The 128,247-nt window shown below is 45.5% G+C and overlaps 3 protein-coding genes across 3 annotated transcripts; 1 reads left to right on the top strand and 2 right to left on the bottom strand.

Annotated features, from left to right (window-relative positions):
* Positions 1-3,023: 3,023 nt before the first annotated feature.
* On the bottom strand, positions 3,024-3,742 carry LOC122439185 (60S ribosomal protein L14-like). Its single transcript, XM_043464275.1, has one exon. It carries the CDS (start codon positions 3,717-3,719, stop codon positions 3,078-3,080), a length of 642 nt encoding a protein of 213 aa, XP_043320210.1. The 5' UTR covers positions 3,720-3,742; the 3' UTR covers positions 3,024-3,077.
* Positions 3,743-16,530: 12,788 nt separating this feature from the next.
* ADAM19 (ADAM metallopeptidase domain 19) lies at positions 16,531-102,669 on the top strand. The gene is made up of 23 exons (XM_043464852.1): positions 16,531-16,749; positions 19,371-19,456; positions 24,090-24,160; positions 50,101-50,179; positions 55,535-55,611; positions 65,352-65,535; positions 66,328-66,393; positions 71,934-72,005; positions 75,426-75,592; positions 77,551-77,635; positions 78,311-78,450; positions 80,367-80,544; positions 82,364-82,453; positions 84,842-85,037; positions 86,267-86,375; positions 87,599-87,803; positions 88,788-88,865; positions 88,984-89,092; positions 90,136-90,280; positions 91,112-91,196; positions 91,488-91,712; positions 98,110-98,262; positions 99,088-102,669. Exons 1-23 carry the CDS (start codon positions 16,683-16,685, stop codon positions 99,139-99,141), a joined length of 2,721 nt encoding a protein of 906 aa, XP_043320787.1. The 5' UTR covers positions 16,531-16,682; the 3' UTR covers positions 99,142-102,669.
* Positions 102,670-103,338: 669 nt separating this feature from the next.
* NIPAL4 (NIPA like domain containing 4) lies at positions 103,339-121,664 on the bottom strand. Its single transcript, XM_043464853.1, has 6 exons — positions 121,350-121,664; positions 117,898-118,137; positions 113,769-113,825; positions 111,525-111,615; positions 107,438-107,598; positions 103,339-106,047 (listed from the first exon to the last, which is right to left on the bottom strand). The coding sequence occupies exons 1-6, from the start codon at positions 121,384-121,386 to the stop codon at positions 105,419-105,421; spliced, it is 1,215 nt and encodes a 404-aa protein (XP_043320788.1). The 5' UTR covers positions 121,387-121,664; the 3' UTR covers positions 103,339-105,418.
* Positions 121,665-128,247: the final 6,583 nt, after the last annotated feature.

Raw genomic sequence — 128,247 nt, forward strand, 5'->3', positions numbered from 1 at the left:
CCAGTTAAGTGAGGTCAGCTGAAATTAAGTGCCTCCTTGAATCTTGATTGCCATTTTTAATCAGGCAGTATGTTGGCATTTCCTGAATACCTTCGCCCTTTGCAATTCATTTGGGGTTTAGGTGGATGTCTGCTCTTTATAACAAATACAGTGATGGAGTTCATATATAATGTTTTCCTCCCTTCCAACCCTTATCCTAAACTGGGTCTGTTTATAGCATTTTCTTGATCAATTTAAAGATCACACTCCCACCCTTCCATTTTATCTACCTCCGTCTCCTTCAATCAGATCAACCCAAAGTAGACTGAGCTAAGTGACAAACAGGCATTTTCTCATTGGTATGCAGAGGTACCTCAGATACATAAACTCACTGGCAGCGTTAGTATTCACTGCCTTGCAGACTCATCACTTTAGATTTCCAATTTGGCTCCTCTTTCAGGATTTGTCCATGACCTTGAGGAATTCAATTCCTTCCTTCTGGACCTTGGTAGCTCTCACTATAAAATTAAATAATTACCTTGTCTGCTGAACCAGATAGTTTCTGAAAACCCTCTCCCCTGCAATCTCTGATCTTGAAATCACCTTTCCATCCTCCTTAGCAATATGGTGATAAGAAGGTTAAGATTAAGTGTGGGGTGGCTGCAGAATCAGCCACATGATTTGTGGGTCCTTCTACAAAATGAGAATGCAGTTTCTCTTGTCCAAAAATTATTAAGAACTTCAAGATAGCAGCAGCAAGGTATTAAGCCAAGTATGAGGACCATTTGAGACTGGGGTCCTGTGTAACTGCCTGGGTCATACTTCCGTGAAGTCAGCCCTGGTGTCTGAATTAATCAGAGAGGATTAACCAGCTATGCTCATGCCTGTCCTCAGAAGTTTGCAGTATGTCTCGACCATCTTTTCCTGGGGTAGGAAATCAAATGCCTTTAAAATAAATGGATGATGTGACCAGGGGAGAATTTAGGCTGATTACTGCCCAACCTCATTTTTGAAGGGAAGCCAGGATCAAAGACTTAGAAAAAAGGCTCCTGATTTTTTGGGACTGTTGTTACACAAAGTTTATTGTTTTGTATACCCTTAGAAGTAATATGTACTCATTTATACCAAATGAACAACATGAAAGACACTGGTGGGTGACATGTGATCACACACAGGCACTGGGCAAAATGCATACATTTTCTTGTGTATGCTCTCTGCAAGTATTGATGGATGAGGAAGCCAAGGCACACAGAAACTGAATAACTTACCCAGGTTTGTACAGCTGGGAACCAAGATTTGAACTCAAGTCTGACACCAGAGACTATGTTCAGAATTTCTACCCCACTGTGGTTGCCTACATGACAGCCAGTCTGAACTCCTGCAGTTCCCTTATTAGTCCAGAGCCTAGCAGTTAGTGCGAACTCAGTGAAGGTTGGTTGAATGAATGTTTTTTTTTTAGTGAAGACTTATTCACACCACTGTGCTTTTATAAATATTACTTTCTTTTCTTGAAACAGTCTTTACTCACAACTACTTTGTCTACCTGGAAAATATCTACTGATTCTTCAAGATTAATCTTAAATATTATATACAGTATGAAAAGACTTAACAGAACACTCCCCTTCCTGCATCCAGTGGACAGTCTTAAGCACTTTCTCCACATTTTAAAATATTTTTTTATGGCGCATCTCTTTGTGTATCAGTGATTTTTTTTAATATAAAGAGGTTTGTTCTGAAATGGAATAAAGGTTCAGGCATACAACATGGCATCACAATTTTTAAAGGTTATATTTCATTTATAGTTATTATAAAATATTGGATATATTCCCTGTATTGTGCACTATAGCCTTATAGCTTAGTTTATATGTTGTAATTTGTATCTCTTAATCCCTTACTCCTATTTTGTCCTCCCCTGTTTCCCTCTCCCCATTTTTCTCTACATTGGTTGGTCGATTTCTGTTTTTTTATATTCACGAGTTTAATTTTTTAGATTCCACATGTAAGTAATATTATACAGGATTTTTCTTTGTCTGATTTATTTCACTGAACATATTACCCTCCAAGTCCATCCATGTTGTTACAATGGGAAATTTTCATTATTTTTATGGCTGAATAGTATTCCATTGTGTATATACCACATTTTCTTTATCCATTCATCTGTTGATGGACACTTAGGTTGTGTCCATATCTTAGCTATTGTAAATAGTGCTGCTATGAACATTGGGGTAGATATATCTTTTAGAATAATTAGTTTTGTTTTCTTTGGATATATACCGAAGAGTGGAATTGCTGGATTACATGGTAGTTCTGTTTTTAGTTTTTTTAGGGACTTCCATACTGTTTTCCACAGTGGCTTCACCAATGTACATTCTCATCAACAGTAGACAATGGTTCCATTTCCTTCACATCCTCACCAATATTTGTCATTTGTGTTCTTTTTGATAATAGCTATTCTGACCAGTGTGAATGACAGCTGATTATAATTTTGATTTGCATTTCTCTGACGATTAACAATGCTGAGCATCTTTTCATGTACCTCTTGGCTATCTGTATGCTTCTTTGGGAAAATGTCCATTCAGATTTGGTGACTTTAGGTTGTAAATCTAAGGACTGGTTTGTTGTTTTGAATTCTTAAGGGATATGTTTTTTTCCCTCTCTTAGTATAGATGTTGGGCAAGACCATTCTCCTTTCAGCTTCCTGGAAATTAGTGACGGGAAGGCTTGTTGATTTCTTTTTATTTATTTATTTATGGCTGTGCTGGGTCTTCCTTGCTGAGCACTGTGGAGATCAGGGGCTACTCTGATTGCGGTGCACAGGCTTCTCATTGCGGTGGCTTCTCTTGTTGCAGAGCACAGGCTCTAGACAAGCAGGCTTCAATAGTTGTAGCTCACTGGCTCTAGAGCGCCGGCTCAGTACTTGTGGCGCACGGGCTTCCTTGCTCCACAACATGTGGAATCTTCCTGGACCAGGAATTGAACCTGTGTCCCCTCCATTGGCAGGTGGATTCTTAACCACTTGATCACCATGGAAGTCCCAGGTTGTATTTTTTTTTTTTCAAAAAGAATCTTTATTCTGATTTGAATAGCCTCTTATGGACTCATGCTTTCTTGCCAGATGCCTTTGGAGCAGGTGCTTTCTGGGATGGAGCTTTCTGACCCTTCCGAGTTTTAGCAGGAGGTGCGGCCTTCTGGCCTGCAGCTTTCTGGGCAGGAACCTTCTGGGATGGAGCCTTCTTACCCCCAGTGGTGATCTTTTTCGCTGGAACCTTGGCAGCGGCAGCAGCTGCTGCAGCTGCCCCCTTAGCAGCAAGGGCTTTCTTGGGAGAGGCTTTCAGGAGAGCTGCCTTTTGAAGTTTCTTAACTTCAATTTTGATTAGTCTGTTCCTCATTTTCCTTGCCTTCATGACTTTGTAATGATCAAAATCTGTCATCTTGGCTTTCTTTTCTCTGGCTTCAATCTTCTTGGCCCACCTTGTGGCTGCCCACTTTGCATTGATATCTGCCTTCTCCCAGGCTTTCCGGACATACTTCTGGTGGGCACTGTGTGGGAACTTGAGGATGAAGTCAGTGAGCTGCATGCATTTGAAAGGCATAGCTTGTCTCCTTACTTGAGTGCAAGGTCCATCTACCAAAGCCCTGTTCTGATCAATAACATCTACAATCGCAACCAACTTCCCGGCATGAGGCCCAAAGGAGACGTAGGCCACCTGGCCAACCTCTACGAAGCGCCTGAACACCATGTTGGCAGCGTTCGGCGAGAAGCCCAGGTTGTATTTTTGATGTTGAGTTGTATGAGCAGTGCTTGTATTTTGGATATAAACCCCTTCTTGGCCATGTCACTTGCAAATATTTTCTCTCATGGTATAGGTTGTGTTTTCATTTGTTGATGGTTTTCTTTCTTGTACAAAAGTTTTTAAGTTTAACTAGGTACCATTTGTTCATTTTTGCTTTTATTTCTTTTGCCTTAGGAGACACATCCAAAAAAAATTATTGGTATGATTTATGTCAAAGAGTGTTCTGCCTATCCTTAATGTTCTGTGTTGTAATGTTGATAACTGTTGAGAAAAATTATCCACAAATTGGAAATGAGGCAAAAGGAGAATTACAGTTCCTTTCAGTGGCATCCAAGTACAGTGGCTCTCAAACGTGCTTCAGCATCAATATAATCTGAGAACAAAACATCAACAACATCAGCATATGTGTGTGTGTGTGTGTGTGGGTGGGTGTGGGTGTGGGTGTGTGTGTATCTTTGCTTTTTTCCTTTGCTTTTTGATTCTCTTCTTTTCACAGCTATTTGTAAAGCCTCCTCAGACAACTGTTTTGCCTTTTTGCCTTTCTTTTTCTTGGGGATGGTCTGGATCCCTCTCTTCTGTACAATGACACCAACCTCTGTCCATAGTTCATCAGGCACTCTGTCTATCAGATTTAATCCCTTGAATCTACTTCTCACTTCCACTGTATAATCATAAGAGATTTGATTTAGGTCATACCTGAATGGTCTAGTGGTTTTCCCTACTTTCTTCAATTTAAGTCTGAATTTGGCAATAAAGAGTTCAGGATCTGAGCCACACTCAGCTCCTGGTCTTGTTTTTGCTGACTGTATAGAGCATCTCCATCTTTGGCTGCAAAGAATATAATCAATCTGATTTCAGTATTGACCATCTGGTGATGTCCATGTATAGAGTCTTCTCTTGTGTTGTTGGAAGAGGGTGTTTGCTATGACCAGTATGTTCTCTTGGCAAAACTCTAATAGCCTTTATCTTGCTTCATTCTGTATTCCAAGGCCTAATTTGCCTGTTACTCCAGGTGTTTCTTGACTTCCTACTTTTGCATTGCAGTCCCCTAGAATGAAAAGGACATCTTTTTTTGGGTGTTAGTTCTAGAAGGTCTTGTAGGTCTTCATAGAACCATTCAACTTCAGTTTCTTCAGCATTACTGGTTGGGGCATAGACTTGGATAACCATGTTATTGAATGGTTTCCCTTGGAAATGAACAGAGATCATTCTGTCGTTTTTGAGATTGCATCCAAGTACTGCATTTTGGACATTTTGTTGACTATGATGGCCATTCCATTTCTTCTAAGGGATTCCTGCCCACAGTAGTAGATATAATGGTCATCTGAGTTAAATTCACCCACTCCAGGCCATTTTAGTTCACTGATTCCTAAAATGTCTGTGTTCACTCTTGCCATCTCCTGTTTGACCACTTCCAATTTGTCTTGATTCATGGACCTAACATTCCAAAAAGGGAAAGGAGTATGTCAAGGCTGTATACTGCCACCTTGCTTATTTAACTTATGTGCAGAGTACATCATGAGAAACACTGGGCTGAAAGAAGCACAAGCTGGAATCAAGATTGCCACGAGAAATATCAATAATCTCAGATATGCAGATGACACGACCTTTATGGCAAAAAGCGAAGAGGAACTAAAAAACCTCTTGATGAAAGTGAAAGAGGAGAGTGAAAAAGTTGGCTTAAAGTTCAACATTCAGAAAACTAAGATCATGGCATCTGGTCCCATCACTTCATGGGAAATAGATGGGGAGACAGTGGAAACAGTGGCAGACTTTGTTTTTGGGGGCTCCAAAATCACTGCAGATGGTGATTGCAGCCATGAAATTAAAAAACGCTTACTCCTTGGAAAAAAAGTTATGACCAACCTAGATAGCATATTCAAAAGCAGAGACATTACTTTGCCAACAAAGGTCCATCTAGTCAAGGCTATGGTTTTTGCAGTGGTCATGTATGGATGTGAGAGTTGGACTATAAAGAAAGCTAAGTGCCAGAGAATTGATGCTTTTGAACTGTGGTGTTGGAGAAGACTCTTAAGAGTTCCTTGGACTGCAGGGAGATCCAACCAGTCCATCCTAAAGGAAATCAGTCCTGATTATTCATTGGAAGGACTGATGCTGAAGCTGAAACTCCAATACTTTGGCCACGTGATGCGAAGAGCTAACTCATTTGAAAAGACCCTTTGATGCTAGGAAAGATTGAAGGTGGGAGAAGGGGATGACAGAGAATGAGATGGTTGGATGGCATCACCAAGTCAATGGACATGAGTTTGAGTAAACTCTAGGAGTTGGTGATGGACAGGGAGGCCTGGTGTGCTGCAGTCCATGAGGTCGCAAAGAGTCAGACATGACTAAGCAACTGAACTGACTGTGTGTGTTTATACACATACATTATATATATATATATATATATATATATGCACTACATGTAAGTGAAATGAATGAAAGCAGTGATACAAGGGAAGAGTTAGTATTACTTTGTTATTATAATGTACTCATGCTACCTGTGAAGTGGTATAGTGTTGTTTGAAAGTAGACCTGAATTAGCTGTAAATGTGTATGGCAAACTCTAGAGCAACCACTAAAAAAATTTTTAAAAAAAGATAACTGATATGCTAAGAGAGAAAATGGAATCATATCAGTTCAGTTCAGTCACTCAGTTGTGTCCGACTCTTTGCGTTCATTGAGCTGGTGATGCCATCCAACCATCTCATCCTCTGTCGTCCCCTTCTTCTCCCACCTGCAATCTTTCCCAGCATCAGGGTCTTTTCAAATGAGTCAGTTCTTTGCATCAGGTGGCCGAAGTATTGCAGCTTCAGCTTCAGCATCAGTCCTTCCAATGAATATTCAGGACTGATTTCCTTTAGGAGGGATTGATTGGATCTCCTTGCAGTCCAAGGGACTCTCAAGGGTCTTCTCCAACACCACAGTTCAAAAGTATCAATTCTAAAAAAAAAAAAGCATCAACTCTTCAGCACTCAGCTTTCTTTATAGTCCAACTCTCACATCCATACAAGTGTGGATGTATGGAATCATATATTATGTTCAAATAAAACCACCAAAGGCAGAAAAAGAGTAGAAGATAAAAGTAGGAGCAATGAACAAAGGCATCAAATAGAAAACAATAGCAAATATGATAGATAATAATCCAACTTTATCAATAACCACTTGGAATGTCAATGGTATAAATGACCAATTTTAAGAAAGAGATAATCAGAATGTTTCAAAAGACAAGATGTATACAAAAACCCACTATATATATGTGTGTGTGTGTGTGTATGTATATACATATATATAAATTAAAAGGATAGAGAAAAAGATATTATTCTAACACTATCCAAAAGAAAAGAAATTGGGAGGAGCTTTATTAATTTTTAGATGGAGAAGACATGAAAGCAAGGAAAGCTCACCAGGGATGAAGAAGGGGAAGGTTGTACGTGAGTTGGCAAGTGTAAGGAATTCTCTCTACTTTCTGTTAAATTTTGTGGTGAACCTAAATCTGCTCTAAAATAATAAAATTTGTTAATTAAAAAATATACTTCTTTTACATTCTAGTGAAACTTTTCTTTTAGGTTCTTGTTTCTGCCAATGCCTCTTTCCTGGCTGTGTGGGCACTACCCTGATGGAAGTGCTCCTGAGAATGGCCTGAAATCAGTCCCATTTGCAGAGAGACAAGGAGGCGAAGCAAAAAAAGTCGGGGGTGGGCAGTTTGGCCAGGAATTTGAAGCTAGGATGCCCTGAATATTTGGGCATGGAAGATCCCACAGTCACCTCAGGCAACTTTTCACTCAGCCTGCTCCTTTGTTGTAATACCAAAGTAGCATATGTGGGCTTCCCTGATAGCTCCATTGGTAAAGAATCCTGCAATGCAGGAGACCTGGGTTTGAGCCCTGGGTTGGGAAGATCCCCTGGACGAGGGCTTGGCAACCCACTCCAGTGTTCTTGCCTGGAGAATTCCATGAATAGAGGGGCCTGGCAGGCTATAGTCCATGGGGTCACAAAGAGTTGGATACAATTGAGCAACTAAGCCCAGCAGAGCACACTTTACATGGAACCATGTTATACTTCCAAAGTTTGATTCTTTATGACCTTCAAAATCAATAATACCATATGGTTTAACCTAAAATCTCTCATGGGACTGTTACAAGAACTACATGAGATAATATAGGTACTGTGCTTGGCACCATTTGAGGTACTTAATACATGATAGTGATTATTATTATTATTATTATTATTATCCACAATCCTGGAGACATTACCCGGTAGTAGGAAATCAAGAGACCCAAGTCACACATCAAGATAATTGGTTACTGTGTATAACTAGCCCTTTATCTGGCAGCTCCTACCTCCTTCTCTCTTTCCCCTACCTCCCCCTACCCTAATCTTTATAGTGGAGACCTTATCTTAGAAATATTTGTTTTGGTAGGTTCTCACAAAGGCCAGGCATATAGTAAATGCTGTTGGTTAAGTAAGTGATTCTGAGAACTTTATGGGTTTCCTACAGGTTAGGGGGATATTTGCATTTTCTGTGGGTAAAAACTCAAAATTAGAGATGAAAACCTTGTTTGGAGCTTTCACTGTCATGGGCCAGGGTTCAATACCTGGTTGGGAAACTAAGATCTCACAAGCAGTGAGGCTTTAAAAAAAAAAAAAAAGAAGTACTAACATGTGTAACATTATGGCTGAATCTCAAATGCATTATGCTCAGTGACAGAAGCCAGACTCCAAAGGCTGCATTCTGTATGGTTCCATTTATATAACATTCTAGAAAAGGCAACACTATAGGGACGTGGCTTCCCAGGTGGCGCTAGTGGTAAAGAACCCACCTGCCAATGCAGGAGACATAAGAGACGGGGGTTCGATTCTTGGGTCATGAAGATCCCCTGGAGGATGGCATGGCAACCCACTCTAGTATTCTTGCCTGGAGAATCCCATGGACAGAGGAGCCTGGTTAGCTACTTTGTCCATAGGGTCACAAAGAGTTGGACATGACTGAAACAACTTAGCATGTATGCACATAGGGGGATAAAACAGATCAGTGATTGCCAGAGGTTAGAACTGACAGGAGACAGGAGTGTGATCTTGATTGTGGAAGTGGTTATTAGATTATATGCATTTGTCAAAGCTAATAGCCATGTGTACGAAAAACAAAAAAATGGAGAATGTTGATGTATTAAATTATACTAGAATAAACTGAACTTAAAAAAAAAAGAGCTAGTTGCTGGGAAATGGTTTACAAAGGAAAGCTATCATAGGGCCAACATTATTTTCACAGTAAGGGCCCATAAGGACAATTCTTCCATGAGCATCTTGGAAGTTTGTCCTGAACCAGAGTAAAAGAATTATTATTAGTTATTTAATTTATTGGAGAAGGGAATGGCAATCCACTCCAGTATTCTTGCCTGGAGAATTCCATGGACAGAGGAGCCTGATGGGCTACAGTCCATGGGGTTGCAGAGTCAGACACAACTGAGCAACTAACACACACATTTAATTTATAATTTACTTAAACATTTATTGTCTGTCTTCCAAATGTGGATGAGAGAAGGAAAAAGTCCAGCTCCTGTTCACAAGGGACTCATAATGTAGTGGATGTGGGGTAAGAAAAAGACAATTATTAATACAGCATAACATGATAATTATCTTTGATAATAATTAAGGAATCAGTATGTAATTAAATTCTTCACACATTATACAACTAAAAGCACAAGCTAAACATTATGAATACGGTCCCTACCCCCACATTATTAACAGTAGAATGAGAATAATTAAAATTAGCATGTGTTAACTGCTTACTATGTGAGAGGTACTAGTCTAAGCACCCATTTCAGCCTCACAAAAATTCTATCATTTAGGAACTATCATTGTTAGCATCTTTTATAGATGAGGCAACAAAATCACAGAAAAGTTTATTTGCCTATGGTCACACAGCTGGTAAAGAAAAGAAAAGGGATTGAAGCCATGGAAGCATGGCCACATTCTAACTATGATATTATACTTTCACTGTAGCTCAAAGGAACAGTGACCTGGTTCACCTGGACTCCTGAAATCTGGAACTAGTGAGTCTCACTCTGCCTCAGTTTCCCTAACATCAGAGGAGAGAGTCAAGCTTGTGTATAGAGGTCAAGTATGCAAAACTCTCTTCACAAGACACCAAGATGAACCATTATTCCTTTTGTGTTTCTTTCCCGTGTTTACCATTTATCCACCCACCCCTACTGCTAAAGTTACACAGTAAGTACATAAATATTGTAGAAAATAGAAGAGGCAAAACAGACAAACAAAAAATGATGAACAAAACCAAACCAAACATAAAACCCTTCATCCTTCCATAGTCTCACCGTCCAGAGGTAACTGCCACTACCATTTTGGCACATTTCCTTCTAGTCTTTTTAAAAAGTTTTTTATTTACATAGCTGAGATCATACTTACATTTGTAATTTTGGACATTGTTTTTTTTCACTTAACATCAGAGCATAAACTCTTTGCAAACACTATTTTAAGTGGCCACATAGTAACCCATCATATGAATATTCTATAATTTATTAACTGTCCCTTCACAGTTGGATATTTAGGTTGTTTCCAATATTTTCACTATTATAAATAACACTACTATTAACATTCTAGTCCATAAATCACAGATTATTTTTTTAGGCTAGTTTCCCAGAAATGTAATTACTAGGTTAAATGGCATGAATATTTTAAAGATTATGTAGAGATGTAGTACTCTTTATAAATAACAAACACATTCTTTATAAATAAATGGAAAGTCTTATGGGGGGGTTAAAAGTTGATGTGTATATGTTTGTTTCTGTATATAAGTGTGGAAGGGAGTAGATGAGAGACAGAATTGGGAAATTTCTCATTTTTTGGTCAGTGCAGAGACCACCAAACTTTTTCTCTCATGAGCTACTTCCCAATTTTCAGGTACCTCAGCTGATTAAATATTGACCAACTGAGGGTCAGGAAATGGGAGCACATTTCAGGTATGGAGCTTGGATGCCTTTTGCAAGTAGACTGTCCCTAGAATGAGTTAGACTTGATACTTTAGCATTTTTTACCTCGTACAGCACTTTCACCACCATTATCTCAATAACTTCTAGGTCCTGAGTGAGATGGACTGGGGTGACCATTACTATTGGGCTATTGGTCAGAAACTCAGGCCCAGAAAGGAGAAGTATCTAGAAGACTTACCCAGAGTCACAGAGTTGGTTGGAGAGAGCTGGGTCTAGAATTCTAGTCTCATGTTTCTAGGGCTAGAGCCCCTGTTTCGGACTAAATTGTATCCTCCCCACCCCCATTCACATGATGAAGCCCTAACCCCCAATGTGACTCTATTTGGAGACAGGGCCTATAACGACGTAGTAAGGTTAAATGAGGCTATACCTGATTGGATAGGATTAGTGTCTTCATAAGAGGAAGATCAGAGCTTCTCTCTCTGCATACTCACACAGAGAAGAGGCCATGTGAAAATACAGCAATAAGACAACTGTCTAGAAGCCAGGAAAAGAAGTCTCACCAGAAAACAATCCTGTCAACACCTTGATCTTGGACTTTGAGCCTCCAAAACTGAGGAAGTTAATTTCTGTTGTTTAAACCACCCCCAGTCAGTGGTATTCAATTGTGCAAAGCTCCGAAGACTAATACAGATTTTGGTACCAAGAAGTGGGGTCATGCAAAAACAAATGCCTAAAATTGTAGAGATGACTTTGAAACTGGGTAATAGGTAAAAGCTGGATAAGCTTTGAGGTCCATGCTACAACAACCTAGATTGCCTTGAAGGGGCTGTTGGTAGAAATGTGATGTTAAAGGCAATTCTGGTGAGTGTTCAGAAAGAAAACAGAAGTAGTGCAAAGAAAGTGACTATCATTTTCGAGAAGACACATATTTTGAAGAGACCATTGGTAGAGCTATGAATGTTAAAGGTGATTCTGGTGAGGTCCCAGATGGAAAGGTAGGACATGTTACTAGAAACTAAATAAAGGTGATCCTTATTATAAATTGACAAAGAACTTGGTTGAATTGTGTCCTAGTGTTTTGTGGAAAGTGATATCGTGCAGGGCCCAATGGGGCTTCTGTGCACAAGGCCTTTCTGGGACCCTATTTCTTTGATTATAGGAAACAACCTTCATTCAGTCTCCATGACTTCCCCTGAATTCCAATGGGAAGATTCAAGCAGTTGTTAGGGAAGGGAGGGGATGCCAGGGCCTCCCAGGTGGTGCTAGTGGTAAAGAACCTGCCTGCCAATGCAGGAGACATAAGAAACACCGGTTTCATCCCTGGGTCAGGAAGATGGCCTGGAGGAGGGCACAACAACCCACTCCAGTATTCTTGTCTGAAGAATCCCATGGACAGAGGAGCCTGGTGGGCTATAGTCCCTGAGGTTGTAAGAGTCAGAAATGACTGAAGTGACTTAGCATACACACACGGGGATGCCAGACCAGGGAGAAACAAACAGCCAAGAGCAGCCTTGGGGCAAGGTCCTGTTTCCCATCAAGGTATACACACAGCAATATCTTTGAGCTATTCTGCAGATACTGAAACCCCCTCCAGGTGGGAGAAGTTAATGGTATGCTGCCCACAAGCATATAGACCCCACACTAGTTGGACCTGAAGGTTGATGCTGACTCCCACTTAACCTCATTGCTAACCCATCAGAAGAATGTCCACAAGCTGATTATGCCCTCTTTGAGCAATTATTATAATAATACTTCTCACTATCTTTCCCAAATTGGGACACATGGTTTTGATGGCATTAACCGACTGTGTCCCCCCTTTGCCTGGCAAAGCAATAAAGCTATTGCTTTTCTCATTCACCCAAAACTCTGTCTCTGAGATTTGACTTGGCACCCATGTACAGAGAAGCTGAGCTTTCAGCAGCAAAAGTAGAAATTCCAAGTGATGAACTTGGATATTTGGCTAAGGAGATTCCTGAGCAAAAGTATTCAAGGTGTGACCTGGTGTCTCCTTGTTGCCCACAGTAAAATACAAGAGGAGGGAGATAAACTGAAGGGATTCTAAGCAACAAAGAACCAAAACTTGAAGATTTGGAAAATTCTCAGCCCATCTACATTGCAAAAAAGGAGAACACATGTTCTAGAGAGGATACCAAAGGTGTGGCTGGACAAGTACTCTATACGGAGATGACTCAAGCCATTTATCAGCTATCTCTGCAGCTACCAGAAATAGAGATGCGCTTATGCTCGCAGAGACAGTGCCAGTTTGGACCAAGGAGAACAGAGATAACGTGAGGGCTTTTGAACTGCTGGGACCCATAGGACAGGCCAATACAGCTCTTTGTTTGTGAATATGTTTTGTCCTTTAAGAAAAGGGGAGAACAACCTGAAGGTGATTGAGAGAGCATCAGGACTGCCATTCTCACTATTTATAGAGCATCCAGGCGCAGAGGGCAAAGGCTATTTCTTCCTTGGTTTCAGAGTATGGGACACCCTCTTGGTTTCAGGGAGCCAGTCCTCCCCTTCTCAGTACCTCAAGGGCAGCGAGAAGGCATAGGGTGAGGCTGCCGCCAGAGCAGAGGGGGCAGGGCCACTGCCGTGGGCTGTGCGGGTGACACTGGTGCCCCAGTGCGCTGGGAAGGCAGAACATCCTGCCAGAGGGTTAGTCTAGAGCTTTAAGATCTAGTGGGGACTTCCCTGGTGGTGCAGTGGATAAGAATCCACCTGCCAGTGCAGGGGCACATGGGTTCGATCCCTGGTCCGGGAAGATTTCACATGTCTCGAGACAGCAAAGCACCTGGGCCACAACTACTGAGTCCATGCTCCTAGAGCCTGTGAGCCGCACCCACGGAAGCCTGTTGGTTTAGAGTCTGTGCACCACAACAAAGAGTAGCCCCTGCTCACCACACCTAGAGGAAGCTCGCAGGCAGCAACAAAGACCCAGTGTAATCAAAATAAAGAAATTTAAATTAAAAAAAAAAATCTACTAGAATCTGCCTTGCTAGGTTTTGGACTTGCTTGAGACTCCTTTCTTCTTTCTCTCTTTTGGAATGAGAAAGTCCTCTTAACCTGTATTTTGGAAGCATATAACTTGTCTGGTTTCACAGTTTCACAGATGGAGAAGAATTTTTTCCTCAGGATGAATCATACTTTGAGTCACCCCATACTTGATTTAGATGATATTCAGATGAGATGTTGGGCTTGGAACTGATGCTGGAATGGGTCAAATCTTTTGGTGTTGCTGGGATGGGATAAATGTATTTTGCATGTGTCAACTAAAAGTTGCCATTTCCCTCTATAAGAATGAAATAAATCACTAGTTGGGCTTCCCCTGTGGCTCAGTGGTAACGAATCTGACTGCAGTGCAGGAAATGCAAGCTCAATTCCTGGGTCAGGAAGATCCCCTAGAGGAGGGCACAGGAACCCACTCCAGTATTCTTGCCTGGAGAATCCCATGGACAGAGGAGCCTGGTGGGCTACAGTCCACAGGATCACAAAGAGTCAGACACCACTGAAAGGAGTGAGCATGCATGCACACAAGTCAGTAGCCACTGCAGTAGCTGACCTTCAACACTCCCTGAAAGGAGGTAAGGGTGGAAATCAAGAATGAGGCACCTGTGCTCTGGGAAAAACTGGCAGAACAGGCCTCTAGAGAGATAGTTAGATATTTTTAGGAGAAGATTTTATGAGCTCAGATTCTTGCATCTCCTCATATCTACAAAAGCACTAAAATCATTAACGGTGACATTTGCTCCTCGTGACTAGCAGCAAACATCTCTCAAAATGTGTGCTTGATTGCATGCACCACCCCCTTCCCAAAATCATATATAATTCTGACCTGCCCTTCGGAGCAGCTCTTCAGAGCTACCTGAAATGCTGTCTCCCAGGCTATAGTCCTCATTTTGTCCCAGATAAACCTTAACTCACAACTCTCATATTGTGCATTTTTTTCAGTTGATACATGTGAGAAGGACATGAATTTTTGGGGCCACAGAATAGAATGTTATGGACTAAACTATGTCCCCAAATTCATATGTTGAAGCCCTCACCACTCAAATACTGTGTGACTGTATTTGGAGATTGAGTCTATAAAGAGGTAGTAAAAATTAAAGAAGGTCATAAGAGTAGGGCTCTGTCTCATGGCATCAGTGTCCTTAAGAAGCAGAAGACAGCAGAGCTTGCTTTCTCCAAACAAGTAGAGAAGAGGTCATGTGAAGCCACAGCAAGAAGGCAGCCACCTAAAAGCCGGTAAGAGAGGCCTTATATGAAATGCAACCAAGCCAACACCGTAATCTCCAAAACTATAAAAAAAAAATAACCTCCTGTTGTTCAAGTCATTCAGTCTTTAGTTTTTGGTTATGGCAGCGTGAACAGACTAACATAGCCTCTAAATGCATCAGTGGCAACAGCAATATATTTTATTTATGCCCACTGGTTTCAACAGACATACCTACTAATACCTCCCCAAAACACAGCATCTTGTTTAGCTGTACAACCCTGGATTTGAAGAAGGAGACAGAGTGAAAGGAATAGATAACAGATCTGAGGCTCAGACTTTGCCAGGGATCTTAGGCAAGACAGTTTTTTTTCCTGATTATCAGTTTGTGTGTTAGTTGCACAATCGTGTCAAACTCTTTGCAACCCCATGGACTGTAGCCCACCAGTCTTCTCTGTCCATGGAATTCTCCAGGCAAGAGTACTGGAGTGGGTAGCCATTCCCTTCTCTAGGGGGTCTTCCTGACCCGGGGATCAAATTCCGGTCTCCTACATTGCAGGCAGATTCTTTACCATCTGAGCCACTTGGGAACCCCCAGTTTATTCATCTGTAAAATAAGATGTGCTGTAAGAGGCTCTGGAACTATTCAGATATGGACTTGAATCCAGCCTCAGACTTTAGCTGTGTGACCTTGAGTAAATTACTTAGCCTCTCAGGTTTGGTTTCTCATCTCTAAACCAGAATACTGTTAGTACTTACTTCAGGGGATTATTGGGCTAATGGAAAGAGATGATGTATATAAAGCCCCTGGAAGATTTTAAAGGGCAATAAAAGGTAATTCTTCTCCTAGATTAATTAAATAAGTTGACATATGTAAAGTGCTGAGAACGGTGGCACTTAGGAAATGCTGTATCGGTCTTAGTTATTATTTTCTTCTTCTAGTAGACAGAAGCCTTCAGTAAGTGACAGTCATTATTATTATTATTTTCAAGTCTCATCTCCCTCCAATTTCCTTCAAAACCCTAAATGCTAACTGTCCCAAATGCCGGTTCCCCCCAATTCGACCCACGAGTTTTCCCGCCCTAGTCGTCTGTCTAGGGTTTTCTGCTCCATTTCGCCTCCTCCGGAGCTCAGATGTCATCTCCTCTGGGAATCCTCTCTTCACCACCCCGCTCCTCCCAGTCAGAAGGAAAGGATCCTCGATTTGTGTCGTGCTAAGAAAACAACTCCGTATAGCACTTAGTTATCTGTGCCAGGTTAACTCTTTCGGAGCCTGCCTCCAAGGGTGGAGGCCGGTGCTGTGTGAGCAGCCTCCTGAGTGACACCCAAGGCGTCTAGCCCGGCGTGGGACAGAGAAAATGGGCTGTGCAGAGAAGGGTCCAGTTTAATTCCTACAAACTCGAGCCCCCAACCCTCCTCAGGCAGCGCCCACCGTGAAGCGCCCACCCTTCCCCGGGCTCAGAGTCTCCCTCCCTTGATCGCCGACACCTGAGCAGTTTCCCCCGCCCCTGCCCCACCCCCGCGCCAGGCTCAGGGGTCGCTCTGGCTTCCACCCAGCCTCCTCCCGCCCCTCCTCCAGCCCCGGTGGAGCTGAGGGGCGGAGCGAACGGTCAATGGCTGGGAGCGGGCTGGGAGCTGCTGGGCGAGCGCGGCGGATTCCAGAAGCGCGGCGGCCTGGTTAGGGGGCTGGCATGGCCGCGTGCTGGTGAGCGCTGACTGCGCGAGGGGCCAGCTGCCACCATGCCCCGGGGCGTGGGCGTCGCCCAGCTCTGGCTGCTGGTGCTCGCCCTGCCTGGATGGACCCGAAGTAAGTAGCGGAGCGGAGGGGGTGGGGGGGGTGGGTGACGGGGGGCTTTGTAGGTGGGTGGACTGGGGGACCTGGGTGGACTGGGGGACCTGGGGATCCCCCTCAGCAACTCGGAGCCGCGCCCCTGCTGTCTACCCCGCCCGGGAGCCCCGGCTTTGTTCCCACGTTGTGCGCCCCGGGAGGTGGTGGAGATGCGGGAGATCCAGAGCAGGCAGAAAACAGTGGGTCCCTCCCCGGCTTGCCTTCCTCTCTCTCCTTTTCCTCTGTTTTTCTGGCTTTTCCGCTGCTTTCCGAGTCTCTCCTCTTTTCTCCAGTCTTTGTGTGTGTGCCTATAAATACGTTTGGACAAAATTGGAACCATACCATATGTACGGTTTTGTGTCTTGCATATTCCACTTCACTTTATGAGCATTTCCACATCGTTACATTCTCCAACAACATGGTTTCAATGATTGTAAATTCCGCCAAGAAATTGCAGAAGTACAATTTTCAGAAAGTTAAAAACACGACTCTCATACAAATACAGGATGGAAGATTGGCAAGGATTGATCTGATTCTTCAGAGAGTCAGTGAATAGAATGATAAAGCTAGTTTAAAGCATTAGAGAAAAAAGGAGTGATACGGGCATTGGAGACTGTTGAAATCCTGTGCTGGGACAGATATAAAAGTGGTCAGTGCTCCATGGGGCCAAACAACCATAATTCTTAGGTATCTGTCTACTATGCTGGAGTTATTTGCATCTCTACCACACTGAAAGTTATAGTTAACACAAAACTTCGCAGAGTATATAGCCTTTAATTACTAGTTATTAAAGGCAAACAAAGGTACATTTCCCTGGATAATTCACTAACCTGTGAAAAGGCCTGCTAACCAATGCTCCAAATGTGACATTGAAAAGACATCCTACTTGTTCTTTTTTGCTTTATTTCAAAGGTTTAAACAGTTTTTCTTAAGTTGTACTGTGTTTCTCTATTACTGAGCCTAGCTTTCCATAATTTTTGCAATCATAAAGATCATTTCATTCCTTTAAATGTTCTATTAAATATCATAATTCCTTTTTGTTGCAAAGAATCTAGATTTATCAGAGCCGCTAGAGCAGAAACTGTCTTTCTGATTCCCCAGTATCAAGCATCTAGCATAGTGTTTGGCCTATAGTTAGGCACTCAGAAAATGTGTAAATAAATGCATTGCTTCTCATTTTTACTAAATTGATAACACTAATGCTAGTCTAATGACTTTTTTTAGGATATATTTTGACTGAGAATGCATCATATCAGTAATCTGAAAGGGAAGTTCATCACCCATCATTGGGCCAGTGTAACAGAACAAATATGGCCATCTTCTATGTAACTCATTATATTCTATGTGATTCATGTGGTTGGTTTAGAAAGAACAGATTTTTGGAGTCTTCACTTAGGACCTCAAGAGTTCTGTGGATGTGGCCTATTCTTACCAGAGACTAATTTACTTAGGTCTTGAGCAATTACCACTTTATTAAGATTGTCTGCAACCAGTGTTTGAAGTCTGCCCTGCCTAGAACAAGTCTGTCCCCAAACAGATTTCAGTTCACCTTTCTTGAAAAACAGGAATCGTGTTACCTACCTCCCAGGGCTGTGTTGAGTACAGAGGTCTGGGTGGTGAGAATTATTTGGAAAGTAGGAAATGATATGCAAATGGGAGTTCAGGTTAAAGCAATGATGCCTTTGTGGATTGGGAAGCACTTTCACAGCAACTCTCCCCGTTAATGCTGTGAGATGGGCAGGTGGGTATCATTTTACAGATGAGAAAACTGAAGCACAATGTGAATAATACCCAGGGGCTTGCCCTCCAGATATACCCAGAACCCAAACACTTCATTCCTCTCCACTGACGTCATTCTAGTCCGAGTTCCCAGCACCTCTGACCAGGGCTCCCGTAAGGCTCCATCCTTGCCTTCCAGCTTCTACTTTCACCCCTGCCCCTACAGCACTTCCATCCTCTCAGTCTCCACCCAATTGTCATATCTTTTGCAAACCGAATACAGATCATATTGCTCTGTGTCTAAACCCTTCAGTGCCTTCCAAGTCACAGGATTTGTAATAAAATCCAGATACTTTCCATGCCCTCTGTGATAGCAGACCCCATATCTGTCTTGCTGACCATATCTGCCAATTTCCCCTCTCATTTGTTCAGTTCTAGCTACTTCTAACTTCTGCTTATTCCTTAAACAGGCCAAGCTGTTTCTGCTCTTGCTGATCCTTTTCCCTGGGACACTCTTAGACCCCTAGATCTTTGCATCTTTCTGGTCCCTCAAGTCTCAATTAAATGCTATCCTTAACGATCATCCTAAAATAGGTACCCCCTCTTCAGTGTCTGTTTATTTCATGACCCTGTTGTACCATATGAGAATATTTGTGTCATCTCTTCCCATCTCTAGAAAGTAAGCCAGTGAAGTATCCACAGATCCACCACTCTATTATCAGTACCTGGCAGAGTGCTAGACCCATAGTAAGTGCCGAGAGCCTGGAATCGACAGGTCTCCTAACACCCCAGTGTGGAGTCTTCCCTGTTGGCACTGCATGCCTGGCTTAGCTAGGGTACAGAGGTCTGGGATTCCAGTGATGTGTTTGCTGTATTGGCAGGAGGAAGAGGGGAAGGCAGCCCCCAGCTGCAGCATGAACTGATAATACCTCAGTGGAAGACTGCAGAAAGCCCCATGAGAGAAAAGGTAAGACTCAAAGCATCTCGTTTTCACCGGCAGAAGCTGACAACTCTGTTCTGTGGGGCTTGGGGGCCACCTACTTGACTTTTCTGGAGGTGCTAATGGTTGTCACCATTAGTTCTGTTTCTGGCCCACTCTGTCCTCTGTGTACTCCAGTTTTGGAAATCCTCGATGGGACTTTCCTTCACTGTGTGACAACCTACTATAACACTTCCAGATGCCAGTAGTTGAGGAAATGAAAATCCATGTTAATGCCGACATAAGCTAAATGCAAGTATGTTTCACAAAAATCACTGACTCTCAATTGGGATTGATTAAATGTTGTCACTAGTCTTTTTTGCTCTGCATAATATGTGCTTCACTTTATTGATGAGATGATATACTTGGAGAGAAAAATGATAATCCAAACTATTTTTAAAACAAGAGGCAGGGTAGGGCTTCCCAGGTGATTCAGTGGTAAAGAGTCCACTTGCCAATGCAGGAGATGTGGGCTCGATCCCTGGGTCAGGAAGATCCCCTGGAGGAGAAAATGGTAACCCACTCCAATATTCTTGCCTGGGAAATCCCATGGACAGAGGACCCTGAGGGGCTTCAGTCCATGGGGTTGCAAAGAGTCAGACACGACCGAGCAACTGAGTACACACACAGGGATCTAGTACAGCCTTAAGTCTGTCTTAAAATCCAATAATCTTAAAATTCAATAGGCTCCTTGGGCCACAATACCAGCAGAATTCATAGGCCTCATCAAGCGGATTGGGAATAAGACAGAAAACATTACCCTGTTCTTGTAGGAAGGACCTGTGCATCTAGGATAGTCTTTGGTTCTGGTTCTTATAGCTCAAGTGAGACAGGAAAGAACTAGAAAGGAAGATGTGCTTGCTGTGTGCCAATAACCAGCTATCGGACCTTTCACTTTCTGAGCCCTGTTTCCTCATTTAAAAAATAGGGCTTAGAGGGGATAAGAAGGAAGAGGGCTGGAGAGGAGGGGTGCTTAATAAGAGTGCTTTGGGTTCAAACGGTCAGTGATTTATTGGGCAACATATAACAGCAAGATTATAGTAGGAAAGAGAGGAGAGAGCAGTGTCAGGAAAGATTTCAGACTTCGAGGTCCTTGAGTCTGGAAAGGTAAATGGAGAGTAGAAATGCCCAGAATCCGTGAAATTATGGCTGGAGGAATGCAGACATGTCCAAAAAAGTGCTCCAATTTGGAGGAAACTTACAGCAAAAATATTAGGACAAATGAAAGCAAATAATATTTTATCCTAGAGATAATAAATGCATGGAGTTCATTTCATCCAAAATTAGGAGAGAATGAAAATAGCTCCAGGAAAAGTCTAGACAAATTAATGAATGGACATCCTAGGGCAGGCTATTTTTAAAAATTAAGATCTTGGATATCCCAGCCTATCCATTATTGTCCGAGGAATGGATCTGATACTTTTATAGATGCCTCTCCGTTCTCTCCAGATGTGGGATGCCCGGCATCCTCAGGAAGGGCCTGAGAAACAAAGTGGAGCTCAGATCCTGTCTTTGTTCCCAGCCATTGTCTGCCTAGAATCTGCCCAGGTCATTGTCCTTTGTAGGACTAGCCTGGCACCGTAAATATTTGTTGAATAAATGAATGAATGTCAGAGAGGGAGAGGAGAAGTAGGTCTCACTCAGGCATCTTATTCCCATTCATGTAATTACTTCATTTAGCAAATGTTAGTTGAACACTACATACTAAATATACATGACTATGTCTTAGGGAGGATGTAGACACGTAGTATAGATTTCCAATACGCTGTACAGCTTGAAGATCTATTTAATCTACCTCAAAAGAGAAAGGCATTTAAAACCCTGCCCCGGGGAAGTATAAACAGTGGGTCAGCTCCCTTCACTTCCTAGGAAAGGTGATGTCGCCCCTTCCTAGCACAGAGTGGAGTTGCGAGAGAAAAACCTGAGTAAATCGGAACAGGGAAGCTACATGAATCTTTGTAGTGCTGTTTCATTGTTTTGCTTGAAACATCTCCTGGAAACAAGGAACATCATATATTAAATATCAGTGTCTGATATCATCTTCCAGACTAGAGAGCAATAGTTTTGGATTACCCACTTAAATATTCATACTCAGGCTGCAGCTTGTGTCTCTCTGGAGGAGAAGTGACAGTGGTTTGATTTATGTCAACTTTCCTTCTTTGTGTGTGGACTCTAGGCCACCTTTCTCTTGGATAAGGGAATAGATACAGCTCTATTGCTGTGTGTGTTTCCTCAAGTGCCCACTTGGGACTGTGTCCCTGATGCTTCATGTGATTGGACAAGGCCCTCGCTCCACAACTCCCCAGAGTGAAGCAACAAACCAGAAATAGGTATGGGTAGAGCTGAATCCAAGAGTCAGAAAATACAGAAGTGAATTTCTCAGTGCAAGTTTTTGCATAACATCCCTGTCACTTCCTCTTCCCGTGTTTTTGACATGTTCCTTAAGAGAAGTGAGTAGGATAAATTTGCAAAACAAAGCAAAGGACAGGGTTGCACAAGCATCCGAGATCACAATGTTTGGACCACATCAGAGCCCTCAGTGGCACAAAAGCCTCAGGGATGCCCAGGACCCTAATGGGAAATGGGGTTTGAAGCTGATAAGAGAAATGTGCTTGGAAGAGGGAGGCCCCCAACCAGAGGTGGCAAAGCAGGTGACGCACTTGCTCATACATGCCAAAACTAAGTTTTGAGGCTGACCTTAAAAGGGATAGAAGCTTTCCTCTAGCAAGAGCTTCATGTGAATTGAAAGAGACTTCACGAGTTGATCAGTTCCTTGGTCCCAAGTTGGAGAACGTGCATCTAAAACACCCAAAGAATCAATCTTTTTAAAAATGTTTAAATACGTAAATACCCTGTTTTAATTAAATAATTTCTGCCTTCAAGAAAAGTTCAGCTGTGCTAAATTGAACTTTTGTTAAAGGATGAAAGTTTATGATGACTTGGATTTCTAATGTCTTTGAAATTTTCCACAATAATTAGATAAAACGGGATTAAAAGTCCATTTCTGAAAATATAAAAGGCCATTATAAAAACATGGGAAAGTGCAAAAAATAAAATTAAATTGAATTATGATCACACTGAGCTTCCCTGGTGGGTCAGTGGTAAAGAATCCAACCTGAAGGAGATGCAGGTTCAATCCCTTGGTCAGGAAGATCCCCTGGAGAAGGAAATGTCAACCCACTCCAGTATTCTTGCCTGGAAAATCCTATGGGCAAAGGAACCTGGTGGGCTACAGTCCATGGGGTTGCAGAAGAGTAGGACACGACTGAGCAACTAAATAGCAACAGATGATCTCACTAATGAGAAGTAACTATGGTAACCTTTTGATTTATTTCTACTTTTGTCCCTTTATAAAAATATATATGAATAAAGCACACAGTGTTATGTTTTAAACCTTTGTGCTTAATCATTATCATGTATACTTTCTTGATAATTTAAAAATGATTGAAAGCCATCATTCTGAATGGCTGTCTAATGTTTTGTCATATGAATGGATTATTGGTTATTTAACCATTCTTCTACATTTGGATTATTTGGATTCTGTTTCATTAGTTATTATTGTAAGTAATGAGCATCCTTGTGTATAAACCATTGCCTGTGTTTCCATTTGTTCCCTTCAGATAGAATCTTCTATAGGGTTTGAGGGTCTAAACATTTTTAAACTCTTGGTTCATACTGTCAGATTATTTTCTGGTGAGCAGGTATCAATTTAAATTCTCATAGGTAGGGTGCGAGAGTGCCCATTCTATAGTATACTCTGCTGCATTGTGATTTATGGTTTTTTTTTTAATCTTTGTTGCTTTGATTTTTTAAAAGATATCTTTAAAAAATACTTTTGGGGGGGGGGCAGTTACCAGCGATGCTGAACATGTTTTTAATGCTTATTGATCATTTGTATGATACCTTAAATGGTCTATTCTGGGTATCTAGCTACTTTGGCTCTTAGTAAATTTTTTGTGTAAAATGTTATCTTTTGGACCTTTAAAACCTTACTTGGAGGTTCTTCCAGTTGCCTCCTCTGAGATGATTGAGGGGTATCCAAACTGAGAGCCACTGTAAAATAAGAGTCCATGATGAAGAGGCTTTCCCTGGTATCTTAAGTAGCAGCCAACGTGTAACAGGGGCTTCTGGTGTGCCAAGCACTATAACAAATTCTTTACGTTTACTTTGTCACTTAGTCCTTACGCTATCCCCACAAAGTTGACTATTACTTCTATTTTACAAATGAAGCTGAGCTGTAGGGAGGTTCAGTAACATGCCTGATTCCACAGCTGTAGCATTGAAGCCTACACTTGATCCCAGATCTGACTTCCACTCAAATTTGCTGTCCAGGATTGTGTTTTTAGGGTTTGCCTTTACCAGGCCTGCATGCAGACACTTACACCACATTTCGGCTTGGAGTTTCTTTCCTTTGTCTGTAAGGAGAAGGCAGATGGGGGAGGAGAAATGGGTCCTTCTGGGACTGAAGTTATTTCATGTTTGGGCTGCAAATGCAGTTGACCCTTTCTCATTCACTTCTTGTGGCTCCATCCATGTCAGCTCTGTGCTGGACCCTCTGCCTCTCCCTGGGAGCCTCGGCCCCTGCTTTTTGGATCTGACATTCTTTCGTTGTTTCTTTTAGCATCCACTCAAAGCGGAGCTCAGGGTGATGGCTGAGGGGCGAGAGCTGATCCTGGACCTGGAGAAGAATGAGTAAGTGGACTTCTCCTTTGTCTAAAACGAGACAGCCCACTTGTGTGTCAGCGCCGGACGCAGGTGCCACTGACTTGGAAGGAAGTAGTTAATGAAGTGACCCAGGCGGTCAACCTGGGGTTCATTTGCTGGGAGCATTCTTGCAAAGCCTGCATTTCCACAATCTCTAGACTTGCTGTGAAATTACTGGACTGTTTACCATCTTCCATGAATTTCCTCAAGCTGGGGAAATTTCTGGGGCCTCTTAGGGTTCACTGTGTATGTGTGAGAGAGAGAGAGAGACAGAAAGACAGTAAGGAAGGGATGGGCTGGAGGACTTGGGCAGCTGTCTTACTCGCTCCAGCACAGCGCATGGCAGGAAGTGAAGGAGATTAGAGGAAAGCAGCAGAGAGGAGAGTGGCGAGGTGGGGTGTCTTGGGATTTGACGCTCACACCCTGACTGCTCCGTCTCTTCTGGGTCAGCTACATCTGAGCTTCTGCCAATAAGGGCATAGTCAGCAGTCTCCTGGCTTCATCGGCCTGGTTCTTCCATATCCCCAACCTCATTTCTCTTGGGTGGCTGCCTCGCTCAGAAACATTTCCACATTGATTGGCCGTCAAGCACAGTTGTATCTTGATTGATGTTATCGAGCAGGTAAATAGACGTAAGGCACGGCTGCGTGTGGCCCAGTCTTTGACCAATCCCAGTCTGTTTTGGGCACTGGAGAGCTTTCCTTACTTGGCCAGGGCCCTCTGAAGGCTTCTGCTGTCTCCTCATCAACAGTCCTGCTTACATTCTGCCACACAGACCTCGCAGATAAGGCTGCATGGCTCAGAGAACTGCCTGTCTCCTCTTGGCAGCCCGTGGAGTCCCCTGGAAGCAGATGAGTAATCACACACATCACTGCCAAGAAAGGGATAGATAGGGACCTTCCCATATCCAGAAGGATGGAATGACTGCTCAGCTTGGGTGGAAAGCAAGAATATAAATTATTCCAAATTTGGGCTTTTTGGACACTCGCGGAGGAGGATGAGTGGTGTTGGAAGTGCATTATAAGCATGACTTAAGCAGTGTGTGCAGTGCTCATCCATGTCTTTCCTCTGCCTCCGGGACGCGGTGGCCTTTAGGAAGCCAGAAAAATGGGCATCTCAGTCATTTTTGTTGCTCTCCTCCTTGTAGTGAAAGCAGTCCTTTCCTGGTGCCTTCCTCCTGAAGTGAAACTGGCCCAGGAATGTGTTCTTTCTGTTCCATTTCCCTGGAATAGACCTGGCTGGCTGTGTCTGCCGAGAGTGTGGGCCCTGTCTGCCTGGGATTTCTCCTTGCACTGTCTTCCTCTGGTCTTGCAGGGAAGCCCCTCAGAGGGTGTGTTCTTAGTCTCTCTCAGGGTCTATTTCAGTTTCTTACAGTCCCAGCCGTCCGGCTCTAGACTAAAGGTTTCCTATTGCTACCTCCATCTCAGCTGTCCTCTCCTGCCTCCATTTAGAGTATCTGACTCCTCAGCTTCCTCTGGGCTGCCCATGTGATGGGATTGGTGGCATGGACAAACTCTTGGGAGTTGGATTGGCCAGGCAAGGATCCCGGGACTCATCCTTCCCTCATATTTTGTAATCTTTACAAGAGGTCATAGGAAGTTAGGGCACTAAGATGCCTTGGAAAACACTGAAGCAGAAACTTCAGCTCAGAGAAGGAAAGGAACTTGTCTAAGGCCACACAGCAAGTAAATGAGAGAGATGAGATGAGGATCATTTGTGTCACAGAAACCCAGATTCGACTTACTAGCTGATTAACCTGGGGACACATTGCTGGGTCTTTTGGAGTCTGTGTCCTTACTTATAAAATGAGGATAGTAACACCTGCCTCGTAAGCGTGGCTATGAGGGCTCAATGCAGTGATGTATGCAAAGTGCTTACAGAGCACACGGTAAGTAATTGACTGCGATTGTGATTTTTTTTTTACTGTCCCATTCTGAGGTTCCAGAGGAGAGCCCGGAAATGTGGTTCAGTTGTCTGCTGCCGGGAGCAGCTCTCTTGTTTCCCAGTGATCAGCAGTGGGCTGGATATGGTTCCTGGCCTCCTCCAATTGGCAGAAGGCAGGAGATCTGACAAAAATGGAAGCAGCAGAGCCAAGCAATATGACCTCACCAGGTATCCCTAGGGACAGCTTCCTGCTATTTTCGTCTAAACTGGGCTTTTTGTTTTTGAACATGTGTTAGCAAGCGGAACTCCAACTGCACACGACTTCCCGGTGTGTTTACTTCCCAAAGCCTTTTCATTCATGATGCGTGCGAGCCTGGATTCAAAACAGCTTGGGGGGTGGAGAGGGGCTTGGACGAGGTGCTGCTTTTCTGATTTTCAAACTTTATTAAAAAAAATGGTAAACTTTTTATCATCCTATGATATTTGAGGGGAAACTAGGCCCTGTGCTAAGGGATCCTCATGCTCTGATTCTTAATATCCTCAATTGATTCATTCATCTTTCCCATCTTGGATCCATGTACTCTAGGCACCAGTGCAGGCAGTGCAGATCCAGCTGTGGATAAAACAGTTCTGCCTTCTTGGAGCTTGTGTTCCAGTAGGGGTGAGCAGTAAATAAACAAGCAAATGATGACAACTGCTATGGAGGAAACAAAGAAGCATTAGGGCTCCAAAGAGGGAGGGAGGTGCTGTTTGGAATGGCGGCCAGAGCCAGCCTTGGTGGTGAATTGATATTTGAGTCCAGACCTGAAGGAAATGAGGAAGTGAGCCACAGGAACAGGGGGGAGATGACAGTTCCAAGGAGCAGGGACAGCCACCAAGTTCAAAAACACTACTAGACTATGAAGGTTTCCATTCCCTCTGCCCACCCCCAACCACATTCCCCCCCATGTTAGATTCTCAGGCCTCCCAGGAGCAGTGGACAAGGACTCCTGGAACTGTAAGGGCAGAGAGAGGACATTTCTCATTTCTTTCTCATCATCCCGAGGTGTCTGGCCTTCTCTCATTTAATCAAAGCCCAAGTGCTAATGCGTGGCCCAAAATAGCAGTGAGCCAGCGTTTAGTGGAATTCACATGTGGAGAGATTGCCAACAATGGTGAGGATGCAGGAGTGTGGGGCTTGGGCCAGGAGCGAGGGCATAGCAAATGGGTGTTCAGCTCAGGCAGCAGACACCCCAAGATGCCTTAGTTCTATAACGTGGCCGGCGGCAGCCTTCTGCCACTGTGAGGCAGCTCAGGATAAACGGCTGACATTCCCATGGGGGATACACACCCTTTCCCCTGTTGATTGCAGGTGAGAAAGAGTGACATCACAAGGATAATCTGAATGTGGCCTCCTTGTTGGATCCTGACCCTGCCACTTACTAACTGTATGTCCTCTTCAAGCCTCAGTTTCCTTATCTGGAATATAATATGTCTGAGTTCCACACTTGGAGCCACGGGGAGCACAAGATGAGATGGCACCTGTCAGGGGGCCAGCATAGTGCCTGACTTGTACTCTGTATACTTTGTAGGTGGCAGCTATTATTTTTTTCTTGCTTGTGGTTTTTTTTTTTTTTGCTTGTGGTTTTTTAATTGCAAAAGCAATGCATACTCATTGTAAAACATGTAGCAATACCAAAATATAATGAGTAAAAGAATGAAAGCCTCCCACCCACAGGGAGAATCCACTGTGAACGGTTGGTGGGCTCACCATGGACCTGTTCTCTGTGTGTGAGAGCATGCACATAGATACTCGTAGGCACAGTCACACAGAAGCACAGCCAGGCTGCTACTTTTGTGATGATGCAAGAGCAGAAATGAGACTGTACTGTTACATATTGCTCCACAGTTATTTTTATAGACTCAACTGTAGTGATGAAGGTAGTATTCTGCTCTAAAAACATGTATGTTCCCTTTTGTTGTTCAGTTGCTCAGTCATGTCTGACTCTGTGACCCTGTGGATTGCAGCACTCCGGGCTTCCTGTCCTTCACAGTCTCCCAGGGTTTGCTCAAACTCATGTCCATTGAGTCAGTGATGCCATCCAAACTTCTCATCCTCTGTCGCCACCTTCTCCTCCTGCACTCAATCTTTCCCAGCATCATTGTCTTTTCCAGTGAGTCGGCTCTTTGCATCAGATGGCCAAAATATTGGAACTTCAACTTCAGCATATGTTCACTAATTTTATATTTATTCACACCCATACTGATCATTTGCAAATGTTGGTGCATAGCTGTGGTTAGCAGAACCTGACTTGTGACTGGGACTCTGTGGTACAGTGGAGAGAGTACTGAGCTCAGAGACAGGTGATGTGGAATTGGTCAGCAAGCCAGTTGGCCCTGTTGGGTTTCCACCTTCTCATCTGTTGCATGGCAGTTTTGTCCCAGTTAGGCTCTAAGAGCCTTTCCTGCACTACCTATTTAAGGGACACCACATAAGTGGAAAATGAAAAAGAAGTCCCTGCCTCAGGGCATTTGCTCCCCAGTTCTGGAGACATTCCTGGAAAGAGGGGGCAGTGGGATAAAGACAAATACCTCCAAAACCACAGAAGCTGAGAATGAACTGCTAGCTCAGGACCCATTGTTTAAGCACCATAAACACAAGGAGGCAAATTACAGGGAAGAAATTACAGGCTGCTATTTTCATAACCCACAATTTTGAGGCATAAATCCATAATATTTGTCCTCCATGTAATTTCCCCCAGACACTGAGGACTGCCTCATCAATCCAGAAACCATACTGGACAACAACTTATTTGCTGAAATCAAATGGAGTCTTTCTTCACTGTAGGCATCTGGACATCTGGATGCCTCCAGGAAGATGTAGGCCCTGACTCTCTCCCTTCTCACTTTTTCCAAAGGAAGGTACATTGAACTGTTGAACCTGCTTGCAGGATGCTCACTGACTATGTTACTACATTACAAGGTCACCTTCAAAAACAGATGAGCAGCCCAACCAGTGGGCACTGTGCCCAGAGGACCTTTGGCCACCTACTTCTCTCTGCTCATCCTTTAAACACGTTCTGGAACTGTCATCTCTTCGTTAGACTTCCTCCCTTGAGTCTAAATGATGCTAAGATTTAGGTTTTGGCTTGGGAAAGGGAGAGATATCCCTTGGTCTCACCACAGCCCTGTTAGCGAAAGAGAAACAGAGTTTGTACAAGACTGGCTTATAAGAGTGGATATTTGTTTTCTTTTGTGTGTATATCTACCTTCAGAGCTCAGGGGGAACAGTAATTGTCAAGGCAGAATTTAGGTATTTGGAGGTTTACTGGTTATTGTACCTACCCCTACCAACTTTCATCTCTCCTCGTATCTCAAACTTCTTTTCAGTCCCTCGGGAGATATCTTAGGGACTTTTTGTCATCCTGGAAATCAAGCTGCGGCCTGGAAAATGAAAATTTGTTCACTGCTAATGGAGTGATCCAGCTCCTTGACTCTTTTTCTTCAACCCTATTTGAGTTGTATGTAATACCGGAGAACCCAAGAATGGGAGAAAGAGGCAGAAGAGGACTTTTCTCAGCAATAGATTGGGTGGGTTAGTCACCACCGCTTACCGTTGCACTTCTCTTCCAAGGAGGCCTGGTGGTAATATTAATACACAGCTGATCTGGAGCAAAACTCCACATACCACCCAGACCATGACCTCTTCCCGGCTCCCTGCTTCCTTGTGGGTGAGGAATAGACTTTAACATCTTATCTAGGATAAAGGACAGCTCTCTTTGACCCTCTCTTGTCAGGAGCTTCATTTATTGTTGGCAGAATTCAATTTCCTGTATCAAAGAGAAGCTTAAGAAAGGCTTAGGCATATCCCAGCACTCTCGGTAAACCATGCTTCACTGAAGTGCATTTAAATGAGTCACAGACATATGGCTTACATTTCACTTAAAATACACATGGCTTAAGAAATTGGAGGATATCGTTCTTTAACCAAGTATTTGGCAGATCCAAAGTATTCAAAATGTTTTTCCAAACTCAGCACACAGCTGGGCTCCCCATTCCCCGCAGCTGAGATCCTATAACTCCGGTAGACCAGTGCCGAGGAAACCGTTGGATAGTTGGGTGGGGACATCAGAATTTGCAGAGAGCTGCCTCCAAGTGGCTGAAATTTTCTTCAAATATATATATATATATATACATTTTTTTTTTAAGTACTAGGAACTGGAATTAACCCTGTTGCATTGACTCAGGCAGTGAATGCATAAGTGGATTTAAATTCTAAGTGCTAGGTTAGGCACCTTGCCCCAGGGGGACCATATAGTCCTGTCTGAAATGCAGCTTCCAATTGTAGCTTTATAGATGGAGATTGATCTCATGATTCCCATGTTGCCCAGAACCCTCGGAGTTGCAGACTGGATTGCCAGCCAATGTGATGTTGTCTTTCTATAAGCTAAATTCTCAGTCCCACCCCTGCTTAAGCAGGGGCTCCATTATTTCTGAATCATTAGAAACATGATACTGCTTTGTTAGGGTCCACTGCGTAAACTCAGTCTCAGTAACTGGAAATGGTGATCTGGGTGGATGCAGCTAGACAGTGCTGGAAGAGAGTATCAGGCAGCATCCACAACTGTAATAATCTAGATATGTTGATTCTTTTTTTTTATTTTTAACTGGAGGATAATTACTTTACAATATTGTGTTGGTTTCTGCCGTACATCAAAATGAATCAGCCATAGGTATACCCACATCCCCTCCTTCTTGAGCCTCCCTCCCACCTCCCACAGATGTGTTGACTCTGAAGGCTGTGAGAACATAAGGCAAAATGAAAATAACTTCATTGTGGGTAAGGTAGGCTGAGAAACGTTCCCTACCCCCAAAAGACCCACATTCTAATTCCTGAAACATGAGACTATATTGCCTTATGTGGCAAAAAATAATCTTTGTAAGTGTGACTTAGTGAAGGATTTTGAGAAGAGATGATTCTGGATTTTCTGGGTGGGCTGTAAATTCAGTCACTGGTATTTGTAAGAGGAAGGCAGAGGGAGATTTGCTCACAGACCGAAGAGGAGAAGGCATTGTGACCACCGAGAGAGCAGTGATGCAGCCACAAGCCAGGGAATGCAGGCAGCCACTGGAAGGTGGGGGAGGCCAGGAATGAAACCTCTCAGACTGAGCGCAGCTTTGCTAACACCTTGACTTTGCATTTCTTGACCTCCAGCACCCTGAGAGAATAACTTTCTGTTGTTTAAAATTTTTTTTTCTTTCTAGTTTTTCATCTTTTTTTCTCTTTTCTTTTTTTGGCTGGGGCAAGTAGATTCTGAGTTCCCTGACCAGGGATGGAAACTGTGCTCCCTGCAGTGGAAGCATGGTGTCTTAATCACTGGACCACCGGGGAAGTTGCTAACTTTCTATTGTCTCAAGCCACCCAGTTTCTGGTAATTTGTTACACACTGGGCTTAGGAAACAAATCCACTGTTTGTGAGCCTTAGGGATAATGTATTACAATGTGCTTAGTATCATTACAGTGCATAAGTAAGCTGGTTTTCAGTACATGTTAACTTTCATTAATGTAAAATCATGAACAGATGTTTTCTAAAGTGTCTTGGTGATGCAAACCATTGCATATGGCCCCTGTGAGTGTTTTCAAGTAAGAATGACAAGAGAAAAACACGTTGAGACATAGCATGTGTGGTTACAGTTTGTCAGCATTTCCTGAGTTCTAGGTCATGTTGTATGATGCAGTCTGCCTTCAGGCAGCTTCTGGCTGAGGACTGATCATCAGATAGGGATAACAATATCGTCAGTCATGGTAATAGCTACAAAGTAGGAGATGCCTTTATAGCAGGCTCTGTTGTGCAATCTCTACATAGTTCATCTAATTGAATCATCACAGCAACCCTATGGGTTGTTGTTACCTGTGTTAGTACTGTTTGGCAGATGGGGACCCTGAGGCATGGAGCAGCACGTGTTGGTCACAGTCACCTTGGTGGGAAGGGTGGAGCTCGATCTCTTTGACTCCAAGCCCAGGCTCTTAGCTGTGGCCTCAAATTGCCTCATGGATGCCCTGTCCTTAATCGGTATGCTCTTCTTCAATGAACACTTGGTGTTCTCTGATATTCTGCCTGCCTTCTTCCCTTTCCTTCTGCCTTCACTAGTTGGATTTGGATTTCAGTCGATTGTAGTGATGTAATCTTGGCATGTTAGATTGAGAGCCTGGCTCCTGTACCTACTGGAGGTGTAAACTTTGGCAAGTTGCTTTACCTTTGCAAGTCTCAGTTTCCTGATCCACATGATGGGGCCAATAATAGTGGCCACCTTGTTAGATGTTGTGTGTTATTCAATAACGCAGTGCTCTTCGAGGACTTACTCTGTGCCTGGTGCACTGTGAGAGGCCAAGAGTCACTATTATTTGTGTTTTGCAGGATGGGAAAAACAATTAAGAATGTAGTAAGAGGGAATTCCCCTGAGGTGGTTTCCAAATGTAATTAGGAAGACGACCTTAAAGTCCATTGCCCTTGGGAGGAAACTCACTTCTGCTCCCCCGCTGTGCCCAGTTTGACCTAACTGTATCTCCAGAATGCAGCTTTGCGGGGTTGTCCAGTCGGCCAAACTGTACCTCTTGTCTCTGCCTGCAGAGTCCGTGCCCTCCCTAGGCAAGGCTCTGAGCTGTCTGATAAGCAGGTAGAATTTGTTCACCATTTCCGGCTCTATCTCCTTCCAGGGACCTGCAGCCAGGGCTGCCTGTGTAGCCAGGAAGGATGTCCATGGTTTTCTTTTGTCTCCAGCTTATTTCTCCTGGCAGCCCTTCAGCAGGAGCACAGGGTAACATGAATGGAAGGAAGCTGTCAACTGCCCTGTTGGCCTTAGATGGACCCTTGTCAGAGGGAAGGGAAGCTGTGTACTTGGAGGAAGTCGGGAGTTGATTCTTGAGTTTGAGGAACCCTTGACCATCAGCTGTTTACCTTAAGATAACAACGATAGTTGGCATCCAATGAGTGAACATTTACCATGAACATACTATTTTGCATAGTTTTAACTCTGTATAAATTTCCATGCAAATTTATCCAAATGGAGTCATAGTATAACCTAAGTTTTATTATCTATTTTTAAAAAAAATTTTGAAATACAACATGAGAATCATCAATTATTTTTTTAAACATTACAGAAGAAATATTTGGAGTGTTTGAAACTTTGATAATAAAATTCTAGAAAAAATTACACAAGTAATAAAGTTTTGGGCTTCCCTAGTGGCTCAGTAGTAAAGAATCTGCCAATGCCGGAGACTCAGGTTTGATCCCTGGGTGGGGAAGATTCCCTGGAGAAGAAAATGGCAACCCACTCCAGTATTCTTGCCTGGGAAATCCCATGGACAGAGGAGCCTGGCGGGCTACAGTCCATGGGGTAACCAGAGAGTTGGAAGCGACTTAGTGACTGAACAACAAAATAAGGTTTTAAAGTAAATGAGACCATACTTTGTGTACCATTCTGTAATTTGCTTTTTAATTATTTGGCTTCAATACCCTTCCACATTAGCTTATTTATAGATCTATTTCATTCTTCTTAATGATGACAGAGGATTCCACTGAATGGTTCCTTGCTATTACAAGTAAAGCTGCAGTAACAGTCTTATGCATAATCTTTAAACACATTTGCAAGTATTAGTGTAGGATTAATACCTTGCAGTAGAACTGCAAGGTCATATAGCATATATGTCTAACATGTTTTAACTTTTGAAGAATTGTACTTCCCATTCCACAGATTCCTCCTCAAAAGCTGTACCACAGTTTGGGAGTATATTATGAATATATTTCTATGTAAATTTATGGGATCATTTTTAATGACTGTATGATAGTACATTGTATGTGTATGCCATAATTAGCTTTTAAAATTTTTTATGATGAGTTTGGGTAAACTCTGGGAGTTGGTAATGGACAGGGAGGCCTGGAGTGCTGCAGTCCATGGGGTTGCAGAGTCCAACATGACTGAGCAACTGAACTGAACTGAACTGATGATGGAAAATTATCAAATGTGCACAGAAATAGAGAGAATGATATAATGAATCCCTATATACCCATCAGATTCAGTAAAAATCAAGATGCCATGATTAATTTAATCACCCATTTTGATGGGTATTCAGGCAATTTTTTCCTTTCATTTCCCTCCCCCCCATTTTTACAAATAGTGCTAGAGTGGACACCTTCATGTTCTTTGAGAGGCACTTCTGGAGGGTCACTTCCTAGATGTGAACCACTGGGTCACAGGGAATTTACACAGAACATGTAGGTAGATAAAGGCACTTTGCTTTTAGCTTCTGTGTAAGTTAAACCCACTGCCTGTGTTGAGAGAAGTTGTTTCTCTCACTCTCACTACAGGTTAGTTGCTGAGCTTGGGCAGTTGCTTCAAATCTAAACTTTTTTTTTTTTTTAACCAGCTTTATTGAAATGTACCTTACATACCACAAAGTTGATCTGTTTAAATAATATGCCATTCAGTGTTTGTTAGTATATTTACAGAGTTGTGCAGCCATCATTATGTTCTAATTTCTGAACATTTTCCTCACTCTAAAAAGAAGTGATTAGCAGTGTTACAGGTTGAACGTGTTCCCCCAAAGTCATATGTCAGAGTCCTAACCCCTTGTACATCAGTGTCCTTATTTGGAGATAGAGTCATAGTGGATGTAATTAGTTGTGATGAGGTCATCCTGGAATAGCACCTAATCCAGTATGACTGGTGTCCGTATAAATAGGGGAAATTTGGACACAGAAGTGCACAGAGGGAGAATGCCATATGAAGATTAGACTGAAGTTATGTGGCCACAAGCCAAGGAAATACTAGAAGCTCGGAGAGAGGCCTGGAACAGATCCTTCCCCAGTATCTTCAAAGGAGCATGGCCCTGCCAGTGCCTTAATCTTATGTTTAACTTTTTAGAACTGTGAGATGATAAATTTCTATCTTTTAAATCTCTAAGTCTGTGGTACTTTGTTAAAGCAGCCTTAACAAACTAATGTAAGCGGTCACTCCCCACTGCCCAATGCCATCAGCTCTAGGCAACCACTAATCTGCTGTCACTATAGATTTACTTACTCTGGATATTTCATATAAATGAGATTATCCAGTATTGTTTTTTTTTTTTTTGGTGTGTGTGTGACTGGCTTCTTTCACTGTGTAATGTTTTTGAGTGTTATCCATGTTGTATAGCATGCATCTGTATCTCATTCCTTTTTATTGCTTTGTAGTATTCCATTGTATGAATGTTCTGTGCTTATCCATTCATCAGTTGATGGATCTCCTGTCTTTTAAACCAGAGCTTACTTGACTCCACTCTACAAGTTTGATTTCAGCAAATTTTTTAAAAAAGTACACTTGGTTTATAGTGTGTTAACAGCTGCTGTACTGTAAAGTGATTCTGCTATATATATATATATATATTCTATTAATATTCTTTTTATTATGGTTTATCAGAGGATATTGAATACAATTCTCTGTATTATATGGTAGGACTTTGTTGTTTATTCACGCTATATATAATAGTTCACTACTCCTAACCCCAACCTCCCACTCCATCCTTCAACCAAAATCCCCTCTCCTTTGGCAACCACAACTTTGTTCTTTATGTCCACAATTCTGTTTCTGTTTCATAGATAGATTCGTTTGTGTTGTATTTTAGATTCCACATATAAGTGATATCATATGGTATTTGTCTTTCTCTTTCTTAGTTCACTAGTATGATAATCTCTAGTGGTACTCATTTTGCTGCAAATGGCATTATTTTGTTCTTTTTTATAGTTGAGTAGTATTCTATTGTGTATATATATATATCACATCTTTTTTTCATGTTGTTAACACTTATTGACATACATAGTTCTTTTTAAAATTAATCTTTTCTTTTTTTTTTTTACAGTACACCTTCTTGGTTATGTATTTTAAATATAGCAGTGTGTGCTACATCTTCTTTATCCATTCATCTATCAATGGACATTAGGTGTTTCCATGTCTCCTGTGCATGTAGCTTTCTGAATTATAGTTTTGTCTGGATCCGAATCCAGGAGTGGGATTGCTGGATCATATGATAGTTGTATTTTTAGTTTTCTGAGAAACCTCCATACTATTTTTCATGGTGACTGTACCAACCTGCATTTCCACCAACAGTGTAGGAGGGTTCCCTTTTCTCCACATTCTCACCAGCATTTGTTTTTTGTAGGCTTTTTAATAATGGCGATTCCAACTGGTGTGAAATGGTACCTCATTGTAATTTTGATTTTCATTTCTCTAATAATTAGTCATGTTGAGCATCTTATCATGTGCTTTTGGCCATCTGTATGTTGTCTTTGGAGAAAAGTCTGTTTTGGTCTTCTGCCTACTTTTGAATTTGGTCGTTCGTTTTTTTGTTGTTGAGTTGTATGAGCTGTTTGAGTATTTTGGAAATTAAGCCCTTTTCCATCACTTCAGTGGCAAATACATTCTTCTATTCTGTAGGTTATCTTTTTATTTTGTTTGTGATTTCCTTTGCTGTGCAAAAGCTTATAAGTTTGATTGGGTCCCGTTTGTTTATTTTTGCTTTTATTTCTATTACCTTGGGAGACTGACCTAAGAGAAGATTGGTATGATTTATGTCAGAGAATGTTTTGCTTATATTCTCTAATAGGAGCTTATGGTGCCATGTCTTATGTTTAAGTCTTTAATCCATTTTATTTTTGTGTTGGTGAGTGGATGTGTTCTAACTTCACTCATTTACATGCAGCTGTCCAAGTTCCCCAACACCACTTGCTGAGACTTTTTTTCCGTTGTATATTCTTACCTCCTTTGTCAAAGATTAACTGATGGTAGGTGTGTGGGTTTATTTCTGGGCTCTCTGTTCTGTTCTGTTGATCCACGTATCTGTTTTTGTGCCAACACCATGTTGTTTGGATTACTGTAGCTTGGAAGTATTGATTTCAGCAAATGTTGATTGAGCACCTATGTGTAAAGTCCTGTTGCTAGGTGTTCTAGGGAGTAGATGCAAAGACCACATCCTTGCCCTCCAGCTGTTTACTCTCTGTGGGTGAGAATATACTCACGCAGCATAATAAGAGGCTGGTTATAGATTTACTTAATAGAGTTAAAAGTAAAGTGCTGAGGGAGCCATAAGGAAGGAAGAATTTCTGATTGGGGGCTAGAGAAAGCTTCCCTAAGGAGGGCTCCTTGGAGCTCTGTCATGTGGGAGCCAGGGGGGGAGGCTTTGGATGAAGGAGGGAGGAGAAATGAGGTGAAGAATGAGAAAGGAATTCAGACTGAGAAACTAATATATAAACATTTGGTCTGGATCTAGGGGAACCAAAACTGTAGTGCTAACAAACTCTTAGGAATTCAGTATTCCAGCTAGCCAAATCATTGTATTTCAGATGAGTGGTATGTGGCAGTGGGGAAGGGGTTTCTTGCCCTTTCACAGTTGGGCTACCTGAGGATTTGAGTGACTTAGAGTTCACTTTTTTTTTTTTTTTTTGGTCCTCTTATTTTTGACCTTGAGTTGGATTCTCTCTTGCTTCTGGTAAAACCACATGGTCAGAGAGGTAGGTGTGATATTTTTAGGGAAGAGGCTTGAGGTGCAATTTAAAGCTGAGCTGTATTTCCTGTACCTCGATGAGTAGAAGCCCTTTCTCCACCCCTCTCCATTGAAGGGAAACTTGGGCTGAGCTGAGTGAATGGAGATGGACCTGGTGGATGGAGCCTTGGCCTGAGAGGGGCTGGTCCAAGGCAAATATAGCTTCTTCTACAACTCAGAGTGGGTGGGGGGGCGTCTCCTGAGAAGCAGGGCCTGGAGACCAGGATGCAGGTTGACGTATGGCTATGCATTTGGATTTGGGAGATGTGCTTGAAGTCCCACCTTACAGACCTAATTTTTCATCTTCAAGGATGTGCCTAGATTCTTCATCCAGACTCTCTGGAAGCTGGAGGATATCTCTGCTCTTCAGCTTTTGTGCTTAGGAAATGGAGCATGATTATTTGGGGAAGAGTTCTCCTTCTCTATGGGAGGAGGAGGCCAGTTCTGAGGCCTCTGGACTGGTTTTGTCCTGAGAATGAAGCCACGTTTACATTTTTATTCGGATTTTAAGAAGGTAACCTTTACTCTTTCTCTATTTAGAACTCAGTGACATACACACACCTTTGGTTGATACCTTGAATGCTGAATGAACAGGCTTTTGGCTACCCTGGAGCAAATTGCAGGTCTTGCTCAAACTCACCTAGGAGCAGTTATTGGGTCAGAGAATTCCTGGTTTTTCTAACAAGAGTTTCCAGTGTACTGGGTTTGAGTTATTATTCAAGTTATTATTTGAGGATTAATCATTGGGAGTTCTTAACTTCCTGTCTCTCTTACTTTCTCTTCCTTCATTTAACAAATACTCTTCATACCAGATATGTGGCTGGCACTGGGCTAGGTCCTGGGTGTTCCTGGAAGAGTAACAGCAAGCAAGACACTATCTGCTATCTTGGTGCTTGCTCAGTGGAGGAGAAAGATAAGCCAATCATTATTGACCAGTGTGGGGCATGCTATGATGGGGGGAAGTAGAAGGTACTGTGGGAGAATGGGGAAGGGGAACCTACCCTGGCTCAGGGGTTGGGGAAGCCTTCGAGGAGGAAGTAAAGTAAAAGGAAGAAGTAGGGTGGTGGTAGAGGGGTGGTAGAGTTGGCTTTTACAAGGGGGTGAGTTCCACCCAGGGCCAGTAGCAAGAACAAAGGCCTTTGTTGATGATGAAATTAGAATAGAAAGCAAGAGGAAAGAAATGGTCCAGGTGGGCAGGGGAGAGTCCTTGAAGGGCTTTGTAGGCTCATTAAAAGGGTTGGTGTATATCTTGAGGGCAACAGGAAGCTGACAAAGACTATTTTAAAAGCCATATAGTGACAGCATCCAAAGCATGTGAGTAAGATTACTTAGATTGAAGTTTGGAGGATCGATTGAAAGGGGCAAGACTGGCAATAGTAATCAGACCCATTCAAAAGCATTTTTAGAATCTGAGGGGGAGATGATGGTGATCTAATTTAGGGAAGAGGTTGCAGATATAGGCAGAAGAGGTCAAATTCCAGAGATATGTGTAGGGTGGCATCATGGAGACCGAGAGATGGCTTGAATATGAGCTGAGGAAGAGGATGGCTTCCAAGGCCAATCTGAGGTTCCTGACTCGAGAAAGTAGCAGGACAGTGGTTTGAGTCCCAGGGTTTGTCCTTAGCTGGTAGCAGAACCTTGGATAAGCCACTTCTCTTCTCAGATCTGTAGTTTTCCCATTAGTTGAAGATAACAACCCCTAGTTGTCAACTTTGCAGGCTTGTGGTGGTTGGGTATCCACTGATAAAATCTGTGTGAAAAGTAGCATCCGATACTCTTTCCCTGACCCTAAAAGTCCTGGCAGAAGCAAAGTATGTTCTTACCCTGGTTATCTTTATAATTTGGACTCTTTGTATATAGACTTCCCCCCTTATCTACAATTCTAAGCACTTGGTCTCCCAGGAACTGGTGAGGCCTCGCTGAGGGCCTCCTTGTGGATTCTCAGATTGACTTGTGCTGAAAACAATGATATCATTGAGTGGGTGGAGCTGAGCCAGACTCCTCAGCCAGTTTAAGGAGAATTGGGGTCTTTATGACGTCTGTACTTATGGCTGTCTTCCAGGCCCCTCCGTAGCGCCCATGTGCCCCACTGCCCCCTTTTCCTCCTCCTTTCACCCCTGAGGTTGTGGGTTTGCAGAAAACTGGCAGCCCCCATGTTTTCTTCTCTTGCATCAGTCTCCCTGGAGAGAGATCCAGATGGGCCACGGGGTAGAATGGCTGTATTATATCAGGCATGGTTTCTCTTTCCAAGTCCCCCTTCCCGGGAAAGGAAGGACAAGTCATGGGAAGGGATTCCCTTGGAGGAAGACTGAAGTGCTAGAGAAAGAGGGGATCTAAGTGTTGGGAGAGACATTAGACTCCTTGTATGCTAGAAGCTCTTTATCTCGCTTTAATGCTGGATTGGGGCTTCGGTAAGAATGCAAAGGTTAAACTGGCCTTTCATTTGTGTGATGACAGGAGTATGGCTGTGGAAAAGGAGATTAGCAGTGCTGAGGACGGTGTCCCCGATCCCTAGGCAGCCCTTCCTGTCTGTGTTTTCCACACACCCACACTCACGCACAAGCACCCCTCCTCCAGAGCTGTGTAGGCAGCTTGTTAGGGGAAATTGGAAGTTGACTGCTGCTCTGGTTTGCAATAGTTCTAGCAAGGAAGGAAGTTTTTGGCCAGCCCAATAGGTTGTAAAACAGAAACTTGGTTTCTAGGGACCAACTAGTAAGACCTACCTTCTGTGTGGCCTGTTAGTGTTTTCAAAGTACTTTCACAGATGGCCTTGGAAAGAAAGAAAAATCAATTTCTGACTACCTGTTCAAGTTCTCAGCTGTAACCAAAGAGATTAGCAAGAGAAAAACAGAAGCTTATTAAAGCGTATACATGGGAGATACCCAGAGAAAAATAAGCGACAGTTGAAAGTCAGGCTTCTGTAGCATCTTCAACAAAAGACATTAAGTTTGTAGAGAAATGGCAGGAAAAAGGAAAGAGATTTTAGGCTTCTAAAGGCAGTTAACTGTGGGAAGGTAAATATTTGGGAGATGCATGGTAGATAAAGATTGGTTTGTAACATTTGTTGTGTAGATTCCTCTGGTACCGTCTCCAGGCTGATGGGGCCTCAAACTGTCTCAGGTGATTAGCTTTTGTCTTTCCTGGTAGAGGACCTTTGAGAACTGATGTCTTGTTTTTAGGCAAATGGAAGGAGGACAGGGAACTTTCCTTGTATCTGCTTCTTCTCAGTTGCCTTTAGCTCAGAATGATCATTTTACTAAAGTTGCACATCCAGGGTGCCATGATCTGCCACCCCTTCAGCCTCCTCTAATCCTCATGAGCGAGTTCCCACATAGAGGGCAGGAAAGCAGTACTTGCCTCCTCTGCATCACCTAGCACAGTGCCTGGCACATGATTGCCCTCAGTACATATTTGTGGAATGGCTGTCCCAAAGAGGCCCTGCAAGTACACGGCCTGAGGTTCTGAAGAGGTACCACACCTTGGCCAAGAATTCAGAGCAAATACATGATGAATTCAAGCCGGGAGGGACTTGGCCTTCCTGAGGTCATGTGCCCTGTAGTTTGTACCATATTATGCTGCTTAATAAGCATTCATTGATGAGATTTCATGAACATCCTTCCTCTCTGCCTCCTGGCAGTGTCTGGATAGCCCAACTCTTGGATTATTTACTGCTGATGATTAGCTAACTTTATTTAGACTGATGGGTTTTGAAGCAAAATACAATTGTGTGATGTTGGTAGGTTGCTTTTGTTCTTTTTCAAATTCTACATTGGTAAGAGTAGAGGGTGGGGTGGGGGGAAGCACTGAACAGAGAGCCTGATTATATACATAAAGATTTTTTTTGTTGCTGTCTGAAGTTTATTCACCAATCCCCCTCCTCTCTAAAAAACTGCTTTATGAGAAGGGTGTGAAGCAATAGAGTGAGGGAAAAGCTGAAGAAATAAGGCTTGAAAATGACAGGGTCTAGGAAGTCAGGTGCTCTCTTCTGGTGCCACCAATGGTGTGTTTCAGGTCCAGTCGTTTTCACCAGGTGTCACTCATCTTGAAATTCAATGAAATGAGACCTGATTGTCCTAGTTTGTTATGACTAACTCCATGTGACCCAACTGAGCATGCAGCAAGAGGGGACTATTTCTCTAAATGCAAACTTGGCACTATTTTCCCAGGAAAGTGGCAGAGATACTGGGCAGTCCAGGATGACACATGTCCACTGTGATCTTGGAATTGGAAGACTTTTCAAATCTTCTTGATGTGTGCATTTGCTATGATTTGTCCTTTAGCATGCTGAAAAACACTGGGCAAAGTTTATCAAAGTTACTAGGGTATTTAATCAGAGCTTTAAAGGGACCAGGAACCCACATTTAGGGCAGGTTCGTTTGTGGTTTTCACTTTTTGTTTGTTTGCTTTTATTCATGGGTTGTCCTACCTACTCCCTTTTTCTAAGCATATTTTCAAAGGTCCTGTGGTCTTAGAGGTTTCTTTTCTTCACTTGCCCCGTGTCTTATCCCCAAAGTTTACTATACAGTTTAACCATTGCCTCTTGCATTGACTCTTCCTTCGGGTTAATTTGATAACTGTGGTTGTTTACCAGAAACTGTTTGCTAGTGCGTTAGTCACTTTTTTTTTTTAGCTTTCTCAGAAGTAGTAAACTTCTGAGTAGTACCCCATTTCCCCGAACTCTTCTTATCCAGTTCATAAGTGCCTATATGGGTACTTTACAGGACATTGCAAAACAAACTTATAAACTCTTCTTGGATGAGCCATTCTGCAGGCCTCTTAGGTACCTGACAGTTAAGCATCCCCATCCCAAGAGGTCAGCCCTGTTTGCACAGACAGGTTATTCATCATGGAGGCAGCCAAGAGTGAGGCCTGAAGAGGATTAAATGAAGGCCCTGCTGGCCAAAGGAGTAAACAGTGCTCATCCAAACATCCTTCGGTCAACAACACAAAGCCAAACACAGGACCAGGAGCTGGTCGGAAGGGTGCCAGGTCTTGTAGGGACTGGGAGAAGATGTAATGAGATGTGGTCTGTGAAAAGCAGTGTTGATTTAAGGCATTGTTTGGACACTTCCTTAATAGAAGGAAAGACAACATGCTTTGGCTTTATGCCAGGCTTGTGGGTGGCACCATCTTGCTTTGTGTCACTGCTTCTGGAGCTGGCCCTCTGGCAGCCACGATGCTTGATCCAAGTGAGTGATTGCAGTAGAGATCTACTCTTTATATCAGAAGCAACTTTTGAAGACCCCCCTTCCTTGGTTTTCTGGTCCCTCAAAGAGAAATGCCTCTGCCCAAGGAGTGCCTCTGCCCGTGGGCCCCTTATTTGGCTCTAGGTCCTTGCCTTTGGCATGTTGCTTTGTTTCCATTCCTTTGGAGTCAGAGGTGAAATGAGCACTGCTTTGGAAGTCTTGGTTTTGAGACAGATCAAGCTCTCTCCTCCCCTTTTCTTTCTTGCTCTTTGAAAACGAAAGACAACTAAACACTACTTACTGAATCTGTTATTTTGTCCCAAATATGGACACTAGCTATTATACTAGAATATCACTCTCTGGTTTTCGAAAGCTCTTCCCAATGTCTGCCTGTCCTGGGTATTACCATTTCCATTTGAGAGAAAGGGAAACTGAGGCTGAGGAGCTTGTGACGTGCTTAGTATTACCTCTCTAGTTAAATATGAATATGGAAATTTCCAAACATACCCAAACAGCGAGAGACTAGTATTAAGACCTCAGAAACCCGTTGTCTTGGTTTGAAAATTACCTAGTTTTACCCCATGTGCACATAGATGTGTGTGTGCACTCAGTCACTTGTGTTCGACTCTTCGTGACCTCATGGACTGTAGCCCACCGGGCTCCTCTGTCCAGGCAAGAATACTGGAGTGGGTTGCCCTTTCCTTCTCTAGATCTTCCCAATCCAGGGATTGAACCCAGGTCTCCTGCATCTCCTGCATTGGCAGGCGAATTCTTTACCAACTGCACCACCTGGGAAGCCCATGCGCACATAGCTAGTCCTGGAGAAAATGTTGGCAATAATATTTGTAGAAACAAATACTTTATATTTTGCAAAGAGTTCTTTTGCTTTTATTCATTTTATTTAACAGATATTCATAGATACTTTTCTGACTTTGTATAACAAGTCTATGAAGTAGATTCTATTATTCCCCCATTTTATAGATGAGAAAACTGAGACTCAGAGTGGCTAACTAATTTGTCCAAAATCACAGGACTTAAAAATGTCATAGCTAATATTTTGAATGTATTTTCTCAGTTGATCCTCTCAGTGGGGCTATGAGAGCATAATTATCACATTGTTTATTTGCAGTCTAGGAAACAGAATTTAGGTGGCTCAAGTGAAAACAGTTCTCTTTTTCACTAAATAGTGAGTATTTGTCTAAGTTTTTCTTATCTAATTAATGAGGGAACCAACAAAATGATAAAACTGGTTTAAAAATTGGATAGATAAGGGAAACATATATATGTGTATGTGTATATATACATATACATTTCAATAGTGGACAGAGAATGCTGAGATAACATTGCTAAATTACATATAAAATTGGTTAATATCCTGGGGCAATAAAATCATAACCTTGCAGGTTATCTTTTCTGTTAGGTGGAAATCCTTTGCATCGATGTTGTATCTTATTAAGTTTTTACAAGTTAACATCTAATCTTACAGGGTTTTACAAGAGCTGCCTTAATTAATTGTAAATAGTCTTTCAAAGCTACATTCCCCCCGACGGAGTCCAAAGAACCTCAGTCAGGCTTCTCAGAGCCTGCAGTTTGTCAGTGCTCTTGTATAACATTGAAAGGCACCACCGTGATCTTTTGCCTCATTTTCAGGGTTTGAAATGACAACTGGAGAGTGCAGCTGGTACTGAAACCAAACCTCTCTGGGCCCTGGACTTGCCCTCTAGGTTGGGCTGGTGTCATCTTTAGATTTTGAGAGGGTGCTTTAGGAGGCTAGAAATGAGAAAAAGAATTAAGAATGTTAAAATTGGTACAATGGAGTAGAATTCCCAGAGCCTGAAAAAGCATCACCTGGAAAAACTATTAAAAAGATAGATTTCTGAGTCCTTCTCTAGAGACTTAAATTCGCAGTGGGGCCTGGGGTTTTATATTTTTCCACAGCATTTCCGGGTGTTGTATTACTGTGGCGAGTCCCATAATGACCGCATTAGGAATATGAGTGAGAAATGAAAGAGCCTGTGTTACTAGGACCACAGGTGGACGGGGTAAGGGTGCAGCTCCCCCAGAGAGGAGAAGCGGGACCAGCACAGCTTACCTCCCAAGCATCACCAGTGTGTAAGTGCCCCAATGCTCTTGAAAGAGCCAGATACGAAACAAGACCTGGGAGAAGGAGAAGGAGGTGTCAGTAAAAACAGCTACTGGGATGAGCAGAGTAATGTTTGTTTATGCTGAGCTTGTCTGGGTAGGTTGTTTTTCAAGGTAGTTTGGAAATTGTTATCATTTTGTCTTCACTGATTTGCTTATCTGTAGCAGCAGGGTAGGGGGATTGAACTCAGGAAGATGTTTTGCAAATTTGTTTTAGTCTTGTCACTTCTCTTTACCCAGAAGGAGTTTTAGAGAAACTTAGAGAAGCATTTGAAATTGTTCTGACAAGTCCATAGCCCTTAAGGGCTTCCCTGGTGGCTCAGTGGTAAAGAATCTGCCTGCCAAGCAGGCAATGTGAAAGTTTGATCCCTTGGTGGGGAAGATTCCCTGGAGAAGGCTACCCACTCCAGTATTCTTGCTGGGAGAATCCCATGGAGAGAATCCCATGGACAGAGGAGCCTGGCGGGCTGCAGTCCATAGGGTCGCAAAGAGTCTATACAACTTAGCGACTAAACAATAACACATAATCATTAAAGGGACAGTTCTGGATTTGAGGGCTGTGAGCCTTGGAAAAGGTGAGTCAGGGCTGTTGCAACTGCAGTGTGTTTGGGGTCTGGCCGAGTGTACAGTTTCCAGGCCACCACGGGCAATTCTGTTGTCCTTCTCTGGAGAGTGACCTTAAATTTATGTCCAGTAGTTGGAGGACAGTTTATTTTCCTAGTTGGGTTTTAGGAGGTGCAAAGAGTCAGGAGATGGCTTGTGGACTTTGGGGCCAGGGCGGCCAGGGTTTCTCCCAAAGTGAGCACTGCAGTGAGCCTTGGGATGGTGTGTGATCTCTGCCTGCCGATGGGCTTGTGAGCCCCGAGGGCACGGGTGGGAGGCACTTCTTCAGAAACTGCTTTTCCATCAAAGCCAGAAAAAGGAGGGGGCTGGGTGGGAAATCTTGGACAGTCCTCTCTTCCTGGACGCACATCACTCACAACTTGTTTCCTGAAAAACCTAATACACTCCAGTGGTGAGAGACGGCTTCCTGCAGATCTGCTGAGCCAGCCCCTTGTCAGAGAGGAGATGAGAACAAGATGTGGTTGGAGAAGGGACGGCTGGGCTGGGCTGAGCTGGGCTGCTCAGGGGCTCTGCGGCCCCGTCTCTGAGAGGCTTGTCTTTGGTGCTTAGCGCAGTGCCAAGGCACCTCCTGGGCATGGGGACATACATGGACCTAGCTTGAGGGCACTGGGGAACATTTAAAGCAGGGTTTTATGAATCAGTACAATTGCACAGATGGTGGTGATGAAACATGACACTTCCTTTTGCTTCTAGAAGGAAGGACAACCTTCCTGGCTAATATTACAACCTCATTTGGGGAAAGGGTTATTTAAAAAAAAAAGCAACTGAAGTAGCGCTGAAGTCCTTACATGTCCATCCTCTTTATCTTGCCCCGTGCTTTGCTACCCCTTTTCTCTTCTCTGCATATATTCTCACATCTAAGAGCCAGGAGCCTCCTTTTTGTGGCATCACATGTTCTCAAAGCTGCTGTCGTCACCATGAAATTGTGCCTTGAACTACTGCTGACAATGGTTTCGTTTTATGCTTCTGCCTTCTAATATGCTTTTTCCTTCCCTGGAGAAGGAAATGGCAACCCACTCCGGTACTCTTGCCTGGAGAATTCCATGGACAGAGGAGTTCATGGGGTTGCAAAGAGTCAGGCATGACTGAGCAACTATCACTCAGCTATCACTTCTAATAGAGACAGAGCAGACAACTTTTTAAAAAGTGGTCTGGTCTAACAGACTTGGCTTTGAAACCTGCCTCTGATGCTGTGCTGTGACAGCTTGGACAAGTTACAGGTCTTGAGGTCGCAGTGTCCTCATAGGTGTATTGTGAAGGTGAAATGACTTCACACTTAAATAAATACACATGAGCTATTTTGATGGCAACTTTTCGGGGTTTCTTTAGCTCAGAAAGATACAGGGTGCGATGGATGCAGAAAGGTGATACAGGTGGATATCTCTGAAGTTTGTCTGCCTTAAAAATATGTTGAGAACTTGTGGTCTAGGGTAGTGGTTCTGCATGAGAATCATTCGAAGAGTTATTACAACAGATGATTGGGCTGCAGTATCAGTTTCTGTGTTCTTCAGGCCATCTGGGATGAGGTCGGGCAATCTGCATTGTTTTTTGGTTGGTTTTTTTTTTTTTAACAATCTGCATTTAAACTAGTTCCTAGGTGATGTGGATGCTGCTGATCCTGAAAAGGGCAGTTAGGTGGAAGAATTGTTTCATGTAGACTCAGAAGACAGAATGAGGCCGGTGGGTACAGATTACAGAGAAAGGGTTCAGTGTAACAACTTTCTCTAACTACTGTATGTGGTCAGGAATGGAGTGGGTGGTCTGGAGACGTCCAGTGCAGGATGGCCATTTGGCAGATCCCTACACAAGGTACAGGATTCATTCGTTTGTTCATTTATCCATTCATCCACTTTTTCACAGAATAAACCTGCCTGGTGCTAGGAGCTGAGGAGAAGCCTTGAACAAGGCAGCCGTGTGCTCCCTGCTCTCAAGGAACACATAGTCTAGCGAGTGTGGCTTAATGATTCTTGAGGTCTCTCTCAATGCTGAGGCTATGAGTGACAGAGGCAGAACCTCAGAACAAGAAGGTGTAGAAAGATGCTCACCCTTCTGAGGACGTGTGGCTGAGAACCGACAAGCATTTGGACTCCTCTGAGGTTGTCTGGATTGCTCTCTTTTTTGGATCATCCTGGTGTTACTAGATGAATATTCCACCCCACCCCCCAACTCCCAAGATGCAGAAGGGGCTGAGGATGTGTTTCCAGGAGTGCACTTACTGTGGAAACAGTCAAGTCTGGCACCCGGGATCAACCATTAGATTCTGAACTCCTGACTGGCTGTCCATTATGCAGTCTGTGAAAGTAGACCACAGAAATGGGCTGCAGGAATGAGCTCATTGTTTTCTCGCCTCTTTCAAGTGATATACTGGGGAGTTAATGGCTGGGGGGAGTTGGAAGGAAATAGGTAAATTCCGCCAGTTTTTCTCGGTTCTTCCCATCACAATCCCCGTTGAAAGCAATTGTGATAATCGCCTAACGTTTCCTGAGCTCCACTCTGAGCCAGGCCTGATTTTAAGCTCTTTTCATGCATTATGTCATTTTACTCTGATGACAACTCTGTTGAGCAGAAAGGTTTTTGCAGAAGAGGAAACAGAGGTTCAGAGAGGTAAAGTAACTCCCTCCTGGCTATAGAGATAATAAATGTCAGAGCAGGGGCTGAAGCTTAGTCTCAGATTCCACACCATGCCCTAAGCTCCTAGCTTGCTCAGTGACTACCTCCTTCATTCACTCATTCATTCATTCAGTAATTAGCTAACACATCCTTCCTTTGAGTAAATGTTAAGCCTCAATATATACTGGTGAGCAAACAGCTTGGCCTCTGCCCTCCTGGGGCTTAGAGTTTATCTCCTTCAGACAAATAAGTGACTCTTCCCTTAGATCCTTGGCTGGTTAGATGTTAAAGAGAACGAGGAAGAAAGAATCTGGCAATTTAGCTACTGACCCAAACTTGCCATGTGAATTGGAGTTTCTCTACACAAACTAGGTTTTCTGCTTTGCTTTGTTTTTACATCTCCCTATTGAGTTTCTTTTCTTGTTCAAGGCTGGATGTTGAAGGGCTTGATATCATGCAGGAGAAGATCCTTGTGGCATTTGCCTTCTGACTGTGCTCTGTGGGCGGAGGGGAATCTGAGAGTCTGGAGTCCCAGAACTTAGAGCTGGAAGTGACTCTGGAGTGACCCTAGAAACCCTCTTCAGTGACCCTGTCTTGTGGGAAATGTCACCTCTTACAAAACCAGGGTGGTCCCTGCGGATTCCTTTGGCTTTCTCTGCTGGCCTCAGCTTGTATTTTTTTCTTTTTTTAAAAGGCAGTTTCAAATTAGATTTTCCGTTTTCAAAATAAATACATGATAATTATTTTTTTTAATCAGCCAGTTTTTCAGAAATATACAGCTTACATTGTGAACATCTTCTGTAATCCCCTGAGATCACTACCACTACTGATAGGCGTGTCCTTCTCCAGCTATTGTCAATGCATGCCCTAGTGTATACTGCTATTACTTTTTCATTTAAAGGGATTTTAAAAGTACATACTTTCCTGAAATTTTTCTTTATCTGGCTCCATTTTAAACATCTTTCCATAGTAAAAGATATAGATCCACTTAATTCTTTTTTGTTAGACTCCAGTTTTTAATGATGCCTTCCATTAAAAACCATTTTGCTTCCTGACCACGATTTTCTTTAGATTCAGTCTGCTTTTAATGTGGCTGAAGTAGTTGAAGAATCCATTTGGCATTTTTATTTCTCTTTTAACTTTCAGAGAAATTCTCTAAAAGCCTTATTTCGGGTCACCTTGCCTTGGACGAGGGATTCTTAACCTCAACTTCTAGAGGTCTGTAACAGGAGAGAAACCAACATCAAGTTTTAGAAAGGAAAAAAAAGAAATATTGAAAAGGTAACACACAGAACCAGGACTCAGGAAATCTGAACCATTAGGTCTCATAAAAGATGGGCAAAGGAAACTTCCAGAATCCTTGCAGCAGGAACAAAGGAGCAGATAAATAGCTCCCATCTGTTACGTTCTTGCAGCATTACTCCATTGGCTTGGCTTGCACAATGGGCCAAGGCTAGGTAGGATACCGTGATTGTCAGTCTTAACAAAACCTGCAACAGGGAGGAGGGATTCCCTTAAAGAATGGTTGCTGTGCTGATACCAAAAGTTAGTGGATGTGCTGGAAAAATAATCAATTAAGGTATACAGTAGGGTCCATAGACCCTGGGAAATTCTGTGAGTGTGTTTGCATATGATCTTCCCAGGACCCAGAACAAATTAAGATCTAATATCACTGCTTTGGTGGTCAGCAGCATCTGGTTGTGGCTGGATTAAGTGATGATCCCAGTGAACACAAAATTCATAACAACCTTCATTCTGTTTTTCTTTTTATTCCTTAAGCCCTTCCATAAGGCTGCCCTGTTCCTTTTGCATGGAGATCCCTGGGGGGTGGTTCTACCAAGTTCAGTTAGACTCCCTGGCTACTGTTCCCAGGAGGGTAAAGTCTATCTTCTAAGGAGACAAATGTCTTTTTTTATTCTATTCAGGCACCTTTTTGCTCCAGCCTACACAGAAACTCGTTATACTCCAAGTGGCGATGCTCAAACCACCACCCTGAAATCCGAGGTAAGTTCAGATCAACACATATCTCCCAGGCAGCTTCCCTGTCCCAACCCCACCCCTAGGAAGCCAGGAGAGAAGCTCAGTGAAGACAATGTCTCCTCTGAAGGAACTGTTTTCCCTGACTGAGATCCAGGGAATGAGCAGGAAAAACAACATATGAATTTGTTGTTTCATGGATTCATAATGCTTTGCTGGCTAAAAATGTGAAATAAACCATATTTTAAGCTTGTTGCATCTGATTAAAATTGATACAAATCACTGAATTACCCACATCCTAACAAAAATCTAAGTAAAAGAAATGATTTGCTGTTGTTTCACCCAGTCAGGTGTTAGTTGCTTTTTCATATGAGTGGGTAAAGTTTTGTGGTCTGCTTTGTCAGTGTGAGTTTAGGATGTGAAGATTTTCTTATTTTGCTGCTGTTTTCATATTGGCTATTTTTCTCCCTCAAAATTGACTCTGACTGTTAGCACAGAAATTTAAGAAAAAAAATTTTTTTAATTCATTTATTTTTGGCTGTGTTGGGTCTTAGTAGCAGTGTTCGGGCTCTCTAGTTGTGGTGTGTGGGTTAGTTACTGCCCGTTATGCAGGATCTTAGGCTTCCCTGGTGGCCCAGCAGTAAAGATTCCACCTGCAATGCAGGAGACAAGGGTTTGATCGCTGGTCTGGAAAGATCCCCTGGAGGAGGAAATAGCAGCCCACACCAGTATTCTTGCCTGGGCATTCCCATGGACAGAGGAGCCTGGTGGGCTGCAGTCCATGGGCTTGCAAAAGAGTGGGCCATGACTTAGCAACTAAACAGCAACCACAGGTAGCATCTTAGGTCCCGCACCAGGGATCGAACCCACAGCCCCTGCAATGAGAGATGAACTCTTAACCTCTGGGCCACCAGGGAAGTCCCTTGCACAAAGATTTGTCATTTAAAAGCTGGTCTTTCAGTTTTAGTCTTTTAGTTTGCTTCATCATGCCATTTGGTCACTGGTGGACATTTAAGCTCATGAATCACACACATTTCATGATTTGCTAGCTTTTCCTACAGGTGACCTGTTAGAATTTGTAGGATTAGAGTGGTGGTTCTCAATTAGGAGTGATTTTGGTTTAAGTCATTTCTTAAAACCTTTGTTGAATTTGTTGGTAACTAACATAATAAAGCAAGGAAAATATGCTTCATGATGATTTATACCAATTTTGATCAGGTGCAAAATAAACTAAAATGTTCTATTTGTTTCTTTGACTATCTTAGCCAACAAAGGAGGGGAGGCTTGGCAATGTGTGGAGATAGTTTGGATTGTCATGACTGGGAGGTGGCTGCTACTGTCTGGTGGGAGGGGCCAGGGTGTGCCAGTTATCCTCCAGTGCACAGGCATCCCTCCACAGCAGTTATCCTGTCTCAAATGTCAGTGGTGCCCAAGTTGAGAAATTCCAGATTTGAGTGATCCTTCTCAGACTCTATTCTTGCCTGGAGAGTCCCATGGATAGAGGAGCCTGGCAGGCTACAGTCTGTAAGGTCACAGAGAGTCAGACACAACTGAAGTGACTTAGCACTCTCAGACTCTATGCCAAAGAGCAGGGGTGAAGGAGAAGGGAAGATGGATGCAGGCAGGAGGAGCAGTGTCTTTTTCCTTTGGGGTCGGGCATCATGGGCTTTCATGGGTGTAGATCTGGGAGGTGTGCTGTGTAGGCAGAACAGTGCCTCAGTGCCCCTCCAACAGCTTCCTGTGGAATCCGAGATTCCCACATGACCCCATCTTTAAAATAGCCCTGCCAGCCTTTAGAATAGGCTAAAAGATGATGACAGCCACTGTCAGTTGTTAACAGCACAGATGAGTTGATCAGATTGCCCTCGAGTGAGGAGAGGGACACAGGACAGTTATTTTTCGATGGGGTCTGTGTAGTCAGTAGGTATTTGCGGGGCTATGTTGGACCTTTGGATGTGAGGATCAGTGCTGCCTTCTTCACAGACCTTCCTGGATGGGGAGCGAGTGGCCAGTGCCTGCAGCAAAGTAGCCCATGTCCTTTCATGTCTGGGGGAGCTGGCCAGCTGTGGCTCCACACCTTTTTCACGGCCCCTGGTTGAAACTTCTTCCTCCTTTCAGACTTTGGTTCTCTGTCCCCAGCGAGGTGGGAGGGGATGGACAAGCCTCGGAAACCCCTCGCCATTATGACCTCACAAAGCACCCTCCTCTGGGTTGGGCTCCTGCACTTCTGTACCCAGAGCCGAAGAATGGGTCTCAGTGCATGAGTCTGCCATGAGCTCATGCTTCCTGCTATGAAAGCCCCCTCAGGGTGGCCCCCTCAGGCCGAGAAACTGAGAAGGAATGCGATGACTTCATGGCTGTTGTGTTCATGTACTTGTTCTTTGTGCTCTCAGGATTGGGCAGAGATCTTGTGAGGGCCTTTGAGAAACAGAGGGCAGTGAGAGAACTTCCCCTCCCTCCCAGACAGCCCCTCCTTCCCAAAGCTATTGTTGACCAGGGTGCATCCCAGCTAAAGTAGGGGTGACTCTGTTTTCTTGTTCAGTACATCCCCTCCTCCTGGGCTCTTGCAAAGCCCACACCCAGCACCAGGGACTTGAAGTCAGCATTCTTATTTGGGAGCTGAAGACTCAAAGAGAAATGGGAATGGAATAAACCACTTAGCTTCAGTTGACCCAAGTGTTATGGACCACACTCTCCCACAAAACTTGGCTGGGGGTAGTGGGAGTTCTGGGAACCTGATCCTGCTCATTGCCAGGCCCGTGGGTTCCAGCCCTGATCTAGGTCAGGTCACTGGGGGAATGGTCTGTGAGTGTGTTCCAGTAGAACAAGTTGCAGAGTTTGGGGTCTGAAGCCAGGGTTTTAGTCTTGGCTTTAACCAGCCGTGTGACCTGAAAAACCCTTTCAGCCATATTAACATTGAGTTTCCTCATCTGAAAATTGGATATGCTAAGATATGACTCTCAGGGATATGGAAGGGTAAGATGAATCACTGATTTTTATGGGAATTTATAAACATCTCTTCCAACACTACATTTTACAGATGAGGAAATTGAGAGGAGATGGGAAAAAGGAGCATGCCTTTTTGCTTGCTGTCAGTGAGCAGCAAGGCTTAGACTAACACCTCAGTCTGGGTCAGTGTTGGAAGATAATAGAGCTTTTTCTTCTTTTTTTTTTTTAATATTTATTTGACTGTGCTGGGTCTTAGTTGCAACATGGAAACTCTTAGCTGCAGCATATGGGATCTAGTTCCCTGACCAGATATTGAACCCCAGCACCCCTGCCTTGGGAGTATGGAGTCTTAGCCACTGGATCTCCAGGGAAGTCCCAATAATAGAGCTTTGACAAATTAAGCCCATGTACTTTGCTGGGTCTGCTTTTGCTAAGATAGGCCGACTGTGGAGCCTGAAGTCAGGCTGCTGGGGTTTGCATCTCCACTTTGCACTGTGGCCCTGTGAATGACTTGAAACCTCTCCAACTTTATGAGAATGAGAATAAGAGTGTCTACCTCATAAGACTATGATCAGAATTAAAGGGGAAAAAAAAAAATCTCTGTAAGTTGTTTATCCAGGAGCAGGAGCTGGGTAGATGTTAGCTCTTGTTGTTAATAACAGTAAATGGCAGGCGTTATTATGTCATGTGGTGATGTGTGTGAAGACCCTTTATATATTTAAAGCTTGTTACACTGCAGTCACGCCTAGAGCTGGTTGGTACTGGAACCAGAGAATGTAGACAAATGGCTTACTTAACTGTCTCCTGGTTCACATGCCTGCCTGCTGGGGACCAGGGAACAACCGCAGTCAAGTGTGGTCCTGGTGATGGCTCACTCAGACTGTTAAGTGGGCGAATGCCAGACATTCCCGATTGGCCCTGCTCACAGGACGTTGGTGGGGAAAGATAAGGCTTCCGTGTCTGCAACTGCATAGTTTACATCCTTTTTAAGACCTTAGAACCAGACTGTGCTCTGGGGATTTTACCTTTTTTCTCTTTGCTCCAACTTATCTCTTTTGACCTATTTGGGACGAAGTTTATAGGAATGTGTCCCTTGTTATCACCCATAGGTCTGCTGAGGATAGCCCTGGTTTGTGTCTGTCTGTCTGGTTTAGCGCTTTATCACTCTCAGCAGAGTCCTGCTTTGCCTCATAAATACTCTGGCTACCCTACTTACCAAACACTCTGCTGACACCTCAAACTTTATTTCAAGCCATTCTTTATGATTTATATCTTGGTATGACTTGTAAACTACAACTGGCTCTCACAAGATGCTAAGTCCTATGAAGTTTGGACTCTTCTCACTGTGGTGTCTTAGGGCCTCGCTCCAGGCCTGGCACATCGCAGTGTGTAGCCAGGAGGAATCCAGCTGGGTTGGGAAGCCCAGATGGCCGTGACATATGCCCTGGTGGGAGCGCAGCAGCAGGCCTGCAAGTGCCCATGGACACAGGTGCAAAATCAGGTCGGGTCCAGGTGCGCGGGGGATTCAAGGGAGGCAAGGAAGGTGGGTGATAGATCAGTTTCCTGGGGCCGCTGCAGCGAAGTACTGTAAACTTGGAGGTTTAAGACAATTAGAAATGTGTTCGTTCACATCTCTGAAGGCTAGAAGTTCAAAACCAAGGCCATGCTCTCACTGTAGTCTCTAGGGAAGGATCCTTCGTAGCCTCTTGCAGCTTCTAGTGGCTCCTGGCCATCCTTGGTACCCCCTTGGCTTCTAGTTTCATCACTCTAATCTCTGCCTCTACCTTCAAATGGCCTTCTTCTTGGTGTGTGTGTATCAGTGTCCTTTTCTCTTTTTATATGGATACTTGTCCAGTATTGCCTCATCTTGATTTAGTTATATCTGCAAAGACTCTGTTCCAAGTAGCATCACATTCTGAGGTTTTGAGTAGACATGAATTTTTTTTGTCCGTACCACATGGCCTGTGGGATCTTAGTTCCCTGACAGGGATCAAACCTGTACCCCCCACACTGGAAATGCAGAGTGGGTAGACCTGAATTTTGGTGGGGACACAGTTCAGCTCTCATGGAGGCTGGTCACAGAGGTGACTCCAGTGGTGAGGCAAGCTTTTCAGAAGCCAGTGTTTCCTGTGACCAGCGTCATGTCTTAGAAAGAGATCTGAAATCCTGGCTTCTCCAACCAGCAGAGAGACCTTCAGCAAATCCCTTTGCTCCTCTGAGCCTCGGCTTCTTCATTGGTTCAGTGGGGATGATGGCATCTGCCCTGTCCCTCCTCCCAGGAATATCATGAGGATCAAATAAAACAGTGGCTGGGGAAGCTCTTTGCAGATCTAAGGTTATGGTAGATGTACGATCGTCCCTGACTGTCTCAGGATGCCGGCATGGCTGACTTGTCAGTGTCCTGTGGTCTGACCGCCACTCTCTCCTTGCTAGGATCACTGCTTTTACCACGGGACAGTGAGGAAGGCGGAGCAGTCCAGTGTCACGCTCAGCACCTGCCGGGGAATGAGGTAAGAGGCCCCAAGAATGGAATGTTTAGGACAAGTGGGGCTGGCCTTGGGCAGGGACTTTGAGAAGCTGTCCATAGAGAATGTGTGCAAACCAGCTCTGAGAAAGGCTGAGCTCGGGAGGGATAACGGAAATGATAATCCTTCATGATGATGATAAAAATAACCCACAAATTAACTGGGATTGAGATACTCTTTCCTGGGGAACTTGAGGTTTTATTATTATTTGGGTATGTGGAAGCCAACAGAGTATTAGACAACTGCCATTAGAAAGATGGTTATACTCCAGATCCCAAGAGGACCGGTCATGCCATGCTTGGTGGGGGGCACAAGGGTCACTCAGGAGGCAGAGGGGGAGAGGGAATATGGGCAAGTCTTTATTATGGTTTCTGTGGAAGAGAACAGGCAAGGTGGGGTAAGTGGGCTTAGGATTGGTTAATTTGAATAGTTTCAGTGGGATCTGAGGCATGGGGCTGTCCCTAGGTGCCTGGTACCTGGCCCTGGGGTGAACAGGCAAGAGGGTGGTGGCCCAGAGAATGAGAGCCCCATTGGAACAGCATGCTGTGCTCACTGGTGAGTTCTGTCTCAGGGAACTGGCTAACCCTGGGGGCAGGGGCAAGGTCCCAGATGTCAAAGCACCAAAATACCGGACATGAAGGACATGGTTCGTACACTTGAAATTGATGAGTTGGAGCATTTATTCCCACTTCTCCTTTGTTCTTCTCCAGTAGAAATGCTTATAAGCAGTAAAAAGGGAAATGGGCAGCTAGTGAAAAGAGCAGGAAGAGAAGGGAGGAGCAAGGATAATCTTCAGGACAGGAAATGTGAAAAGTTCCATCTAGAGGCATGTTGGAAAGAGAGTGACTTCATTCTCTGAGCCAGACAACATGGCTTTGAGCCAATAGCAGTTGACCAGCTGTGTCACTTGTAAAATGTGGGTAAGGGAACTAGACCTCTGTTATATTGTGAGGATTGCACATTGAGATAGCACAAGAGCATAGATTGTGCTAACAGATAGTTAACTGGCCCGTACATACGGGCACTTGGTCACCTCCCAGACCCTTGCTTCTTAGGTGAGGCCCAAAGAGGTGCGTCATCAACATCACTTAGGAGCTTGTTCAAATGCAGTATCTCAAGTCCCACCCAGAGCTACTGGATCATAACCTGCACTTTACCAGGATCCCCAGATGACTCGTGTGCAAGTTATAGTTTATACCTGAGTATGTGTGTCCCTTGAGAAGATGAATTCTGTCTCAATATCTGTTTCTGTCCTCCAGCCTACCCTGGTGCTTTGCATATAGTAGGATTTATACATGTCTATTGAAGTAATAAATATCATTTATTTATACTCTTCCCACCCTCCCCTCCTTTTGGAAAAGGGATGATGATTTGAAAAACCTAATTGTCTGTACTCATTGCCTCAGTTTTAATTGCCTATACTATGTAGTACCTGTACCCAGTGTGTCAGTAAACTAGCTCTGTGAAAACAGAAACAGAAGAAAAGCCCTTATTTTTAGCATTTGCTAATACAGTGATAAAAATATTCCCACCATGACCAATTCAAAGCTGTCAATGTGATGTTACTAAAGGCATCATTGGAAAGATACACACATGTTGGCTCTCATGAGCCAGAAGGAGATGTTCCTACGTGTACCCTTCCTCTCTCTTGATTGATTCAGTCAATAATCATTTCTTTTTTTAAATTAATTTTTATTGGAGTAGAGTTGATTTACAGTGTTTTGGTTTAGCTTCTGCTGTACAGTAAAGTGAATCAGTTTTACATGTCCACATATCCACTCTTTTTTACTTTCTTTTCCAATATAGGCTACTAGGGAGTATTGAGTAGAGTTCCCTGTGCAGTACAGTAGGTAGTTACTAGTCATCTGTTTTATATACAGTAGTACCTATACATCGATCCCAGTCTCTCAATTTATCCCTTCCCCCACTTGTTTTCTGCATTTGTGACTCTGTTTTGTAAATGAGTTCATTTGTACCGTTTTTTCTTTAGATTCCACATATAAGTGATATCATAATGTTTATCTTTGACTTACTTCACTCAGTATGGCAGTCTCTAGGTTCATCCTTGTTGCTGCAAATAGCATTATTTTGTTCTTTTTTATGGCTGAGTAGTGTTCCCTTGTATATAGGTACCATACCTTTTTTTATCCATTCATCCATTGATGGACACTAATGATTGCTCCTTTCATTCGGCAACTTAATATTGGGTGTCTGCTCTCTGCCCATGCCCTACACAGGTGGAGGGAAGACAGGCATATAAAAGTAATTTCCTGGGCCCTCAGTCTCTCGTCTGTAAAGTGGGGATGGATGATAGGCATGGTGGACAATGCTAAGTGCTGTGTTAACTCTACAGCTTGTAGACAGGATTACTATTATCTTACCACAGTGAAGCCATTCTGAGACTCACCCAGGCTCACATGCCAATGTGAGGCCCATCATGCTGCTGATCCCATGTGTTTGTTTATAAATTGAGCCGTCTCCTCTGTAAGGCTTCAGGCTGAGTCGGCCGGAGGGAATTAGGCAGGAAACAAGCTTTGGCTGGGAGGCCAAACAGTGGCCCCAAATCCCCTGCTCAAGTGACCTGATTGAGCCCAGCCAACTCCCAGTGGTGTTTACAGGCCCAGCCACCGCCACCTGCAGCCTGCAAGTAAACAACGTCTGTCCCAAGGAGGACGGAAGGGAACATGCAGGTGCAACTCACTTCTCTCTGCCTCTTCCTCTGTCCTCTTGGTCTGCAGCAGTGGGAACTTGGCCCAGCCTCTTATAAATCATTCCCACAGCCATGCTGACAGGGGAAAACCGAGTGAGCCATCCATGTGTTTCTGTTTGGCATGCTTACCTCTGGTGGGGTCCACCCGCCTTATTTTCCCAGCCTTCTCGCTACGCACCTTAAGAAGCCAAGGGTGTCTGTGGGCCTGACTGATTTAAGAGCTGGAAACGCAAGCCAGATGGCTCAATTCGGACTCTGGACAAGGAGCAGCTGCAGCAGCAGCAGGCTTCAAACCCATGAAGCCCTCACGTTGTCCCCCCACCAAGGCTCATAAAGTGATGCTGCAATGGAAAATCTCCATAGCAATTGTGCTTCTCTCCTGGAAACAAGCACTTTGTGATTTGGAGAAAGTAGGTAGGATTTATACCAAGTAGGATCCTCAGGGTGATGATCCAAATCCAGAGGAATTCAGCTAAGTTTCTAGGCTGTTGCTGGGTCCCCTCTTCTCCCCCAGGCAGTACTTTAGGCTAATTTAACTGAAGAAGTAATACAGGATCATAGTAAAAACAAATTCAAATAATACAAGAATGTACAGTGGAAAAGGTCTCTTCCTGTTTCCTGAATCCCTCTCCCTAGAGGTAGTCATTGTTAACCACTTTCTTGTGTTTCCTTTTAGAAATACTCCTTCCAAAAAGAAACATGGATATGTGATATAATGCTTTGTGATCTTGTTTAGGCTAGTGACCCCTTTGAGATTTGAGTGGCAGCTGTGGATACTTACAAACTATACAAGGGAAAGATGTGGCACACCATTTCTTAGGGATGTTTAGTATCCACTGGAGAAGGGCACGGCAACCCACTCCAGTATTCTTGCCTGGAGAATTCTGTGGACAGAGGAGCCTGGCGGGCTCCAATCCATGGAATTGGAAAGAGTCGGACATGATTTAGTGACTGATAACAGCGTAGTATCCACAGTCCCCAAGCCTGTCTTCTATGAAGGACTCATCTTCTCAATGTCCTGCACAGCATCTTGTGTGCACACATGCTTTGCAGATTCACACAAAGTAGAAATGTTAGGAGCAGTGATTATCTGTGAGGAAATCTAGGCATTACTGGGCTGAGAGGTCCTTGACTGAACCTGTGAGTTTTGGTAGACACTGTGTGTACATGTGTGTGCCCCCATGTGTGTGTCCCCAGCTTACCCAGCTCACTGCCTGTGTGTCAGCAGGAGAGGTATTGATTGCAGTAAAAACATTTTCTTAACCTGAATGATCGGTCTATTTGTAAAGAAAATACTCCTTAAAAGTGATCATTATATAGCTAATGGGTGTGTTAAACAGTCAGTTAATACAAAGAGCATAAAACTAAAGAAGTGAAAATTCTTTACCCTGTCCTGCCCTTTCAGTCAACCTCATTTCCCATCTGTAATCACTGTTGGAGGGGTATACATAATTGAAATATGCAATCGTGTATATATATATGATTTCTTCAATCCAGATGAGATTACCCTGTACATACCATTCTGTCAGTTTTTTTACTCCCTCAATTTAATATTATGTCTTAGACACACATAGATCAAACCCGTTCTTTTAATAGTTGCATAGTATCTTACGTACTAATGTCTGGCAGGTTTACTTACATGTAAAGTTTTTCAGAGACACACAGTAGGTCATCTATAGTCCTCTGTTTGATGCATCACTCAGATTATAGCAGATGTGTCCTCAGTGCTCTGGGGCCCACACTCAGTGTGCCTTACCCCAGCTCCCCGGACTCAGACTCTGGGGGAGAGAGTACGAAGCTGAGAGTGAGCACAGGAGGATATGTGCGAACGTGTGTGTGAGGGCTTGGAAGGAGCTCACAGTTCAGAGTCGAGCGATCTGAGTTTCAGATCTCGCCTCACACCTCTCGGCTGTGTGATCTGTTGAGTGTTCCTCTCCCTGGTTGATTTCATTTCCTTCCGGCTTCACATCGGCCAGGCTGTTGCCTCCCATGAGCCTCACTCAGCCCTCTAGATGGTGCCCAGGGTGCAGGAGCGGGTCCTGGGTGGGGGGCTGAGGGTAGCGTCAGGGCCCCGCCCATAAGTAATGAGGCCGGGACGACAGGAGGCCTGGGATGTGCCCCTAGCTCCTCACTCAGTGACCTTGGTCAAGTTCCTGTGTCTCTGGGCTTTTGTTCCTCTTGTCTGAGAAAGGAGGGTAGACCAGACCATGGAAAGGATCCTTCAGTGTCGGAAGTTCTGCGCCACGGGGAGAGGAGGCAGTTTTGGGAGGCGGGTTGCCCGGGACAGAAGAAGCCAGGCTGTGCCTGGCTGCCCTTTTGCCTGCCTGGCCTTCCTTCTGCAGAACAAATGAGGCGAGCCACCTGTGTGTCAGGCACTGAGTAAACCCTCACGGGGCAGCGCCAGGTTGTGCCAGGTGTGGATTCTGGAGTCAGGCAGTTCCTGCTTTAAAGCCCGATGCCGTGCTTCAGATCTCTCGCATTAGTTTTCTCATCTGTAAAATGGGAGCAACAGTAGTGACGTCATTGGTGGATTTACACTAGATGATGAGTGCAGCCTCCTTGAGAGCAGGGATTTTTTTTTTTTTTTTTATATATAAGCCTGCTGCAACCCCAGTGCCTAAAACTGTCCCTGGCACATGTTGGGTGCACACAGTACATATGTGTTGAATAGCTACTGATAAGATGCCTTGAACCAGTCTGATGTATAATACATGCCCACTGACTATTGGCTGTCCTTTTAAAATATTACCCTAATGGTTAGTAAGCACTGCCTATGACTTCAGTTTTCATAGCAGCCCTATGAGAGGGCAGTCTTGTTGAGTACCATGCCCCACAGCTAGCAGACAGCAGAGCCAGACTTTGAATCCAGGTATGTCCCCTGTCCTGAGCCCAGACTCCCACCCTCATGCCGGAGGGATCACCTCACCCATGTGCCTTCTTGGCTCCCCTTGGTGCTGCCTTTGAAACCCCCTCCTTCTCACTTGCTCGCACATTTTGAGGGAAGGAAAGGGTGATGGAGTGATAAGAAGCTCTGGATGTAGCCTTCAGAAGGCTGCGTCCCCTTCAGGTTTAGCTCTGAATGGACTAATTCCCAGGAAGCTGTTCTCCAACCTAGGTCCTGGAAGGATGCATTTGAGCGAGTCCAGCAGTCATTGAGGGGTTAAATCCACTGCCTGTCTGCCCTGCCCTGCCAGGCTTCCTCTGTACAATTTCATTTGTATCAAGCTCTCAACAATGAGGAATAGGATGCCGGGCAGAGTGGAGAATTGCGTGTGAGGTCCTGGCCACCCAGCCTCCTGAGTCTCCCTCCTGAGCACCCCCCAGGCGAATCTCTGCCAGTGCTTACATTTCACAAATTAGATCAGCAGAGATGTTTAGGAGGAGAAATGACTGGGGCGTGCTCAGGGCAGGACGGTTAGCAGGGCTTGGGGGTGGTGAGAGGGGAGGCCCCGGGAACTAGGTTCTCACAGATCCCCCCCACTCTCAGAGCTGGCTTCCCTGTGACGTGCGGGGGTCCCTGCCTGCCTCTTCTCCACCCTAGGGAGTAGGGGGATGGCAGCTGTGACAGACAAGTATGGGGGACCACATGAAGGAGGGGCGGAGAGCAGCCATAGAGTCCTGTTGCTCAAGGACCCTCAGGTCCCTCTGAGCTTGTATTTCTCCAGTGGTAACCTGCCCACTCCCTGGAACAGGATTGCTTGGAGCTCTGTGAAAAGACGGGACCCTCCAGAGGCTGGGCTCCAGGTCAGAGCTGCTGAGTGTGACTGTGCAGGGGATTGCGTGGGGCTTGCTCACAGTGCAAATGCTCAGACTACAGAATCTGCATTTCCTAGACTGGGCCTGGACACAGGTATTCCCCGGCCCCCCTCCCCCTGTGCTGTGCCGTAGGTTCTCATTAGATACCTGTTTTATATGTTGTATATAATTGTATGTCTATCCCAGTCTCCCAATTTATCCCACCGTCCCCTTTCCCTTCATGGTGTCCATATGTTTGTTCTCTATGTCTATGTCTCTATTTCTGCTTTGCAAATAGGTTCATCTGTACCATTTTTTTCTAGATTCCACATATATGCGATAATATACAATATTTGTTTTTTTCTTTCTGACTTACTTCACTCTGCGTGACAGTCTCTAGGACATAGGCATTTTTAATACATTCTGTAGAGTATTCTAATGGATAGTTCTGGGAGCTTTTATCCTATTATCTCTGACTCATAGATTTCAAACTCACTGATAGAGGCAGATAGCACAGAGGTTAAGGGTGTAGGGCCTAGACTCTGCCAGACCTTAAATTTTTGGCCACACAATACCCATGAGAGTTTGTTAATTAATCTCGTTGAGGTTCAATTTCCTTATCTATAAAATGGGACCCATGATGGTGCTTTATAGCATTAATGTGGGAATGAAATAAGAATAATTGTATGCAGAGCCCTTGGCATATAATTGTGTGCTAAGTCACTCCTTCGTGTCTGACTCTTTGTGACCCCATGGACTGTAGAGCCCTCCAGGCTCCTCTGCCCATGAAAATTCTCCAGGCAAGAATGCTGGAGTGGGTAGCCATTTCCTTCTCGAGAGTATCTTCCCAATCTGGTAATCGAACCTGCAACGCCTGCATTGGCGGGGCACTCTTTACTCCAGACTCTTTACTCTGCGAAGCCTGGCACATAATTAACTCTCCCCAAAATGGTGTCTAAAAATGAAAAGTAGACAATGCCTCTCCCAGCTGGTGTCTTACTTCTGACGAGCGAGCTGGATGAGGGCCAATCACACCTCAGAGGAGAGTTGCTGATTTTGTCACTGACAGCCACTCTACAGGGCTGTTATGACAGAGGCAGTGTGAGGTCATGGTTAAGATCCCAGGACATAGAACCAGGCTGCTTAGGTTCTTCTTGTCTGTGTGACTTTGGTCAGTTAATTAACCTCTCTGAGCCTTAGTTTTCTCATTTGTAAAATGAGGATAATATTTGTAAGAATCATAGAAGTTTGTATGAATAGTAAAATACTTAGCGCAGTGCATGGTCGATGGCACAGACTCAGTGATTTATAGCCACCGCGATTGCTGTTCACTGTGCACCAGAATCCTGTGTGGTCTGTCCTATTTGGCCTAGAGGCTTGTTCAGGCGATGCCCTGTCAGCTACACCGGGACTTTCCACCCACTGAGTTATTTCCATAGCCACAGCAGAATGCAGACAAAGCTGTCACCTGGTTTGTGGTCAGGCCCTTTGCTTCCAGTGTTTGCAGCTTTTGGGGGAAACTGAGGGGTTGGGAGGGGCCTTGGTCAACCAAGATGAGCAGATAGCTTGGGAACAGGATGCCCGCAGCAGCTCTGCCCTCTGCCCTTTCCCGTCTGGACTCAGGAGCGGATGTGACCCTTAGTCTTTGCTCTATCCCCACCCCCAGCTGCTCAGAGAGCACCTTAGGTGTCCCGCTGGGGGCTGGCTTGGGATTGCTGTGTCAGCCTGGGCGAGGCAGCCGGAAAGTCGTCAGGCTCCCTGGCACTGGAACGAGGTCAACCAGGGATGGATTCCAGGAAGGGCTGCTGCTGACTAGGACCTGGCGCTGTCTCTCCTGAGAGCCTCGCAGGCTCTTCCCAAAGGGCAAAACCTGGGTGGGGATCTGGAGGGGTCCAGGGTGGGGATGGAAGCTGAGACAGCCTAAGAGAGGTCCTGCCAGGTCCTTTACCTTCTGAAATTTCTGGGTGGATAGAGCTGAGGTTTTGGAGCACACAAAATGCTATGGGACTCCTGGGATTCATTGCTGGGATCTTCCTTCCCCAGGGCCCTGGTCACACTCCCTTGCTCTAGTTTTCATCTTGTGTCAAGGATGGTAGATACCTGCTACATGGGCCTCTGCTGTCCCTTCCATTGATATTGGTGATAGTGATTGATGATAAGTCATGGCACTCTTTCTCACTGAATCCAGATAAAGGGCCCAGAAGCCTCAATGATGCAGCATTCCATGCAGCTGTGTCCAATCCATCAGGGTTAAGGGTGGGGAAAGCTTTTTGCCTTCTCTGTTACATGCTACAATGATTTATTCCCATGTTCAGACTCTAAGCTCCATGAGGGCAGGCATCTTATCTGTCCTGTTTATTTCTCCATCCTTAGCAACTAGCACAATGCCTGACACATAGCAGGAAGCATTTGTGGAATGAATGTCTGTCTGTCCCCCAGTGGAATGTGAGTTACTCAAGGACAAGGATTGTGTCTAGATTACATCTAACACAGAGTAAGGTCTCAATGAGTAAAAGAATATAATGAACAAATGTACATCTTTATTCTGAGTTCAAGGCTAGCATCTGTAACCCAGAGAAAAAAGTAGTCACATATGCTTGGTTGTGGCCACCACCTCACCACAGAGCTGCATTGCTGATCCAGGGGAATTGGGGCTGGTAGCTGATGACTCTAGCTTTGGCTTCCAAATATAAAGATACTTGTCTTTCCATTTAATCATCCCAGGAGTCCTGTGAAGTTAGGGAATTAACATTGGCATTTGCCTCTGGGGAAACTGAGGCACAGAGTGATTGAAGAAGTTTGTTGAAGAGCGTTTGGCAATTTAATATTGGAGCTAAGATTAGAACTTGGGTCTCCTCTCCCCTAGACCAGCACTGTTCCTATGGTCAACATACCATCTCTTTCTCAGCCTGTAAAGTTTTGACCTGTGATTTGCTGTATGCCATGTTTGGGATTGGGCGGCTTTTTGGAATTCTAGCTCTGCCATCCTTTACAAGTATTAACAGTCCCTGTTCCAGCCCTTTTAGAACCTTCAAGTTTCTCAATGGTAGGCTTTCACACCCTGAAACTGTGCACCACATCTCCTGTCCACATTTCTCTGGAGAGGAGGTCCAAGTTTGCATCAGATTCTCACCAGGGAGTGCACGACCCCATAATAAGATTAAAAAGCAGTGATCAAAACCAGCTGTGCCATTTTGCATATGGGGAAACTGAGACCCGAGCAAGGGGCTTTTCCATTACCATAGTCTTTGACCAGAGATTCCAATTCTCTTGTCGACAGAGGACTGATTATAGTGAGTAGTAACCTCAGCTATGTCATCGAGCCCCTTCCTGACAGCGAGAGCCACCACCGTATTTACAGATCCGAACATCTCAAGCTGCCTCTCGGGAACTGTGGGTTCGAGCCCACCGCCAGGGACTGGGTCCCCCAGTTTACAAACCAGACCAAGAAGCGACCTCGCAGGGTGAGTTTCTCAGTACAAGAGTCAGCCAGGAGATAATCCCTTCTGAGCACCCTTTCCTTGGATCTAAATTGAACGAAGATGGCTAAGAAGGAGAAAATAGCTTTTTCCTTTTGTTTATTTAAAAATAATTTTTTGGCTGTGCCACATAGCATGTGGGATCTTAGTTCCCTGACCAGGGATTGAACCTGCACCCCCTGCATTGGAAGCGTGGAGTCTTAACCACTGGACCACCAAGGAAGTCCCAGTGTTTTCCTTTTAGTCTAAGTCATTGTTGAGTGTGAGAAACCCTTGTATTTGATAGATTAACTGCTTTGGTGGAAAACCTTACTTCATTTAAAATACTCTAAGGTGCTGATTTCAGAAACTTTAAAATGTGAGAAAAAAAATATATGCCTCCCTTTTTGAAATAGCCGCTTAACCACATGCACAAAATGTTTGTATTTATTTATACCAAAGATAGAGTTACGTGGTTTAAATATTTTTGGGAATTTGATTGTCAGCATGTTCCCTCACAGTATGTTGGCCTCTGTTCTGTCTGCACTGGACAGCCAGCTCATTATTTTTGGAGACTGAAGGGCTGGACCCAGTGTCCCAGAGCAGCCTCCAGTGATAACCAAGATGGCGGGCAGAAGGTGTAGTGAGGGTGATGGCGAGATGATCATAGCTGAGTTGTTTCTGGAACCTGGTAATGAGGTTCACAGCTTATTAACTCCACCACTTCTGAGCAGTGTTTTGAAATGAGGTCAAGTCCACCATTTCCATAGCTCTGATGTGCTTATGTCTCTTCCTTAGATGAAAAGGGAAGATTTACACTCCATGAAGTATGTGGAGCTTTACCTTGTGGCTGATTATGCAGAGGTAAGGAGGGGCAGTGGGGTTTAACAGAAAAATCACTTTCTTAATCACTTCCATTCCAGCCTTCAAACTGCTTTGGGGAAATGTTGAAGTGCTAAATGCTGAATGGGGGAAATAATGAAAAAATGCGTCTTCTTCCGGTTTGTCATGTAATTTTCACCTTAAATCTGACCAAAGACTCTTTTTGCTATTTTAAACATAGTTGGGGAAAAAAGCAAGGAGAAGTCTGTTCAATCTCAATACATTAATCAGAAAATCAGGACAAAGACTGTTATTTGGATTAACACTCCTAGACCAGATCTGGAAGATCCTTAGGTTTTTGTGCTTACTCTTTGGGAGTCCATGAATTCTCTCTAGAAATTAAAAAAAAAAAAATTTTTTTTTTTTTTTTTGCAAAGATAAGGAGTGCATTTATCTGATTGAAAACAATTTCCTGCCAACATGTGGATCCATTTTTATAATCATGTTGGTGCCAAATGAGTACCTAAGCTGAAGTTCCCTAAATGTGATCCCCAGTCCAGCAGCATGAGCAGCACCAAGGGGCTTGTGACCATACAGATTCGGGGTCTGCACCCAGATATTCTGAATCCCCAGATGTGGGGCTGGGGTCTAACAATCCATGTTTCAACAAGCCTCCATGTGATCCTGATGCACAGGCAACTTACCTAAAGGAGTAGCTGTTTGGCCTTTAATTCCACATTCTTCAAGTTAGGTTCTCTTGTGCCTTGGCTTCTAAAATTTAATAAACACTCATGTCCCTCACTCTTTCATTTCATTTAGTCATTGATTTCTTGATTCTCTGTTATGTGTCAAGCACAGTGCTTAGACCACAGAGATACAGACCTGCCCCCCACATGGCAGAGTTTACAGGAGCAGCATAAAAACTCTCTAGTTCCAAGTGTGATGACTGCTCATTGGAGAGGATTAGAGCACAGATAAAGAGGGACCCAGCATGGTCTTGGGAACTGGGGGGAACCTTCCTGAGGGGGTGGTACTGAAGCTGACTCCTAAAGAGCGAGGTCAGACCCCAGGTTTGCCTAAGTTAGCCGTATTTTACCTCATTCTCACTCTGTGTAGTGGCTCAACCACATACTGACGTATCTCTCAGGCACGGAAGGTGAGGTGAACTGCTCGCTCCCTAGTTCTAGTGTTGCACCTCACCTGGGGCTCCCTTTGACAGCATTCATCAAACTCCTGTCTGTCACACTCCATCCAGCTAGAAACCGTTTACCTCAGACTGGGACTCAGACCCAGACAAAATCCAGTTTGGGACTTAAACCCACATGGCTGGGACTCGAACCCAGCCAAAACCCTGCTTGGGACTCAAACCCAGCCCAAACCCACAGTACCTGGTTTCAGGACCCAATGAGGTTCAGGTTCTTGGTGTCTCATCACAGAAAGAATTCAGTGAGAAATAAAGTGATAGATAAGAAGTGGTTTTATTCAGATGTAGAGAGAGGCACACTCCACAAACAGAGTGCCGGCCATCACAGAGGGCGGATGCCGCCGTGAAATTTGGTGTGGTTAGTTTTTATAGGCTGGGTAATTTCCTATGTTAGAGAGTGGGAGGATTATTCCACCTATTTTTGGGAGGGGGTGGAGACTTCCAGGATTTGGGCCACCATCCACTCCTTGGTCTTTTAACAGTGGAACTGTCACATCACCTCTGGGTGTGTCATTTCACTTGTTGATTAAGGTCTAGTCTTGTCTGCCATTTTGGTCCCATTTGATTCTAATCAGTTTATGTTTTGTCCTTGGGCTCAGTCATTCTTTCAGAAGTTGTGCCCTGCCGCTTTACCTCCTATTACAAGATGGATTCCTGACCAGCTCCCCAGAGGCTTATTCTCAGGTGGTTAGTCCACAACACAGGTCCCGGAGGTTGTATGGGGTGGGGGAGAACATTTGACTTCATGCTGGGGGAGCTGCCTTCCAGTGTTGGAGGCAGCAGGAGGTGACCATGGTGTCTGCAAGGATATAGAGTCATTTACTGGACAGAGAAGGAGGTGCCAGGCCCTCCAGGCTGATGGAACATCTTGTTCTGCTTTGAGAGGAGTTTTGCTTTTTAATTGATGTTGGTGTTGGTTGTTCCAGCAGCTTTTTTTTTTTTTTTTGCCTTTTGTTTTCATTTCCAAAGACTGGTGTGTGTGCAGGTTGGGGGAGTGGTGTGGGGAGCAAAAGCCAAAGGTGATTTGAAAGCCACAGCTATGCAGTCTGGGAGGGGCTGATGGCCCTGGCCCCTGACTCACAGACCTGCCTTAGTGGGAGGATTGCTGGTTGAAAGCTGAGCTCCTCTAAGGTTGATTTAAATCAGTAGCTTTTGATTATTTTTGTTTTCCTGGTAGGATTTCCTTTCCAATGTCTAATATAAAAATCCAGTGAAAACAGACTTCTCCAAGCTGAAGCAGGGGTGAGGACCCTCTTACACCTAAGGTCATCTAATATGGTAGTCTCAAACCATTTTTTTCCCCCTATTTTTTGGCCATGCTGTGTGGCATTCGAGATCTTAGTTCCCCAGTCAAAAATCATACTTGTGCCCCCTGCAGTGGAAGCACAGCATCTTAGCCACTGGACCAGGGATATCCTTTCTTTGAGCCACAGAATCTTTGTTCAGATGACAGCTCCTGGGATCCTGAGAGTTAAGCGTGTAGAAACACAGCTGCTCTAAAGTAAAGGTGGGGTGAGGCTGCCCTTTGGCCCTGCAGTCTCCCCAGAGGACTCTTGGTGCCAGGTTTTAAGATTTCAGTGAATGTGAGTCTAGAAGCTGGAGAAGTGAGGGCAGGGTATGAATTGGGGTCCTTAGTCTCCTGACCTCCAGAGCAAAACCCCTAGAGGAAAAGTGTCAGCCCCAGGTGCCTTCAGGACTGTGGTACCCTGGAGAACTGTCTTTCTGTTCTAGAAGACAGTGCCTCCACCAGCAGCCTCGCAGGTGTTGCCACAGGCCATGATTCTTGCCACTCTGTGGATGGTGGATAGGCTCTGTGCTAACTTCCTAGGTCCCGGCTTTGGCTGATTTACGACAGGGGTGGGTGGAGGATATGAGAGGTCAGGCTGGGCCCACAGGCTCACAAATCCCTCTCCCCGTCACCTCCTCTTCCCCCACTCCCTCTCCAAGTGGCCTCGTATCCTCCACAGGCAGCAATGTATTCCTGACAATGAATTAATCTGAAAGGACAGAAAGACAGGGACAGGGCTGACTACCTTATCTGTGATTTATAACCTGGTGCTGAGACAGGCCAGGCTTCTTTCTCCTGGGCTCTGAACTTGGTATCGGGAGTATAGACAAGGATGGCGTTACTGCCTGGAGAGAGGGTTTTTAGCAGTAGAAATGATCAAGCAGCTCCCTGGGCCTAGTTTGGAGCACTTGGAGTGATTTGTCTTTGCTTTTTGTTTTGTTTTTTTATTTGTTTTTAGAAAGGTAGAGCAGGTACTTTTTTTTTTTTTTTTAAGCTTTTTATTTTATTTTTGACTACGCAGTGCAGCATGTGGGATATTAGTTCCCCGACCATGTATCGAACTTGCTCCCCCTGCTTTGGAAGCCCAGAGTTTTAACCATTGAACTGCCAGGGAAGTTCCCCGGGGTGGTTTTCAGCTTATTCATTCCTCAGGTAAAGCGGGAGACCTAGACAGGGGAAGAGCAAGATGGGATGTTGTAGGAGCAGACAGGGTAGCTGTGAGAACAGGCCTGCCAAGGACTTTCAAGATACAGACAGGACGTGGGCCAGTTGGGAAAGACCAGGTGATGCACTGTGCTTTAGTGTCTGGTCTACCCAGAAAGTGTAAAGGGGAGGTGCTGTTTTCTTTACATCAGAGGTCTGTAAACTATAGCCCATGGCCAGATCCAGCCCACTCCAGGTTTTTATAAATAAAGTTTTTCTGAAACACACCCATGCATGTACTGTCCATGATTACTTTTGAGCTAGAATGGCCAAGTTGAGTAGTTCTGGTAGAGACAGTATGACTGCAAAGCCTACAATATTAACAACCTGGCCATTTACCAAAAAAAGTTGACTGACTCTTGCCTGAAGCTCTTCAGGACAGCATGATACTTTCCTTAAACTGTGGTGGTATTATCAGGTAGTTGTTTGAAGATAGGATTAATATATTTGAAAGACAATGAAGTCTGCCTCTGATGTTCTAATGAATATTCGCTAAATGCTGCAGCACCTGCTGTGTAGTGAGACCAGTTTAGAAATGCAGTGACTCTGTAAAGAGAAGCTTCAGGATTGACACCTTGGAAAGGTCTGAGTCCCAGAGTCTTACATGCAATTTAACTGTGTAAAAAGCAGTCATGAAAGTGAGTTGGTTGCAGTTCTGATGGAGGCCCAGGAGGGTCCCAAAGCAGTGGGAGAAAAGGAAAAGTGTTTCTCCCTGTATCGTGGCTGAGACATACCCCTATCCAGACAAATACCCCAGGGTGTGTGTTCTTTTTGTTCTTGAATATTCTTGTGGGATTTTGTGGAGGAAGGATGTGAAGGTTTGAGGTAACATATATTCATGTATATCCAGAGTAATTCAGATAGTAACACAGTAATTCTGTGTTACCACAGCAGTGTATGGGACATACCTGTTCTTTTCAAATTTAGGCTGCAGTTGTGGCAAATTTTATCTTTAAGCCATGAAGCATTCCTTCATAATTGCAGCTGAACATAATCTATCCTTTTGAAGCAGGCATGATGAATGTGAGGCTACCTATGGAAATGTGCTCCTCCTGGTACCCGTGGCAGACTTTTTTCTGATCGAACACAGCACTCTTTCCTGCTGAGCCCCTTGCAGTCTCAGAATCCTTCTCACTGTGGAAGGCACTTCCAGTTGATCTCTGAGTGATGTGCCGGATGAAGCCTGTTTGCCAGGGTCTTAGATCCTCATTGCTAGCACTCATTTTGTGTCATTCATGTGGCCTCTTATTGCAGTTCTTTCTGTGCAGGTGTTCTCAGCCTGTTTCGATCTCATACTCCTTAAATACAAAATCTGCCTTCATTGTTATTTCTGATCCCCTCTGTGTTCTAACTGAAGCTCCTTCAAGGTTAGGGCCAGGACCTCACACTTTGTGTCCCACCAAGTGCAGTGCCTCGCACACTGTGGGTTTTCAGTAACAGTTTGACCATGTTGACTGATCACCTGCATGGAGTCCTTGGGTGATCCGTGTGATGGGGGCTCCATGCTGGGGTGATGATTGTGGCAAAGGACTGGATTGGTCCCTCCTCTAAGCCCCAGTGGGAGTTTGCAGAAGGCCTTGTAGTTAGGGGGACAGGAGAACAGGGTCGACCTCACAGGCTGGAGGAAGACAGTTCAGTTCACTACACAGCTACTGCATGCCTACTGTATGCCCGGCCCTGAACTGTTAGCTGGAGATACCAGGATGGATGTGACTCAGGTTCTGCCTTCGCTGAGCTGACATGTGTGTGTCAGGGAGATAGTCCAAAGGAAATGACTGCTCACAGAAGATGGGAGAAAATGAAGGAATTCACAGACAAGTAATGGGACACACGAGGGATCCTGGGAAGGATTCTGGGTTCTCACCTAGTTCTGCTTGTCCCATTTAGTTTCAGAAGAATGGACGGGACCAAGATGCCACCAAACACAAGCTTATGGAGATCGCCAATTACGTTGATAAGGTGAGACCAGGTGTGTACTTGTGGGAAAGGTGCCAGCACCTTAGCGGAGCTGCCCAGTAGGAGCTGGCCTGCCTCTTCCTGGAGCGGCTGCCCTGGCAGCTTCCAGGAGGCAGTAGCAATGCTGCAGGGGCTCGGTGCTCACGACAAGTCGTCAGCTGCATGGACCTAGCCAAGTAACTTGTCTTGTTTGGGTTGTGGTTTTGTTTTTTAATTTACAAAATATGGTTGATTTAAACCTATTTCAATTATTTGTGTTTTTTCAGTGGACTCCTTTTTCCAGTGTCTAATATAAAAGTCCCAGGAAAATAGACTCCTCAAAGCTGAAGCAGGGCTAAGGACCCAGAGCACTGTCCTCTGATACCCTCACCCTCATCCCTGCCTTAAAAGTTGAGGAGTAGATTGCTTGGGGTCAATCTGTATCATCTCCGCCTGTTAAACTGTTCTAAAATTAGTTGGTTTTGTCTCTTAGAAAGGCTGAGCAGAGGGTTAACTTTCCTAGGTCAGGCTCTTTTAAAATGTGCTCTTAGGAAATACCCAGATTCTTTAATTTGACTAGAATAGGCTGGTCTGGGACTTGGAAATATTTTGTTTATATGAAAGAATGAAGAACAAAGTAGAAGAGGTAACCTAGAATGACAGTGACATCTTGATAGGCAAGTAGTAAATAGTTTTAAGAAGTAGATTTTAATCATTTGGTATTACAGGTGTCTGTGAGAATCTGATCACATTTATTATACAGTCTCAGGGCACTCAGAAAATGTCTGAAGCTTAACTCTTGGTCTGCTAGGGATTCATGGATCCCAAGTCTGAAGGGGGAATCATTTTTTTTTTAATGTTGGAGGATAAGGAAGAGAACTTCAATATTTTCAGGGATTTACAAGCAAATTTGGTAGTGTTCTGGAGTCATTGGATGGGAGGGTCTATGCCCTCTATTTTTGCTTTAGATGACTCTGGAAGTGCTGGTCATTGACAGGTGAAAGTTAAACACAAACATTGGCATTTCCTGGAAGGGAGGACTCCAGGGACCCAGTCCAGTCCTCTCTCTAGCCTTCAACTTCTCAACAATAACATCGAAATGATCCCACAACCCAAACACTCAGCATCTGGGAAAATAAGAAAAGCTTGTTTCCCTGGGGTAGACCCTGTTATCACCCACGTGACGTCTATTGTTCTGGAGACGCTGCAGGTGGGAGACTTGGCTGGGTCTCCTTTGTGGGCTCTGCAGCTGGCCTGGGTGTTAGAATCGGGGGTGCTGGTGAAAAGTGGAAGAAGAGAGGCACTAGCCAGCCCCATCCTTGCTGGAAGTCCCCAACCTTGCCTGCTGGTTTATTTTGTGAAGCAGACTTGGTTCTCTCATCTGCAGCTGAGGTTGGTCACCCCTGGCTGGGGTGAGGGCAGGCAAGCCCATTTCTCTCAGGCTTGCTGACCGAGCTCCTTGAACTGAACTGTTACGGGACTAAAACTGGAATGCACTGCACTCATTTGCCGAATCATGAACCCAGTCTAAAATGTTTTTCCTTCCCTATGAAAAAGCCAAGTCAAGTCCTCGAGAAGCTCCCTAGTGAAGCAAATTTGAATTGGAATCCAAACCCTTCATTTTCTGGAATGATTGACCTGGCACAAAACAGGAAAATCACAATTTCCATTGAAATCAACTGATATTTTGCTGAATCTGGAGACCATTTACACCACAATTTCCTGGGGGCAAGTTGATTCTCTGGATGGGTAAATAGGGCAGCACTTCAGTGTAGGGTCATGAGTAGACACTGAGGTCTAATAATTCAAGTCTTCATCCCAACTCTGCCAGCTTCCTGCCTAGAATTCAGCAAATTACTGAACTTCTCTAAGCCTCAGTCCTTAATATGTAGAAAGTGCTTGATAAACATTGGTGCTACGATTGTTATTTTTACCAGGGGCTGTACCTGCCACTTTTGGATTGAGATGACATCTCCTGCTTACATGACCTAGGTTTACCTGTGATGACTTTTTCTTTTAGGCCAAAGCATGAGGCATGCCGCATCTTAGTTTGCTGACCAGGGATTGAACCTGTGCCCCCTTGCATTAACCACTGAGCTACCAGGAAAGTCCCATGATGACTTTTTTTTTCAGTTGCTGCCTCAGTATTCTCTAGGGCTTAACCAGTCAGGGAATTTCTGGTATCTACTCCTTCCAGTACTTAGCTTTAAAGAAAACCTTCTTCCTGCTATGTGTGTGTGAGATGAAAGATAGCGTGTAATAAAGATTAGATGTAGCTCTAGCCTTAAGGAGCCCAAGAGTCAGGTCTCATTTATAGAATTTCAGGATCTCTGGATTGCATAAAATCATGAGGATTATCTGGAACGTTTACAGCCTCATGCTTACAACCTGTTTGTGGTATCCTTTACAAAACCTGAGAACTTCCAGTGATGGGGAAGGAAATTTCAAGAGTAAGCACATCTATGTGTATATTATCATTTATACCCATTTACTTCCAAAATGAGTGGGAGACATCTTTCAGTAAAGTCATATACAATTTGGTATATCCACGGCATGGGATACTGGTCAGCAATAAAAAAGAAGTGGCAGAATGATATAGACAGCAAGATGGATGAGACTCAGAACATGCTAAATGAAAGAAGACACACAGGACCATGTATTATATAATTCCATTTATGGACTATATCCAGAAAAGGCAAATCTGTGGAGATAGAAAGTAGATTAGTTATTACCCCAGTCTAGGGGTGAAAATGGGCAATGATAGTAAATGGACATAAGGTTTCTTGTTTGTATGATGAAAATACTCTAAAATTGGATTATGGTGATCACTTTACAACTTGGTAAATTTACTAAAAATATTACCATTAAAATGGGTGGGTTTATGATGTATAAATTATACCTTAATAAAGTTGTTTTAAATATTCATATACAAGAGAACTTTTTAGACATATATAAAAATAAGGGCCATGAAAGGAATTGGGTGAGGTGATTGTACCAGACACATGAGCCAAGGGTACTTGTTACAGATGACAGTGAGGCTTAGCTCTTGACCAGCTTTGAAAGTTTTTTCCTATTTCGAAATGAAATGTGTCTGCCTGTCTGTTTTACCTGTTAACTGAGCCCCACTTTAGGCTCATGTGTAATAGTGCTGGTCCTTTCTCCACTAAGAGCCCTGTGCATGTCTGAAAGCAACTCTGTGTCCTGTCTCAGTCTTCGTTTCTCTAAGCTGAGTCACCCCAGTTCGGCTACCAGAGGCAGAGCCGTTCTCAGGACGTTGTGCCTCTCTCAGGCTGTCCCCCTTCTCAGAAATCTGAAGAGCAACACCTGTTCCCTCCTCCCCTGGAGGCAGGTAGAGAAGAGAAATCTGGAACCTGAGCTCCGAGCACTTGGACTAGGAAGGTGGTGCCGACAGATGACGCTGTGACTTTCCATGTGTGTTTTCAGTTTTACCGATCCTTGAATATCCGGATTGCCCTCGTGGGCTTGGAAGTGTGGACTCATGGGAACATGTGTGAAGTTTCAGAGAACCCGTACTCTACCCTCTGGTCATTTCTGAGCTGGAGGCGCAAACTGCTCACCCGGAAGAACCATGACAATGCGCAGTTAATCACGTAAGTAGCCTTTCCCGCTTGTGTTACCCTTGCCCTTGGCTGCAAAGCCCCTGCCCCCAGGGCGTGTGCTGTCTGTCCTTTCTCCCCAGTGTTGACAGTTGGCTGTACTAAGCTATGCTGACTTTGCGTTCCAGTAACCAAATATTCCTCAGGCATGTGCTCTGTGCCCAGTATATTCAGGAAAATATTAAAAAGCCCGAGTCATAACAATTCCAAGAAGTGTTTACAGCCCAAATTAGAAAATTAGTGCCTTAGACATATTGAGTTGAGTCTCTGAATCAACTGGGTGTGTATTTGGAAAGTGACTGACTGACTGTCATGGCTGCTTTGAAACAGACTTTCTAAGGGGCTCACCCTGATCTTCATGGCATTTTGTTCTAGTGTAGGAGTTAATCTCCCCATGCAGGCCCAGGAGAGGGGCCTCCTCGGCTTGTCCTTCATGTCATTCCCAGGGTCTCAGGGCCAACTGCGAGGTAGTCAAGTGGCAGATGTTGCAGGAATAGTGTGTTTGAGAGGAGGGAGACATTGTGGGGGGTGGGGGGGGCGGGTAGGAGACGGTGGCTGTGTTGGAGTTTGTTCAATCCCAGAGAGAAAAGGACAGAAACTGATGGGGTCATGGCAGCCCGTGACAGTCCCCCATGATGACAATCTGGTATTTATTAGTGCTGACTTCCAAAGGTATTCTGAGGAAGTTATAACAAAAAGCACATACATAATAAAGCCATTTTTTTTTCCTGTTCCCTAAATATCTCTGAAACAACAATCATTTAAACCTTTGTTTACGCTTTAAAAGAGACTGAGGAAATAGCTCTGCTGAGTTCTTGCTTCATGATGACACACTTACCTGGGAAGAGTCTTTGATTACCAAAGCTTTGGCCTGATCTTTGAAAATCTGGTGTCCTGCTTTGGGCAAGACCTTGAATCCAGTTTCCAGTATAACTTCCTCAGTGCCATGTCTGAGTTTATCAGACAACCAATAGGGCTTCCTAGAGATTTGCATGTATTTTTTTATTTTTATTTTTTGCAGATTATTTCTCTAAAGATAAATCTGCATTGAATTCAGCAAACATGTGTTAAGCACCCACTATGTGTCTGATTCTAAACTAAGTTCTCATGATCCCAAAATAAATAAGATAGTCTTGGCTCTCTAAGTTATAATGGACTATATAAGAAGGCAAACACAGAGATATGAAAGCGTTATGTAATGAATTTCCATGTAGATCCTTTAAATAAATTTCATGGTTTGTGGCATGCACGAAAACACCAGTATTTTATTCATTCCTTTGCCCCTGTGCTGGATGCAGACAGCTGAGAAAAGAGTGTATTAAACTAGGGGAATGTAGTTGGCTATTGGCAGATTAGGGTCACAGCCGCAAAACAAAGGCAGAAACAGCTCATCCTCGCACCCAGCTGCACTCTGTCCCGATGGGACACATCTGTTTCCTTGGCCCCAGAGTGATTCAAGAGTGAAACATCAACTCCCACAGCTGCTGCCCTGACTGCCCGCCCCCCCGCCGTACACATACCACAGAGCCAGGGATATGGCGGGGGACCTTGGCAGCTGGCGGAAGTGGGCATGATTCACTTCAGCAGCAGAACCTGTGCCACCCTTCCGTCATCTCTACCCTCTGACCTTTTCCTCTGTAGCAGGAATGGGATGCAGCTTTGCAAGCCCTGCCCATTTCCTTCCAGGGGATGGGATTATGGCCATACTGTGGGAAGAAGTGACCTTTTGCTTTCTTTTCTGTTTGTCTAGAGCGGTGAGAGAGTAGGTGAGAGGAATTGAGAGGTGTGGTGACCTGGGAATTGTCGCATTGGCTTAGAGTAGCAGGACCTCTCCCCTTGGGAATGATCTGGGAATGTCAGCAGGGCCAAGGAAGGCCATGATGGCTTCTGGGCACATGGGAGCAGCCCCCTCAGCCCCTACCCTAGTCACCTTCTCTCCTTCCTTCCCGCAGGGGCATGTCCTTTCATGGCACCACCATCGGCCTGGCCCCCCTCATGGCCATGTGCTCCGTGTACCAGTCTGGAGGTGTCAACATGGTGAGCCTCAAGCCATTATTAATGCTGCAGAAAGCGGAAAACTGCCTTACATAATAGGAGGTCATCTTCTCAAAATAATTGTGTGTGAAGTATTACAGGAAAAATGGTTGGACATAAAGAAGAGAAGTTTTTTTAAATGAAAGTATTAAGTTCTAAGAGATGGAGTTACTAAGGGATGGATTTTCATTAATTGTCATTTATCCCCAATTCTCAAACTCAGGAGAACCCTGAAGCAATTACATGAATCATACATCACTATATCTCTTATATGGTCCAGACCAGGGCTGATGAATTATAAGATACAGAGATTAAAAATGCTTTTATTACAAGTCTCGGGTTGTTCTGTATATCTTTATGGAGCAAGAGCCTGTCTCAAAGTCACAGTTAGGAAATTATTGCCTTCTTTTGAAGTTCTCTCTGAGTATTTGAGAATGTTTGGGCTATTCATTTCTGACCTGTGAAGTGGACAGCAAGGAGGCTGCTGTGCATTTATTTTGCCACCCTCTCTGTCCACCTGTGCTTACTGACAGATGCTGCAGGGTGCTTAAGATCATGGACTTTAGTCCCTGAGCGTTTATGCCCAGAAATTGTATTATCAGTGGAGAGAGCTTGGCTAAGGAAAAGGCAGGGCTGCAGAGGGGAGCTGTCTTTGACCTGAATGCTCTCCCCGAGCAGGACCACTCTGAGAATGCCATCGGCGTGGCCGCCACCATGGCCCACGAGATGGGTCACAACTTCGGCATGAGCCACGATTCCGCGGATTGCTGCTCAGCCAGCGCAGCTGACGGTGGGTGCATCATGGCTGCTGCCACCGGGTGAGTCAGGCGGGAAGCTGAGGATGGGGAGGAGGGCAGAGCGCGAGAGGCCAGTGCAGCCCAAGTGTTGCTCCTGGCCCAGGGAGCCTCTGTTATACTTCTGATGTGGGCCTTGAAGAGAGAAGGGGAAGAAGACCAAGAAAACAAATGGTGGAAGCAGCACAGGCTTCTAGCAGAAACTTTGGTGTGGTAGAACCTGTTGTTATTGTTTAGTCCAACTCTTTGTAACCCCATGGACTGTAGTCCACCAGTCTTCTCTGTCCCTGGGATTTCCCAGGCAAGAATTCTGGAGTGGGTTGCCATTTCCTTCTCCAGGGGGGTCTTCTCAACCTTGGGATGGAACCTGCATCTCCTGCATTGACAGGCAGATTCTTTACCACTAAGCCACCAGGGAAGCTGATGAAACCTGAGATTCACTTAATTTCTGCCTCCGGGGTCTTCAGCTGTAAAATTGGTCTGACCACATGTGTCTTTTCCACTTCACGAATTTTTGCTGAGAACCCATTTTTAACAGCCACAACCCTTCATCCCTTCATGTGAAGGAAGTGTGATCAGGGCTGTCACGCCTAGGCCTGACTGGAAGCGCTGATATCGCCTCCAGAATAAGGAGAAGGAAGGCAAGCAACCCCACACCCCATGGTGACTCCTCAGGGGTTTTGCAGGCTGCGTTTACCACAAAGAACAGGGACAAGGCAGCTCCATCTCATTGTAGTCCTGAGGGCTCTTTAAACCAGAGCCTTTGAAAGAGAACTCTGAAGTTGCTTCAGAGGACTTAGCCAGTGTCTGGACTCACATAGCAGAGAGCACCGGGTTCTTCAGGGACCCAAGTCACTCTTCAGAAGGCGTCATGGTGGGAGCTTGTGTTCTTCCTACGGCAGAACCTGCTCATGCTGCTCAGGGAGTGGTGTTGCTGTGTCTCTGAGAGGAGATGCAGCTTGCTTGGTGTTCCAGTGTCTTCTCACTTTGTGGAGAAAGTGTCACACAAAGGATGATGTTGATATGCAGGAGACAGCTCCATGGTTCATGCTCAGATCCCTGCTGTTTGAACAGGGTTCAAGCTTGCTGTTAAGTCCACCTCTTTCTCTCTCAATCTAAAATTCTTATTTGTAGACAGGTGGTTGAAAGAATTATGTTAATTGCTATAATTTGTTTTAAACTGTTCAGACATTTTAGTAATTTAACAATTTTTAGTGACAAGCTTTTTGTGACATTCCTGACAACTGAAAGAAACCCTCCAGTGTCTAACCTTTACTTGGTTTAGGTAATTGAGATCAGGATAACTCTTCCTCTGTACACCCAGATTATGGTAACCACCTGTCACCAAGGAGTGCATGACTTGATTCTTTTCCCCAATAGCGGGATGCAGGGCCTTTCACACTCTTGCAATACAGACCATGTGTTTGTGAGTTGGGCAGTTGAGTTTGGAGTGCTGCCTGCATCGTTAGAGCAGAGATCAGATCACTGGCCCAACAAAGAAATTAAACCCATAAACTTGGCCTTTTTTGGCCTGGTCTTCTGTTCTAAGAAAATCTCCATCTAATATCAGCTTCAGGAAAAGTTTGGGTTGGCTGGAATTTTATTTCGCTCTAAGGCTCAAGAGACCTATTGTAACATACTAGTTATCCTTTATTTATTGCAACTCCTTCATGGAAAGGGCTGAAATCGTTGCTTCGGATTCTCAAATAAATCCTCCATGGAGAGAGAGGGGGAAAAAAAACATTATGGGGTGGTTAATATTTCTTAGTTCATAGAAAGTTAATGTAGAGGTGATGTTCTCAGGGGGCAGAATGTATGTGCATGGGCCTGTGGAGGGTCTGAATGCAGCTGGAATCAGCTTCATGGGCAGCAGGATTGATGAAATTCTGGCAGCTTGATGCTCAGACCCCTAGCTGATTCCACCCTGGCTCTCCTCCCAGGCACCCCTTTCCCAGAGTGTTCAACAGATGCAACAGGAGGGAGCTGGACAGGTATCTGCAGTCAGGCGGGGGGATGTGTCTCTCCAACATGCCAGACACCAGGACGCTGTATGGAGGCCGGAGATGCGGAAATGGGTACCTGGAAGATGGGGAAGAGTGTGACTGTGGGGAGGAGGAGGTAAGGTGTCGTGCCGTGTTAGTGGGAGGGGAAGAATTTACATTGACTTCAGATCTCAAGGTTAAAGAGCATGCATTTGAAAATTGTCATAGGCATTTCCTACATACACGTGGCAGTCAAAGACCCCATCACAAATAACATGTGGGGAGTAAGCCTTAAATACGAACCATTTATGTAGACTCTCCCAGTTTCAGGTTGACAGTATCTGTGTCTAAAATGCAGGGGAGTTCTCCTTGTGAGCATCTGGTCTACCCAGAAACCACAGTCTTGGCCAGTGGAGCTACAGATGGCTTCCTTGCTGTCCGTAGCCAGATACGTGAACTTGAAGCTAGGCATTACGAGGATACTTAAAATAACAAGCTCATGCTCTTTGACCTGTAGAAGAAATGATTGAAAGGGGATATAGGAAGTCCTATCAAGTCTGAAAGGGGCTTCTAGGAGGAAGAAGGAGCAGAACTGGTGGTGTACAAGCCCTTTCCTTCCTTCTGATCTTCAGGATGAATAATAGTGGGCATATCATAACTCTGTCACTTCTAACAGATGCTAGCAGTTCTGCAAAAAGCAGAACTGGATAGTTTCATATCTATTTTATGAAGCATGAAAATATGAACGCTAACATATAGAACAGTTTGGGAGAATGTGTCAGTATATGCATTCAGAATAAACTGTGGGGATGAGATTGAGGGTCTGTCTATGTGGGAAAAGCTGTTTGCTTTTTTAATCTTCTCTATGGTTTGACTTTTTGAAAATGCCAGCATATAACTTTAATAAAATAAGAACCATTTAAAGGCTTCCCACCTGCACCAGCATGAGTTCAGAGAGATCAGCCCAGACCCTTCAGAAAGGAGAGAGTTGTATTATCATGGAGGGCCCAGTGAGGTTGAGGGGCAGCCTATGACTGATCTTGGCCAGTGGCTTATATTCAGAGCAGTTTCTCCTTCAACAGATGAGTATGTGATACTAGGTCATGTGCACGGGATAGGAAAATAAATAGGTAGAAATAAGTAGACGTGGTTCCTGTCCTTTAGGAGTATATAGTCCAAAGCCAGAAGCATATATTGACCAAATAGCTGCAAAAATGTATAAATACAACTGTTGTAAATACTAGGAGAGCCAACAGCATGATGCTAGGAGTGTATGTAATGTGAGGGGAGCTGCCCTACTCAGGTGGGGGTGTGACTCTGACCTTACACTCGAAGGCTGAGGTAGGAGTTAGCGAGGGGCACAAGGAGGGAAGTCACCCTTTAGCTAGTGGGAGAACTGTGCCTGGGGGTGGGAAGACACCTGGTGCGCTAGAAGGGAAGGAACACAGGTCTGCCTGGATTCCAGGAAGACACAGTCTCTGGATGTTGGATTGGGGATGAGAAAAACAAATCATGACATTTCCTTATAATGTAGTACTATGCGAAAAATCACATTTTAGAAGAATCCATGATTACAAGGAGAAGTGGGTGTAGTGTGTTAAGTTTAAAGGCGATATGGTAGATAATACCAAGTGATTAATAACAAAAAAATAAATAAATAAAATAAAAGCGATATGGATACTGTGATTTTGTAAAATAACTATATGTTTATAAATGTGTCAAAATGCAGTTGTGTCTAAGTTGTGTGTTACTGATGATTCTGCTTATGTATATTCTCTACAATATATACATACTATCTTAATGATAAGTGATGTTTTGGGTAGAGATTTTCCAGGGAGCTGGAGTTCCGGGGACACATGAGGTAGGATGGGGGTCAGGCCCCTCATCCTGCCTTGTTTCCCATCTCCCTGCCCTGCTGCCTCAGGGTCTCACACCCCCTCTCGCTGCCTCCCCAGGAATGCGATAACCCCTGCTGCAACGCTGCCAACTGCACCCTGAGAGAGGGGGCTGAGTGTGCGCACGGCTCCTGCTGTGACGGCTGTAAGGTAAGGGCCCACCGCGCCCCGAGTTCTGACCTGACAGCCCGCGGCTCTGCAGGGGCTGGTGGTCAGGGTTCAGCCTCGGTCCTGGGGAAGTGGTGGTGTCAAGGTTTCAGAAACATGGAGCCAGAAAGAGCCTTTGAACAAAGTTTGCCTTTTTCTGTATTTGACCTCACTGAGTTCAGATCTCCCAGAAGGCTGTGTGGGCCTCCTGGAAAGTGGGAAATTTTTTAAAAAAATGTCCAGAGAGAGTAGGCTTGATTTTATTTGGTGTTCATAATATTCCTCATCACAGTTTTGATTAACTTTAATGGATTGCTTGTTAGGTGCCAGGCACAGTGCAGAGAATTTTATATGTGTCATCTCATTCAGTTCTCATAGAACCCCTATGGGGTGTATGTTAATATCCTCAACTTAAGATGTAGAGACTGAGGCTCAGAGGGTATAAGTGACTTCTCCAGGGTTAAACAGTGAGGAAGGGCTGAACCAGGTTTCTCTGACTCTGGAGCCCACGTTCTTAGTATTGATTGGAAGATCACACCATTTTTATTACTAATGTTATTATAGGTCTACAATCTCTTATCTACAATTCGGAAATTCAGGAAGTTCTAAAAACTGAAAAAAAAAATTTTTTTAACTCATTTGGTGGCAAAATTGGACCTGAATTGACATAAATCTAATTATAGTCTTTTTGAAAAATCACACTTAAAGCCAATAGTATATTTCATTGCAGAAACATTAGTGTGTTTGATTATAAGGTATAATCCTAGGCCTTGATTCTGGGTTATGTAATATACAAATGTCATGTGTATGTATATATAGAGACATATACACATTTACATATGTATGTACATCTGTGTAGTGTCTGCTTTCTCAAATCTGTGAAGTCTGGTGCCCATCTGGTCCCAGGGTTTTAGATCGGATCATGGACTGTGCTTCCACCCACCACATGCTCAGGGCTCATTATGTTCCCCATACTGTTCAAGTGCTTTATTAGAACATTCTTTCTAGCATGACCTTCTAGCAATAACCACGAGAGGGTTATTATCCTCATGCACCCATGAGAAAGTGCATGAACAGAGGTCTGCTGGCTAAGGAGCTGGGATTTGAACCCAGGCAGACTGGCTCCAGGGTTGGTGGGTCCTTTTTCCCTCCATCCTGCTCTCGGGTGGGGAGATGCATCCAAGGCCACCCTTGCTCCGAGACTGTCAGCAAGCTGCCCAGCTGGCCTGCTCCCACCTTCTCTCCTTGGATGCCTCGTGGGTGGTGTGGAGTCACCCAGCAGTGTGGCGGGGTGCTGTTGTCAGACATAGCTCTCTTTGCCTGTTCAGGGGAACTCCCACGCCTTCTGTTTGACTTTAAGACAGACCTGGCATCCCTCAGAGAGGCTGTGCTGTGTTAGGTCCTCAGGTCTCAGGCTGAGGCCCGAGAATGAACGTGGAAAGCACTCGTCTCCGAGTCCCAGGATTTGAGCTTGGATCTTGGAAAGGGTTTCCCTGCAGAGAATTGTGTGGGAAAAGATGAGCCCTGGAGTCTGAGATCTTCATTTCCAGCCCTGTGTGTGATTTGGGGCAGCCTATTAGCCATCCAGGCCTGAGTTCTTTATCTGTAAGATGGGAAGAGTACTAATAACACTGACCCCCACCGCCCAGCCCCCCACCCAGGGAGGCTGGAAGACGAACAGAAACTCACTCTTTACCAGTTGCCCAAGGTGTGCTATTTGATCAGGTCATTTCATCTGCAGAATGGGGCAGATAGCAGCATCTAGCTCATGGGCATTGTGAGGATCTCATGAGATGAACATGTGTAACATACTTAGCCTGGAGCTTGACTCAGTAATGTGTATTATTGCCAGAGTGCTTGTGAATTCAAAGATGCATGAATGCTAGTTTGTGTGTGTGTGTGTGTATCTGTACATATATACTAGTGGGCTTTGCCCTTCTGCCACTTACTAACCATGAGACTTTGGAGACATGCCTGAGATTTCATCATCTGTAAAACAGGGATAATGTTATGTTACATAGGACTGTCATGAAGACTAAATGAAGTATTATTTGTACTGGGCATTTAAGTAGGAGCTCCATAAAGTAGCTGTTATTACTAAAGTTCTTAGTGAACTGTAAATAGTTACATAAATATTATTTCTTACCTGATTCTTAAGACTGCTATGTAGAGTTAACATTTGTAAAACCACCTTGAAACTAAGTGTTAGATGTTCTGTGTTAGATGATTTATGGTGGTTTAAGCTAGTGAGGTCATGTAAAAAGTGCTCTGAAATAATGGTAATGGGAAATTCTGTTCCATGGGAGTGATGCTCATGAGCCCTTGCTGGGAGGACTGAGGATAAATAGGTGGGAGATTGACTTTATCCCCTCTTCTTGTTCCTCGGCTCAGCTGTTGGCCCCGGGCACGCTGTGCCGTGAGCAGGCACGGCAGTGCGACCTCCCGGAGTTCTGCACGGGCAAGTCCCCGCAGTGCCCCACCAACTTCTACCAGATGGACGGCACCCCTTGCGAGGACGGCCAGGCCTACTGCTACAACGGCATGTGCCTCACCTACCAGGAGCAGTGCCAGCAGCTATGGGGCCCTGGTAAGGCTCTCCCCAGGGAGCGGACGACCCTCCTTCCACCCCACTGCTTCCTAGCCAGCCTCCCTCTTCAGACACTCTAGATTGCTTAAAATCAGGCTCTAAAAGAGCATCTCCAGATATTACCTTATTTTAATCCCCTTGCCTCAAGGTAGACTTTCAGGAGGAGGCAGTAGACAGTGTTCTTTCTAGTTCCTTGATGCTTTAAATTCTCACAGTGAGTGAATGGATAAGAATAATCCAACAAAACAGGTGGATGACGGAGCTGTGGGCAAAGTATCAACTATGAGATGGGATTTTTTTTTCATGTATCATATTGGCGAAGACTGAAGAATTAATATGATAAGTTGGAATGATAGTACTGTAACAAGAACAATAGTAATATGGTTGTGGAGAAAACCATTTTATACATGTGGGGAAACAGATGGGTACAACCCCAGTGGAAAGCAGTTTGGAGATACCAGAATTTTAAGGATACCTATCATTGGACCCATTCAAACTACTGCTTAGGGATGTGTCCTACACATCCCTTGTATTTGGCCAAGTAGATTTACAAGGATATTTATTACAGCATTGTTAGAGCAATAACAACCCATAAATCCTTCAATAAATCCTACCAGTTAAGGTAATTCTGGTGCACCCATACATTGGGACTCCATAAGCTGAATAAAAGGACACAGCTCTGTATGTACTAAGTAAAAAAAAAATCATGTGAATAGACGATGCTGCCACTCTTTATTAGATAGATTATCTCTAGAAGATACACAAGAATTGTATCTAGAAGGTAGAGATAAAGTTATCTTTAGAAAATACACTATTAATTGATTGCTTCTCCAAGTTTTAGGGATGTAGGAACTGGAATGACTAAGCAGAAAAAACTGAAAGACATATTTTATTCTTAAAAATCTTCTGCAGGTATTACCTTTATTTAAAAACAAAAACACCTGAAAAAGACAGGGCTTCTTCATGAGAATGAAGGCTTAGCACACAAACCTCCTGTAGATATAAAACCTCAATAAAGTGTAAAGAACTGATATAAAACCTTTTTTATGAGTAGGTCTTGAGAAGGTGGGGGTGGAATAACAGATAGGGGTAAAGAAAAGGCTGAATATTCCCTTCCACAAAACTTCCTTAACTTCCTGATTTTGCCAAGGGCTAGCTCTGTCTTTTGGGGGCTTCTGACTTCTACTAAAGTTGGTTAGTGTGCTGATAAATGTTTCTTGCCCACCCAGGGGCCTGGCCTGCTCCTGATCTCTGCTTCGAGAAGGTGAATGTGGCAGGGGACACCTTTGGAAACTGTGGGAAGGACATGAATGGGAAACACAAGAAGTGCAACATGAGGTGATGACCATAGGGCAGACCCCATGAGATGAGGGTGACAAAGCAAGTCTTGCTCTTTCGTCACTCCCGCCGACTCATCAGCTTGGCCGGCCCTAGAGCGGGCCCTTAAGTAAATCTCTTCCAGGCCCTTTTGACAATGCACCATTCAGCCCTAAGGAAGTCAGAGGGAGGGTGTGGATGCAATGCTTCCTAGAAGGCTGGTCACATTTCCTTTTGGGACCTTATACTAGAGCAGCCCATCAGCCCCCTTGGGTCATTTCCGCAGGGCACTAATTACACCCTCATCTGAATAGCCTGTCATTCGCCCAGTCATTCATTCATTTCAACCATCCATCCACCTACACACCCATCCACTATCTATTGTGGATTTACCATGTGCCATATACTGGGCTGAGTATATGGAACTTAGCAGGATAGTATAATAAAAGGAAATATGGTGGGAGCCACCCAACCCACCTTAGTGGACTGAGGTGGTTTCCCAGGGGAAGTTATGCTTAAGCTGCGATCTAGAGAAAGTATCTATTTGAACAGGATGAGGCATGGTGCTGGTACTTGGGAGAGTGTCCCAGGCAGAGAAATGAGTAAAGAAAAACTGGTGGTAGGAAGAACTGATAGCAACTTGACATAGTTAAAGTATAATGTTGGGGTGCAGTGGGGAGGGGGGCGGCTACTGAGAAATGAGCCTGGCTAGTTAAGCAGGGACCAGATCATGAGAAACCTTGAGTACATGGCTAGGGGAGTTTGGACTTTGGCTTAAGAGCAGTCTGGAAATTAGGCCCTTGTAGGGCAAGACTGGAGCAGGGAGATCAGTTTCCTGGTGTCTAGGTGAGAGAGGATGGTGGTGTGAACTTGGGTTGGTATGTAGGACGGAGGAGGGAGGTCGGGGATGACACCAGGCTTCTGGCTGCAGCACCTGGGTGCATGGGGTACAAAGAGCATAAGGGGTTAGGTTGCTCAGGTCAGGCAGTTGTTCTTGCGGTAAAGAGGACTTCCCAAGGCCAACGCTCTGGCTACATCTGGTTGGGAATAAGGATGTAGCATCCTGTCCTTGGTCTAAGACCACACAGAGGAATTCTGGCTAAGTCCCTACAGCACACTCATTGCCTTTTGCCTCTCCCCCATACAAACCTGCCGTCCCAGTCAAGAAAGATCAAAGCTTTTGGCATCCCAGCTCTTCTCTGTCTCTGATTCCATCTCCTTCCCTCCTACTCTCTTGGGCTCAGAGATGCCAAGTGTGGGAAGATCCAGTGTCAGAGTTCCGAGGCCCGGCCCCTGGAGTCTAATGCAGTGCCCATCGACACCGTCATTGTGATAAACGGAAGGCAGATCCGATGTCGGGGCACCCACGTCTACCGAGGTCCTGAGGAGGAGGGTGACATGCTGGACCCTGGCCTGGTGATGACCGGGACCAAGTGTGGCCATAATCACGTAAGTTCCTTCCTCCAGCCTCACTCAGCCTCTGGGTTGCAGAAGGCAGTGGTTGAAGTGGGAGTCTGGTTGGAGGATGCCTGGGTTCAAATCCCAGCTTCTCCAACCTCTCTAGCCCTGTGGCTTGCATTCTTTATAGAGCATATTATTAAGAGCAAGACCCACTGCATAGAATTGTTGTATGGATTAAATGAGATAATCCCTGTAAACCATTTAGAAGGATTGGCTATTATATCTCTTTTGTCCTCATCATTAATTGTCACATGAATTATGAAATGGTCTAAACTAGGAGTCCGGAAAGCCTGGAGCGGCTATCTGAGAGTAAACTCTGAGAATAATGTTGTAAAACACGTCTGAAGCACTCGGTGTAGTACCTAGCACAAAGTAAACGGCTGTCACCATGGTCATTATCTTTAAGTATAATATTTAAATTAGCATATATTAATATACAATTGAGTAATTAACATATAACCAATATATAGTAATATAGGATGAAATAACACATATTTATTATATGGGCTTCCCAGGCGTGGCACAGTGGTAGATAATCTGCTTGCCAATGCCAGGAGATTCAGGAGACTCTCGGGTTTAATCCATGGGTCAGGGAAATCCCCTGGAGAAGGAAATGGCAACCCAGTCCAGTATGCTTGCCTGGAGAATCCCAGGGACAGACGAGCCTGGTGGGCTACAGTCCATGGAGTTGTAAAGAGTCGGACACAATGTAACAACTGAGCACGCACACATGTTATATTATTATATTTTCTTAAAATATAATATTTGTTGTTTGCTCCCTCATCGCGAGAGAAATAGCAGAACTTAGTTAATTGCCATCCTGTCCTTGGCTTTTGAGGTTGTTTTTTCCACTATAATAACCTGAAGCAGGCTGCCTTTTTGTGTCCCATATGTTCTGGATGCAAAACCTCAGTCTCCCGATCGCCAACCAGTGTCCCTTCTGTTGCACTGACTGCTTTCTTCTCATTACAGATTTGCTTTGAGGGGCAGTGCAGGAACACCTCGTTCTTTGAAATGGAAGGCTGTGCGAAGAAGTGCAATGGCCATGGGGTACATATGCTGGGGGTTCTGGGGCTCCTCTGTGATGATGTCCACGGGGGCAGGCACTGTGGGAGGCCAGAGCTCTCTAGGGTGCTGACACCTCTTCCCTGCCCTGCCTTTGCTCCAGGTCTGCAACAACAACCAGAACTGCCACTGCTTCCGGGGCTGGGCCCCACCCTTCTGCAACACGCCGGGCCAAGGGGGCAGCATCGACAGCGGGCCCATGCCCCCCGAGAGTGAGTGGCTGGCCTGCGTGGCTCCTGCCCACATTTGTGAGGAGGGATGGGTGGCGTAATGCAGAGGAATAATAAGTCAGCACTGTCATCCTGATTTTTATAAATGAGAGAACAAGAGGGGCTGAGTGGGATGAGTGGCCCAGGCTCCAGCCTGGTGTGGGGCCCAGCTCAGTTGCTCTTCCTCTGTCTGTCTCCCTTCTGTTGAGGAGCCTGTTCCTGCTTACAGAGAGATTAAGACAGACCACAGGTTATTGAATAATCTATTCTATCTGGGGGTCAGTGGTAGCAACTACCCCTTCTCAGCCACTTAAAATTAATCATGAACCTAGGTCACATTATAGTGACTCAGATGCCCTTTGATGGACAAAGCTTAAAATGAGGAGCTGGAAACTCAGAAATGTATTTCAGGGATTCTAGTTCTTTGGTTTCCAAACTTAAAAAAAAATAATAGCAAAAGAAAAAAAATTTTTTTTTGAGCAAAATCTTTCAAGGAAAAAACTTCAATATATAAAACAGTTAAAAGTAGTGTGTCACTAGTCTATATATATTTTGTACATTTAGATTTATAATTATGAGAACATTGAGGCGAGTTTGGTGAAACCAAATGTGAAATTGTGGATTATGTGTGAGACTTCTAATCTTAGATCAATCTATATGTCTCAGTGTTTTGTGGTTGCTTTGTGTCCAGGAAAATCATGATTTAGGCAGAAAACAAATGGTAAATAATAATAGAGCTGGAATAATAGAGTTCCTTGCCTTATATGAAAAGGAATGCTTTTCAATTAAGCAGAAGTAGCTGGAGAAACTTTACTGTGAAGTCTCTGCCAAGCAAGTTGACCTGATTATTGAAGCTAGTAATAATATTAGTGACTTCCCAGTGGGACATATTATGTGCTTTTTTGTTATAGTTTTTAAGTTAAAATAAGTAATACAAGGTAAATGAAAATCAAGGATCTGAAGAGTATCTGGAACATGTTATTTGAAGTCCACTACTGAAGGTCCAACTGCTTCTAAATCTGCCGCTTGGGTTCTGTTTCTGGCAGGCGCTGGTCCTGTGGTAGCCGGAGTGTTTTCAGCCATCTTTGTGCTGGTGGCCCTGATGCTGATGTACCGCTGCTGTAAACAGAACAACAAACTGGGCTACCTCAAGTCCTTAGCCCTCCCTTCCAAGCTGAGGCAACAGTTCAGGTATGATGGGGTGCTGTGAGGGATTTGAGGTCTACTTGGGGGTCACAGCTTTCTGAAAGCAGTGCCTGGTTTTAAAAAAAGAAGTTGGTGGTGGTGGGTCTCATTTAGTTGGAAGGCAAATGCCCAGCGCACGTCACCCTCTCCCCTTCTGTTACACTCCATGACCACGGCAAACATTACTACCTGATTTATGTTGTAAGTAAGCTTGATTGAGCCTGGTCATCACTTCAGAAGCGTTCTCAGCAGAATGCCCTCAACCAATTCAAGCTGAAATATGAAATGAAACCTATCCTGTATCTAATGGATTTCCTCCCCATCTTAAAGCCCAGAAAGTGAGGCAACAGAGGAAAACTGATTAGCTCAAGTCAGTCACACAGGTGGCTAGACATCAACTCAAGACAAAGAGGAATTTTTTCCCTAAGTAATCCATTCCTGTGGGTATTGAAGATGTATAGTCTCCAAGTCCTCTGTTATAAATCATACTTTTTTCCAGAGGAGAATTTTAAATCCCAGGTCCTCCTGGAATGATGCCTGAGGGAGATTGGTTGATGGCTGGTAACATCTTTGTCTTCTTGGGGGGAAAAGGTCTTAAAAGGATGAAGAAAAGATACGGAGGCACACTGCCGTGTATGAGGCCAACTGTCTTTCCTTGGGAGTTTTCCACTGGCCACTGTCTCCATGCTGAGGAGCTGGGCTTCAGGAGGGCCAATCCCACTTCCACCAGGGCAGATTCAGGGAAGACTGAGCTGCTCGCTGGCCACACCTGGGTCAGAGCGAACTCAGGCAGTGACCTTCAATGAACAACCTGTGCTTCTCCTTCCTTGTTACTAGTTGTCCCTTCAGGGTGTCTCAGAACAGTGGAACAGGCCACGCCAACCCAACGTTCAAGTTGCAGACGCCCCAGGGCAGGCGAAAGGTAAGGGCTTTGCACCATGAACTTGGCTACTTTGACCTTCTCTCTTAGGACTCTGCTAGATTTTCCCTTAAGCACCTTTGTGGGCCCCTTGGGATTGGTAATAAACGACACTTTCTTGGCCTGAGAGATGGTCAGCTGATTCTACCATCCCCTCATGACTTTAAAAGTTGCATCTGACCTCTGGAATCCAAGGTCTTTCTTTGTGCCAGTGGGACACCCAAGGCCACCCCCAAGTTTTTAAGTGCATTAAGGGTTCCTGTGTCTCAGGCATTCCTCGTCTTATGCCTACAGGTGACCAACACCCCTGAGACCCTACGGAAGCCTTCCCAGCCTCCTCCCCGGCCCCCTCCAGACTACCTGCATATCGTGTCACCACCTGCGCCATCGCCAGCACACCTCAGCAAGGCTGCTAGAAACTCCCCAGGGCCCAGACCATCAGTAGAGAGGAAAGAATCATCCAGGGGACCACCCCCAAGCCGACCAGTGCCCCCCGCCCCTAAGTGCGTCCTCTCCCAGGTAAGTGGTTTCTCAGAAACCCTGCATCAGGAGCACTGTTTGTCAAGCCCTCAGCCACGAGGAATGAGGAATGATGGAGGCAGGGAAGAGAGAGCTTGCTGAGTCCTGGGCTGGCTGCCTTTTCTGCATTCTGGTCCATATTGGGCACACACAGTGTGAGGAGATGAGAAATATACTACAGAGGACTTCCTCCCTGGTTGGCCTCTTCTGTGATAAGCCAGCGCCCATCTTCCACCCCAAATATGCATGTTCAGTTAGTGTTTCAGTTCCCCATGGTCTTTTACTCTCCGCTAGGCCTTTGCAAATGCTGTTTCCTCTGCCACATACACTTTCTTCCCTTTGCATCAACATCTTGTGTTCATTCTTAGATTTCCTGTTAAACGCTGCTTCCTCCAAAAAGCCTTCTGTGACCCCCAGGCCCAAGTTTGGTGTCCCTGTATGTCTCTCATCATAGTACTTACTCCACCAAATTGTGCCGATCAGTACCTTGTACCAGTCGGGAAGTCTTCGTGAGGGATGTAGGGTGATGCCTTGCTCATCTGGGGGCCAGGTCAAAGGGCCTGGCCTCTGGGAGGGGTGGGCAGGGTCTGGGCCACCCCCCATCACCGGTGTTCTTTAGAAGCAGAGCTGTCCTGCCCAGCAGTCTGTTTACCCGCATGTCTGTGCTCTGATGGCTCCAGCTGAACCTTCTGGCAGCAGTTCCTACAGCACAGACACAGATGTTGGGTGCTGGCCAGGCGTGGTGCCTTCCGGAACCACCTGTGTGTTTTACCCTCAGCTGGGGTAGGGGACTTGCCCATTTCCCTCCTGGGACTGTTGTTTCTTGGGCGTGGTCCAGAGGACTCCAGGGGGCCCAGGCTGTCCCTGCCCCTAAGGACTGTGGTTGGCTCCAGGCCCTGGGGTCCCCGGGACATGGCAGTGTCATGGTTCAGCAGAGCCAGGAGCAACAGGTTTGGTTCTCTGATGATGCAAAGCTGCTGCAGTGCATGCTCCCTTGCTCAGTCACGTTCGACTCTGTGACCCCGTGGACTGTAATCTACCAGGCTCCTCCATCCTTGGAATTTCCCAGGCAAGAACTCTGGATCAGGTTGCCATTTCCTTCTCCAGGGGGGATCTTCCCAGCTCAGGGATCGAACCTGCATCTCCTGAATTTGGCAGGCAGATTCTTTACTCCTGTGCCACCTGGGAAGCCCTGCAAAGCTGCCGCTCTCTCATTTTTCTCATCTGGGGCAGGAGTGGGATAGAAAATTCCATACAGAAAGAGAAAAGAAAGACTGACAGGGAGAGAAGAAGCAATAAGAAAGAGAGAGGAGGAGAGAAGAGGACATGGAGAGTGTGTTAGGCTCCTTGGGCAACTGTAACAGACACCACAGACTGGGGGATGGGAGGTGGTTGCCGAAACCACAGAGACTACTTATTTCCTGACGGTTCTGGAGGCTGGAAGTCCAGCAGGTTTGGTTTCTTCTGCGGCAGCTCTCCTTGGCTTGCAGGTGACTGCGTTCTCCTGTGTCCTCATGTGGTGCTTGCTTTGTGCGTGTACGCCCCAGTGTCTCCGTGTGTCCACATTTCCTCTTATAAGGGCGGCAATCAGATTGGATTAGGGCCCACTCTAATGGCCTCATTTCAACATAATCACCTCTTTAAAGGCCATGTTCCAAATACACTCTCATTCTGAGACACTGGGGTTAGAGTGGCCACATGTGAGTTTTGAAGGGCACAGAAGGAGAGAGAAAGGGAATAAGAGGGAAGAAAGCAACCACGCGCAGACGAGGGTATGAGGGGAGACCAGAGGACCCCAAAATACACACCCGAAGCATGGCTTCAGGCCCAAACAGGGATTTCTCAACAGTGCTAAGGGCGGGCTACAGGGATTCAGTCTGGGCAGACGCCCTTCCTGGGAATTGTCCCAGGACTGAGTCTCTGCTGCCCTCGGTTTCTCTTTGGGGGGGCTGTCTCCCAGGGCTGAAGGGGCCAGGCCATGGGGCGGTTTGTAAGTAGGGTAGCCAGGACTTGCACCTAGGGCTGAGTCCAAACCCTTCACCATGTGGAGTTTCAGGTCCTGGTTGGGCTCTGGGGGGGTCCACACTCTCAGGTCTCAGCTCCACCACCACCTAGCCTGGTGACATGGACCCCTCTTGAGAGGTGGTAGGCCAAGCTTTGTTAACCTCTTCTGCTCTCTCTGCACATGTGTGTGAACTTCTACTTTGTACCTGGCAGTGGTGAGCAAAGCAGAAGCCATTTCTGCCTCCTGGAGCTCACAGCCTGCTGGGGAAGACACTGGTATGTGTGTAGTTACAGTAGTGGTAAGTGCTGTGAAGGAGAGGTTCAGCTTGCTTACAAAGAGAGTTATCGGGGACTTGATCTAGTCTGGAAAATCTGGGAGAGCTTCCCTGAGGAGATGACATTGGAACTGAGACCTGAGGGGTGAGCAGGAGTTCGCAGGTTGTGAAGGGCAGGAGAGGTTTAGACCAGGGATCTGCTGGTGGGGAAGCTTTGTGATGAAGAGAGCCCACAGATGGAAGGAGTTTCAGAGCCCCTTTGCCTGGGGCCCAAGGAACTATGATAAGAAGCTAAGAGCCAGGAGAGGCCAGACTGTGCAATGGGCCTGGATTACAAATCAGATTTGCATTCAGTGGGAACAGGGCAGGGGTGGGATGTGGGTGATGTGATCAGATTTGCTTTGGGATCTCACTTTGGGCTACATTTAGGGAAGAGAGGGGCACAGTGCCTAAGAGAGGGCCCAGAGATGCTTCTGGGGCTATTAATCTTCCCTTTTTTTTTTAAACCTGGGTGAGGATTATGTTAATGTGTTCACTCTGATAATTCATTTGGTTGTATATTTATGACTCATGTTTTTTATGTATATTACACTTTAATTAAAAAGTCGTTTTAAAAAATGAAAGGCCCACTATGGTGGCAATTGATCAGAGGGGGATGAGGCTGAGTGCACAGACATTATCAGTTAGAAGGTTTAAACTGTGTCCAGGGGAGAGGTGATGGTAGCATTGACAGGGTGAAGCCCATGAGGGGTGTATAGAAAAGAAAATAGACAGGACTTGGGGAACAGTTACTGCTGAGGGTTGGGAGGGGATGATCCCCCGCTGCACAGCTGCCTGATGTCTGGTTTGGTTTGTGCAGCTTGACTGACAAGTGCTGCTGCTGAGAATGGGAACATTGGGCCAGAGCAGTTCACGGACTGTTTCCACCCCAGAAAAACATACCGGAGGTGAGGCGTCCGGTACGTGGCCAGTGGCACGACCCTGCTCGGGGAGGCCCAGTGTTGCCATGCTGACGAGGTTCCTGCCCAGATCACCTCTGTTAGTGGACACGGACATACACACACACACGCACAGCATTCCCCACTGCATCCTGACATCTGCACCCAGCTGTTGCTTCCGCCAGAATGTCTCTGTCCTGGCCTCCAGCAGCCGCTCTGGTTTGGCAGCTGTCTGGCCTGGAAGGGTGTTGGATCTCTTGGTCCTTAGGGGAAGGAATGGAGCAGGACAGCGTGGTTTTTTGGTCCCAAGAATCTGCTGCTCTTACTCATTTCTGCTTCCAGTTTTCTGCTTACTGAGAAGCTTCTTGCAGAAAATCTCTGATTTACTCCCACCCTCTCCCCATGCTTGCCATTTAGCCATTTTTATGCTCGCTTGTGACCCTCTCAAGAAGGGGAACCATCCAAGTCAGCAGGCCCTGAAACCCTCGCTTGTAGAATCAGCTTCTCTCTCGTACCAGCCTGGGGATCTGTGAGTGGTGGCATGGTCCAGTCTTTGCCCCTTAAAATTTGTTTTTTGATTACAGAAGAAATATAGTTATTTAAACTTTTCTGACTAGTGCAGAGTTTTATTATTTTTTTTCAACTAATGTATGCTGAGTGCTTGCTGTATACGAGGCCCTGTTCAGGAAGCTTGAGCTGTATCACTGAATCAGACAGAAAAGGACCCCTGCTCCTCTTTCTGGTCTAATGGGGAACACAGAGAGAAAATCAAAAATAAGGGAGTATACTGTGGTGGAATGGGATAAGTGATATATACCAAGAAAGAAAAAGTAGATTAGGATAAAGGGGTCTGGGAATGCTGAATGAGGGGGTGGTACAGGTTTTTAAATCCTATTCCCTTTTATTATTTAAAAAAATTTGGCTGCCCCATGGGGCGTGTCATTCCCCAACCAGAAATTGAACCTGCACTCCTGCAGGAAGCACAGAGTCTTAACCACTGAACATCCCAGCTGTAGTGGTTTGAGTCTTTAGAATTTTCTATATGTATGTATCATGTATGTGTACTACTGTATGTAGTATCATGTCATCTGCATATAATGGATACCTTGTATTTCTTTTTCTGGTCTTGACGACTGTAGCTAGGACTTCCAGTGCTATGTTGAATAGAAGTGGTGAGGGTGGGCATCCTTGTTCGGGATTGTAGTTGGGAAGGCTTTCAGCTTTTCAATGTCAAGTATTATGTTGGCTGTGGGTTTGTCATAAATACCTTTTATTATGCTGAGATATGTTCCCTCTATACCCACTTTGGTGAATTTCTGTTATGAATGAATCTTGAATTTTATCAAATGCTTTTTCTTCATCCACTGAGACAATCATGTGGGTTTTGTCTTTTCTTGGTGTGGTGTATCACATTAATTGATTTGCATATGTTGAACTATTCTTGCGACCCTGGGATGAATTCAGTTTGGTCGTGATGTATGATCTTTTTTATGTATTGGATTCAGTCTGTTAATATTTTGTTAAGGGCTCTTGCATCTACATTCATCAAAGATATTGGCCTGTAATTTTCTTTTTTGATGACCTTTGTCTGGTGTTGGTATCAGAGTGATGGTGGCTTCATAGAATGACTTAGGGAGTGTTCCCTTCTCTTTAATCTTCTGGAGTTGTTTGAGAATTATTTGTGTAAGTTCTTCTTTGTATGTTTGGTAGAATTCTCCAGTAAAGCCACTGGTCCTGGACTTTTGTTAGCAGGGAGTTTTTTTGTTTGTTTGTTTTTTATTATAGACTGTGTCTCACTTCTAGTGATGAATTATCTGTTCAAATTATCTATTTCTTCCGGATTCAGTTTTGGACGGCAGTATGTTTCTATAAACTTGTTCATTTCTTCTAGGTTGTCTGATTTATTGGTATAAAATTGTTCAGTTTTCTCTTATGATTTTTTGTATTTCTGCAGTGTCTGTAATTGTTTCTCCTCTTTCATTTCTTGTTTTATTTGGGTCCTCTGTCTTTTCTTCTTGGTGAGCCTGACCAGGGGTTTATTGATTTTGTTTATCCTCTCAGAAAACCAGCTGTTGGTTTTATTGATTTTTTTCTATTGTTTTTTAATCTCTGTTATTTGTTTCCTTTCAGATATTTATTATTTCCTTCCATAAACTGACTTTAAGTTTTGTTTAAACCAAGTTTCTGCTTTTTCTAATTCCTTTAGGTAGTGGGCTAGGTTGCTTGAGATTTTTCTTGTTTTCTGAGAATGGCCTGTATCACTATGAACCTCTCTCTTAGGACTGCTTTTGCTGCACCCCATAGATTGTGTATGGTTGTGTTTTGCAGGGTGTTATAATTTTAAATAAGGCCATTAGGGAAGGCCTTATTGAGAAGGTAGTAAAACATGAAGGTAATGTGAAAGTACAAAGGAAAGAATTGTGCCACCCACAGACAACCAATATGGAAAATATGATTTCTTCTTTTAAAAATTTTATTTGCACAGGTAATAGTCATGTTAAAAAAAAATTGAATGTTCACTTGGACGACCCCTCTCACCATGCACAGCCCACTCGTAACCTCTCACCTCTGTTATCAATTTGGTCCTCATCCTTTCTGACTTCCCCCCGTCCCTCTGCATTTACACTGGCAGGGGGCTGAGGGAGGGTGACTTGTTTCTCTCAACTCTCCCCTGCAGCTTGTACCACACCTTGCCATTCCTCTTGGGCATCTTCCCACCTCAGCACTTATCAGCCTGCTTCATTCTTTTAAAGTGCTGTGTCATATGTCACTGTGTAATTTTAGTAATTTGTTGATGAAAATTTTAATTATTTATAATTTCTTTTGCTGTCACAAACAGTGCTTTGAGGAACATCCTTGCAGTTTCATTTCTGTGGCCCTGTGCAAGTAGTTCTCTAACATGGGTAAAAGGAAGTGGAATCATGTATTAGGTCAGAGAATGATCATGTCTAAATTGAGTATGATTTCTGATTTTAATAGATGCCAACTTGCTCTCCAAAAAGGCTTTTTTTCCTGAGCGGGTAAACATGTACACATACAATCTGTTTTTATAAATGGGACCATTCTTTTTAAACGGTATATCCCTCTTCTCATCTGCTTTTGGCCTGTAACATACTGAGGACGTTTTCTCTTGAACGGGCGCCTCTGGCCTTTGAGTGAGGCTTGTGGCTTTCTCCACAGGATCTCTCCAGGCCTCGGCCGCCACAGAAGGCACTCCCGGCTAACCCGGTGCCAGGCCGCAAGAACCTCCCTAGGCCAGGCGGCGCCTCCATCCTATGGCCCCCTCCCTCCGGGCCTCAGCAGACCCGGCCCCCGGTGGCAGCTGCCCCAAAGGTGAGTCTTCAGAAACCCCTGAGGTAAAAGCTGAGAGCAGAGGGATCCAGGGGGCAAAAATATGGTTGAGAAAACAGACCAGTTCATGCTTCTTGGGTAAGGCTGAATTTCCAGAACAAAAGCCAAGGACAAAAAGCTTAGCGTTTCTTGGTGCCTGAATGACTGTCCCTTAAATTGGTGGTATCACCCCCTGGTGATAGAGGAGTTCTAGTTTAACACGAAAGCTGGTGTTAAGGAGGCTGAGCTCTGGTTCAAACCAGCTCTGCAGCTAATGAGCTGAGCGGCCCTGAGCAAGTCACTCTTGAGTCTCCGATGCCCTATCTTGAAAGAGGTTTTAGGAAGCAGCAGTAGACAACCCCCATCCCGGGTTGCTGTGAAGCTCAAGGCAGTTAATTGCCATTAACTGCCAGCCTTTGGTAGGGTGTGCACAATGGCCTTTCCTAATATATCTTCCCTGAAGCTGACGTATTCTGTGCGGCCAGTCCTGGGGGTTGGGGCAGACAGGAGCCAGTGAGGAAGCTGGCTGACTGCCCTGTGTTCCCATGAGGCCCTGCAAACTCTGCAGACTGAGGTACAGCTTTGCTGAGAGGGAGGAGTGGGGATAGCTGATCAGCTGGGGTCAGGAGGGGTGGGGGGGGCGTCATCATGCCTCTCACTGGAGAGTTGATGGACAAGAAGACACGTAGGCAGACTTCTGTAGAAACCATCGTTCCCAGCTGTCTGTCATGTCTGCTCACCTGTCACAAGCAAGAGAAAAGCGCCCCACTGATTCCATTAATCCGCACGGATCTGACGTCTCTCTCCCTCCTCTCTTTTTTGCCCCAGTTTCCTGAATACAGATCACAGAGGGCTGTGGGGATGACTAGCTCGAAAATCTAGACTCGTCTAAAGGGGCTTCTCCCTTCCCTTGAGGACTTTGAATACCACAGAGGAGCCATTAGCCATGGGCTCTGGAAGAAGCATGTCTGGCCACCTCCGAGCTCCTCCTCCCCCACCCCCTCCTCCTGGAACCAGCGCATCTCTGAAAATCTCCTTCTCGACTCAGTGCCTCCTCGGCCTCCTCAGGGGCCCAGAGTGACTACTACCCCATGGCATCCAAGTGTTGTTTTGTGCAATATGCAGCCCCAGGTAGGAACAGGAAAGCGGAGGAGGACGAATGGCTGCGTCTCCCCCATCCACCCTCCAGCTGGGCCGTCCCCCCAGGGGTGCCAGTCCAGCTGGTGCCGGTGGTCTGAGCTGGAGCCCAGCTGGGAAGCTGGTTTAGACCTTCAGGCCAGGACTCAGCTTGGAGAAGCCATCCATCCACGTCTGTGGCGGAGGGTACACGTGAGAGCTTTCTATTGCTTCTGTCTTCCTCCATGGTCCCAGGCTGGCTGGAGGCGGGCACTTAGCCTCCCTTTTAGCTCTGGGATCGAGGGGTCCCTCCCACTGCCCAGGGCTTGGTCAAGGTCATAACTCCTGGCTCAGTGCTCACATGTGAACAAATCAAGTCCTCTCCTTACCACCCCCCACCACCCCCAAACCCCTACCTCCCCATATTCCCACGGGTCACTCTGACTCAGACAGGTACTATTTGTAGGCGTTTAGACAGCAGGGGGAGCACAGCCTGGGCCCCTCTGAGCCGTCAAGCCAAAGGTCGCCATCTGCTCGCCATTGATTCTTGCTTGCTCTGTTTTCTCTTTTCTGCACTTTCCAAGTGCCTCATGCTTTTGATTTCTCTTTGCGTGCTTGGACCTGCCCAATGTGCGGTGCTGTGGAACGCGATTCCCCAGCAGTCCCGACTTCCTGGGACCTGGTGCTGTGACTTGCAGGTCAGGGTCCTGCCTGACAGCTGGCCCCGGGATTTCCTGGTTTCTCAAGAGTGATGACTGGCATGGCCTCGGGCCATGGCTGTGAGCTCCTGGCTTTACTGTCCATGGTTTTGTGACCTCAGCAGAGCGCAGGTCTTCCTCTCACTCCCTGCCCTGAATCTAAGCATGGTCCTCAGGGACAGCAGCAGGTGTAGGGAAGGGAGCGGATGTCCTGGGAACCCCAACTATCCCCAGGCTGATCAGCGATGAGGCAGGACTGTTGTCCTCTGAGCAGAGAGCAGACCTGTCTCTAGCGCTCCCTAGAGAAGCAGCCTTGATGGAACAGAGTCTGTGCCGGGACCAGCGAGACGATTCCTCATCCACTTCTTTGTGCTCTTTCCTCTGGTCCTGTCCTCCCCACAGGGAGGGGGGCTGTGCGGTGCTCTGCAGGCTGGGACAATTGTCAGAGTCACCGGTGAGGTTCTCTGGGGCTGTCTCCCACCCCAGAAAGGTGCTGGGCATCTGGGGGCTGCCCACCTCCTGCAATGAACAGATGTTTGCTCTTGAAAACCTCAGTTCAAGGAAGAGGCTTGAGTTCTCACCCCCAATCACTAGCCCAGGGCCCCATTCTAGCTCTCCATACACAATGGGTGCTTAATCATTGTTCTGGGTTTGGAGACAGGTGGGAGATTTGGGCTGTGCACCTGGGGCACTCTTGGGGTGGATTTAGGAAGAGCTCAGGAAATGAAGTTCTCCTCCCTCAGGTAATCAGGTAGTTGTGATGTTGGTGATATTCACACCTCTGTCTTGCTGACAAGGGTCCTGGTTGCGCCCCATACCCAATGTCCATCATCCTCACTTCCTGGTGGAGTCAGGGGACAGCCTTCCATTTAAGCATGCTACTCTAGATGCCCCAGGCCTCAAGGCTGGGTCCCAGAAAATGAAAGGCTAAAACACCTCCCCCACCAAAATCACCCTTAATCCCAATCCCATGCCTCACCAATGATCCTGTGGTTCTATCCAGCTTTCCTCCCCCACATTAGGAGGTAGAAGGCTGTGAGGTGTGAGCCTCTTGAATCTGAAATCCACCCTCCCTGGAACCAAACCGGAAAGAGACCTGGGTTGTTGCTTTCTTGTGTGTTTGTTTTCCATTATTTTAATACCACCTCCATGTGATAAAAATTGTACTGTGAACTGGAAGATGGTTGAACTTTTAAAATCTGGTAAGACTTTTTGCAACCTGTTCTATTTACTGTTACTCTCTTGGTTCTGTTCAGGGAGGCAGGAGGCACCATTCTGGCAGGCCAGGGAGGCTGCCCAGGGGGGACAAGACTGGCTACTGTGGCCCGCTTTTCCCCTCCTGTGTCCATGTGCTGCTTTGAGGTGACAAAACCCAGTATGGATTTAGGGAAGGAAGGACTTTACTCACAGGGATTACTGCAAGACTGGGGAAGGGAATGTTGAGTCAGGGGCATGGGGCAGTTGCTTTAGGAGAATGCTCGGGTGAGCTGAGCGGCTGCAAGATCTGTAAGCATCTCACAGCTCGGAAGGAAGAAGCCTTTTATAGGAAGGAGGGAGCATGGCTGGAAAGAACCACATTCAGGGACAGACTTTGTGGTCAGCCTTTGGGGGAGGGGCTGATGCTGGCTCTGGCCGAGGGCGAGTCCACACGGGCAAGTCCATGCTCAGAGTCTGATGGGGAGGAAAGGATCTTAACTGAGGCTTGGTGGAGTGATTTAACCAGCCTTCTGTTCAGATGGAGACTGTAAATCTTTTTAGAAGCTGACTTAGCCTCCTACCAGTTTTTCAACCCTAGACTTGTTTTCCTTAAGAGCCTGGAAGGCATCTCTGAAATGTAAACCTCAAGGGATCTCAAGGGAGCTCGCATTGGCTCTCCTTGTCTCAGTGGGTTTTAGCCCAGGCACTAGGCTCCAGTGGTAACTGCCTGCTTACCTCCAGTTCTTTTTAGCCTTGTTTACTACTCCCTGTAAAAGAAAAGTTTCTCTCTGCCCCAGCTCTGAGAGCCTTGCAGACCTTATAGTGTCTCGTTGTAGATCTTACAGTGATGTCGTAGCCCCATCCACTGTGGCCATGACCCCTCTCCCTATCTTGCTGTAATCCTTTAGAACAAAGCCGCCTCTTACCCATGTCAGGATTTGTTTTTTGTTTTTTTTTTTTTTTGCTGGAGGTATAGAAGACTCTCATGTTTTAAATTGGGGACTGGTTTTAAAGTCAGAGATTGCGTTAAATGTATGTACAACAGCTCTGCAGGACACCCAAGAAAACCAAGACTATGCCAACTGGAATGGTGCCCCACCCCTCCCTAGGGAACCTGCTAAAGGAGAGGCTCTGCAGAATCCATGCCCAGTGCCCCCAGAGTCACCCCTCCACACACCCTCTCTCACTACCCACTGTGTGTACGTACGTATGTGTCTGGGATCCAGGGCAATGTGAATTTTCTTTTTATTTGGGAGATTGTTCACGGAAAACAGATCCTCTTTTCTCTCATTCACCTATTAATTGTTTACAATATTTGTATATCTATGCAAAATACTTGAATGGGCCATGGTGCCTTTTTTCCTTGTTTGTATTTAATTAAATTGTCATTTGAAATGTTGGCTGGTTTGACAGCTCTTGTTTGTTTGTTTTCATGTTGTACTGGCTAGCCTGGATAGGATCCATCCCTGAGGACTCCTCAGAAGATTTCCCACAGGGACCATCCACCCAGCCTGTCAGACCACCGTGGGAGAACCTGAGCCACAGAGAAGCCTGGGGTCTTTGCTGGTCTTTGCACCTGGACAAAGGCTGGTCTAGTTTAAGTAGGTCTGGGGTCACTCGGGACATGAGTGATACAGACCTACCTTGAGGATTTGAAGGAAATGGCAGCCCACTCCAGCATTCTTGCCTGGAAAATCCCATGGATGGCGGAGCCTGGTAGGCTACTGTCCATGGGGTCGCAAAGAGTCGGACGGAGCGACTTCACTTTCAAAGTGTTCATGGGAGGCTCTTAGCATTGTGATTGGTTCCTCCTAAGGGCTCAGGCATTAACAAGGGATGGTAAAAACAAACCAACAAAAAAACAAGGGATGTGCAGAAGTCTTCAGCGGACTGTATTCCCCAGACAGCCTTTCCCTCTTTAGTGAAGGCTGTGCTGCAGAAGACACGGGAGGGACAGGACCTCCTTGACAGCCACAACTCTCCAGAAACTGGGGCTTGGCCTGGCACCCCCAGCACTAGAAGAACCAGTTTAATTGTTCCATGTCCAAGGAGGGCCGAGATGTAAGCATCAAGTAAACACACTCAGAGGTCTTTATTACTGACCCCGCAGACCACACTCTCAGGGCCCTCAGATCATGGCCATTTTCAACATCCAATGGGTTGCATTGATTTTAGTTATAGAGAGAAATCCACAGTCATTCAAAATTGGAGCTTTGAGGCTGCAATGCGTGCAGAAAGCCAGTCTGTTCATTGGCACTCTAAGGCCAGCAGGAGTTTGGCCTGGGCTTGGCTGTGCTGAGGGCCCGGGACATAAACACAGGCACAGGTATGGAGTTACACAGGGGGGCTCTACACCATCTCGGGGGGCTGAAGACCAGGGCTTCCTTCTTGACAAATATACTGACTCCCTTACCTCCATATCAATGGTCCTTGAATCAACTGTCACATTCTTACTGCTGGAAAGAAGACGGGAAGGGAGATGATATTAATTCTCTCTCCAGCTGCTCTTGGTTTTTTGACTGCCTCCAGCCATATGTGGGGGGACCACGGGCAGTCCCCAAAGCAGGTGGTGGAACAGCAGTTGTGACACACCTCCTCCTAGGGTGGGCAGCTCATCAGTAGAGTGGGGACTTGGTGGCAATCTGGTCCATGGCCAGAATGACACCCTGTACCTAGCTTACACCCCCAACTTGGTCACTGAAGTTCAAAGCTGATCCCATTGGCCAAGCCTCTAAGGCTTCAGCCCAGAAGTTACCCAGAGGAGACGTCCCTGGCAGCCCAGTGGTTAAGACTCTGAGCTTCCACTGCAGAAGGGGACTTCCCTGTGGTCCAGTGGTTAAGACTCCGTGCTTCCACTGCAACGGGCATGGGTTCAATCCCTGGTCTGGGAACTAAGCTCCTGCATGCTGCATTTCAAAAAAAACACACACACACCCAGAGGTTACCTTTCCCACCGGGGTTCTTGGTCGGCCACCAGAGTAAACACAGGTTAGCCCCTGGTTTCCAGAGAGCTTGTGTCTGCTCTCTGCCAAATTCTGACTCTGCTCCTCACTCTTCTCCCTGTCTCCCCAAATCATATTGTGGTTTACTCCTTGAGGAAAAGGAAAGTGCATTCTACTCAACAACCAGGCTACTTTTAAGAATGGTGCAACTGTTATTCTCTTAGAGTGAGGCAGAATGAAACTCTGGGCTTGGCCAGCACAGTTCGGCTGGGAAGCACCCTTTGTTGTGGTGGTGGTTGTGTTGTCTTGAGTTCTTGGACAACCACCTGAATGTCTCTGTGACCAACTCCTTGGGGTGCATCTAGAGAGGGAAGGGGCCTTTCCAGGTGGCACTAGCAGTAAAGAACCTGCCTGCCAATGCAGGAGACATGAGACACGAGTTCAATACCTGGGTCAGGAAGATCCCTTGGAGGAGGGCACAGCAACCCACTCCAGTATTTTTGCCTGGAGAATCCCATGGACAGAGGAGCGGGGTTGCAAGAGTCTGAGCACAGAGGGAAGGGTAGGGGTGGGGTGGATGGAAGCAGATGCTAAGCTCCAGGCTGGCTGCTCTGGGAATGGGGCTGGTGGCAGGGTTTCCCTGAGACATCAGGCGGCTTTCACAGTAAGAAGGTCAGCTGAGGTCTTGTTTCCGTCCCCGAAGATGAGGTGGCAACAGCAACAAGACATTTGACGAGAGTTGTGTGTCTATTAGTTCTGGATGGGGGGCATGGTGAGTTGCTCTCTGGGCCTCGGGGAGCCAGGTGCACTTCAGCCTTGGACTCGGGATCAGTGAGTCAGTCTCAGGAGGAGAACTTCCTTATGACAGACGTTTCAGGGAAGTTCCTGGCTTGCGCTACATTCAATGGGTCAAATCTGGTCTTCTTCCCCACAACACAGAGGAAACAAGTGGGAAGGGAGGTCCAGGGGACCTGCTGGCACCAATAAAGTAGGGTATTTGGTCACTGAGGCTGTTTCCAGGAACTTATACCACCACTGCTCATTGAGTAGGGATTTTCCTCCTGGAAACAGCGATGAGGTATAAATGAAAGTCTCAAGAAAAGAGCCTATTGGTAAGAGTTGTGTTGGAAGTAACCCAGGTGGCTCTGAAATCAAGCAGTCAGGCTGTACCATGGGGCTCATCCTCTCACTTCTCTACTTCAGGCTTTACGAATGGGCTGTAAACACTTTGGGCTTCTCTTCTGGTGATGGGGTGCTGGAGAGTTCCATGTTGTCCACCAGGACATTCTTGTCTCCAAGTCTAATGACAGTGGGCTCTGGGGCAGGAGTGGCAGGTGGGTTTTTGTGCATGTGGGGCAGGCTGCTCTGGCTGATGTCCAGGTCTTTGAAAGCATGAAGCATGAATACACCCAGGATGATGGTGACAAAGCCACAGAGGGTGCCCACGATGTCCACGGCCGACATCCTGTACCACTCCTTGAAGAGGATGATGGAGGAGGTCATCACTGTCGTGGTGAAGAACACGTAGTAGATGGGGAACACCAGGGAGGTATTGAAGATGTCCAGCGCCCTGTTGAGGAAGTTGACCTGAGTGCTGATCGAAAGCGCCAGCATGAGGGACAGGATGTAGGGGAGAGGGTGCCGCACAACTGGGAGCCCCTGGAAGAAGTTCTTAATGGTGATGCCCAGACCCTTGCTGGCGGACACAGAGAAGGCCCCAATCACAGAGCAGATGATGATGTAGATGAGGATGTTCCTTTGTCCATAACGTGGGGCGACGACGAAGATGAGGATGAGGCAGGACACCAGCAGAAACACAGCGAACACGATGTACCCTTTGTGGGGGAGGGAGAGAGAGGACCTGAGCTGGGAGGATGCCATCAGCATCTAGAGCTTACCCCCCACCATGGCAGCGGGATGTCACATTAAGAATCTGGGCTCTGGAGGACTTCCCTGGCAGTCTAGTGGTTAAGACTCTGCACCTGCAATGCAAGGGGTGTGGGTTTATCCCTGGTCGGGAAACTAAGTCTCTTCAGTTGTGTCTGACTCTGCGACCCTGTGGACCATAGCCCACCAGGCTCCTTGGTCCATGGGATTCTCCAGGCAAGGATACTGGAGTGGGTTGCTATGCCCTCCTTCAGGGGATCTTCCTGACCCAGAGATCAAACCCACATCTTTTGCATCTCCGGCATTGGCAGGCAGATTCTTTACCACTAGCACCACCTGGGAAGCCTTTTCATGCTATGCATGCTAAGTTGCTTCAGTTGTGTCTGACTCTTTGTGACCCTACCGGGCTCCTCTGTCCATGGGATTCTCAAGGCAAGAATACTGGAGTGGGTTGCTGTGCCCTCCTCCAGGGGATCTTCCCTTCCAAGGGATTGAACCCAGGTCTCTTATGTCTCCTGCATTGGCAGGCAGATTCTTTACCACTAGTGCCACCTGGGAAGCTCGTCTTGTGGCATGGCCAAATAAAAATAAGTAAAAATAAAAAGACAAATAAATCTGTGTTGTTAAAAAAGGAAATCTAGGCTCTGGAACCAAACATGGGTTCTGGTACCAGCAACACAACTTTTTAATAACTTGTACAAGTTATTCATTAAACCCCCAAGATCTCAGTTTCCTCTTTGTAAAATAGGAATAATAATAGGACCTTCCCTATAGGAGCTTTTTTTTGTGAGATTAAGTGAGATAATATACTCAATTGACTGACTTCCCCCTCCCATTCATATGCTGAAACCTAATCCCTAATGTGACAGTATTTGGAGGTGAGGGTTTCGAGAGGTGATTAAGTCATAAGGGTAGAGCCCTCATGAAGGGATTAGTGGCCCTTCTAAAGGGGACTCCAGAGAGCTCCCCTGTCCCTTCCACCAGGTGAGGACACAGATGTCTATGAACAAAACTATAGGGCTTTATCAAGGACTTGATGATGGCTTCCAGAACTGTGAAAAATATCTGTTGTTTATAAGCCACCCAGTCTATGATATTTGAACTAAGACAATGCAAACAAAGCATTTAGAACAGTACCCATCACATAATAAAGAGCATCAATACCTACCAGAGTGGGACCCTGTAAACGAGCCTTAGTACCAGCCCATCAGTTTTCTTCCCCAAACTCGCTTCCTCCTCCTCCTTCAGGTGGCAGCACCTGAGATGGCCATAACCCAGTCAGCCCCTCCCCAGGGTTCACCCCCAGCGCTTTCCTGCTCAAGGGGAGTCGGAACCTACCTGTGTCTTTCATCTTGGCAGCCATCTCCATGATGGTGCTGATCTTCTCTTCCTCGGGGGCGTGGATCACCATCACTGTGCTACCAGCCACGCAGATCACACAGCCCAGCTTCCCCAGGAGGTTCAGACTCTCCCCCAGGAAATATGAGGAAAAGATGGCACTGTGTGCAGAAGAGGAGAAAGGGCTCAGAGTAGCCAGGCTGGCCCCAGCATCCTGGAGAAAGGCCGGGTCTGAGCGAGGGCTCACTGCTCTCCCACGTGGGAGCTTTTCTGGACCCCTTGAAAATGTCTGAAATAAAAACTTATGGGAGGGCTACAGTGTAGGTTGGAGGAATTGCGGACAACAGCCACGTGAATTTCTTTCATTTTAGAGACGGAGAGTATCCCCAAACAGAAGAGTTGGAAGAGCCCTTCAAAGCACTCTTGTCTAACTTCCTACCCAATGAGCACATCTTCTGTAACACTGCAAACAAATGTTAAATGCTTTCAGCTTTGGCTTGTATATCTCTCATGGCAAACAGCTCACCCCTTCACAATGCAGATGAATCCATTGTAGGTTCATTCTATGAGGTACTACCCAAATGTGGTAATTTCTACTTGTCCCATATCTTATTCCTTGCAACATACGGAACAAATCCACTCCCTCTTCCATTTGTATATGCCAGTATAAACAACCATCATGACCATTACAGGCACTGTGTCTTGAGCACACTTTATCAGCATGCACTGCATGTGCAGTCGTGTCCAACTCTGTGACCCCACGGACTGTAGCCCACCAGGCTCCTCTGTCCATGGAATTTTCCAGGCAAGAATACTAGAGTGGGTTGCCATTTTCTACTCCAGGGGATCTTTCTGGTCCAAGGATCGAACCCATGTATCTTGCATCTCCTGCACTGGCATTATGCTAGGAACTTTCTATTTATTGCCTCACTAACATTTTATAACTCTGAGAAGTAAAAAATATACTTATGCCCACTTTATAGATGAGAAAATGAGTCCCATAGAAGCTTAAATGGTGGCAAGATCATACAACTGGTAAGAGACAAGCCAGAATTTGAGCTCAAATTCTAATTATAAAGCCTATGGTGTTTCCCTCTACATCTCACTGAGAAGAATTGTGACTTGAGTCTTTTCTGGGCAAAACACATCTAGTTCCTTGCTGTTCTTTGGTGATATGACTTTCATTCCTCCAAATGAGCTGGCAAATGAGGGAAGATGGGAGGGAAATGGGACAAGACAAGTATGATCACTGGGGCATGCTTCTGTTTCTTTACAAGGGTGGCATTACTTTAGGGTAAAAATTTGTTGGCTGACCTAAGGTCAGCCAGTAAGCTTGACGAGTCCTGCTTAAAAAGGTCAGGAAAGAGGAGACTGTTGTCTAAGCTCCTCTAAATGTCTCCCATCTCTCCTCTAAAACTACCAAAAGCATCTTACCCACGATTCCTTTTTACCAGCATTTGGTGGCCTTAGCAAAGGCAAGGGTCACAAAGTGAAGGGTTCCCTGCCTCTCCTAACTACCTGGAATGGGAATTTGTAAACTAACCAGATATGCAATAGTGGTATCACAGCTACATCAGCCAACTATGCAGTATGAGTCACGGCTCTATCTGGTTTTTGACTGTATAGATGTTGCAAGATTACCTTCAAGCTGGTAAAACAAAACAGGAAATTACAGGTATTGGGTGTGTTGGGCTGGCACCATGGTTAGGGCAACAATCAGAGCCAGCTTCAGATGGGACTCAGGACCCCCACAGAGGAGGGGTCTTATAGCTTGGTAGGAACAGGGCAATGGGAAGCACACACGTGTGATAGCAGTTATCTTTAAAATCATCAAACATTTTCCAGGAAACATGGCCTAGTGATTAAGCATCCAGACTCTGAAATTAGACTGCTTGGGAGGGAATCCTGGCTCAGTCTCCAGGGATCTGGGTGACCTTGGCCAAGATGCTTAACCTCTCTTGGCCTCAGGTCTCCCCTCCTTTCTAATTAGTAGGGATACTGTGAGGGTTAAACGTGGTACACTGGTAAGGAATTGCCTGCAATGCAGAAGACTCGGGCTCAATACCTGGTTTGGGAAGATCCCTGGAGAAAGAATAGGCTACCCACTCCAGTATTCTTCCCTGGAAAATTCCATGGGCAAACACTTTCTAACACCATACACAAAAATAAACTCAAAATGGATTAAAGATCTAAATGTAAGACCAGAAACTATAAAACTCCTAGAGATGAACACAGGCAAAACACTCTCCGACATAAATTACAGCAAGATCCTCTATGACCCACCTCCTAGAATATTGGAAATAAAAGCAAAAATTAAAAAATGGGGCCTAATTAAACTTAAAAGCTTTTGCACAACAAAGGAAACTATAAGCAAGGTGAAAAGACAACCTTCAGAATGGGAGAAAATAATAGCAAACAAAGAAACAGACAAAGGATTAATCTCAAAAATATACAAGCAACTCCTGCAGCTCAACTCCAGAAGAATAATTGACCCAATCAAAAAATGGGCCAAAGATCTAAACAGACATTTCTCCAAAGAAGACATACAGATGGCTAACAAACACATGAAAAGATGCTCAACATCACTCATTATCAGAGAAATGCAAATAAAAACCACAATGAGGTACCATTACATGCCAGTCAGAATGGCTGCTATCCAAAAGTCTACAAGCAATAAATGCTGGAGAGGCTGTGCAGAAAAGGGAACCCTCTTACACTGTTGGTGGGAATGCAAACTAGTACAGTCACTATGGAGAACAGTGTGGAGATTCCTTAAAAAACTGGAAATAGAACTGCTATATGACCCAGCAATCCCACTCCTGGGCATATACACCGAGGAAACCAGAACTGAAAGAGACACGTGTACCTCAGTGTTCATCACAGCACTGTTTATAATAGCCAGGACATGGAAGCAACCTAGATGCCCATCAGCAGACGAATGGATAAGAAAGCTTTGGTACATATACACAATGGAATATTACTCAGCCATTAAAAAGAATACATTTGAATCAGTTCTAATAAGATGGATAAAACTGGAGCCCACTATACAGAGTGAAGTAAGCCAGAAAGATAAACACCAATAGAGTATACTAACGCATATATATGGAATTTAGAAAGATGGTAATGAAAACCCTATATGCAAGACAGAAAAAGAGACACAGATGTATAGAACGAACTTTTGGACTCTATGGTAGAAGGTGAGGGTAGGATGATCTGAGAGAACAGCATCGAAACATGTATCTTATCAAATGTGAAGCAGATCCCCAGTCCAGGTTGGATGCATGAGACAAGTGCTTGGGGCTGGTGCACTGGGATGGCCCAGAGGGATGGGATGGGGAGGGAGGTGGGAGGGGGTATCGGGATGGGGAACACATGTAAATCCATGGCTGATTCATGTCAATGTATGGCAAAAACCACTACAATATTGTAAAGTAATTAGCCTCCAACTAATAAAAATACATGAAAAAAAAATTCCATGGGCAGAGGAGCCTGGCAGGCTACAATCCACAAGGTCACAAGAGTTGGACACAACTTACTGACTAAACAAGAACAACAAAAACCCTAAACACATGTTAGCCATGGTTCTTCTTCAGTGCCGATTCTGTACTATGCACTTTCTGTGCATTATCTCATGGAGGCCTTGAAGCAATGCCTTCAGGCAGGTATTATGAACATCCCCACTTGGGAGATGGGAAATTGATGCTTAGAGTAGTTAAGTGACCTGCCATGTATTATAACTACAAAGTGTCAGGGATAAGGTTAGAACTCAGGGACAGTTAATCTAGGGTTTGTACTTTCAATGTGTGTGCTGCTCCTACTATGGCAACAAAACCCTGACATGAGACCTTCAGCCTGGTGGCAGGGACAGCCCTTTCCCTGGATGGAGCTTGGCCTGCCCCTTCACTGCCCAGGCAGCCAAAGGGATGTTAGAACAACATGCAGCATGCAATCCCCAGTGTAGAGCCTCTTTCTGGGAGCTGGGACTGACCCAGGTCCCTGACTGCAAGTAGCAATTGACCCCATATGGCAGTTTCAGACATCAACTGAAAACATGAAGGAGTCAGAGAGAGCAGGAGAGGTGACTAACCTTATGAGGATACTCAGCGCTCCCAGAGGGGTGACGACTGTGGCAGGAGCGAACGCGTAGGCCCCGAAGTTGGCAACTTCCCCAGCAGCCACTAGGAAATGAAGGGAGAGAAGAGATCACCGTGGCTCTGATGCACCATCTCCAGCTCAAATGAATATGGGTGGAGATAGCTTCATTCGGTGTTCACCCCTTCACAGAATCCCAGACCAGCATTCATTAAATGAATATGGGTGGAGATAGCTTCATTCGGTGTTCACCCCTTCACAGAATCCCAGACCAGCATTCATTATAATCCCGATCCTTACGTTTTCTCCCTGCAAAATCTCATCTAAAGGTCAGGCCCAGCCCATCCTGACCAAATCCTCTCATTTTAAAGATAAGGAGGTAGCCTAGAGTCCAGGGTCACATGGCATCTTCTTGTTCTAGAGGTCTCTTGGCTTCTAGCCTAAGCACAGTTAAGGGTATCTCAGACCAATGATTGGTCTGTATGATTAAAGTAAGTTCTAAAAAGTGAGGCACCAAGGAGATCAAACCAGTCAATCCTAAAGGAAATCAACCCTGAATATTCATTGAAAGGACTGGTGCTGAAGCTGAAGCTCCAATACTTTGGCCACCTGATGCAAAGAGCCTACTCATTGGAAAACACCATGTTGCTGGAAAAGATTAAGGGGCAAAGAGGAGAAGGAAGCAACAGGATGAGATAGTTGGATGACATCATTGACTCAATGGACATGAACCTGAGCAAACTCTGGGAGATGGTGAGGACAGAGAAGCCTGGCATGCTGTTGTCTCTGGGGTCGCAAAGAGTCGGACATGACTTAGTGACTGAACAACAACAACTAGAAAGTGTTAATTATCAAATAAGGAAACAGCCACAGTCATCAATTCTCCAGGTACCAAATGGTCTATGGAGCTGTCTTTCCCAGTGTAGTTGTGGATAGTCTAGGCTGACAGGCAGGTGGTTAGACAGATATTCCTAAAGGGTCTTCTTCTCCCCACATGAGTTTTCAGTCTGAAGACTCCTGTCACTCTGCTCATAGAGAATGACCTGGGTCTGCCCTTTGAAAGCAGGTAATGAATGTGATAACTCTGGCTAAGACAGGGATTAAAACCTGACTTCAGTTCAGTTGCTCAGTCATGTCCGTCTCTTTGCGACCGCATGAACCACAGCATGCCAGGCCTCCCTGTCCATCACTAACTCCTGGAGTCTACCCAAACCCATGTCCATCGAGTCGGTGATGCCATCCAACTGTCTCATCCTCTGTCATCCCCTTCTCTTCCTGCCCTCAATCTTTCCCAACATCAGGGTCTTTTCAAATGAGTCAGCTCTTTGCATCAGGTGGCCAAAGTATTGGAGTTTCAGCTTCAGCATCAGTCCCTCCAATGAACACCCAGGACTGATCTCCTTTAGGATGGACTGGTTGGATCTCCTTGCAGCCCAAGGGACTCTCAAGGGTCTTCAACACCACAGTTCAAAAGCATCAATTCTTTGGCACTCAGCTTTCTTTATAGTCCAACTCTCACATCCATACATGACCAATGGAAAAACCATAGCCTTGACTAAGGGGATTATAAACAGAAAGCTCACTACTTCTCCATCCAACCCAAAAAATTAGGGTTTGAAAGCCAGAAAGGGTGGTGGAAAGTGGGGGGAATGTGTGAACGTGCAAGTTTGGACAAACCTTAGGTGGCAGACCAGTCACATCCTAAGTGAGACAACAACTGCTTGTGAAATGGGACAGCTGACTTAGGAGTCCCGGGCTGTGCCCTGTAGGAGTCTGGGAGACTCTGACAGGCAGTCATAGCTCCCTGCCTTTCAGGGGAAGTTGAAAAATTATACATTTATCATTACCAGTTCTGTACAAACCTCTCTGGGGACAGATGCTTTGTGGATGAAAGACTGACTGTGGATGGAGAAAGTATCCTGAGACGCCAGGTAAAATGTTCTACCTGCAAAGACTATCAAGGTTTCCCCCCCTAGAAATCTGGCCCTTGGATGCATATTTTGCACAATAGAGACATCTATTCCTTCTTTCATCTCTGCCTCTATCATCAATAGGGTACTGTCCTTAGTAGCAAAGAATATCCACTCACCAGGGACTTCTCTGGTGGTCCAGTGCCTAAGACATTGAGTTCCCAAAGCACGGGGCCTAGGTTTGACACGTTTGGGGAATGAAGGTTCTGTGTACTGCAACTAAGACCTGGTACAGCCAAAAGAGAGAGAGAGAGAAAGAACCTACTTACTCGTGAGAAATCCAGCCCACCACATTGAGTCCTTCAAGTAGCCGTAGCCTCCATCCACTGTAGAAAGCAATGGGAACTAAGTTAGAGGTTGGTCACACTTTGCCAGGACCTTTCCTTCCCTCCCTTCACTCCCCAGTTTCTAAAGGTTCAGTACACGTCAGCTGTGGTGCATCCTCCAGGCTTCCTTCTGGGCCCTCTCCTGGGCAAGTGCATCCTTTCCAAAGTTTTAAATTCCATCTGGATGCTCATGTCTCTAGTTCATGTATGCATCCTGATCCTTTCTTCTGAGCCCTGATGTGTATCCGGTTGCTTACTCGACAACTCTTGGGTCTGTCACAGGTATCTCAAACTCTATCCTAAATGGAACTCTTGATTTTAAAATGCTCCCACCCACCAAATGAGGGCTTCCCAGTTTGCTCAATGGCAAAGAACCCACTTGTGACGAAGGAGATGCAGGTTCGATCCTTGGGTTGGGAAGATCCCCTGGAGAAGTAAATGGCAACCCACTCCAATATTCTTGCCTGGGAAATCCCATGGACAGAAGAGCCAGGTGGGCTACAGTCCATATAGTCGCAAGAGTTGACAAGACTTAGCAACCAAAACAACAATAACCCGCCAAATGAAACTCAGTAAGGGGCATCTCTGTGTATCTAGTTGCTTGATCCAGAAACCAGGGAATCACACTGGCCCCTCCCACTACTCCATAGTCTGCATCCAGTCCATCCTGTGCATCTGTCTCCGAAAAGCGTCTACACTGTCCACTCCACTGCTACCACCCAGCTCCCAGGCAATATTACTTCTGGCCTGGGTGGAGGCAACCACCTCCTAGGATTCCTCCAGCTCAATGCTGTCCCTTTATAATCCATCCCTTTCATAGTAGCCAGGGGTTTTTAACAATTATGTCACTCCTCAGCTTAGAGCTGGCCAGTGGCTTCAAAATACTCTTAGGATAAAGACCAGAACTCCTAACAAGCTTGATTCTAGTTCTGACCCTGCTCACCTCTCCAAAGGCATCTCCCACCATTCTTCTTACTATAGTCTAGCCACTCCGGCTGTCTTTGCATTCTTCAGAAATGATGAGTTTGTTTTGGCCTTAAGGGCTTTGTGTGTGTTTTTCCGTGTTCAGAATAGTCTTCTTAACAATACTTGCCTGTATCTTTACTTACTCTACAGGTATCCGCTTGAATGTTGCTTCCCCTAAAATGCCCTCCCTTAGGTTTTTCTCTCATCACACTCAGTTCTTCTCCTCAGTGACACTGTCTATAATTTGATCTATTTATTTTCTGGCATTTCCCCTACTAAAATGGAAGCTCCACGAAGCCAAGAATTGTGTCTGCTTTGGTCACATGATGGACTCAGAGCCTGGCACACAGTCAAAACTCAAGGTTAACGATGAGGAAGAGGAGAAGGAGGATGGGTTTTAGACAGTTTTGTCTAAAACTTGAATGTGGTTTTTTGTAAATACCCATTTTTTCTAAGATAGCCCTTAGCTTTAATCAGGTTCTTAAAGGAGTCAGAATCTCTCATAAAAGCTAAGAGCTCTGAGAGCATTTTATTGAGTTGAAATCTCAGAAGCTATCGAAATAGCAGATTAAAAAAAAAAACAAAACAAACTCATTCCAGGAAAGCTGCCTTTCTGAATGATCAATGATACTTGCCCTGCTCTCTCCTGAGTGCAAGCAGCTGTTTTTCTAGGACTTTAGGAGGTCTCCGGCCTTTGGAACACTTGTCTGGAAGTAGAGATAGATAGAGCAGCAATGACTACTGACCCCGACTTTATCCCCAAACCTCATAGCTCTCCATTTTTAGAGCACAACTGAATCGAGTCCTGGGTATCCAGCTGTGTGGCAGGCCCTCCCACTTAGATCACAGGAATACTAATACTAGTGCTTAGTCGATGCCACGCATCTCTCTAAACACACTCCACAACATATCTCCACAACAGTCCTTTAGCCTGGACCATTCCTATCCCTAGTCTGTCAGACGAGGAAGCTGAGGCACAGAAAAATGAGTTTTCTTGCCCAGGATCACATCACCAGGAACCAAGGAGCTATAGTTGGTACTCAAGGAGTCTGCTTCCAAAGCTCAGTGTCAAGCAGAACATTAAATTGGACACGTCCAAACCTGAACACATCATCTTCCTATAAACCTGCTCCTCCTGAATCCCTTATCTCAGAAAATAGCACCATCATCTTCCATTTGCTCAAATCGGAGAGTTCTGAGTCATCCTGACTCACTTTTTCACCCTCCCTTTCGAGTCAGGCACCATCGAACTCAGTACCTTCTACCTTCAAAGACTATCCCTGGACTCCACCACTTGTCTCCATCCCCACCGCAGTTTCCTTGCCCAAGTTCTGTTGTTTTTCTCCCCTAACTTGTCTCTTAGCCTCCAGTCTTACCCCCAAATCCCGTTTACACCCAGAAGCTAGGGGTCTTTTCAAATCATAAATCGAACTACATCATTTATGCCTGCTTAAAACTTCCGTCACTTGCAATTACACTTAAACCCTGGAGCCTAGTTTACAAGACCTTTCATGAGCTGGCCCTCACCCCATCCCTTATGCCTCCATGCTCCAGCCATCCTGTGATACTTGCAACTTCTAATATCAATCACACTTTCTTACCCCGGGCCTTTCTTTGTACATGCTGTTTTTCTGCCTGGAATTCTACATCTTTCTCTTTTCCCACCGTGTTATCTCCATGTCATATAGTCTCAGCTCCTCAAATTAGCCTTTACAGAAAACCTCCCCTACCCTCCAAGCCTAAGATTTACATGCCCCTCCAAAATATTGCCATCAGTTCAGATCAGTTGCTCAATTGTGTCTGATTCTTTGTGACCCCATGGACTGCAGGACTCCAGGCTTCCCTGACCATCACCAACTCCCAGAGCTTGCTTAAACTCATGTCCATCAAGTTGGTGATACCATCCAACAATCTCATCCTCTGTCATCCCCTTCTCCTCCTGCCTTCAATTTTTCCTAATATTAGGGTCTTTTCCAGTGAGTCAGTTCTTCACATCAGGTGGCCAAAGTATTGGAGCTTCAGCTTCGGCATCAGTCCTTCCAATGAATATTCAGGACTGATCTCCTTTAGGATGGACTGGTTTGATCTCCTTGCAGTCCAAGGGACTCTCAAGAGTCTTCTCCAACACCACAGTTCAAAAGCATCAATTCTTTGGCATTCAGCTTTGTTTATGATCCAACTGTCACATCCATATATGACTACTGGAAAAACCATTTTCCCCATGATAGCATTTTCCCCATGATAGCACTTAACATGCTACAGAACAATTGCTCATTGACTTGCCTATCTCCCTCACTCAGCCCAATGACCCGTAAGGGCACTGTGTCCCCGGGTCTAGCATGACACCTGACACACAGTAGGGACATAATGAATGATGTCCCTAAATGGAGAGATTCTTTTACATAGGATTCCTTTTCTCAACAACTGTTTCATGGATACACATCTTATTTTCCAAACAAGCAAATCCCAGTGGACAGAGACTCAGTAATTCTTTTGTAGCCTATAGAGGAGCTCAGATTGATAGTAAGTGAGGATACATTACTGTCTGACACTGTTATGGGCAGAAGTTTTATATTTCCATTTTTTATGGAAGTTACGACTTGCCTACAATGACACAACTGGTAAGAAATAAAACCAGGGGACTTCTTTGGTGGTCTAGTGGCTAAGATTCCATGCTCCCAATGTAGGGAGCCTGTGTTTGATTCCTGGTCAGGGAACTAGATCCCACATGCCATAACTAAGAGTTCTCATGCCACAGATATAGATCCCGCGTATAGATCAAAGATCCCGAGTGCCGAAACTAAGACCTGGGGCAGCCAAAAACAAAAAATGGAACTAGACATGGGGTTTCTTAGTCTTAGCCCTGGGACTTTTCCCTGTCTTCACCCCAATTAACTGATCATGTAGTTCTCATGAACTACTGGATTATAAAGGAGGGTCTCCTGCTGTTGGAGGAGATTCCCAATGGGACTGACAACAAACCTTTTGTGCCCATCTAGGACCAACTCGCAAGCTGCTCCAGTGGGCCCATGAATAGAGGCTCACAGGGCTGGCTGAGGGCTCGCCACCCAACACCCCATCCGCACCTGCCCCCTCAGGAGCCTACCAGCCCGCGTGGCACCCGAGGCCACCAGTCGCTGTAGGCCCTTCTTCTTGAGGATGACGCTGCTGCCGACGAGGAAGCTGGACAGGATGGCCAGCCCCAGACCGACGTAGAAGCTGTAGTTCTTCCTGAACCTCTCCTGCCAGCTGTCGGAGGTGACATTGCTGGGCACCTCGGGCTGGAGGTCACTGACGATCTGGCACAGGACTCTTTGGGAGGAGCAGTACAGGCTGATCAGGGAACCTGGGAAGAGCATGGTGAGAGAGTCAGGTGGGGACATGTGCATGCTTTAGAAGCACTAGGACTGGCCACTGTTTCAGACTCCACCCTTCAGCTACTGCCGCATTTCATCCACATCCCGGGCTCCAAACTAAAAAGGAACAGTTAAGGTTCACGGAGTGCTTACTCCAGACAAGGGACTTTATGAACTCATCAAGTCCCTCCAACCACATGTCAGGTAAGCACTGTCTTTGATTCTCATTCCATAGATGTGGAGATGGAGGCCATGAGAGGTCAGGAACCTTGCCTAAGAACACAGGCTGTCTGACTCTTGAGCTCCAGCACCTCATCATTAAGCCAGAAAGGTGCTCCCACACACCAAACAGGGGTCCCCCCAGCTCTCAGGCATCACTGAATCCAACCTCCTAGCCTCCACAGGAAACATCTCTCACCCTCCGGGCACAGAGGCCTCCAACAGCTCAGGAGCACACATACTCTCCCCTTCCAGAGGCTTCTTCACTTACATATACTTAACTCCAGCCACAGCAGGGAGTCCCTACAAGTAACAGGAGGGAGTGAGGCTGGAGTGCACAGCCCCTCTGAGGCCTGAAGGTGATGAAATACCAGCACCTTTGTCTATGAGAACCAACCATCCCAGGTCTTACTTCGAAGACTTCTCATGCGCATGGTCAGTGGCTGGGGCCTCCTTCAGGCCTCAGAGGAACCAGGGTCCCTGCCATCCCACACAGGCTTTGTCTAGGCTCTCTTTCCAAGTCCCCGAGTCTGCAAGAGTCATCAGTTCTCATGCCCTTCAGCCAGCACACTCTTGCTGGTTCTTCTGGCCCAAACAGCAAGGACAAGAGGACAAACCTGGGCATGAGGGGCAGACCCTTAGTCAGTAGAATGAAGCTGCTCAGGTTCAAGAAATCAGTAGAAAACACAGGCTGGGACTCACAGGGCCCACTGCTCCAGGACTTTCCAGGAGCATCCTTGTCATAGAAATGGCACAGTGATGGTGTCCAGGGTTTTACCTGAAGAAACTGGGGCCCTGACAAGCTCAGTAACCTGGGGTTACATTGTTGATAAGCAGTTAAACCAGAATTATTTCTCAAGTGCATAGAATGCCAAAGCCCATGCTCTTGGTCACTACATACCCTCCACAAAGCAGGCGGCAAGGGGGCTGGGTTCCACTTAGCCTCTTGAAGGTTATCTTAAAATATGAACTCACTGCTAACATTTAAAAATCAGGAGATTTCCCACAAAAACTCCACTTCAGGGCTGCCTTTGCTTACTTTGCTGGGTACACTCTCACACAGGTGACCGCTGGCCGCAGCTCAGCAAGGGTTTTTGCCCCTAGATAGGACACAATCTTTCCGATTCCCCAGAGTCCAGACCCAGCTCTCTTCAGTCATTGCTGTTATGTTCTCAGCCCTTTGAAACATCTGAATTTGTGACTTTTGGTGGTAGAAGGTCTTTTACAAACTGTGTGTTACAAAGACCCAAGCTCCCATGCCAAGGATATAAGGCTGGGCCTGGCACTTCTCCTCAGGCCAAGCCAGACCTCTGGGCCTGCACTGGAAGAGCCTCAGTGCCCAAAAGGTGAGGCAGCTTTAGCTCTGGCACATCTGGAGCACAGAGTGGCATTTCAGTGGAACAAAGTAAGGGCAATGTTGAACTCTCTTCCACAGCATAGAAAGCATGGAATAGCAGCAGACCATCTAACCTTCTTTCTTCTCAGCTGGGAAAACGGAGGCTCTGAGATGGGGAAGGATTTGCTTGAGTCTCACAAAAGCCTGGAGGCAGAACTGGGTCTGGAACCCAGCAGGAGACACCCAGGCATCTTCTGCAGTGGGAGACCTCTCTTCCCCACACCTGTGTCACAATCCAGAGAAGAGGAGACGAGAAACCATCTGAGTCCTTAATCAGACTTGTCCTGACTGCTCACTCCTGTTCCTCAACTTGGACAGGAGTCAAGTCCTGGGAGTTCCCTGAGCTCAGGAAAAGAGCCAGAGCTAGGAGGATGCCGGCCAAGGAAGGCAACTCCCCAGAGAAGTTGAAGCCCATCCCCATGCCCTTCCCCTGCCCTCCTGAAGGTACATTTCCAGCAGGTGGAGCCAAAGGGTGGACTTGGCAGTTTGGGGGAGGCCTGAGGAGCCAAGGAGCTTAGTGCCCTCCATCAAGTCAAGTCTTCCCATAGGGGTGAAAAGAAAAGGGGGGCGGGGGGAAGGCTGAGGGCCAAAAGGAACTCAATCCTGAGGAGGATGCGCCGCTGACAAATGGATGCTGGGTCAGATGATCCCTACTTCTCCCCTAGAATATGCTAGGACGGGAAAGTATCCCCAGGGGAAGGTGAGGCTGAAAATGTTGTTGTTCAGAAAACCAAAGACAGCTAACACCCAACAGGCCTGTTTTGAAATCTTCACTGGAGAAGAGAAGTTAGAAAAACAGGGATATTCCACAGGCTGCAAAACCAAGAGAGGTAGAAAAATGGAGATATGCCAGAAAATGGGGTGAGCACAGTGGTGTGAGCACCGGTTTTAGAATTCAAGAGCCCTGGTTTTATATTCCATATCCTCACTGTATTACTTTGAGCAAGAACATCGGACTTTTCAGAGCCTCAACTTCTGTCTGTCTCTGGAATGATGACAAAAGTGGTAATATCTACCTGCCTTCTAGAGCTGTGTTAAGGATTAGTTGGGATAATACAAGTGAAGAGCGTAGTCCACTCCCCAGGTTCATAACTCGAGCATGAGGCTCAGCATCTTTCCTTTTCCTTTCCCGGGTTGTTCCTTCCCTCTTTTTCCTAAAAGGTGGATATGGGTTTGGGGGTGGTGGGGCTCTGTGCCCACTCCCCTATCTCTGGTGAGCCCCAGGGAGACAGGCCTGGGCAGGTACTAATATCCAAAGCAACTACACATAAAAGAAACCCCGACACCCTCCCCTCAATCCTTTAGATGGACCGGCTCCAAACAATCAAGCCACGCCTCCTTCTCCCACTCCCCCTTCACCCCCTCCCCGCCCCCCAGGTCCAAAGAGGGGGAAAGTCAGCCAGAATCCTGCTCCTTCTCAAGACGGGCCTGAGAACCAGGTGGGGGGACAAGTGAGGACCCCCTGCCCCGTTTGGGGTCCCCTAGCAGGAGAGGACGCGGAAGAAAGGAGCAGCGCGACGGGAAGGCAAAGCGCAGGATGCATCGGGTCCCCGCCGGCCCCCGCCGGCCCCCGCCGGCCCCACGCACCGTTCTCGCAGCTGCTGTTGCTGGCCGGCAGCTCCATGGGGCTCTGGGCACACGCACCGACTCACGGGCTGCCGGCGCCCCGGCTTCCCGGCTCCGGAGCAGGTGGCTGAGAACTGTCCCAGCGTGGCCGGGGTGCGAGGAGCCGCTGGGGTCGGGACCGGGGGTGGGGAGAATGACGCGCCCCAGAGGGGGAGGGTCCCCGGGGAGGAGCCACCCGGCCTCTTGGGCAACTCCGCCGGCCGGGGGCTCTGTGCTCGAGCTGCGCGCGGAGGGGTGCATGCCCTCCTGGGGTGTGAAGGCTGCCTGGCACACTGCGAGGGATCACCACCGCACACCACAGCGTGCGAGAGGGCGGGCCCCCGGGCGCCGCCCCGCCGCGCGATGCCAGACGACACCCAGTTCCGTCCCCGATGACACAGTCGATGGACTGCAGCGTGGCTGCAGAGGGAGCAATTTTCTGGCCGAGGTGGAAGTGGGAATGTGGGGGTGGAAACGGGGGCTCTGCTGCTAGCTGCAGCCCTCTCGGGCCAGGGGTGTCTGGGATCCTGGGTTTTTTTTCCCTTTCTGCCTGCCTTCCCGCCTCCCTGCCTTATTCATTCATTCAACCTACATCTGATCAGCACGGGGACACTAATAGGTAACAGGCAAACAAAGTAGGTACTCAACAAATGGTCCATACATATATGTGGAATGAATGAGGGGTGGAAAATTTGTAAACTGAATGAGAGAGGGAAATGAAATGCTTAGAGATCAAAATGAATCAGAAATATTCCCTATCCCCTAAGACCCTTATGTATCATTAATAGGGGAAACAAAATGGGATTAACTCCCCAGAGACTGGGGCTTTCCAAATCACCATTAAAAAGAAAAATGGAGGTGAGGGAAAGTACATTTGTTACTGTGGGGGCTAGTAAAAAGTTCAAGAAACACTGAACTGGACCATAAAAACACTTGGGCAGTCCTTGCTTATGGGCCAGTCACCGCCGTTAGTGCTGAAAAGTCTCCAGTTCATTCTATCCTCACGACAACCTTACTTGCAGCTTTATGATTTAAAGAAAGGATATTGAGGCACAGAGAGATCTAGCAACTTGCCCCAGGGTCCCAGCTAGGAAGTGGAAGAGCCCAAATGAAATGCATGCTCCTAGCAGCCACACCAAGCCTGGCATTTTAGGCCAAAATAATCGTGTGTTCCCAAGTAGTGAGGACATGGGAGTGCCATGTTGTGGTCAGTTCTGTTAGGTCACTGGCCTCCTGGAGGAAATAGCTTCTTAAAGTAGTTATTTACTGAGTCCTCACTCCCAAACAGGTACTAAAGCCTTACAGGCATATTTTATGGAAGCCTTCTGTGAGGCGGATGCTACTCTCCATGGTATAGATAAGGGAAAATTGTATAATTTTTTGATTATGAAATAATTTTGAATTTATAGAAGAGTTAAAAAAATATTACAGAGATTTCCCATATACCTGTCACCAGTTTCCCATAATAACATCTTATATAGGGATAGAAAAAGTCGTATTTTAAATACTGAGAAACATACCCCTCCCAACACCACAAGGTCCCATAGCCAGTAAGTGAGGGTGTCAGGAGTAAAAGAGCTGCTATGCCCCCAGCTGTCTCCCCAACCACCACCCTCCCCCTTTTACTGGTGGCCTTCTAGCTGGGCCTCCAAGGATGGGTTCTTCTAGCATGTGGCTTCCTTAACTTACTGAATGACTTGAAAAAGTTACTTTGTCTCCAGAAGGATCAGTTTCCTTACCTGTCAAATAAGACAGCCCTTTCTGCTCCTTTCTGTCTGTGTGTGTGTCTGTGTGTATCCATTATCTGTAAACTTTACCATGGGGTCTAGCGTAGGGTAGGCAGGGCAGAGGTCCAGAGATTACAAAGGGAAGGGAAGCAACAGATCCAAGTTCATGTGTCTTTACCCCTAACATCCAAGCCTGTCCCTAACCTTGGAGGGATGTGGTGCCGGAGTTCAAATGGAGGTGAGTACTTCTCAAGACCAGCGTGAATTGGAAAGCACAGCAGCAAGAAATAGATTGGCCCTCCTGGGAAATGATACTTCATTACAGGAAAAATGAATGAGGGAGGACATGACAAGAGAATTTCGTCTGTCTTTTCTCTTACCTGGACTTCCCAGATGGTGCAGTGGTAAAGGATCCACCTGCCAACGTAGGAGATGCAAGAGACACAGGTTCGATTCCTAGGCTGGGAAGATCCCCTGGAAAAAGGAAACGGCAACCCACTCCAGTATTCTTGCATGGAAAATCCTGGAAAATAGAGGAGCCTGGTGGGCCACAGTCCACGGGGTCGCAAAGAGTTAGACACGACTGAGCATGCGCACACTCTTAGCCAAGCCTTTCTGCCACTCAGATCCCACCTGTGCTATAAAACAGAGCCATCTCTGAGGCTGGCCAAGGTACAACCCTCAAACTTTCACTGCATTGTTCCAAGGACACAGGACAAGAGAGATGGAGTGCTTTGCTTTGGCCTGGGCTTTTTAAGTCACAAGAGAAGATCTTGGGTTATCACTGCCTTGTGCCAGAGCTGAGCCTAGATCGTGGGAGACAAATACATGTGTGTTCTTTAATACATTAATTGTATACATGCTTGTGATTTGTGGAGCTGCTAAATTTCAGAGTATGGGTCGGGGCCCCCTTGCCCAGTTTAAGGGCACTACTGAGTTCGCTCTGTGCTTTGAGCAGGGCTTCTCAGAGTTAGATGGATTTCAAGTTTTAGGGCAAAGGGCTGAGGTGGAGGGAACCGGGGTCTATTGGAGGGCCTTCCACACCCTCTCTGGGCCTCCGGGTCCCTGTTTGTTCTAGGAGGGGGTGGAGCCTCCGCAGGGCCGCATGGAACATCCCGGGAGCGCAGACATAAAGGGCCCCATTGAACTGCAGGCTGCTCGGCTGCTGTCCTGACAAAGCCCTTTTTTCCCTGAGCCACAATAGCCTTGTCAGGCAGGTAGCAGGGCCTGCAGCACTGTCTCCCCAGAAAAGAACAACAGGGTCCACTGTCCGGCCCAGGCTCAGTCTCCCAGGGCAGGGCGGGTGGCTTTGGAAGAGTCTGACCAGTCAGAGACAGATGGGCTCTGTCCTTAGCCAGCCAGGGATGGGCGAACCAGCTACATCTCATTTGGCCACTTATTCAGGGATGAGCAGGAAAACAAATTTACTAAAACCCAAATTCCTAAGAATTTGGCTTTTTAAGTGCATGTCCAAATATTTTATGTTATAGAGCTGCACTGTCCGGTATGGTAGCCACCAGCTCCATGTGGCTATTTAGAACTTGGAAAGTGGCTAACCTGAACTGTGCTTTATGTGTAAAACAGGAACTGTTACCATTTGGGGCCGGATAACCTCTGTTGTGGGGGGCTGTCCTATGCACTGTAGGGAGTTTAGCAGCATCCCTGGTCTCTGCCCTTTGGATGCCAGTCGCACACACATACCTCTGCCTGCCATCCTTTACCCCTCTTGGTTCTGATAACCAAAAACATCCCAGACAATTGTCAAAATTGTCCCAGATCGAGAATCATCCAGATTTCAGAAACTTAATAAGAAAAAAAGGTATACAATATCTCATTCAATAATTTTCTAGTATTGATTACATGTTGACATGATTATTTCTTGGATATACGACATTAGGTACAACACAGAACTGGGGTGCTGGAGAAGACTCTTGAAAGTCCCTTGGACTGCAAGGAGATCAAACCAGTCAGCCCTAAAGGAGATCAACCCTGAATATTCATTGGAAGGACTGATGCTGAAGTTGAAACTCCAAATACTTTGGCTACCTGATGTGAAGAACTGACTCATTGGCAAAGATCCTAATGCTGGGAAAGATTGAAGGCAGAAGGAGGAGGGGGTGACAGAGGATGAGATGGTGAGATAGTATCACCAACTCGATGGACATGAGTTTGAACAAACTGCAGAAGATAGTGAAGGACAAGGAAGCCTGGTGTGCTGCAGTCCATGGAGTTGCAAAGAGTAGGACACAACTTATCGAATGAACAACAATCAATTATTAAAACTACTTTTTTTTCTACTTCTTTTTACTTTTTATAAAGTGGCTACTGAACAATTTATAATTATTGGGTTTGCCGAAAAGTTCATTTGAGTTTTGCCATATGATCTTACAGAAAAACCCAAACAAACTTTTTGGCCAACCCAATATATACAGAATGTGGCTCACGTTCTTTTTCTTATTGGACAGTGCTCTTACAGAGGAAGAGACTGAGGGCCAGAGAGGAAAGATGACCTGTGGCAGGTTACAGAGCAACGCAGAGCCCCAGAGGCAGAGTTCCAATCAGGTTTCCAGACTGGCATCCCGGGCCAATGCTCCTATTCCCACTCATAGTTTCACAGCAGAAAGGATATTCCAAAATCGATATACGGGGTGTTTCAAGTGTGGTGTGGCTGCAAAGCACTGGAGGAAGAATACAGAGTAAAGACATGAGTAATAGAAATGTTATTTGTAGAGGGCTTGCTATATATTTTATGTATGCTCATTTAATCCTTGCAGCAACCGTGGGAAGCAAAGGTTTATTATTTTCCCCATTTTCCAGTCCAGTGAGGACACAGCCTGAAATGTGAGAAGCCAAGAATTAAAGGCAGACACTCTCTTCAATACCACACACACTACTTACAGTCCCAAGTCTAGTAACATCCCATGAGACTTGGATAGGCCACTTTTCCTCCTGGCAACCTAAACCAGGTAAAGGGGCTGGAAAAGATGTAGCTTATGGTCCTTTCCAGTCCTGGAGAGCTGGTCTTCAGGGCACAGAGGGGATGGACAGAGTGCTATCACCTCCTCCAGGCTGACCTGGAATCATAGGAATCTTGACGGTTGGTATGCAGAGGCCAGCCCACTCTCCTTCTCTAGGTGGTTCCCCGGGATGGTTGCTGGCCTCAAAGAGAGCTTTACTGTCTTACACTCATAAAGTGCCTAAGAAATAATGCTAAGAATGGACACAAGTGCACTCAGACTGGCCCTAAGAATAAGCACTGTGCCCAGAGATGGGGTCCACAGGCAACTGGCATCAATCATGATTATTAAAACAGCACATCAAACCCTTCCTCTCTATGGTAAGCTCTGTGCAGGCACTGGGCATTGTAATTCCTGACTCTGGGTACTGGGTACCATTTTAAGTCCCGTTTTATAGATGAAGGAACTGCAGTCCAGAGAATTGGTGGGAGGACTTTGCCAAGGTCACACACAGAGGCAGGGACCAAATTTCAAGCTGGGCTTGGGCATCCCCAGAGTAGTGCTCTTAAGCCACGCACTGGTTTAAGGAGCCCAGAGACTTCTTCCCAGACCTCTTCCCGGTCCTGCTCTGTGTGGGACAGAGGGGAAGATTGGCACCATCCAGGAACTATATGGAGCAGCCACACAACCTTCTCATCAACCATCCTTCAGAGTTAGAGATGGAAGGGCTCAATGAATCTCACCTTCTGAGTTGGCAGGTGGGGAAACCGAAGCACAGAGAGAGGTGAGGTCATGCCCAGCATCACTCTGTTAATTAGTGGCAGAATCAATGCTTCACCCACAGTCACTGGAATCCCAATCCAGTGACTTTTATCTCCTACTGAGCTTTCTTTCTGGGCCAAAAGGGCTGACCTGAGGGCAAATAATAAGAGGTATTACTTCCTGGCCACTTTTTAAGGCTGAGCCAGTGCACTGAGACTTTCATACACATTATCCCATTTACTCCTCACAGTAAACCTGAGTTAGGTACTGCTATGATTCTCATTCTAGAGATGAGAAAAATAAGGCTCAGAAAGGTTAAATAACTAGTCTGCAGTTAAATAGTGGGACTAGGATGAAACCTAGAAGCCTGAACCTAGAGCTGTTTCTCAACCGCTATTCTCAAGCTGATCACACCAGTTATGGGGTCCTCCATCAGAGTATCTGCCTACAGGTGGAAGGAGTTCCACATTACAACAGAGGGCAGAGCTCACTCCAAGGAATGCTATGTGGAAGGGCAGCATTGCTTGGCCTTGGTATGGGCGTGCAGAGAGCCTAATGCACTTCGTGTATGGAAATGAACTTCAGATCTTATCGAAGTTTAGCCAACTGGAGTTAAATAATACTGATATAAACTCTTATTTGCTGCATGGCTTTGGTGCTGCAGGTTCTTTGCATGTGTTAACCTGTAATCCTTACAGCAATCTCACGAGGTACATGGAGTTCTTCTAGGTTTACGCCTGATGACAGTGAGACTCTGAGAGGTCTGGGGACTTGCTCAAGGTCACACAGATAAGAAGTGGCCAGGCTGGGATTCACGTGGGTCCTCAGAGCACTGATTGTGGTCTCATCCTCATTCCTGCCTCTTGCTGATCTGAGTCACTGCTCAGGTCAGCAGCCTCAGGGTGAGGGATCTGGGGGACTGTGGTGACACCGGTCCCCTTGCCTGTTGGGGTCTGTAGCACCTGGCATATGGGAACAAGGATGGTAGGGGAGCAGTGAGCTTTGTGGCCAGAGGGAAGACAGATCATAAAGTAGAACAGTCAACTAGAAAATTAAAGACACATTTAAGCTGTTTTCCCCTTTTGGATTTTAAAAAATACACCCATCTTGGACTCTGATGCCTGAGAGGCTGGTATTAAAGAGTCAGGCCATATGAGTCCTGGTCCCCATTCTATACCTAACATGCTGGGACCTAAGGCTGGTCTTTCCTATGCAGGTCTCAGGTTCCTCATTATGTGCCATGAAAATAAAAGATCTTTAGTAATTTTTTTTTTTTTTGGTGGGGGGGGTATAGAGGCATCAAAACCTTTTTTCCAAAGTTGCATGAAAGGACAACAAATAAACCTCTTTAAAAAGGAGCTTCTCTTATTGATTCAGGGCAAGAGCTTGGAAACTTGTCCCTTGGCCTCCATGCTGTCTTCCTGCTGGGGAGAC

This window comes from Cervus canadensis, chromosome 4 (assembly GCF_019320065.1).
Source record: "Cervus canadensis isolate Bull #8, Minnesota chromosome 4, ASM1932006v1, whole genome shotgun sequence".
NCBI classification, from domain to species: domain Eukaryota; kingdom Metazoa; phylum Chordata; class Mammalia; order Artiodactyla; family Cervidae; genus Cervus; species Cervus canadensis.

Coding starts and splice junctions, on each gene's coding strand:
- LOC122439185 (XM_043464275.1), bottom strand. CDS start 3,719: ATGGTGTTCAGGCGCTTCGTAGAGGTTGGCCAGGTGGCCTACGTCTCC.
- NIPAL4 (XM_043464853.1), bottom strand. CDS start 121,386: ATGGAGCTGCCGGCCAGCAACAGCAGCTGCGAGAACG. Junction 118,138..121,349: donor CAACAGCAGCTGCGAGAACG/GTGCGTGGGGCC, acceptor TGCTCTTCCCAG/GTTCCCTGATCAGCCTGTAC. Junction 111,616..113,768: donor GTGGGCTGGATTTCTCACGA/GTAAGTAGGTTC, acceptor TTCATTTCCTAG/TGGCTGCTGGGGAAGTTGCC.
- ADAM19 (XM_043464852.1), top strand. CDS start 16,683: ATGCCCCGGGGCGTGGGCGTCGCCCAGCTCTGGCTGCTGGTGCTCGCC. Junction 82,454..84,841: donor CCTGCTGTGACGGCTGTAAG/GTAAGGGCCCAC, acceptor TCCTCGGCTCAG/CTGTTGGCCCCGGGCACGCT. Junction 89,093..90,135: donor CGGGCCCATGCCCCCCGAGA/GTGAGTGGCTGG, acceptor TGTTTCTGGCAG/GCGCTGGTCCTGTGGTAGCC.